The sequence below is a fragment of the Dicentrarchus labrax genome, unplaced genomic scaffold (assembly GCF_905237075.1).
Source record: "Dicentrarchus labrax unplaced genomic scaffold, dlabrax2021, whole genome shotgun sequence".
Taxonomy (NCBI): Eukaryota; Metazoa; Chordata; class Actinopteri; family Moronidae; genus Dicentrarchus; species Dicentrarchus labrax.
Window position 1 is genome coordinate 16,851,208 of NW_026136708.1, and position 144,179 is coordinate 16,995,386.

At 41.7% G+C, this 144,179-nt stretch overlaps 6 protein-coding genes and 2 long non-coding RNA genes across 12 annotated transcripts; 4 read left to right on the plus strand and 4 right to left on the minus strand.

Annotated features, from left to right (window-relative positions):
• Positions 1-4,140: 4,140 nt before the first annotated feature.
• On the minus strand, positions 4,141-15,224 carry LOC127368735 (uncharacterized). Its single transcript, XR_007885868.1, has 3 exons — positions 15,145-15,224; positions 8,429-8,505; positions 4,141-5,637 (listed from the first exon to the last, which is right to left on the minus strand). It is a non-coding gene; the product is annotated as an uncharacterized LOC127368735 (long non-coding RNA).
• prdm1c (PR domain containing 1c, with ZNF domain) lies at positions 9,942-18,466 on the plus strand. Of its 3 annotated transcripts, XM_051409834.1 has the most exons (8): positions 9,942-10,173; positions 11,530-11,787; positions 13,263-13,382; positions 14,364-14,616; positions 16,001-17,028; positions 17,182-17,310; positions 17,574-17,634; positions 17,774-18,022. In XM_051409834.1, the coding sequence occupies exons 1-8, from the start codon at positions 10,147-10,149 to the stop codon at positions 17,881-17,883; spliced, it is 1,986 nt and encodes a 661-aa protein (XP_051265794.1). In that variant the 5' UTR covers positions 9,942-10,146; the 3' UTR covers positions 17,884-18,022. The 3 variants fall into 3 exon arrangements, with proteins under 3 accessions (XP_051265794.1, XP_051265792.1, XP_051265795.1); XM_051409832.1 differs by having other exon boundaries at positions 9,945-10,173; positions 17,574-18,466; XM_051409835.1 differs by lacking the exon at positions 9,942-10,173 and having other exon boundaries at positions 11,644-13,131; positions 17,574-18,466.
• Positions 18,467-19,567: 1,101 nt separating this feature from the next.
• xkr5a (XK related 5a) lies at positions 19,568-25,873 on the plus strand. Its single transcript, XM_051409840.1, has 7 exons — positions 19,568-19,826; positions 21,038-21,221; positions 21,379-21,563; positions 21,676-21,888; positions 22,273-22,442; positions 22,699-22,810; positions 23,651-25,873. Exons 1-7 carry the CDS (start codon positions 19,625-19,627, stop codon positions 24,595-24,597), a joined length of 2,013 nt encoding a protein of 670 aa, XP_051265800.1. The 5' UTR covers positions 19,568-19,624; the 3' UTR covers positions 24,598-25,873.
• Positions 25,874-26,051: 178 nt separating this feature from the next.
• On the plus strand, positions 26,052-34,751 carry tram2 (translocation associated membrane protein 2). The gene is made up of 11 exons (XM_051409847.1): positions 26,052-26,262; positions 28,161-28,224; positions 28,425-28,534; positions 29,769-29,885; positions 30,024-30,082; positions 30,968-31,052; positions 31,950-32,020; positions 32,387-32,491; positions 32,596-32,739; positions 33,660-33,817; positions 33,952-34,751. Exons 1-11 carry the CDS (start codon positions 26,143-26,145, stop codon positions 34,026-34,028), a joined length of 1,110 nt encoding a protein of 369 aa, XP_051265807.1. The 5' UTR covers positions 26,052-26,142; the 3' UTR covers positions 34,029-34,751.
• On the minus strand, positions 33,558-39,379 carry efhc1 (EF-hand domain (C-terminal) containing 1). Its single transcript, XM_051409841.1, has 10 exons — positions 39,168-39,379; positions 38,461-38,682; positions 38,077-38,364; positions 37,808-37,957; positions 37,096-37,288; positions 36,745-36,971; positions 36,499-36,639; positions 36,077-36,290; positions 35,509-35,661; positions 33,558-35,381 (listed from the first exon to the last, which is right to left on the minus strand). The coding sequence occupies exons 1-10, from the start codon at positions 39,372-39,374 to the stop codon at positions 35,353-35,355; spliced, it is 1,824 nt and encodes a 607-aa protein (XP_051265801.1). The 5' UTR covers positions 39,375-39,379; the 3' UTR covers positions 33,558-35,352.
• Positions 39,380-39,879: 500 nt separating this feature from the next.
• On the minus strand, positions 39,880-114,619 carry LOC127368730 (protein eva-1 homolog A). 3 transcript variants are annotated; one of them, XM_051409844.1, is made up of 8 exons: positions 114,310-114,619; positions 94,652-94,875; positions 93,156-93,279; positions 90,707-90,859; positions 81,440-81,583; positions 46,605-46,739; positions 43,207-43,380; positions 39,880-41,935 (listed from the first exon to the last, which is right to left on the minus strand). In XM_051409844.1, the coding sequence occupies exons 1-8, from the start codon at positions 114,416-114,418 to the stop codon at positions 41,556-41,558; spliced, it is 1,443 nt and encodes a 480-aa protein (XP_051265804.1). In that variant the 5' UTR covers positions 114,419-114,619; the 3' UTR covers positions 39,880-41,555. The 3 variants fall into 3 exon arrangements, with proteins under 3 accessions (XP_051265804.1, XP_051265805.1, XP_051265806.1); XM_051409845.1 differs by lacking the exons at positions 81,440-81,583; positions 90,707-90,859; positions 93,156-93,279; positions 94,652-94,875; positions 114,310-114,619 and adding an exon at positions 69,301-69,945; XM_051409846.1 differs by lacking the exons at positions 81,440-81,583; positions 90,707-90,859; positions 93,156-93,279; positions 94,652-94,875; positions 114,310-114,619 and adding an exon at positions 49,585-49,964.
• A 932-nt stretch (positions 114,620-115,551) lies between these two features.
• Positions 115,552-119,389, plus strand: mrpl19 (mitochondrial ribosomal protein L19). The gene is made up of 6 exons (XM_051409848.1): positions 115,552-115,695; positions 115,896-116,019; positions 116,107-116,225; positions 117,044-117,178; positions 118,261-118,442; positions 118,835-119,389. Exons 1-6 carry the CDS (start codon positions 115,617-115,619, stop codon positions 119,051-119,053), a joined length of 858 nt encoding a protein of 285 aa, XP_051265808.1. The 5' UTR covers positions 115,552-115,616; the 3' UTR covers positions 119,054-119,389.
• Positions 119,390-135,809: 16,420 nt separating this feature from the next.
• On the minus strand, positions 135,810-138,407 carry LOC127368191 (uncharacterized). Its single transcript, XR_007885589.1, has 3 exons — positions 138,290-138,407; positions 137,963-138,191; positions 135,810-136,651 (listed from the first exon to the last, which is right to left on the minus strand). It is a non-coding gene; the product is annotated as an uncharacterized LOC127368191 (long non-coding RNA).
• Positions 138,408-144,179: the final 5,772 nt, after the last annotated feature.

The window sequence follows — 144,179 nt, forward strand, 5'->3', positions numbered from 1 at the left end:
CTTCTTCCCTTCCTTAAGCCGGAGTCAGGAATACCCCTCTATGCAAAGGGGATCTCTTCCTGTTTGCCTATATGTCAGGATCAGATATGGGTCCCAGAAACTATTGTCCTCTGACGCCTCTGTTTCCCTAACAAACCGGGGGGAGAAAAACACTGACAGTTTGAATGAGCGTGTTTGTGTTTGCATTGAAATATGGACTTTTTAATGCTCATAGAGTGGGCGGGTTTATGCATTTGTGTGTTTGACATAGAGTTGGGCTGGGCTGGAAGTGGCCATGCATGAATTAGACCTTCTTGTTCCCCTGTTTCCCCCATTGTCCAGAGTCAACAGTGATCTCTCCCCCATGGTCGGAAGCACCTGTCTCTGCTGCGGTGCACAAAGGAGACTGACCACCTGTTGTGTTTCGCTGCACAGGGTTACCACAAGGTTAACTCATCCATAAATCTCTATGGCTTCACTCAGAGTGGCTCCTGTGAAGCGGTGCATTTTGCTAGAGGTGGTTTTTAATTTTTTTGCATCTGATGAATCTGCAAAGCTTTGGAAGGAAGTGTGCTGCCGATCATACCAATCAATGGAGATGGCAAACTTAACACTAACAATATGAGATCAGATAAACCGTTTAACATACCAGGATGAACCGATACAACCTGTGATGGTCAATAAAGTCTCTTTTATGCGTAGAGGAATCCTTTCTTGTAAGCCGCATGTTCACAAACCCTGTGAGATCATATTTGCAGGAAGATAAGTTGCCAGCATACTGATATCAATCAGACTTTACCAGCACATACGCTTCTTAATATTTTCACTTCTGGTTTTGGCTGTTTACACTCAGACAGGAGTCTATTCAGAGGTTAAAAATGAATCATGGTGTGAAGCAGCACCTTGACTTACTTATTTCTTTCTTCTCTATAAAGAGCCCACTCCAAATGTAAAAGGCAGTCAATGAATGCACTTAAAATACACTTGATATTCACTTCATATTATATGGTATTAATAATAAAAATAATGTCACGTAATGTTTCCATATTTTATACTATTGCCACTTGCCATGTGTCCACATGACAACGTTGAATTGTAATACAGATGAACATCAGCAGGCAAAGAGATATGTTACACCTTTGATGCCTTTTTGTTGAACATCTTATCTGTGGACAGGGAGATTGGGCTACATCTAATGAAGACATTATTCTGCTCAGTGCAGGCTGATGTGGCAGTTTCTTACAATAATATACAGTGGATTTAATTACTTTAAGCAAAATCACAAAGGTTATCATCAACAATAAGGGATGTCCACGTTCCTTTTATGTATCACCAAACCTCAGCTAAAATATATGGCCACAGTCGAGTCACAGTCCTTCAACTTAATAATAGTAGTCCAAAGGGATCCCAGCACGACAAAACAATACACAAGCAATAATAAGAACACTTTTAAATACAGAGATCACAGGGGACAGCTTCCTGCCTGTTTCTCTCTTTCAACTGTCATTAGCCTGGGCCAGGATAATAGTCTCTGCTCTGTCCTGTCCTGTGTGTGATGTGGTGGAGGGTCAGTCCAACTTGGCCCCTCAGATGTCCTCAGACAACAGGATGTTATTGAGGATCCAGTCAGGGAAATTACAGCACACACAGAAGACGGATGTGATCGGCGCACAAATTATAGGAAATGCTTAATGCATTTGTCATCATGCATGCAGTATGTTTGCTCACCAAGGTGAAGTCAGTTCATGTTTGAGGCTGTGCCAGTTTCAGTGATATCCGGGTAAAAGCAAAATACAGTGACTAATATGTGTTGATCGTCAACAAAAGAGCAACCATTCTTTTTTTTTTTTTTAAACTGTGCTAACAAGTCCAATGTTGTCCAGTGGTGACTTCATTGCTGTCTGTTTCAGGATGGCAGCGATGCCACATCTAATGAGGTTCTGTCAGTATCTATTCAGACATACAGTCATGAGTTCTTTCAGCAGAAAAAACACATGATAAGAGCGACAGTAAGACCAAGTCAATCTCACTGAAGAGAGGGGAAGTTTGTCATTGTTTGTACTGATCATGTTGAAAAGGGAAAGAGAGCACTCAGGTTACCCAAAGCCGACTTGGTGAAAGAGCAGAGGATAAAAGGACAGTTTTACAACAACACAACTTTCAGGGGTAGAGTGTCCTTGATTGCTTGTATGGGCACCATGGCATATTTATACTAACAGTAAACCCTTGGCATACATAAAACTCCAGTGAAAAGAAAAGTTGATGTCATTGTCTGAAAATAGATCTTTATCTTTCAGTCAAAGCTATTTGTATCTCAATCTGGCACTGTGTTTTCCTCTTCGTCAAACTTAGACATAGACACTCTTACCACAGACTTCTGGAGAGAGAGACTTTCTTGTCTTGATTAGTCAGGCAAGAGCGAGCTAAGTGGGAGAACAAAGCAGAGATCGAATGAGACTTCAGTCAGGGAAGTGGTTTGTGATCTCCGAGCTAAAATCGGCACTAACCAGAGAAACAGGGCTGAAAAACACCCCTTGTCATTACACAAACACAAACCATCAATGTGTGTCAGTCATCTCCATACATCTCCTCACCTCGTGCCCTTTTTTTCTGTTTTGTCTTTGAACCTCACCTGCTTTGTTTTCTGGGTTTGTCCCCAAAGAAAAAGAAGATGTGGAGGGGCAGAAAAGAAAATGAACGTATTGCGTGCGTGCAGACAGATATTACCCTTTTAAAAGCAAAACAAATATGTGTGTGTGTGCGCAGGCCCTGTAATTTTGCTGTTGACATGTGCACTTACAGTGGGGATCTGGGACCCTGTTAATGACTGGGGCAGGTAACACTGGAGACAGGTGGAGGACAGTGCTGTCTGACTGGTTCTAAAATAGAGAGAGTGTGTGTCTCTGTATGAGTGTGAAGGAGTGTCAGACGCAGACTGAGATGTGTAGACAGACATGGTGGCACCTGGTGATGTCACTGATGTTGTCACTGAATAGTAGTAAGTTCCCCTTTTATAATGAACACCATTCCTGAGCAGCTGACTAAAACCATTTAAACACTTTGTATTGTACTCCTGTTGTGCTATTGCTCAATGAGGAAATATTGCACAGGCCACTCATCAGCACACAGTACACGAATGCAACACGTATATAAAAGAATAGTGTTAGATAATAAGATAAAAAAAAAAAAAAACAAGATATGATGTATTAATTTGTGAGCTTTAGAGGTGCTGGTAGTTGGATTTTTTTTTACCCAGTCTTTATGCTAAGCTAAGCTTCTGATATGAGTGGTATCAATCTTCTCATCTAACTCAGCCAGAAACCAACTAATGTGTTTACTGGACATGGTTTTACTATGATGTTCCTTGCAATGATACTGCTTTGCCAAACAGGTATCACTTGATTCTGTGATACAGTCTTATACAGAACAGGAAGGGACTGGTGTCATTCACACAAGACAAGGACGCACACAGTAAGGAATGTTCATGCATGAATACTCATACACAAGCATATTGCATCCGCTCATACAGGGGTCACAGTCTGCTTCTCTGTATGTCTTTATTTGGGATGTCAGGGAGGAAGTTGAGTGTGTGCGAGAGAGAGCGAGAGTTAGGGGAAACTCTACCCCGTGCCAGAGTGTGACAGCATGGATCAGGTTCACCTCTGTTTGTTCAGTGGCCATCCAGAAATATGGCAGGAATCTGAGAACAGCAAGCTACCAAGGGCTGACTGAGCTGAATCGGCTAGCTGCTCCTGAGAGACAAATGGACACAGACAACCAGATACACACACACACACACACACACACACACACACACACACACACACACACACACACACACACACACACACACACACTCAAAGGAAGAATCCTAATACATTCTACAGTGTATGTTACCATTTCTCATCTAATAGTAACAGTTAGATTTTGTTTTCTTCCATTGGATGAAACATCTCAAGCTCGTAAGAGACACGTAAGAGCGGGTGTGTGTTAGGTGTGTGTTTGCATCCTTCCCGGATGATGTGTCTCAGTGTTGGTCATTATTACAGTCTGGGTTAGTAATCAAGAGGAAGACAAAACAATGTGAGGAGCCTTTTAATACAGGCAGGTGTGGCTCCTGAGGGTCTGACACTTCCTCAGCTGTGCAGCTACCCCCCAAAGTCAGTCGATCTGGTCTTCAGTAGGAAACTGAGGACATAAAGTTTTCAGGTGACACACATTTATTTGAGAAAAGTGGAGCTGGTAGAGAAGCAAGTGTTTTAAGAGCAATAATTAGAGACGTAGACGTCTTTGGGTGGACAGTTTTAAAGTGCAGAGTATCTGCAGTATCTGTTATTAAATGTTAGTTTAAAGGAATACCAGAATGTTTATATGAGTATTAGAAATCCATTAGCTGATAAACAGGGTTGATAGAACTGAAAGCGAGTGTGGGAAAAAGGAAACACTTCATTTGAGACCAAATGCCCAGAAAGGATGTTTCTCTTTTTACAGTATGGTGAAATCAAGTGTTAACCACTGTGGTTTGAGTTCTCAGGGCAGGACGGTGGTTCTGATTAACAAACAATACAAATTGTGTTTTAAACATGAATATGTGTTTTGTAGTATATGCAATGATTCATTTAATAGGCACATTGCACATAATAAATATAGTATATGTGGCTGTCGATATATTGCATATGTATATGCATACTTATTTATGGAGAAATCCAACAGAAAAATCTAATTGTTGTCAAACATGTTATTGTGACATAGAAATCGTTATTCCAAAGCAATAATGTTTTTGTCTCTGTTTATGCTCATTATAACTGATTACCACAGCAGGGTTACTAGCTTCTCACCCAGTTGTTTCAGATCAGTCAGATCATCAAGTCTGCATACATGTGAAAGACAGAAATGACACATGACAATTGTTCAAGACTGGAACGTGTTTCAATTACACTGCACACTCCTCGACATGGAACTGGGACAGCCCATGAGTTGTAGGTTACTGTAAGTACTGCTTTCCTGCCGCTTTCAGATCGTGTGCATACAACTAATGTTCACAGAAGTCACCTCACACTAGTGTTACAGTGCACTCTACCCGTCATGATTTTCAGTCAAAGGGGCTAACGCCAAGCCTTTTAGCCTTCATCTAATTTTAAACCTGAAGAATGGTATTGTAGGTCTCAAATTATAGCCAAACTATAAAAAAATAGTAATAGATAGTAATGTATCTAAGATGACTGATTACATTTGCTGGCATTAGATTAGCATTATACTGGTTGGATATTTAAATGAAAATCTTTTGTTGGAAATCCTTTCTTGGTCCCCTGAAAATAAGGTCTGTGCATGTGAACACCGACCTGTGTAAAAAACGTCTATGTGTGTCTGCAGGCATGTATTAGTCTTTGTTGTCACTGTTGGACATTATCTATCATTTACATCTACACAGTGGGTCAGCTGAGTACAGTGATAGCGTTTTCTCCTCATCTCTGTGGGAGGTATTGTCAGGATTTGAAAAGACATCTGTTGTGAAGCGCAGTAGCATTCCTATTAGCCCTGAAACCATGATAATAATCCATGGCCTGTCAACAGGAGATCATCCACCAGTTGAGTGGAGATGGCTGGTGGACTAGGTGGGTGGTAGCTGTGCTGCAGTGCTGACATTTATTCTCACACCTGAAATGGAAAATGGGAGGGAATAAAAGATGGAGAAATTACATTTCTGTTTTTCTGTTCAAAACACATACATTAAGTTCATATTGCTCCTGTCATGTCAATAAAGCATATCTGACCTCAGTCGAACTGTCAAAGACCGGAAGAAATGCATGTGCGTATGAGTGATCTCTCAACCACAAACTGAATAGAGCGCAGGGTAACGTGTGGTAAAGGAAATCAATTGAAGTAACATGAAATGGATGGGGAGGCAGACGATGCTGACAAGCTGAAAGCAGCAAAAAGTGAGGGTGACAGGGGTGAGAGAGGGGGATGTGACAACAAGATAGTTGTGATAGAATGCGAAACATTTCTCTTTGAGTCAGCCATAAAACTTTAGCAAAGGCAGAAGTGGAGGCTGCGTCAAACATTTCAGCTGTAATAGGTTATAAAATGGGCTCAGTCGCAGCCTTCTCTGCCAAAGATCATTGTCCTCATCCTTGGGGGAGGTGACAGGGAAGGAGTGGTCGCCTTTAGTCCTGCTGCGAGAAATGACCCTAGGCAGGTACAGACTCAAGCATGGAAATTACAGGGCTTGAGATATCTGCAGATGCCCCAAAGGCACCCCTTAGCCTGTCCACAAGCTGCTCTCTGTATTCCAGTTTATATGCTGGTGACTAAAGACTCTTATACACTCGCCGTTCCCGACCTGTTGCGCGACAATGTGACTTACTAATAAATCAAAAAGAGAGGTCTGCCATTGTTTACCTGGCATTTCTGTTGGAAAACTTCTTCAAAAACGCGAGCGATTGTGCGAAAACAAACTCCATTGTTTACCTATTTCTTCTTCTTCTAGTGCGTAGAAATAGCAAAGTCAGTAGCCTTTCCTCAGTGGCGACACCTCTGTTCAGGAGAAGACTGCAACTAGTGTCGCGACCACCACACGCAAGTATAAATAGTTACGGCACTCCTGTGATGTCACATTGTCGCGCTACAGGTCGGGAACGGCGAGTGTATAAGAGCCTTAACTGTATCTTCTGTCTACTGTAAAATGCTAATTTTCTTTTCTTTCCTTGTCCCTAAGACCCTGGATAATGCACAGAACACACTGTGGATTACAGATTTGCGAGGGACTATTTCTCTATTTCTTGGGTAGAATGTAGTTACACTGAAACCTGTTGAGTTACAGGGACATCATTTTAGTTTTTAAATTTTGCGACCACCACATGAAAAAGTCCACTCAACTTCATAGCACTGGGGTGAAACAGATCATCTCAGAAGTCAAACCAAAACTATTTGTATTTCTGGAAACCACAAGAACTATGTGAGAAAACATATCAAAGAAGAAATAGATATATTCTCTTAACAAATGAAGTTGAATTCATAAATAATTAAATGTACTCTTGCTCAGTGCTCTTATTTGGTCTGGTATAACCAGTTGTTTATGGTGGCTAACAGTAGCTCATTTCAAGGCAACTGCCCATTGTTCTGATGGCCGATTATTCCGAAACTCCAATAGCCAAAAAAATGTCCCACTGGACAGAAAGCCAGTTATTCCCAACAACAACAAAAAAAAAAAACACTGCTCCAAAGGCCATTTTTTCTAAAAATACAGAGAGGGGAAAGGATATAGAGTAAGAGATATAGAGTAAAGAGAGTAAAATAAGAGAAACAAATAGAGATTCTAGTGAGTTCTGAGTTCAGTCAAGCAGAACACACACTTCCACAGACACATCTGTTGCTAGCAAACAGGCAGTTAACAACTATGGTACATTGACTGTTTTGAGTAAACAATTACAAATGATCCAGTGGTCAGATTTGCATGACTGACACAAAGACTCACTTTGCTTTCTGTCTGAACAAATGCATCTCAGCATTTAGAGTGCAACTGTAATTTCCATGTGTGGCTACAGTGGCCCATTTTCAACAAAAATGAAGGTGTTGCTTTGCTTCAGTGGACTTGGGCTCATCACACACGACGTGTTTGCATGTCACGCATCTTATATTAATGTTCAGTCAGTGAGCTTGTTCTTCTTGTCCTACATAGAAGTAAATTACATTTCCTTATGGGTGGTCATTTTCACTTCTGTATAAGCCTTCTCATCATCCTGTCATTCTAAGAATCTCATGTAAAATATCATGTACTCACACCCACGCTCCAGAACATCCACCCACACGTAACCCACACGTCTGTGTTCTGTGCAATCTCTGCACCACTCATACGAGAAGTCCTGTTGTCATTATGTGAATTAGTCACACTACGTATGAGTAATAAAGGAAAGGTTCAGATAGAGAGGCATTAAGGAGGAGGGAGGAGGAGCTCGAGCAGAGGAGAGCTGAATAGAAGGTGATGAATGAGATGACTGAAGGCATTGAGAAAGAGCGAAACAACGAGAGAGAAGTGGATTTTAAATTATATGGTGGCTCATGTCAGCAGCTGTAATTAGTAGCTTGGTCAGGTGTGATGAGTGGGACAGGATGTATGAAAAGAGGGACAAACCACCACAGAAAAGAAGGAGAGTCTGTGAGGAACAGAATCCACTTGACACATGGCAATGAAATATGAACTCTGCTGAAGTGGAGAAAGTGAACGAGAGCAGTGTGCATGGGGCATATATGAATGGAAATAAGCTTGCAAACACACATACAAGGCTGTTGTTCACAGTATGTCGCGTGTCAAGCGTGTGGGTGACGAGTCTGAAGATTCAGGCAATTCTTAAGCTTGCTGGCTGCCTGCCAAGTCAAATGTTGCCTTTGGAGAAAAGAACAAGGGGAGAGCAGGCTGGGGTGAAAGCCAGACTACAGATAAACTTACAGCATGACACAAGTATCAACACATTCTGGATCTCACCCCCACTGAGCAGTACAGAAGGACAGCTGGACACAAGTCTCCTGAAAGGGAAAACACAGGATAAAAACATCCCTGCATGCACCAGAAAACACACCATTCACAGTGTTCCATTTATTTGTATTTTAAGTGATGGCACAATTTCATTTTGCAGTCCCCAGCACTTCGCAGTAGCTGAGCATTATAAGCACTCGTTTGGATGATGCCAAATGAACTCATTTGAATAAAGCAAACACCTCTGGTGGGAGAACAATAAGCAGAAAAGATTGGAAAATAAGTAGAAAAGCAAAAGTATATTCTTTTATATTTTATATGAGAATAATATATTTTGTTGCTTTTCCAGGTCTTACATCATAGAAATTAAATATGTTGGGTATCAATAAGCAATCAATCAAAATAAATCAACAATTCATTGAGAAAATAAGCACGAGATGAATCAATAATGACAAAAAAAAAAAAAGACCAAAAGCTGCAGTCATTTATACTATACTGTCATTCATATTTGTTGATTTACAAAAGACTGAAAATGTTTTTTAGTACCTCCCCTTTGTGGTAGATCACATGTTCCAAGATTGCACACTTATCATTGTCAAGAATTATTTAAAAAATGTTTGTAATATCAAGAAATTGGGTTAGTTAAATACAATTTTCTTTCTTACTCTCTACTCACTGAAGCTCAACATTAGTATTAGTACGTATGGATCAGTGAGTCAAACAGGCAACACTCATACAGAGAGTGGAAATATTTCAGTGTGCAGCTGTTGCTTAGATGAACAGTAGGATATTGAATTTCTTCAGAAGTGTCCCTTTACAAATTGCATTTCAGTCATTTTAAACTGACCATCTGATTAAGATGCAGAACACAGATATAACAGGGGATAACACGTTTTTCCTTCAAATATGCCAATTGTGTATGTGTGTCAAGATCAAGAACGGTTATTCCAGGAACTGTCTTCATGTCTGTGTGGTTTATGGTGTGACAACACAGTGTGCTACATTTAATCCTGTTTATGCAAACAAGATCTTCTATGACGTATTTCAAGCTTAAATTGAATTTATTTGAAATGGCTGCTTCACACCACACAAGCACCAACATTACCTCATATCCTCTGTGCTGCGTCCTTGACTTCTGAACACAACACAGGTATGCCTAAAGAAGGGGTGGGCGACTGTCAGAAAATGAAGATGTATTTGTCTGATCCGGACATAGCTGGGTGACAGGCAGGGCACCCCCCTGGAGAAAGCCTCACGCCCCGGGGCAAGAGAGTGACACGCACACACACACACACACATACACACACATACACACACATACACATACACACACACACACACACACACACACACACACACACACACACACACACACACACACACACACACACACAAACACTCTCCAAGGAGGAGTCATGGGGCAAAGGGGAGGAGGGGAAGGGATCAAGAGAGGAAAGGAAGCGTATCTCTCTCTCTTTCTTTTTCTCTCTCTCTCTCTAAAAACACACCTTCCCTCCTCCCATGCAAGAAGCAAGAGAAAAAGTCACACGCTCGAGTGTTCAGTCGCGCAGTAAGACACACACAGGTACACAGGATACTGAGGTTGGGTGAGAGAGGACAAGAGACAGAGAACAGCCACTGGTTGCTCATAGACACTCAAGGTTTCAAGGAGGGCACTGACAGCCTGCTCTATGTGTGGCTCCTCTCAAGGCTTTACAGTAAGTGTCCAACGTCCTTATTAATTCTAATATGTAATAGAAGATATAAGATAGAATAATTTTATTTTCCACCAGAGTGGAAATGTGTCTTTTAGGCTGAGAATTTGAGTTTTTTACTCATTCATTAATTTGTTTTTTGCATTACAACCCTGTCCTGGAAACACAATTTGAAAGTAAAGTGAAGAGTGCTTTCTAGAGTCAACATGTTACATGTTATCCTGCGAGCCACAGCTGTGTGCCTTTGACTCATCTTGATTTTCAGAATATATTTTATGCTGTGTCACTTGCTGCGATGGTTTCGGAGTGAGCTGTCACACTTGTGACATTCATTCCGAGTCAGCTGTGGTGACACACTTCACAGAAAAATAGGGTGAAACGTCGTCCATAAATCTCATCTCGCTACACTTTTATTTGCATTCCTTTTTTCTCCCTCAGAAAAAGGGGATGGTAGTCAGTTTTTTGTTTAGATGTAATTGTGCAGGATTTAGGAATTTAATGCCATACAATCTTTCAACACAATTTTTAGTTAAGTAAAGGTTTTGAGTTGAGTTTGTTCTCAGGACTTCAGGAGAAAACACATGAGTGCCTACCAAATATTACAAAACACAGACTTTATCAATCACAATCTCTGACGTAAACTAATGAGCCTGAAAAAGGAAGTTCTGAAAGGGTTTGTCGCAGTATTGTCTTTTAATCACAAGTCTTCTACCTTCTTCCCTTTCACTCTTCACTATTTCACAATTTTATCAGCCAACGTACTCAGCCTTTATTAAGGCTGAGGTACCTGACGACAATCTTCCTGAGAAGGGAGGGATGGACAGTAGCGAATAGACAGAAAGAAAGACAGTTTGGCTGAGAGCCAAGTCCCAGTCAGTTCAGAGGAAGTCTGGTCGATTCACTGGGAATGTTGATTTCCTTGTGAAAGTGGTCTTGCTCCGGGACTGACGTGCACAGGAACCTCCCTTATAGCCTAGGGGTTGTGATATGGAGAGTCACAGGATGCATGGGACAGTGGGGGCAATGGGGCAGCAAGCACGAAGGTTCCACTTTGAAGTTTGTTTGTCCGGTTGTAGCAGTCGTTGGGAAAGTTAGATTCTCTGCCACTTTTCCTCCTTCTTAACATGCCTAACTTGCCGTGGCCTCCTCTGTGCTCCTCTGTGCTCCTCTGGAGTCTAATTTTAGCTCCATTCAAAACTTCCCTTGATACTTCAGCTGTTGTTTGTATTGTCTTTGTTTTTTCCCTTAACTTCTGACACAAAAGGAAGAGGTAAAAAGTAGTCAACAATTAGAATTAAGGAAATATGATGGACATTTAATAACATGTTTCCCCACTTCATATCCTTATCTCTTCTGTAGGCCTCCTCCTCTCAGTGCACCACAGCTATGTTAACCTCAGAAAGGCCACCGCAAAGCTCAGGGATCATCACAGCAGCCATGCCAGAGACACAGGATGTAGACATGACATCATGGAGCGAGGCAGACTTTGAGGAGAAGTGCACTTATATCGTGAAGGACCAGCCTCTGGAGGAAGAGTTCAAAAGCAACTGCAGGTCACAAGCTGAGAGATCCTTACCCAGGAACCTGGCTTTGAAACGCTGCCACAACTCCGCAGAGGTACGCAGCAAAGCAGACCTTCCTTGTTTGGGTGTTATTCAAATTGTCTAAGAAAGTGGAGTTTTAAGGAGTCCATACCTATTTTAAGAACCAAAGCAGGAAAATAATGCAGAAAAAAAGCAAACCCCAATATGTCCAAGTGATAGGTAAGCATATGCTGTGGTTGTTTATGTTTTGTGTAACCACCGACTCTTTGCGTCACTCCAACATCCTTCCATCCACTCATCCATCCTCAGGCGGGAAGTACTTGACATGTTGTTGTCTAATTTCAGCCTTTCCTCTCTGCTACGTATGTGTTGAGGCAAGGAGAAAGGCAAGCCCTTCAGCACACAGCCTGAGGTCTCTATGATTAGTATTCCCAACCCTTTGTCCCAGGACACAATTACACCGTAAAGCAGAGCACCAGCACTGGGACCCACCTTACGGATAACACCATAAACAATCTTCCAGATTAAGTGTGTGGTAGTTACAGTGATTTTAATGTCTAGGAAATCACTGGTAGTGAGATAGATACACAATAAAAGATTAACCCAGTGCACTTTTCATGAAAAGGAAAACATTTGGTTTCCTCGTGCAAGATTCGGGTTGAGCCTCTGCAGATGAAAGATGGCAGTTGAGCGAGATCAGAGGAAGTAGCCCGGGCGTCTGCAGCAAAATACCTGTACTGCCACTTTGACCTTCTAATAAGGTCTGTCTGGAGTCTGGTTGACACCAAAGGGAAGGATATGTTACAGTAATCTGTGACATAGGGGCACCTCAAATGGGGTTCAGACAAAGCCAGTGAAAGCAGGGGTAAAACTAGCTGGATAAACTGGAGATAAACTCCATTGCCAAGCATGCAGCGGTTGATCCACAACATACACCATGCTACTACTCCAAGATGAAAGAGAGAGAGTACATTTCCATTGCTTTAGGGGATTTGAACACGGAGCTCATGGTGCAGTTGACTGGTCGGGGTGTGCCCATGACACCTTATACTCTCTTTCACACCCTGGAGGCTTGAGACAGAGGGGTGAGTTTCACACCTGGAGATAGCAGAACAAGAGTAGTGGTGAAATTTTAATATGGTAGAGAAACTAAAGATAACTTGGGCTATTGGTTTATAAAATATTCAGCATGTGAAAGAACAAACTGTCACACCTAGCAAAATTCTCATTTTCTCTGTGGAAAATTTGTCATGACAGTCAATATATAACAATAACATCTAATTGCTTGGTTGCTTATTTAAATTGCTTATTTATCTTAATGTGGATAGTAATTCTCAGGAGACAATTTTCCAGTGAATTGACATGATCCTCTTTGCTAATCACCAAGAAACAAGCAGGGGGTGGAGCATCAGATAAGGTCTGTATTCCCAAGAATCTCATCCCTCTAATTATGTTTTTCAACTCTGAGTGCATCCGGCTGCTTGCCCAGGCCTCCAATTTGTGAGCTGCTCTGTTGTTTGATGATTTCATGTCCTCCTTGTTGAACAGGTGCTTGGGGTGACCAGCAAGGAGCTGATTCCTAAGGGGACACGTTTTGGCCCTCTGGTGGGGGAAAGCTACACCAATGAAACGTTGCCGAAAGACGCTGACAGGAAGTACTTCTGGAGGGTAAGAAGTGAGCTGCATGTGTGTCTCTGGATTTGTCTGCCTGTATGTGAAATTTATCTGTGTATGTTCTAAAACCGTTCACATCCTGTATCTCCATCTGGAGACATTGCTGTGGCTGTGGCTGTGGCTGTGGCGTGGCACGAGTTAGCAGTTGTGGTCAATGCCTGACATCCTGTGAAAGTATGACTCTAGATCAGATGTGTTTAAATGTGCATGCCATGCACTGTTTGCCAGTTCTCTGCATGGCTGTCTGAGGTCACACACACAGCTGTTTGGTTTCAGTGACGCAGCGGTTCTCCTCTCTCCCCGCTTCTCTCGGCAGTGGTATCACTGCCAGTAAATACACCATACACATGTCCGCGCTTCTCCAGACTCACAAACTCTCACACTGACTAATCAAGGAAGTGGCTTTAAGCCTGAGAACTGTTGTGTTACAAATCAGCAGCATCAGGACATCTTCCATTACACACAAGTGGCGTGTAATTCTACAGTTTAGAGTCAGCAACGTTGAGATCATGCAACCCGAACTGAAACTTGCAACAGCCAAAACACAGACAATCTGTTAACATTACAGCCATGACTCAGGCGACAGCACAGCTTCAAAGAAGAGGGAGCATAAAGAGTGGTTGAGGAATAACTGTTTGAATGAGCTCAATTTAAATAGCTTTTAAAAAGGTCATCAGATGCAATAATGATTCCACCACAAAGTCAATAGGGGAGAGTATTAGTAGGCGAGATAGTATAATCAATACTACAATCCAGTCATACAGTGAAATTCTTGTTTAGTGTTTCGCAACCTCGAATTGACTTGTGTGCCACAAACACAGGCGGCACCGATGTCAGCTGAAAGAACATACAGTATTTACCATAAAGGCATCAGCAAACCTGTGAGATCATGGTTTCATATTTAAAACACGGCACAATACTGATTTGTCATCATCAACTGACTTATATCTCTCGCCCTGTCATCTCACACTGTAGGTCTTCTTGGATGGGCATCTACACCACATCCTGGATGGTTTGAATGAGGAGCGGAGCAACTGGATGCGTTACGTCAACCCTGCCTGTGCTGTGAAGGAGCAGAACCTGGTCGCGTGCCAGAGCGGTTTGAACATCTACTTCTACACCATAAAACCACTTCAGCCGGGCCAGGAGCTTCTGGTGTGGTACTGCCCTGAATTTGCCCAGCGCTGTAACTACCCCCCACTGGGCCAACTGGCTATTGACAGTATTGGTAAGTGTGTGAGTAGTTGTAGTGTTCATTTAGGAATAGCACAACAAGTATTTCTGGACACCGTGAGTTAACAGGAACTATTCTTATACCCGCACTTTCAGACACATCTTTTGTGTACTGTCATTGTAGCTCCAAATCAAAGCGCCGGCCGACTGACACGCTCTTTGTGTGGTTGTTTAAGAAGTTCCTCAGTCACACCCATGGCCTTTTTGTTAAAGCAGAACACAAAGGAGCAGAGTAGAGTCCTGAAAGCGGAGAGGGTCTGTCTCAAGGTATAGCCATAGTAACTGAGTAAGACGAGACCAATTTCAGGACTTTAGGCAATATTTCGGTTTCCCTTTTTTTTTTTTTTTTTTACTCCCACATAGAAACACAGCTGGCACCTCTTTGATTCAGCTTTCATTCACAAACACAAAGAGTGCACATGCTTGCAAAGAGACCACATGCACGCACCAAAATACTCTTTTACACACACGCTCACACACAAGAGGCTGCCTGAGGTGCTGACAGCATTCTGGCACGACTCACCTTATTTATTTGGCTCTTAAGGAGGAAGAGAGGTAGGAAGCGCTCCAGTGACTACTTGAACTTCCTGACAAGGCGACCCGCTGACAGATTGATATCTCACTGAGTGTCGGCTGTTTGTTTGCTGAGAGCTGGCCTCTCGCGAGGGGGGGGGAGGGAGCACAGGGGAGCACACAGTAGATAAGAGTTGTTCTGTGTTTGTGTGGGTTGATGTTAATTATGTCCAAGAGTAGGTGAAATGTACATGCATACTTCTGTATTTTGTCTTCCTCTGTTTGTCAGCTCGGGTCCTTTGTCTACTCTGGAGTAAGTCAGTTAAGCAGAGTCTCTCCTCGTGACTTACTGGGTATAAAGTTGAAGGATTTGCTCAGATTAAATCCAGATTTGGATCCAGAGTTAATAAATGTGACCTGTGTGTAGAATTTAGTGGAAATTAAATACTATTTATATGTCAGTTTGTCACTGGTAGCCTACATTTTCCACTCCGTCAAGCATCTTTTAGGATTATTTAATGAATGGGTGAAATCTGGGGTTCATTTCAGATAAAAAATTTGGTTCTTATCCTGAGTATCCTTCCCTGCCTGTGGTGAAAAGTACTTTCCAACACTCTAATGCAACATACTGTACCAACTAACTCCATGCTATCTGTATCCTGATCAGACAACTATTATTTCACATGTGGTGTCCACTTTCATAGAGAGCCAGTGCAAGTCTCGGAGACAGAACACATCTTCTTATCTTTAAAGCATTTAAACCTCAGGTTGGACTGAAAGTAAAGATGCACCGGGCTCTCATGTATGTCTAAAAATAATTTCACCTGTTTCTGATGTCACTTCTCTATTGTTTATTTGTCCCACAGAACAGAATCAAGCTCAGGAGAAGACCGCAGGGAAAAGAGGACACAGTGTCTCTGAAATCCTCAGAGACGAGCCTTCCAAATCCCTGACTACCTGCCCCAGACGTCTGGACAGTCCTTTGTCTCAGACCAACCTCTCAGCGTTTTTTCCCTTGTGTCCCCGTGTTGTCTACCCAATCCAGTCCCACTCAGAATCTATCCACGGCCATAAATATGCAACTCTGCCATCTCTGCCATCCTGTAGCCCTCCAGCTGCCAAAAGGCCAGCTCTAAGCAGTCCTGTCCCCTCTAGTTTGCACTTCACCTTTCAGCACAGTCAAGGCCCTGCTATAGCCAAACCTTACCAAGAGCCTTCTGTGCCTTATCGAGTTCCTCCTGCTCTGAAGCATGCTCCCTATCTACTGCCTCACTACTCACTCGGCCTTAACAGCATTCTACCTCATTCATACCCATACTACAGCGATCGACTGAAGCCTAACTTAACACTCTCGTCTCATTTACTACCTTTCGACGGCTATGCACACTTCCTCCATCCTCTGGCCAATGGACACAAAGACTTGACACTTGCACTATCCAACACCAAACAAGACCTCATTCTCTCACCAACCAGTGAGCACAAAGACAACAAGGACCTCGTATCCAAAAGGACAAACTACCTCAGGACCTCCTCAGATGATTTTAGAGATTTCAAACACTCTCCTCCCAGCAATGCCAATGCAGGCCGCACTATACCTGCCACATCCAGCACCTCACCCGTGGTCACCTCACTCCGCAGAGCACTGCCCTCTCTTGCACCTGGAGGACGCTCACCACCAGTGGGCATGGGTGCCTTTTCAGACTGCCTCCCTTCCAAACCCACCTCTGCCACTCAGAACAATACTGAGGATGCCATGGACCTCAGGAAGATGAAACAAGGCGGGGAGATTATTGGCTACAAGACTCTGTCTTACCCTCTCACCAGGCAGAATGGAAAAATCCGGTATGACTGCAATATTTGCGGAAAGGTCTTTGGGCAGCTGTCCAACCTCAAGGTTAGTCTTCTTTATCATATTTGTAGAGGAGGTGGGGAAAATGGCAGATCAAAAGCTAAATACAGTGACTATAAACTGACTTTTACCAGCCACCATGGTTTCTTGAGTTGACGTTCTAAATAAATGTAATAATCTCTGACATGCTGTCCTCAGGTCCATCTGCGAGTGCACAGCGGAGAGCGTCCCTTCAAGTGTCAGACCTGCACTAAGAACTTCACTCAGCTGGCCCACCTGCAGAAACACTACCTTGTTCACACAGGAGAGAAGCCTCATGAATGCAAGGTATGACTACAGTGATTAAAGAAATAGTTTGACATTTTTGGAAAGATTTATACCACTCTCATGTCTGTACAATACATGTTGTTGAACGCAGCAGTCAGTTAGCTTTGCTTAGCATAAAGACTGGAAAAATGGGTAAACAGCTTCCCTGGCTCTGTCCAAAATCTCATATGTCATATCTTGTTTGTTCAGTAATTGGGACTACAACAAAAAAAAAACATCCAAAAGATTAAAAACATCTTCTCCTTGGCTCTGTTTTGACACAGGTGTGCCATAAGCGGTTCAGTAGCACAAGTAACTTGAAGACCCACCAGCGGCTACACTCAGGTGAGAGGCCTTACCAGTGCAAGCTCTGCCCAGCCCGCTTTACACAATTTGTACACCTCAAGCTCCACAAGCGCCTCCACACTGGAGAACGACCTCACAGGTGTCCCCGCTGCCCCTGTGCTTATCTCCACTACTGTAGCCTCCAAGTGCATCTCCAAGGCTTCTGCCCTGTCTCCCCCTCGGCCTCCCAAAGACACTCACCAGAGGAGCTACATCGAGTCAACTCAGAGATCGAGAGGTTTGATATGAGCGAGGCGGCAGAGCAGCTCGAGGCCATGGCTGCAGAGGCAGAGATGGACAAGGGGAATGTTATTGACCTAATAAAGAAGATGGAGACTCAGACTTCTGGCCACCAGGATGGTGCCAGAGAGGGGACAGAGCTGAGCATCTACAAAGCGAAGGAGTGTTCTGCTGTTCCGCTGCATCATGGCAGCCCTCTACCTCTGCATCCAACCAGCATCAAACTGGAGTCGGGCTGCATTTCAGAGCCCTAAGACAGCCCTGCTAATCCAGCCATATAATCCTTACAGGTCAACTCAGCAGCTGTCTGTTACTGCCCTATTTGAAGTAAAGCCTTATCTCAATCATGGATTGCCTAGCCAATACTCTACAGTAGCATGTGAAGAATCAAAACTTTACCAGCATGGCCTGGGACCAGTGACTTGGTTGATTTAACGTATACATCTTTGTTAATTTATTCTGTTGCTAATATTAATCTAAAATGTATAGAAACAGAGATTTGTGATATTTTCTGCCATTTGTTTTTGTATCTCTGGAACATCTTCATGAACAACTAAAACATGTGATTATACATAAACAAAGTTTGTCTTTATTTGTGGTTTAACTGTGTGAGACTATTTGGTTTGTCCTAGTGAGAAATACTGTACAGACATGACTAAGTAGTGCAAGTGGGCTAAGTGTTAGACAGTGATAACACAGAAGAAGAAACCTCTGTTGTTCGGTGTAACGTGCAGTATAAACTGATGTGGGGAGTTGGTGACGTAGATAAACATCCTGTTATGAGTCTTGGAATATTTACCACCAGTAAGTGTGAACTCTTCAGCCTGGAAATAACACTCAGCAAAATAATCTTCTCTGTCACCAAGGTCCTACTACTAATTTTATACATGCACTTTCATATTTTAGTTCCAGTATTAATCAGCTTTATATCAGACAGACTATAAACCCACAAAAAGATGACTGTACAGCGTATTCCAAAATATAAAAACACAGGTGTTAGATTATGACACATCTCTTAACCAAAACACAAGCTGACTAGAATAAACATTTACCAACATGTACAGCTGACACTGCATTGCTAGATACAAAAAAAAACAAAAAAACATTAGCCTCACAACCCACTGTGGCATGAGGCCAGACATGCTCTGTAACTTTTTGTGCAGCAGCGTTCTATCATCCTCAGGTTACATCTTAAAAAGGGTGTCAGGTGGCGCATTGTTCAAAGTGGCCATCAAATGATTAGACTGCTTACAGCATACAGAGCATGAATCTTTAACGCTGATGACACCCTCCTGATATGGTCACAACCGTTGCCCTCCAGCTGCTCTGGAGCTGATCCCCAGCCTATGGAAGAAATGGGAGAAGAATGCCCCATCAGGAATCAATACAATTATATTATTAATTATGTTATCTGTTACCATGGTGCTAAATGATTCTTGCAACACAGACACCCTCCACATCCCTGTGCTGACCTTGACTTGTAGCTATGGGAAGAAAAAAAATCTAAACAGATCAATCCCATCTATTATTAGGAAACGGGTAAGATGCACCTCCAGCTAAACATTAGGGCAATTATGATTTGGTGTTCAGAGGTGGAGAGGAGGTGAGCTGTGTACAGTAACAGCTACGGTGGCCGGTCGGTAAACTGATGCCCCTTTAAAACCGCCCAGTGACGTCATATATTATTGACAGGGGGAGCAGGCAGCGGGAGAAGGAGGAGAAGAAGAAGAAGAAGGAGAAGGGGTAACGGATGTGCCCAGGGTTGGAGGATGCCCAGGATAATGTCCCCGGGTTTTTCGCTCTCCCACCTGTCCGTATCATGATAAACGCTGTCGGGGCGGTCGCCCGCAGGATGCCGTCCGCGGCCCGGCGGAGCGGATGCTGGATAGCGTGGTGCCAGGCGGCGCTGCTCGGCGCGTCGGCGCTGGTTATCGTGGCCGAACGGACCGCTCGTAAGTGGGCATAGAATTCCCCTCCGCTAGCGGGCTGTTATTTACCCTTAAGCTGGTGCGAGCTGAGAGAAAATGTATGGAAAACAAAAGGGGCAGGGGAGTGTTGCATTTGTGTGGAGTATTTTTCGCTGGCGTGAATGAATGAATGAATGAATGAATGAAAGCACGCTGTTGCTCAGCCATGATGCTTTCCCAGCAGCAGGTTCAGGAGCACAATTCAAACGGTGATGGCTATGGCTCAACCGTTACTGCTGAGTAGGCAAACCACTTTCTTTTCTTTTCATTTAACATTGGCAATGGTCAGCCCAGCTAGGTTGGCCAAACTGGGGCCCCCTAGGACCACCAGGGGTCATGCAGCAGGGGTCACAGAGCCGAAAAATCATTACATTTAATAGTTAAACTCAGAAAAAGGCTGTCCTTGATACCTATGGGAATCACCTTTTGGATTTCTCTTGCAGCCGCCCTTTAAAAACACATTATTACACAGGTTATTACTATAATTATTACAAATGTTTTTATTATTAATACCAATGTATTTGAATGAATGCACATCTGGAGTCTATCAAAACACTGTGCAGCACTCAGGGGTGATGATTCCCTGACTAAGCAGATCAATGGGGCAAGGGCAGGACACAAGAGAGACAAGGTGACTGCATGTGTACAAAGTGTGACTTTGTCTTCAGCAGGTATACCACTCCCAGAAGATAAAAATACTGTGCTGCTGCATGGACTGCACACTGGAGTCACAGAAAAAAAAACATTGGTTACAATGACCAATATAGTAGGAAGCATTGTCTGTCCCTTGACAAGTCATTATTTAATCATTATTTTCACAGTGCAAGAAGTCGTCTGTAACTAAAGAGAAATCATTGCAGGCTGTGTTAAAACCAGGAATCAGGCTGTGGTCTGCTCTTGGTAGAGCTTGTGTCATCTCATTAGAACAGCTTCCTCTTAAGCTTCCTTTAACACAAGGTGCTCTTTAATTTCCCAAGGACTCAGTTGGCCTCTGCAGCTCTCAACAAATCCTCACACACACATGCTGGATTTCATGTGCTGTGTTTTCCTTTAAAAACGGCATGACAAGGCTATATATAAATCAGACTGTGCTTAATGATATGAATCCTCTACTGAAAACAAACCCACTAGACATAGAAACACAACATACTTAAACTAGTGTATCTGCTGTTTGTGCGTGTGTGTGTGTGTATTAGTGTTCTACTGTTTAGGGTTTTACCTTTGGAATGAGGAGACGCAGTGGGCGGGCCTCACTCTCGGCCTCTTTCTACCGGGGACGGCAGTTCAACTGCTCAGCATGAAATGGTACTATGACGACGGGGATGACAGGCGATGCTACCTCTCTGTCATACACATACTGCACTTGGGCATCTTCAAAAGGTAAGATCTTCGCAACTCCAGATATTACATTACAAAAGATTGCATAATTTGCAATTATAGAAAATTCTATTCATATCTGTCTGTCATTGAAACCTTCACCAGGAGGTTACTGTGTATCACATCTCTGGTATCTGTGTCTGTCTCCCTCTTCTGGCAGGTTATGGGACTGCATGAGATCTGTGTTGCGCAGGCAGGACTCAGTGGCTGAGCTTGGAGCTGCTGTCATGCAGCAGGCAGATGTTGCTGCTCTTTGGCTGCTAGAAGCCCTCGTCCTCACGCTGCCACAGAGCCTGCTGCAGGCATATGTTGTAGTTTCCACTGATGTGGGCATCATGTCCCCAGGTACACTGATGTTAGCATGAATTATTGGCTCTACATCATGTTTGTGGCATGTCAGTTGAAGTCTGAATAAGAGATAATGTTTAATATACTTACTTTTTCTTTTTACCTTTAGTGGCCTATTGCTGTGGTCTGTGTGTGCTGTCTATTTCCTGGGCCCTGGTGCTGTACAGCAGAGCCTGCTGTCTGATACGACCGGGCCACCTGGCCATGCCTCCGGCAGCCCTGTTGTGCCAGCTGGTGTGGAGGGCTGGCATGCTGGGTGCAAGGGTGACTTGCCTCATGTTCTTTGCCAGGGTCTTCAACTGGTGGGTCTGTGGAGTAGCAGGTGAGCAGCAAGCTCTGTGGGCACTTTTTTTGTAGCCAACACTTAAGTGTGACACGTTTTGAAAGGAAGAGAAAGGGTGCAATGAAATAATAAACGATTGCAATATAGTAACATAATACACGAATGCAAACAGAGCTCAATGACTAACCCAGGCGGAGATTCTTATGTTCCTCATGACTCATGCTTTATAAATAATACAAATCATCAGATAGATTTTTATTCATTTAAACTTAAGTTAATGAGTGATGTAATTATTCTTGCAGTGATGCAGCATGTCCTCTTGATCTAGTTTTTTCACTTGCTTCTCTGCATCAGTGTGACACATTGCATATGGATCCCCTATTGTGCTTCTATCTCCTGATCTATTTTTACATTGACCTCCAGGTTTCCACTGGCTCACAGCCTCCTTCTGGCTGGTATCACAGCAACCAGACATCTGCACCGGCCCCTGGTGTTGGCGTGCCTTTAATGGCATCATGGGGCTGGTCCACATCTTCCTCTTCCTCAACGTCAAAGACGGACCCTCGCGCTTCCGCATGGCCAGTTTTTATGCAGTAAGACTTCTGATGAAATTGCCGTTTCTCATCTTTGTTTTCACTGTGGTTGATTCTGGTTGATGTTTTCAATATGCTGTTTTGTATTCCATGTACACCACTGCCTCATCGACTTACACACAGGGCAGCTGCACACACACAGATATACACACAGGCACATAGTTTGCATTGTCATCCTCACCTCTGCGTCCTCAGCTCACAGTGACGTAAAGCTATCTGCAGATGACTGATGGTGTGACCTTCTCTCCTCTTTCAGTTCATGCTTGTAGAGAACGCCACTCTGCTGCTGGCCGCCTCTGACTTCCTTAGCGAAGCATCATGGGACAGCATGACCCTTCCCACCACTGTGCTGTGTAGCTTTCTCCTCGGTGAGTCACTCTCTATCTGCGCTCTCTTTTTTAGTTTTTGGAGCAGATTTTGTCTCAGATGTTTTGATGTTCGTTTCTTATAATTAGACTAGTTTCAATGTCTAACAGTTTCTGTGGTATCTGAATAATAAAACCCCAATGGTGAATCAAATGGGTTAAAAGTAATTCTAAGTAGGACAACACTGCTGTCTGTATCACTGTACTATATATATGTGTGCTACTTGTTAAACAATAACAAGTAGCACAAGTAACAAACGTTTGGGATGTAGTCCAAATGTAACAAATATCTTAGATGTCTATATACATATATATGTACACACACACACACACACACACACACACACACACACACAGTAAATAAAAAGTGAGCTGTTGGATAGCAAAGGGTAGGATCATAGTGAGAAGGTCAAATGCTGGTTCCTCTTATGTAGTTACTGTACTTGCCTGTGAAGGTCCATCTCCAACAGCAGAATTAAATTTATGCAAAACCGGGGTGGATGCAATGTGATTTGGACTATACTGTATATAGAATAGCTGTTTTTCTTTAAAATAGTTGACTTTTCTGACTTTTCATTGTAGTGTAGTATTGTACTGTATTGTAGGTCCATATTATATATACTTTAAGGTTGTAGTGATTAATTAAAATTAAGATTAGACCCTAAACAAGACTAATCTAAATAACATGTATCCTCTGATGCCTTTATAAACTAACTATATAACCAAAAAAAAGTCAGTATTCTTCATTGCCAGTGAATTGTAGGAGAAATGTTTCCTGTAACAAGAATACAAAAATGTACAACATGTACTAAAATCCACTTGTTCCTGTTCTCTGCTTCCCAGGCGCTACCTCTCTTGTCCTATACTACCGGTTCCTCCACCCCAAGTCCACAGAGATCTCCCAGGGTGTGAACCACAACCACATGGGCAGCACATGCATAGAACAAGGGGAGTCCTCTTTCTCTCTCAGGGACAAAAGCCTGCCAGCTCCCTCCATTCAAAACCACGGCAGCTTCTCCCTCTCAGGTGTGGCTGGTTCTCTGCTGGAGCACCCAGGAACTTGTGGAATCCAGCCTAACAGCTCCTGCCCTTGCTACCACCACCACTGGCTCCTAATCCGACTGGCTCTGAAAACGGGAGACCTGAGCAAGATCAACAGAGCGTATGGGGCTGGCGGAGCAGCAGCCATACTGGACATGGAGGAGTACAACCAGGAGTTTAAAAGCAACGAGGGCATGACCATCACCGCAGGAGGCAGCTGCGAAGGCGTCTCCACCTCTGAGTCTCAGGGGAAAGGCCTCGCACCACTCTCGGACTGCAAAGACGAGTTCCAGAGCGTAAGCGAGCCCACGTCGACGGAACAACCTGAAGAAGAGGACGACAGTCTGGAGATGGAGAGCCCACTGGAGTCACCCGCATCAGATTTCAAACGCAGCTCACCCGAGGGCAAGTCTGTGTTTGGTGACAGTCCAGAGCCATACTTCTGCCCTACCGAGTCAAGTTCAACCTTATATTTCAGCGCCGATCCTCAGTCTCCCAGCAGTGGCAGTAACCCCCGTTTGGACCGGGACATTGGGGGTCTGGAACAGGGGGTGCGCCTCAACTCAATCCCCAGTGATCCAGCACTTCACAGAGATATACGTGGGCTCATGAGCCGGGTCGGGGCACGCTGTACTTCAACTCCTAAATTGGACTCTGGAGTGCTGGACTCCCCATCTAGTGTCCCCCATCTGACAGGTCCCAGGAGGCAGCTTATAATGTCCCGAAGAGATGAAGATGATAACTTCTAGCTTTCTCGAGACAGAATCAGGGAAAGAGCTACAGCAACTTATCCAACATTAAAGGAGAACACCAGCTTTTTTGGAAGGCTGCTTTTTCCATCTTCTCAGTGCTTTAGGATGAGCAGGCTGGCAGAAATTTCACCTCTATATGTCTATATATTTAACACACTGTGGAGCATAGTATATGCAACAATTTTGGGATAATGCTAAGCTAGTCTGTGCTTTTCTCAAATCATAAGCTATTTTCTAAAAGCACTGCTTTGTCCAAATGCTTGACACACAGAGGTGAAACCTTTTAGCAGTGTTTTCATCAGACACGGAGGAGATCATTAAAGAGCTAATTAGTTACAAAGGCGGTGTACGGAGCTCAGACACACCTTCTACCTGACATAAACATATTTTCAATTCTTTTGGCAGCAATTAAGTTAAGCCTCAAGAATCATACTGTGCAAAAAAGTGAATACTGGTTCTGCCAGATTGTAATTACATATTAAAGACACAGCCATGAGTTATATCAAAAACATAAGAAATATGCAGCTGTTTTATGATCTTGGACAACTGATCATCTCTATATTACATACTGAAACTGCTGTTATTCATGTTAATAATTGCCAGCAGGTATGAGAATAGAGAAATGAGTCTCCGATATAAAGGGGGCAGGAGTGTGGGACCTCGAAATCGTAACCATCTCAGCATAAGCCAGGGCTTTGTTGGCTTCTTAAAAAGCACAAGTATCTTCTGTACCATATGTCTATTGCTGTGATTTTTTGTTATTCCCATAAAAAAAAAAAAATCCCTGATCCCCTCAGAGAATAATATAGTGTATTTTTTGTATAATCATGTCAGCAGGCATTGCTTTGAGCAGGACTAGTGTGTCAGCCTGGCAAAACTCTGTTTGATGTTTTAACTTTATTTACATGTTGACCATGTAATTGCTAAAAATGTTTTTTGAATTTACATTATGTTCGAGGGGGAAAAAAAATAATGTCTCAGGCACTGACTTTAAAAGCTTTCCCATGTCTATTGTGTAACAAAATGAACAAAATATGCTTATGAGGGACTTGTAGTGACTTTTTTATGTGCTCTGCTATTTCTAGGGGACATTTTTTCTCATTACTGTTCTGTAAAAGGGATGAAATCCACAAACAAAGCAGTAAAACGATGCTGGGTCTCCCGTTGCACCCAGCTGACTGCCTATATGAAATTTTGAACTGTGAAGTGTAAGGCCACTGGTGGCTTTAAATAAGCAATAAATAGCCTACATATTGGCGTGACTGGAATACAAGTGTTTGTAATTATTTGATCAATGTTCTTATATTTATGGGTTGTTTTTTACATTTAAAACGTGCACTACTCTGTGATCCCTCAGGTCGAAATGCTCTCCTGTCATGTCAGACTGAGTTTATTGTACAAATGGACTCAAAGAAGGTATTTATGGCACTCGCCCTTTAAGAAGCCGCGCATGCGCAAGTCAGTGAGAAAGTTAACTCCTGAACTTCGTAGTCAGAAAAATTCAGATTTATAAAATAGCAGGGAAAACACCATTGAGTTGACATGGCATTTCGCCGGAGGAACAAGAGTTACCCTTTCTTCAGCCAGGAATTCTTAATTCAAAACCATGCCGACATCGTGTTCAGTTTGGTGATTTTCATTTTGATTGGATTGATGTTTGAGGTGAGATGAACTCAGATTCTCTTTTTCTTCCCCCTCGTCTCTTCTCAGCTGTTTTTAAGATGGCAAAGCCCGCTTGCACATTCAAAGATGTAACTCGGTCGCGAAATTGAATCTCGTTCGGCCGAAATGATCTTTTGCTCTGCAGGGAAATGTTTGTTTTGCCTGCATGTGAGCCTTGGATCACTTGTGATCAGTTTCGCGGATATGGTGGCTGCTTGCTGCTGGTTTTTTTTTTTGTTTTTTTTTACCAAAAAAAAAAGTTTTTAGTGAACAATGAATGTTTCACTGTTCGCAAAGTAGCAACGTATGGTTTTAAACTGAGCCAGAAAGTTCTAGTTGACAACAGCAAGGGTGTAAACTGCAACTTTATACGCTTATCGCTATTATAAAGTTTTTGGTGTCTTGCTCTGCATACTTTTAATTCCAAGAGGAATTCCTCAAACCGGAATACAACTGAGAACTCATATGTTGGCACACACGTTATGTAGCCACTCAAAACCGACATAATGTAACTTATTTATTTCCTAAAGTTCACATTTTACCCTTCATGACAATGTCTTGTTCCAGTTTCCAGTCCGCTTCAACATTTTGATTCCAAGATTTGTTAGTTACCACAAAGAGTCCAGTTAAGACGGGAAGTAAAGCGATTTTGGGATTCAAAATAAAATCGCCGCTCTTGCTTTTGAGTGTATTTCAGCACGCCAACGTCGCTGGGGGGGTTTTATTTTGAAAAACGTAAACGGAAGCGGTTTGACTTCACGTCGGTAGCTTGGCAGTGGAAGTTAACTGCCACGTCTCAATCTTTGAGCCGCTGCTGCTGCTGGCTGCCGTGAGGCTCAGCTGTACTGAACACTGTTTGACCTGTAGGGATTTCACCACAGACTCGCAGTGTCTCAATTAATTAGGTGTCTCATTAGCTAATAGCGTCTCCTACGGGCACACAAACAGGACTCCCCTGCCGCCGCTCAAGCATTTAGCAAAGTTTCAATCCGGAACCCTGCTTGTGATCACACAGCTGGCCGAGTTTAAAAAAAATAAAAAATAAGTAGGGGATTTCCTTCATATTTCTCGATTCTGAGAAAAAAAAAAAAAAAAAAAAGAACAGTGCTATTGTTTTGACTTTTTACCTTTTAAGGTTGACAGGCCACCTGTGGCCTCGGCGCGCAAGGAATGACTGGTGACATGTTGCACTGTGGTGCCCAAACTGGGGCCACGGGACCAACGGGGTCCTTCATCAAGTTCCCACTCAGATGAATTGATTAAGACATATTTAAGGCATTTCTGCCATTTTTGTAGTGTTAAACCCATCAGTCACTATTGTATATTTTTGGGTTTTGGACTAGTCGAGAAAAACAAGCAATTTAAAAAAACCTCTAATTGAGCTCTGGGAAATTACAATGGGCATTTCCCTCTGTGTTCTGATGTTATAGAGACTAAAATATGAATCAGTTATTTGCAAAACAGTAATTCAAAGATTAATCAGCCATCTGCTGCAGCCCTAAATATTTTTGTCTTATAGATACTCAAATGAAACAACCAGCCACAAGCAAAAAAAAAAAAAAAAAGGTCAGGGGAAATACTAGTCTGATGTTTGTCTCTGTTGGAGATGCTTGACATCAAATAATTTGGGACATTCTGTTAGGTCAATACAAGCCTTGTCACGCTAGACACATTTTTCAACAGCATTGCTTGAGGAATTCAGCTTCCAGCAGGCAATTACGATGCCACGGGGGCGTATTGACTGACAGTATAATAAACAACATTATATATTCTGAGATGCTAGGATTTGCTATCCCCCTACACACACACACACACACCTCTGTAACAAACCTCTTGAGGTTACATTCAGACAGGTTCTCTGAAATATGTTGCTAATCACCATCTTGTCTAATTTTCAGGCTACAGCCAAGACGGCCATACTGTTCATTCAGCCTCAGTACAATGTCACCACACTATCACCAGGTACGCGGTGCAGCTGAGGAATTCTTATTAACTGCTGATTTGAATTTGCCGTCTCTGACCCACAGTTCATACATTTCACAGTTTCACTTCTGCTGCTGCTGTTCCTGTAAATTGCATCATTACATTTCTGTCAAGTGAAACTGTGAATACAATGCTCCAGGATGTTTAACACACCTCCTGACTGTCCTGTGTGTGCTTAGAGGGAGAGGTGACGTTTTACCATTACGGATGGAAGGACTGCGCCACCATCCTCTTCTATTTCTTCATCGCCATTATCCTCCATGCAGTGGTGCAGGAGTATCTTCTGGATGTAAGTACCCAGGCACTGGGGCACAGTGAATCAGTCACTGTAATTTTACTGTAGGTCTGACAGTGAGAGACCCTGGCATTTTGTAGCTGTTTAGTCAGCAGCATGTACTGTACTGAAAGGACAAACAAGGAAACACATATTACAAATATCTCCCTGGTCACCAAGAAGAGGCAGCACAGCAATGAGGAAATACTGAAAGGAGAGTAATTCTTTATTTTTGTACTAATTGGAGGGGAAATATGAATTTCCTTGGAAGAACTGTTCAGTTTAACCCAAGTAAATATTCATTCATTATTAATGTATAACTGTAAACTTTGTAATTCCACATTTGTTGAATTGTGCACAAATTAGTAGTGTGAAAAATTCAACAATGGATCTAAGTTCTCTATGATTAGTATCAAATAACCTTTTGGAAATTAATTTTAAAATGTACCCATACATTTAAGTGTTACCAAAATGAGTTATCAGCAATATTATTAGTATTTTTAAGTGCATTTGATATCTCATCAATAATAAGAAAAGTTAATAAAATTATTTGTCCTTGAAAACCGAGAAAACTGAGGGAAAATGTGACATTTTTAGAGCAGGATACCCCTTTGAGAGAAGATGCAGATGAACTAAGAGATTAAAGCATTAAAGCCACTTTTTAGATAATTGCAAAAATGTAAACTTGATTGTTACAGGGGCCACGCGGAGGTCAATGAGTGTCCTTTTACGTGCCTGAGTAGTGGGTGGAATTTGCAACCCACCTGCCCATTTTGGCAGCAGTGAATAAATTAAAGTGTATGAAGATACATACTTATGGTGTTGGCATCCAACTGCACTTTGTGGGGCTTAAAAGGACAAAAATAAAAAAAGAGCAGCGCACTGACTGTTGCAGTCTGACATTGCTTGTTTTCTTAGGATAGAGTTGGAGCCACGAAGAGAGAGTGGCATTTAATCCATCTGAAAGTATGAGCCCTTGTGTCATTGTTTAGAAATAGGCCAGAGAGGAGGAATGGTGTTTTATTTTAGCACCGTCACCACAGTTTACAAAGTGTCTTGAAAGGCATACTTCTTCAGAAGAGGGTTTTCAACAGCAGCCATAAATAGTATCTGCTGTCTTTTCTCGTCCTAGTTATTTGTATTACCGTGACACTTCCTTGTGCATGACAATGACAAGAGTCAACATGCCACCCATTATGACTGGGATCCAGCTGCATTCACATGATCTGTTGTATTGTTCACGTTGCAGAAAGTGAACCGGCGTCTCCACCTCTCCAAGAGCAAGAATACCAAGTTTAATGAGTCGGGTCAACTGTGTGTGTTTCACTTGGTGTCGAGTGTGTGGAGTTTTTACATTCTCATAACAGTAAGTGAGATTTTGTAAAAACTTACAGTATTCAGTGACTATGTCCTACTTCAGGAAATGCCAGATGTATTCTTAAAACTTATCACGCGCTAATAAACAACAGTATAAAGTGTTCGTTTGTCTGATTTCTCCACCCAGGAGGGATATCTCTTACATCCCAGCAGCCTTTGGGAGAACTATCCCCATGTACACCTCAGGTATGACTGATGTCAGTGACATATTTACATAAAAGGTATCCATATATCTGAATACCGGGGTTGCTACTGAAGTTTTTATTCATTAAAAAACCCCTCAGAACTTTCCACAGCCCAACCAATAGTCAAAACAGATCCAGTTTACTATCATAGATATCTATGAAACCAGGAAATTTTCACATTTCAGAAGCAGTTTTAGCAGCTCTAGCTAACCACATCTGCATCCTTTCTATGTGTTGACAGGTATTTTAGTCACAATATTAATAGTATCAAAACTACATTTCGACACAGGGCCCTCTGTAAAAATGCAGGAGCAGTGTTAAGACCCTTACCAGCTCAGTTTATATCGTACTTTAGTGGTGTATATTTCAGAAAAAGTATGAAATTAATCAAAAAACCACAAATTAATTGCCACACCATGAATCTAGAGACTCTGGGTTGCTGGTTTTGGTCGGTCAGTAATCTAGCTTTGAGCCAAAATCTTAACATGCACACTAACCAGCTGTGTTAAACCTGCATTATAAAGTTTATGGCAGCCACCTGATTTAGGAAACTTTCATGTGTATGGGGAAAGGTTCATTTTTCAGGTGATTTAAAAAATAACAAATTTAACACAATAAACAGATACATTTTTGCTGGATTACTTAGCTAGGTCTACACTTTTGCTGTGTTATCCCCCCCCCCGGCCAATCTCCAGCTGTCCTATCCAATAAAGGCATAAAGACGGAGAAATATTTTTTTTAAAAACTGAAAAAATCCAAAACAAGGTTGTTTCATTTTTTGCATAGTCAAATAAATCAAACCAGAAATGTATCACTATGGCAGCGGTGTAAATTGACCGACTATCTCTCTCTCCTTTCTCTCTCTCTGTCTGTATTTCTGCTCCAGGTTTCAGGTGAAGTTTTTCTACCTCACTCAGCTGGCCTACTGGCTTCATGCCTTGCCAGAGCTCTACTTCCAGAAAGTACGCAAGGTCAGTAAGGAGGCCCTGGGAACTGGAGGAGTACTGGAGTGTGACTAGATAAGCTGTGTGTGTGTGTGCGTGTTCGTGTGTATTTGTGTGTCAGCTTGTGTAGGCTCTGCATGTATGTGCATCAGACAAAGAGTGAGAAACAACAAAAGAACTCCAGCAGGCAGATGTATAAACAATGTGTACACACAAAAACCATGCGTACACCTTTTCCAACACGTAAACTGGTATTTATGACTAGTTATGATTTAAGACTGTGCATACTTCAGACCAGGTGTACACACAGTTTAAGAAAGCTATGCGTGAAATGATGAGGTGGACTTCAAATATAAGATCTAACCTTTATAGTAAAACATCGTTGGTTTAGACTCTTTAGACCTATTTTTCAGTGTAAACAACATACATTTGTTACTCAGTCACATTTATTAACATAATTTAAAGTTATGAGTGATGAATTTTTTATTTAGGCTACATGCTCAATCATCTCCCTGTTAATTTGATTCTGAATTGTGAAGCAGTTTAATATGTGCTCTATACATTAATCTTTGATCATCCTTCCTTCCGTGATCAATTAGTGACATTGCGCTAAATGACCACAAATGTACATAATGACAGCTGTTCTCATGCTGTAGGAGAACCTGCTGAAACACAGTCAGTTAAATTGCACTCTTTCTAATGTGCCATCCACAGTGGTGGAGCAGGGACAAGTATTAGATATGCAAACAGATTCCACAATGATTGAGATTTATAAAACACAATCAGGTGTACATGCGGCTTTATAAGTCTGACGAACAAGAATTAATATGCATATTTCTCTTTATGCATACAGAGTGTTACGCATCCGGCCCCTTGAGTTGACAGTAATGGTATCTTTGCAAATAATGGCTGTTTGTTTTTCAGGAGGAGATTTCTCGTCAGCTCCAGTACATCTGCCTGTATCTGCTTCACATTTCAGCAGCCTATTTGTTAAAGTAAGCATCCAGCAGAAGGACCTTTTTTGAAAACCTGCAATTTCAAAGGCTTGTCAAGGAAAAATGCATGAATAGCGAGAAAATACTTGAGAGAGAAAAAAAATAATGAAACTCCCTGAAATTTAACTTTGCAACTCCTTGAATCAGTTCGTGGCCCTGAAATGTTTTTCTCTGCAGCAGCAGATTTCTCTGCACTACTCATCTTCACTGCTACTGGTATTATATAAAGTACTTTAGATGCTTATATGTGGTTATGATCTAGAAATACCGTATATGGTTCTCATGGGACCCTATATGGATGTTCCCCACTGGATTATTTTCTTTTGTTGCCTAATCTATCACCCGCTTCTCGTCTTTCTTGTGCAGTATGACTCGGGTGGGTCTGGTACTCCTCTTTCTCCAGTATGTGTCAGAACTGGGTCTCCACATCGCCAGACTCTTTTACTTCACTGATGAGAACCATCAGAAAATGTAAGTAACCTCAATGGGTTTAATGGTTTTGACATTTTTGTCATTCATCTCAGCATCTCAGCTCTTTTTTATTGACCACATCTTTACTGTGTCTTATGTTTCAGGTTTGACATGTGGGCGGTCAGCTTTGTGTTTACACGGATGGTCACTCTGACCTTGATGTTCCTGGCTGTTGGGTTTGGTTTGGCTCGTGCTGAGAACCAGGGGCTGGACTGGGAGATGGGCAACTTCAACACTGTACTGATAAGGTAATGACCTATGCCCAACATCTGTGGATAAAGATTAATTTTGTGGCACTGCTATTTCTTTTAACAGCTGTTTAACAACTGTAAAGTCGAAAAATACACTTGGCGGCCATAAAAAAGTGTTGACTTTTTAATATTTTATTGTTTTATAACAAAGTATCCAGGAATTTTGACACTGATTGACAGAAAATGACTCTTGAATTTCGAAGTAAAAACACATCTACAAATTGGTTAAATTGGATGCGGGGTGGGTTCGGGGTCAACTTACTAGAAAATATCATGGGTACAGGGGGGTCAAGTGAAAAAGCAGCATGCAGAGTAAGTTGTACAGTAGTTATAACAACTTACAGAAACATTGCATGCAATAGTCCACCTTTTACCTTTTCTTTCCCCTCTCTCCATCACTCTTTCCTGCAAACACACACGTCCTGGAAATGTGGACTTTCTACACAGTGCAGCCAAACACTAGGCTAAAAAAGACAGTATGGACTTACAAATGTAGGCAACAGTTAAAATTCAATGTTCAGATGTGAAGAATGCAGTGTGGAGTTTTTCAATTGCCAATATATATTATAATAAACCCAATGCCGCCCATGTATGTCCCAGTTACATTAGTTACATTTCAAAATCACAATTCTCTGAATGTACATTTTATATTTTATATAATATATTTTGACTTATTTACTCCACCGCCAGGACGGAGGCAATAGAAACTCCTTGTACACAGAAACAGTTGTTGCAAACCGGCCAGCAACAACTGTCTAAACTGTGGTCCCTTGTTGTCCCTGAAAAACCTAAGAAATATACTTCAGACACTCACACACCAGGGCCAAAAAGTAATTTTATTAGTTCGGCATGCATTGACAGGTCCATTTTCCAAAACACACAGTTACACTAATCATCTTGCCTCTGGGCCCCTTCAGGATGACTGTTCTACTGCTGGTATGTTTGACCCAATCTTGGCTACTCTGGAAGTTCATCCGCTTCCAGCTGAGGCGCTGGAGGGAGTTCAGACATGAACAAGCTGTTCGCAAGAAGGCTGCCACAAAACAAGCCCTACGGCCACTGAAGAGAGACTCGCGTGAGTATTTAAACAACACGCTCAAACAACACATTTTCAGGGAATGTGACTTGATTCCTTACTTAAAACGAGTTCCCTTCTTCTTGATTTGTCTCGTCATCCTGACTTCTCATCTCATCTGTCTCTCCTGCTAGTTGGTCACCATGAAAACGGAGTTCTTAAAGCTGAGAACGGAGCCTCTCCTCGGACCAAAAAACTCAAATCCCCATAAGGCAAAACACTGACTGGCCTGAACAGTGGCCTTAGCCCTGGCTAAGGTTTCTCATCAGCACAACAAGGAAGCTGGCGGCCACTGGCCACCAAGCTTCTTGTTGAGTATGTCCTGAGATGTTACAGAGACTCAGTCACTACAGACTTAGGCTTGAATGCTGGAAAATGAAATCCAAGGAAATCCCTCGAGCCCGACAGACATTTACTCATCATATCAGTATTTTTTTATACACCCACGCAGCCTGCTATCCCACCCTAAGGAGCACCATTGTATACAGAAAGATTAAAATGTAAAGTGAGAGCACACGTTACTGTGTGTGTTGAATGAATGTGTTGATGCATATCCTCATACATAAGTACTGTATTGGTCGTAGTGTTGTCTGATGTTGCAGCTGTTTTCAGCTCTTCCCATTGAGCCGGCTTCGCTTGTTTTCTTGTCTGGTCCATTGGAGCAGAAAAATGTGTGAGCTTACTGTATGCTGGCCTTAACATAATCTCTTTACTGTGTCAATGAAGGGATTTTGGCCAATAGAGTGGTCGAGTGGTCACGTGGGCTCCCCCCCAATGATTTATGTCTGTTTAAAATCCTACATTTGTCACTGGTCACTTAACAGATAAGCATCAAGTATGTATGTTGGATATTACTGCATGCCATTCCATGTTTTTTTTCTTTTTCTTTTAATTGTTTTGTTAATTACTTTATTAAATAATGCAATTTTCTGAAGTAAGGTGTGGACTGTGGTATTGTGACTACAGGGATTTTTTTCTGCATTTTCTCAATTTTCATTTAATACACTTTCGTCAACAAAGGCATGCAGAATTACATAGATTTTTTACATCTCAGTGTCCTTTCATAATACAGTAAACAGTGACTTTTCTGAAGGCAATTCTGAATGAGGTGGTGCAGGTGGGCTCAACGAAGGGTGGCACTGAGCATGGTGGGGGCTTTTCTAGCTTAATTTGAACGGCACCATGGTAAATGTGTCCCTGGTTTGACATTCTTTTTGATTTATGTGGCTAAGTTAACATAGTTTTCAAGATAAAATGTATGTATATGTACCAGTCAATTTTATACTTTTTGAAATAGATTTGAAGCCGATTTTAGGGTAAGCCTTGGCAACCGCTTGGTATATGCCCAATATACAAAAGGTATTTTGAGGTCATCCACACCAACACAAAACATTGTATTTGATACACTTTTCCAGAAACTGTCAGATTCTGTCCAATAGATCATATTTTCTGCTGCAGGTCCAATGTTTATTACGTTAAAGGCTTTGATTCATACTACTGTGGTCTGATTTCAGACAATCCAGCCTTCCCTGACATCATGACGATGGCTCTGCTACATCCTCACCTGATAAAGAATAAAGAAAATTGTCTACATTTTTTAAGAAGTTACATCTACTGGAAAAACTGTTTTATTGACAGACTAGAATTCTAAAATAGAGCATATTTTGCTGAATAGCTGATTTCATTCTTACCATTTTGGCCGGCTGGCTGGTTATTGGCCGTCCCCACACCCAGCTTCTGGTGCAAAGAATCCAGTGTCTGAGAAGGGATCTGGCTTGTGTTGGACTCCATGTACGTCAGCACATAGTGGTCAGCATCAGTCAACACAAAACGGTGGCCGAAAACTAAAAAAACACGAGGAGAAAGACACAGTGAGCTGAGCTTTTGGGCTTTATCCATTAATCCCCTACTGGAAAACGGAATTTAACTTAATAGACATTTTTCACAGCAGCCATTTTGACATGAAAATGGTAAACACAAGTGTTATCATTGATAGTAATTAAGGCTCCGTTCCATTTAGTGTAGCAGAGCCTTTCCTGCGATCCAACATGCACAATAGCAGCACCCTGACTCTGTCATTAATAACACCTGTGTTTACCCTACTATGTCATATCAAAATGGCTGCTGAGAAAAAGGTCTGTTATAATGTCTGATACAGTTTAATGTATCTAGTACTGTAGCAACATGAGCTATACATTAACATACCATAATATAACATAACAGAATGATCAGTGCAGGTTTTTAAAGGGACAATGTTACCCTCCACAGTGGCTCCAATAGCAAAGTCTGCAGGTGAGTAGAACACAGGATTTTCCACTGTAGAGCCCGGCTTGGGGATGCGCGTCTTTTCCAAGAACTTGCCACCAATGATGCCAGAGTTGCGAGTGGGCTTTTCAAAAACACTGATCATGTCATTGGACAGGAAGTAGGACAGTATGAAACGTCGGACCTCATCTTCGGGATTCTGGGAGTCCTGGAATGTCAGTAACAGCAAAAGCAAGGAGAGAAATTATCGATGGCTTTGAATTTTGTCTGGTAAATTACACCTTGATCTGTTTTGAATCCAGGGTTAGGGCCTGGGTGACTTGGTGACTTGTAACTACATATAACCAACCACTAGTCCTTCTGAAGGTTTAGTCAAAATTAGCAGCACAAACACATTCTCACACATGCTGACTCACCAGCCTGGCACTGTAGCGCAACACGTTGTGGTCGTTTTCTAGCATCTTTAGCACGTTCTTTTTGGGAGGCTTAGGAATTAAAGACAAACAATTCTGGAGAGAGTCTTCAAGTGAACCAAAACCATTGTAGGGAGGAACCTCCTGTAAACATGGACCAAAAAAAAGATCATAACAAAGCATTACAATGCAGATGATTTTTAGTTTTGCAAAGGAAAAAAGATGGAAAAATACATTTCATTTTCTCACCTTCTTCTTCTCCTGAGTCATGTCACTCTTCTTTGGGAGCTCTATGGGTTTCATCTCCAAGTTAGGGTGGTTCTGCTGGTAGTAATCCTTAGTGAAGCCATCACAGTCGTACAGCAGAAAGCGGCGGCCCAGCAGCGTCATCGTTTGACCTACCTGGAAGTCTTTGGGGGAGTAGTACTCATCCACTTCCTCTGCCGAAACCTCCAGCACACAGCTGGGAAAGGAGCCTGGAAAGAAATAAGGAGAGTACTGTTATGTAGCAGTTAATTCAGAAAATGCTTTTTGCGTGTCTTTAAATATATTCTATAGCACTATAAAGCTAAGAATGACACAAACACAGTGTCATCTCACCAGACTCTGGTTTGATTTTCTTGGGCAGCTTCTGTCTGCGCATCAGGACAGGGAAAGGATCCCGGCCACTGTTGGGTTCGTGGACCTCTCTGATCTCCACAGTGTCGTCCACCAGGAAATACTGGATGGTAACAGGCCTGGTCTCACCGTACAGAGAGTCGGCATCGTCCCACAGGGCAAAGAAATGCAGCACCTGACCATGAAGAGGTTAAAACTGAAACTAGAATTTGTTTGCCAATAATGCAAATATTTATTGACATGACAAGATCACTTTTTCGAAACATTTCAGTGGTTTGGAGCTACATTTATTTTTAGGTTGAGTTTGCAAGTTTGCATGTTTCATAAGGGTTTACGCAACAATTGGCTCAATCTCAAACTGAAGAAACCCGAAAAAGGAAAAAAGATGATTTTAGTTACGCAACCTAGTTGTTGTAACAGACACGACATGCCCACCTTAGTAGTTTTCTTGTGAGTGGTGTTTCTTAATCCATATTCACACTAAAAGTCATTTAATTTTTCTAGGTGCACTCTACTAAATTTAGAGATATATGCAAAAGCCAATATATAACATATATATTCTTATTCTTATCATGTTTTGTTTCCTGAACAGCTTGAATAGGAGATGTTATTGTACTCTGGCTCTGTCCAGATTGATATATTAGGGTTTGTAATGGTTACCCTGTGAGATTAGAATGGAGGGAATTTCCTTTACCTTTCGATCCAAGGTGAGAAACTGGTGCATGCGGTCGAATTCGGAGGGTGTTGTGTAGGAAGGCTTAGGGTTTTTGCGGCGTTTGCTATAGGGATCCACAGGCATCGACTCAGGGTCGCTCAGAAGAATGCCCTCACTTTCCATGAATTCCTTTATATGATGAATGAGAGACAATGAGAGTATATTTACAATGACATATGTGTTTTCTTGTGTCAGACACATAGAGGAAATAATAAAAAGAATACATATCGCACAGGTGAGTGTTGTACCTTTGTAAAACTGTCGCACTGTGTGATGCGGTACTTGACCCCGTACACGTCCAGGTCCATGCCAAGGTTGAGGTCTTTCCATTGGTAATGCTCTCCACGTTCATTCTTGGGCAGACGCTGGCGTTTGATCCGTTTCCCCTGTGGTATCCCAGAATTCTCCACCATGGGCTCAATGATGCACATGCTGTCATCCTCAAGGAAGTAGTAAATGACCACGGGGCGCACACGGTACTGCTCCTCAGGGGAATAGAGGATACCTTCCTTAAAGTATGCATAGTAGCGCAGCACCTACAAGACAAGAGGGTGGAGAAGAAAACACAAACAAGGAGTTCATTTGACAGCAGTCTTCAAACACTGGTCTTACACCTCCTGGTGTTATCGTACCTTCTTGTCAAGGGCCACATGAGCTGGGATGAAGTCTTCTGCTAGGCTGTGGTCATGGGAGCCATAAGTAATGTCTGATGTCTCAAAGGACAAGTCACTGATCTCCTGCTGGGTCAACTGCTCTGATATAAGAGGATCCTGCCCAATGCCCACGGTGGGGCGACGAGGCAGAGCATAGCCACTCTTATATTCCAGAGTCTGGGGACGATGGAAGGCTGACTTCTGCAGAGAAAGATCAGTGAGGAGGGAATCAGTTCGCTTTGGTAAATCAATAAAAGCATAAATAAACTGATGCAAATGCACTACACTCAAGGGCCAATTATGTAACAAAAAACCTTCCTTTAAAGAGAGTTGTACAAGATATGGAGGTGGACAGAATAACAGTAACACCTGTACATGATAATTAAATCCAACACAACCCCAGAATTAAAAGAGAGATAATCATCAAACACATTTTATTAAATATGAATTACAGACTTTAATTGAAGCTATTAAGTTATTATCCCTCTGCTGTGGCATCCTATTACCAGGCCTGAATAACACTCAAAACTGTGACCCAGTTATTAGACATAAGCACTGGAGGAATTCAGGATCAACTTTTGGATTATAGATTATGTATTTTCTTACTTATTTGTCTTAATCAAACCTTAAAGCCTGAGCTAATTGTTGGCTAGTCTTGCCTTTAACTTTATAACTAACATTCTTACCGTTACATCCCGAAAAGTGTATCCTGGTAGAAATGGCAATCCATGACTATTCCAGTTCCAAGGCATTGCTAGTCTCGAATTAGGTTTATCCATTTCCTCACCTCCACAAGATGCTATTATTGTCGCAATTAGTGGATTTAACTGCGGCTTTTGTTTGCGTGTAAAGCTACAGGACGGCTCCGCAAGCGCTAAGTTTATGGTATCCATGGAAACGGCACTACAGCAACAATGTCGAGACAGTTTATAAAAATAAACAAGTGTTCTTGAAAACGACAACCGAAGTTCTAGTTCTGTGGTGAGTTGCCCTCATGCCACAATCAATTCAATTAAGTTGTATCTGAAAATGATTTTCCGTGGCTATACGTTAAATAACTTTATTATAACCGTGTGACTTTTATTTATACACAGACTGAAGAGTTTTAAGTTTACCACCAGGGGGCGCGCAACACCAATAAATCTCCCTGATAGACTTCACCAAAGGTCATCATAAGCACACAATCTTATAAATTCAATGATGACCTTATTGTACACTGTTTACTCTCTATATTTGTATTATTATAACATAATATTAGAGCAGCCTTTTTCTGAGTTTCACAGTCCAGAGCAAATATTAAGTGCATAACTGGGCTATTAGTATGATTGTGCACATTTGAAGTGACATTTAAAATGCATTTTAAACGAAAATGTGTGATTAAACAAAACAGCGGTCAAGTTATTTTTGAACACAGTTTATTCCAAGCACAGGAGTCATATTTTGGTCTCACTTTACCAGCTATTGGCACATTGTAATCCCATTCAAACTGTAACACATTTAAAACTGTCTTTATAAAAACTATATAGAGTGGCAGTCTTTATGTGGATGACCCCAATATGTCCTGTGTACTCTCAATTAAACTCTCAGTCAGGAAAATACCAAGCTTTTTCTGAAAACTATAATTATTTCTACGCCTGAATCCAGGGCAGCACAAACATAACTGGATTGACAATAGCTTATTTTATTAAACTGGCAACATGACGTAAGAGACACGCGGTTTGCGCGTCTACTGTGAACATCTTTTCAGTGCTGGTTCCTTCTCCAGATGGCCATAAGCAGCGATTACCACAAGCATCTGGTTTAGCACTGGTATCTTTGAAATAAGGGTTGACACGGTTGACACAAGACCTGAAATTTGCACAATTTTCTATGAAAGAAACATTTCTGATACAGAATTGGCATATTATGGTTACGTACATCTACATCTGGGGAGATAGCAAGTGCAACGCGTGACAGAGACGTTCAGATATTACACATGCGCCAATTCAGCAGATGATAAAAGAAAATACATACATAAGATCAATTTGGAATATCCAATTTATAAATTATTTGACCAGTTATTGAGTTATACACCAGCTGCACTCTTGACAACAGTGACTTAATAGCTAGAAAAAGGCACTGCACTGTGAATTAAACATACTGTATCAAAAATAAGGTTAAATCACTAAACCTCTTTGAGGCTCTTTTTTTTAATGATATTTCTAATTATTTTCTTTAAATGCTGACATAGCTGTTTAAATGGGCTGATCCCCTTTTTAGGAAGCAAATACATCAACCAAACACAGAAACACTAGGATTGCATCCCTGAGGTGCCAGACAACCTTCGCCAAGTATAAAAATATCTCATAATAAACCATACTTGAGAACAAAAATACACAACATCAATAAACTATTAAATATTATAAAATAGATTTCATAAGGGTTGAGATGAATTCCCCCCAAAATATCTTTTGGTTTTATAAAGTTCAAAACGCAGCGTGGTTATTCACTGTGGAAAGATTGTCTTACATTGTCCCCACTGTCCAGTACACTTCTGTCTGCTTTATGCTGCCCCTCGCTTAAAGTCCACACTTGAATACTGGAGGGTGCCGAGCATAAAGCTCCAAGTGTCACAGTCTTTTGCAGCTGCCTCGCGTTCTGTATAAAACAGACCCATCTGAGGCCTTGGTCCTTCAGTCACCATGTAGTCTCCACAGGCCTATGTGTGTCTAAGACAGCTAACCCATAAATCCCCACTTCAAAAAGGCCTGCTGAGGTCACAGGCGAGGCAATGTAGCCTTTCACCCCTTGTTTCCGGCAGAAAGAGGCGGCTAAGAGGTGAGCTTACCATGCAGAGCGGGAGCTTATACTTGTACTGAATGGGGTACAGCTTATGATACCCAGAGGAATATGCAAACCAGCAGAGAGGGAGCACTTTATTCCCAAGTCTGCAATACCTTCCACTGTTTTCATCAGTGTGTTACTTTTGCATGCTTGCTTATAAAGCTTCATAATGTCCCTTCCCCTTTCCAACTCAAGTGCGTCCTAAATTTTCTTTTATCAAGCTTTCTATAAAAAAAGCCCTTTAGTAGTCCTCAGTAATACCGGTTGAGGCTCCGTGTCCCGGGGATGTCAGGTTGCCCGTTCATCCAGATCTCCCGGATGATTCGCTCCCTCTCCTCGAGCCTCTGCGCTCTTTCCAGCTCCTCCGCCGACGTGAACACGTTCATGTTAAGTGTGCGTTCAAACCGCCGGTGCCTCCGTGCCGACAGATCTGACGTGGTGTCCCAGTCAGAGTCCGAGTCGCTGGAATCTGAGGATGAGTCGGCGGGGCGTGCTCGTTTCTTGGCGGGAGGCCGCTGGCGGGGCTGGCAGTCGGTGCGACAGGAGATCTGGACCACCAAGGCAAAGAGTGTGAGGAGGAGGCCCAAACACACGCCACAGACGAAGAAAAGTGCGGCCCTCTCTGGGTGGTCTGTTATGAGGGAGAAAGATAGAGAACAAGAGAGTGAGGGGGGGAGTGCTATGTTTAGCTGATTTCTTACAAAAAACATGTCAAACATTTAATTGGATCTTTGTGACTGATGTTGGGTGTCTTTTATTTTTTCTCTGACCTGTTCACCCTGTTAGAAAATATTTCACTTGATGGCTCACTCACTGTAATGAACATAAGCGGCAGACTTACAGCTCATATTACACACTTCCCAGTGTGGTCCCCTGGTTTGGCCACAATGCCAACCCTGCCATGCACTGTATTTATGCTTCCATTTGTCTTCAGAAATGTATTTTTACATGTTGTTAATGTTGGTAAATGTATCCCACCACCTTAAGCTCCAGGGGGACAAGACGGAGCTGCTCTTCCTCTGAATAGGATTTTTCTTTCAGTACTGACTGAACCAAAGTTACACCTATTCCATCCTACGTAAGTGTGAGACCTGCTTTGCATCCACTGCTTACCCAGCCGTACACTGTGACTCAACTCAGTGCTGTTCTTTTCATTTGTACCGAGGTTTCGCACCATTAGACCCTCAGACAATTGTGAAGTTCCAAATAAAAAGAGGAAATATACTGCAAATATGAGTAACACATGTTTGAAACCGATTCAGTTTAGGTTTTTCATAAAAAAGTTCACACTTAAAGGTCATACATTATTTTGATTGGTTTAATATTTCTCAATAAAATGCATTCTATAAATGCAGGTCATAAAATGTTATGGCAGCTTACAAATGTAGAAAGAAAACATTTTATCAAGTTCAAAGCAGAGTTAGCTGTCCTTACATAGGACTAGCTTTCCATAACAGATTGAGGGCATGTTTATTTGACTGTAAGACTTATGCATTTCATTATGTACAAACTGTTTATTTGAGTCACAGAGAGGGTTGTAATAAAACAGGAAGTATCCAAACACCCAAGCGATTGCGGTGAATGTCCTAAGCAGCTGGATGAAGCAGATGACTGACAGTGTGTGTACGTTGCTGTTATCTCCGCTTAACATCTGCATTCCTCTGGCCCACATGTACCCACCTTTCAGTCCCAGGAAAAAGGAAATGGGGGATATAACCCAAAAGATAGCGAGCCACACACATGTATCACACATGAAACCCTGCACTCAAATCCCAATGTCACTTATATTGCTCTCTGAGAAGTAATTTTGAGCCGTGGAATAATAAGATCCGGCCTTATTCTTGACTAATAATGATAATGTAACGCTGGATCCCTGTCTAAGTTTTATGAATGTTGCACTACCTGATATGTAAGTGTAGGCTGCCAGTGCGTTGCTGATGAGGGCCATGTTGGCGCTAGAGGTGGAGTTGATGATGGGATTCATGCCTGGGGGCCGCAGTGGATTTTCTCCTCCTTCTCCTCCGGCTTCGGAAAACTTCTCCTCGTTGGGATTTGTCTCCCTAATCTTCTTCCTATCTGCAAAAGACGACAGAGCAGGAGAGTTCAGTCTCCCAACACAACACAGACTATATTCTATCAGGAACGGGAAATTCAAATGTCAAATGCGTTTGAATTCTTTATTTAGACACAGATGTTTTTGAAAAGTTTCATTTGTAGACCATGACTACACACCAGAGATCAAAATCTGTGGTTCCACATGCAGAGACACACAAGGAGCGTGTACCGGTACAGTCAGATTATGATGGCGCTGGTTGGGTCATTTACAGTAAAATAGGAGCATATTGTCTCTGAGGTATTGTGACTACTACAGCATTCAGACCACTTAGTCATCTCCAGTCTCTCGGTGGTTTTCCATTTTTAGGCAATGCGCTTCTGTAAAAAGATGCATCACCAATAAAGACACACACATGTTCACAGAGAGCTGCGTGATTCAGAAGATAACACAACATCCGCTTCTGTCAAATTCATTCTGACTCAGGTCATTAAGAAACAGAGGACCACATGGGAAACGTTTGCATTCTGGCAACATTTCAAAAGCTCCCCTTCAAAATCTCAGAAAACGATCTATTTATAGATGGGAACAACTGTTTCCTCCTCTGGATTTTCATCCATGGTACGACTTCTTTCAGTGTTTACATGCTGGCTTGTGTTGTGTATGCAAGAGTCGAGGAGTTGAGATCAGAGAACAGAGTGATCTGATTACTTAGATTCACACGCATTTTCTGAGCACAGTTGTGTCTACTTAACCTGAAGCGGGTTTCGGTGGGAGAGTGTAACTACTGTACCTTTAACCCAATGAATAAGTGATGCATCACTGAAAAAACAACAACCCTTAAACAATGACTACCAAAACAAACAGAAGCATTCAGTTCGGTGACCTAAACCTCTGTGTGCATAGTCATATTTACATGCTTGATTCTTTGTCAGTGTAGGTGAACTGTCATACACACCAATGACCTCTAATTGCAGAGGCTCTAAGGTGTGTCAGGCTCTCTTTATCTGATAAATGCAGTTTAGACTGGAGTTGCTCACTGAGGACATAAATGTTTCCACCTGGACCCGCTGCCGTGGTGCACACATCACCTAACATTCAACCAATAGACCACAATCTCTCTTTCTAACACACATAAAAATAGGCAGACAAAGCATGAATAGAAAACACTCTATAGCACTGTGAGTGTCGATGGTAATGTCAATCAATACCCTGTTTGCTCTGTTGATGAAATATTTTTAACATGAAAAACTCGACTTGAAATCATTTATTAATAATAAATGATTTTATTTTTATATTTAAATCTGAATTTAATGACATTAAATCGTGCATCTGTGTGTTGACACTCTTTCCCAGAACAAATCATTAACAACATACATACGCAATATTTCATTTTCAGCATCAGCAACAGAGGTGTGTTTAGAACAGACTGAATAGGAACTAGGTAGTTATAACTGGGTACATACTTCCTGGAAAAGACAACCCAGTAGTGGCCAAATAATCTCTGAGAACTGCAGTGCAGAAACGGCCACAGCAACAAGCAGTTAGGACCAAAGATGGAGACAATAAAAAGTCAGAATCCTGTGGTTTACAACCCGGGTGGGGCAGTTTCTACAAAATGATCTTGTCCTGCCAAGTAGTGTTCAAATTCCCAAAGTTTAATTTTAAATTCTAGACAAGATCCTCAAGTTTTCAAATAAGTCAGACCAGTTAAGTAGTCAATAAGTTGAGAGCAACTAGAAAACTACAATTTGATATAATGGTGCTGCAATTAAAGTCATGATATCTTGGACTTGAATAATTCACTCAATATAAATGTCACATAGCTCTGTTGCATTGCTGTAAAAAGCCCATAATTAGAAGAAACATATGCAAATTGACTGAAAAGACGAGAGGAAGTCAAATTCAAGAAGAGGAAATGTAAGGGGCACGGAAAGGTTAGTTTAAATAAAGAATCTTAAGCCTTCGCATGATTTTGGGACGTTTTGGAAACAAGCTTATTTACTTCCCTGCAAGAGTTGGATGAGAAGAGAGATACCACTCATGTCTGTACAATAAATATGAAATATGCTGGCGCCAGCAGTCGGTTAGCTTAGCTTAGCATTAAGACTGGAAACCACAGGAAACCGCTAGTCTGGCTCTGTTCAGATGGGTAATAAAATCCACCTACCAGCACCTCTAAAGCTCACTAATTCTATGTATCTTATTTATCTTGTTTGTTCAATACGTGCAAAAAGTTGTCAGGGTACGGTGACTTTGTGGAGTCTCTACTGGTTGCCGGGCAACCTCATGGTATGACACGTCTCCAGGAAGTCACTGCACCCAGCCAAGGTTGGCTTCATATTTACTGCAGAGGTATGACAGTGGTATAAATGTTCTCATCCAACTCTCGAAATAAGCACATTTCACAATGTCAAACTATTCCATTAAGAAATATAATGTGTTGTGAAAACGGTTATCCAACTATTTAGTGAATAAACAAAGAGAAACGAGACGAATGAGCTGAGAAGATAAGGATACCTATATTTACAGTTAAATGTTTCTTGTTCCGCCTTCATATTCCTCCTCCATGTCCTTTTTTCATGTGTTTTATCCCCTATCAGTGCATCAGAGATGGAAACAGGTTCTCCTAGATGAGCTGTAAGTGGAGTGTTTGAAGCCAGTGCAAGGAAGTGAAGCCATTCATGCGTTAGGAACTGTCAACACTACAGCGCATATCTCCTGTCTGCTCCCTCTCTTAACTCCTCATTCATTCGTCTATCCTCCTAATTAGTACAGTGCCGGTAGCTGAGCAGAGTATTTAGTGTGCTGGACGCAGGCCACGATCCCTCATGAATAAAGCTTTGTTTAAGTTTCCTTCCTTGCTGGCGTCTCCTGTTTTTCACTCTTTCATTTCATTGTTTTTGCTCTGTCTTCTCCCTTTTTCTCTCTATGAGAGTTTGACCATATAACAGACTGATTTGGACTGCGGTCACATATAAACGCAAACATTGGCTCTTGGTAAGCAGTATATTTTTAAGACCGATGATCATAATTGGTGAAAACCGATGGCTGTGCTAGAATACATATGGAAACAGTTGAACCCGTGTGACTTTAAATATATATACATATATGACCTGACTTGAGACCTGAATTACTGTTTCTCTTAATGCCTGGGAGGCCTCTGGACTGTTTAGTGTTAACTCCTCTCCATGGGAGGTTGAGTGTGTGTCAGTGCGTGTGAGTGTGAAAAAGCTTATATCCTCACCTGGAACAGCGTCAGGGCTTTTGACTGAGCTCCCCTCCGGAGGGCTGTCTCCCACTATGTTTGGGTCATGGGCGCTGGGTGGAGGGGAGTACACCGGTGGTCTGGGTCCGTGCTCCTGGAGCAACTTCTTTGGGACTTCAAAGAGAAGGATAGGTGGAGCAAAGGAGGGGAGTTTGGGGATGAGGAAATCATAAAGATAATTAGATAATGTGTAATTTGAGAAGGAACGAAATAGCAGTTATTTCTATTTGAGTTCTACGTTGAATCTGACCAATATATCAGAGGGTTTTCAGAGCTCCCTGTTGTGACAGAAAACAAGGCTGTCAACCAGAACAATAAAGTTAGCAGCCATAAAACCAAAACAATGAGCAGAAAGATGCTAAAATGCTTTGTACAACTGAGGGGAACAGCAGAGTCAGGTGATAATTCTTTGTGGGTTTATCACTGTGAAACACACCTTTCACATAAAGGCAATCAAGTGGTTAATTGCTAATATAGAAATATTATTCAAATAATTCTGCACAGCCACAACTCATAAATATCCAAACTACAAGGTTCCTTTCCAAAAATGTGATAAAATATTATTGTTCAGATTTTTTTAATAGTATTGGACTATGTATTTGTCAGGCCCTAGTCTGGACCAGGGCTGCCACTAACAATTCTTTTCAATATCAATTTATCTGCCATTTATTTTCTCCATTATCCAAAAATAGTAAAAAGAAACCATTACAGTTTCTCAGAGCCCAAATGGACATGATCAAATTCCTCGTTTTGTCCAACCAGCAGTCCAAAACCAAAACCACAAATATTCAGTTTCCTATATGGATGATTGCAAAAACCAGCAAATATTCACATTTGAGATGCTGGAACCAGTGGATTTTGGAAAATTACGTTAACAATGTATTTATTTATGTAATTTATTATGTAATTTGTTGTGTTGTACTACCAATTAATTATTAATTAATATTATGTTGTTCAACTGACATTGTCAGCTCTATTCTATACTTCGGGACAGACAACATTTTCCACTGATTCCACTGTATATTATGTCAAAAAGTTGTATACTGTTTTCATACCTCTTTTTCTTTTCTACATAAAAGTGTGTCTCATTGATTACATTTTAATCTGTCAAAGCAATTGAGTTCTTCTCCACTCCTCGCTTGTGTGCACATACTGCAACAATACATTTTATAGGAAATTCTATTGATTGAGATCACAAGTTTCATTTAAGTGGAAACACTTGAACTGAGTATATTGCGACGGGAGGAGCAGTTGTAAACTGAATGATGGCTGTGATTCACACACTCCTCCTGACCTTGAACTCTGATTCCCGAAAGTTATGCTGCCTCCTCCTCGTCCTCACCCCTTCCTTCACATCCCCCAACCTCACAGTGTTCTGTGAGTCAGGGAGTCGGCACTTTTTCCCCCAGACACAAACCCACACTGCAGTGGGCTATACATTCCTGCCCGCTCACATGTGGTTTTGGAGGCCGGGCCACACTCCGGTCACTGTGTTTGCTGCCCTGTCAGATCAGTGGTGATTTACAGCTCAGCAGATGACTGTCTGTCCAGCTTTCTGTCCGTCTGCCGTTCTTGCATTTTTATTGCTCTGCACAAACAAACAGGCAATGACGAATAATCTGCTGCCTGCTTTTTGCTGACATCAGTAGCACTAGTAGTGAAACTCTGACATGTGATTTAGGGTAAAAATGGACCATTTGTTTAAAGGCTGATGAATAAACACACTGATCAAATTTCCAGAGACGGATTTTGGCAGTGGTCCAAGAGTCAATCAAAGTGCAGGAAGGAGCAGAGCAGACCCCACAAAGCTCCCCTCCACTGGATACCACTTATCCCCTGGACACATTACAAGATTTTTCCTATTGTAAGCAATGATGAAAAGCCAGAGCAGGAACATTTAACAACTGATATTTACTGTACAGATTATTTAATGACATACAGTATTTGTCTTCAGATAGTTACAGCTCATAGTAGAGACTGACAGGATCTGTTGGTGGGAGGAATTGCATACATGACGTAGCACACATAGCAACAGCCATCTTTTAACAGTATATATTTAAAGATGGGGACAAGGTCGATGTTGTTTTGTGGTGCACCTGCGCCCAAGCTCCTACGACATCATCTTCCTACATAGCTAGCTTGCTACCTGGTTGAATTTATGAAAAATAGATGAGATTGATGCTTATTTTGTAAGTTGACTTACAATTCAGTGTGATTATCACGATTAATAAGCTCCATAACATCTTGCAGAATCAATTTTTTCTGTGATACTTTGATGCAAAATAGATTAACTTGCAGCACTTGTGGGTTGTGAGGTGATTTGCAACAAGAAAAGCAAACTGAAATGCAAAATGCAGCAGCAGTAGTAAAGGAATCTAGGTGCAGAATAAGTTTTACATCATTACTGACACACTGAAATAAATCACATTGTGGCTGTTATATGATACATATTATTCTACTTGAACTTTTCTAACTATGAATTTATATCAACTGGTTTTCAGCCAATAAACCCTGAAAAGACTCAAATGTCAATAAAAACTTTTAAACTAAAATGCCCTTTAGGAATTTGAGTATTTGAGAAGTGCACACCAGTAGACTATAGAATCACTCACCCCAAAGCAAAACATGTTTGACTTTATTGTGACATGACAGAGTTGAGCCCTTCATTCACACATAAGAATAAGAATTACAGTCCGATCTACAGTGACTGTGACATCATATTAAAGTGTTCTTCCACTGTAGTACAGCTACAGTGAGAACAGTGATTGATTAACTTCTCTGAGAAAGCGCCTTGCAAAGTCACACACCAGTACTCTCTAATTTATTCTGCCATGCATACCATATTATCTTCTGTCAACTGAACAGAGGGAGCTGTATTGAGCAATGTACATGTGAGAGGAGAAGGTTTTGATGCTATCTCACTGCCGCCAATCAACAAAGCTGGTTCACTGAAACTCACAGACATCAAAGAGCCTCGCTGAATCCGGTTCCAGCCTTTTGAAAGAGCAGGAGGTTGATGCCAGACTAATACAAGTAGTAAATGATTTCTGGTCTTTCTTCAAATCTGCATAGAAGGCTTCACCTTACTGCATGAGGAGAAGTCATTCGGTGCCAGGTAAGTTGCCAGTTGTAGAAACATATACTCTTACATTTAAGTACCTTCCTGTAATTGCATCATCTCATGTGGCAAACCGCACCAATCTGTTGCCTAAATGGGTTAAAAAACCAATAATTTGAAAACCCATTTTATCCAGGTCTTGGCAAAAACTAAATAAACACAGCTCCCCACATGTGGAGGTGAAAAAGGCAGAAAAATGAAGAAATGTGATTCAGCCTGGCAGCTCCCCCTGTCCTTCCTCATCAGTCTGACACACTAATCATGGGTCTTAAAACTCCCCCACTGCCATGCTGCCACCATCCTCATGCCACGCCCTGATTACAGCCTTCTGATTGGCCCTAATTGGCTGCACATGTGGCCCAGGGTCACAGCTGAGAGACGCCATGATGAGACACACTCTCTCACACACATTTTTACACAATTAAGTTACGTATAATTGAGATACACCCGCGCACACAAAAGTGCATGCACCCTCAAAGCCACACCAGATGCCTGTGCATACATAGAACACATATGGACGGATGCATTACCTGCCATTTGTGCATACACACACAGTCCAACACATTTGTTTTAACATCAAAATATCTTATCCTTCCAAATAGCCATGTTATGTTTTTCTATGGGCTTACTTTGCTGGCAAAAGCCGGTACAGTATAGTAAATTGACTGCTGCTTGTCTAAAAATAATTGTCAAAAAGCTAAAACCTCTCGAAGCAAACGGCCGCAAACCACACGCAAGGAGCCAAGCAGTAAAAACTATACCAGTAAAAGAGAGAAAGAGGAGTGCAAGGGAGAGAAACCAAGAACATAAATCACACTCTACAGCCTGCATTGTAATGGCATGGTCACATAAATGCAAGGCAAATGAGTCCTTGTGATTCTTATTATAACTCCACTAAATGGGACCAGTGCCGGCGCTGTACCTCTCAGAGCCCTGGATCGCCACGGGGAGTGAAGATACGAGGCGGGAAAGAGTGCCCATAACAATGGTCCATGTTTACATTGGCAGAGCCCAGCTTTGTTTTCACTGGGCTCTGCAGGCTGGAGTGTGTGTGTGTGTGTGTGTGTGTGTGTGTGTGCACGTCTGTATGTGTCTGTTTGTGGGCCATGTGCTGACCGATGCAGAACACAGTTGGGACAAAGCCCTGTAAGCCAGAGGGGATATAATGAAATATTAAACCACGCTAAATCTGAGCTGAGATCAGACCTGGGCCAATACTTTAGCCTTTATGAGCATACATGGAGGGCTGCTGGGGACTAAATATTTTGGAGATTGTTTTAGGGCATTCTTTAATGCTCGGTTTGCTTTACCTGGCTCTAAAAAAAGACTGCTTGTTCTACACTATGACTTCTCTGGGATGCACTCGAAGCTGTCCTAATGTATTGACCATCATCTAAATTATATTCTATCTCTGGCAGAGATGTACTGTATATTCCCAAAACTGCAGTGAAGGACAAGGAGAGAGTGTGACAAACTGGACCACACACTTTTGACAAGAGATGTGATTCATTTGCAGCTACATGAAGATATGGAAATTTACAAATGAATAACAAATCAGATATCAAGCATTTGGAAAGTTAATGTAGTGGATAACTTGGAAAAGTGCATTGAAACAGTATGCTGGTATATGTATGCATGTGTGTAAGCAGTCTGAGCAAAAGTGTCTGGTTTCAATCAGCACACAGCCAGTGCCGATGTATTCTACAGCATTAAAGTGCTGTCTAAGACCCAACCTTCACTTGATATGCACACAAAGGCAAATCAATGTAGACACACTTAGACTCACAAACTGTTTCTTATTCTGTTTTAGCTCTTTTTACCAATTCTCACTCAGACACCACACAGACACAAGGCATGCAGACATCTGCCCGCTCACATTCACAAGCCCCCCCACCCAACACACACACACACTCTTGTGCACACCCACACCATTCTCACTTAGCTAATGGCATTCCTGCAGAACAACATGCAAGGTGAATAGGGCAGGAGCTGAAGGTGTTGAGATTGCATTCCTCCTCTGCCTCCCTTCTCCTTTTTTTCTCCAACCCCCAGCGTAACACTTCACTCTTAACAGCATCCAGCTGACAGAGGCTGATTGGGCTTGTGTGTGTGTGTGTGTGTGTGTGTGTGTGAAAGTTTGACATACAAGCGGTGAAAAGTCTATTCATTATGGAGACAGAATTGTGAAATGTTTCAAAGAAGATGGCACAATATAAGGATGTGTGTGTGTGAGCGGCTTAGAGAGATACTAACACCCAGAGCTGAGCCAAGCAGAGGCATTACCGCCATGTTTATCTTCCCCAAAAACACACACCCACAACCTCACACAGTGAAAATTAGTGTCCACATATCTAAATGCACGTGTGCATGCATGACCGGGGGCATGTGTGTCATCGGACATTAGTAACACACTCATTCCTGTCTTGTGTATACAACCAAATTTAAGGTCAGGTAATGTGAACCCTATCAAGGGACTGGTGGTCTGAGCTTTTCCTGGTTTGCTCCATTTTTATGTTAGTGTGGTCAATCTAACCTACTCCATAACTTTATTGGTTTTGTTATGAATGTGTGTGTGTGTGTGTGTGTGTGTGTGTGTGTGTGTGTGTGTGTGTGTGTGTGTGTGTGTGTGTGTGTGTGTCTGTCTACTAGAGAGTTACAACATACACAGGGACTGTGGTAACCTAAAAGGAGCCTTAAAGGAGCATACCAGTGGTTTTGAAAGTCTTAGCCCATTAACTATAAAGTACATCTAATTTACATGATCTGTCAACAATTTCCCAAAGCATGCCATAAGTTTTAAATTCAGTTCCCACCTTCAAGACAGCAATTGATTTACATTCATTTTACTGTACTAAACGAAGCACAAGACATCTAGAGAATTGTGTTTTTCATCCGATAGCACAGCCGTAAAAACATGAAGGCTTAGATTTGACAGTGTGAGCATCTGAGTGCTTCAATGAAGTGTTGGAACGGGAAAAATCAAATGGGGAAAAAAAGCCTTTTAAAAAACAATGACTATAGGTTTTGAATGTTACCAGTAGGCAGACTGCCATCAACCCTAAAAGCACCTCTAGAGCCAATCTAGGGCCACTGGTGGAAAACTGGCTATGCTAGGAAGTTCACTACACTGGTTGTTTCTGACTACACCAATAAGAAGCAGGCACAGCTCAGAAAACCTTTTACAAAAAAGTTATGAGAACCAAGCCTCAAATCCTGGAGATCCAGGAAAAGTTCCGCTTTGTCTTTTGGCTCAGATACACGAATGCTTAATCAAATCAGTGGTCGCAAGTTATCCAGTCAGCGTGGATTGTGTAGTTTAGAAAAGCCCTTCGTTGGCAGGAGCTTCTTCTGACAAGATGTGTGTGTTAAAGAGGCTCGTACTAATGCAGCGTTCTTTAATATAATACAGGTATAATCTACTGTGGGACCTTTATGCAAGGCAAGACATAACTGGATGGTGACACAGTCTTAGTGAGGGTTGGGAGTACATTCCAGGATGGAGAGAGTGGAACAGCTCAACCCCCCATCCTGCCTCACTGAGCCCCCTGCCCTACATTCAGCTGCAAAGCATAGAATTTTTTCCCCATTTACTTTAATGGATAACACACATCCTTCTGCTGTGAGGCACCCACAGATACAAATGTATGCACACACACACGCACAGATGCCACAGCATGGGCTATGAACGTAATCACTCTCACTTCACCACAACCATCAGCTACACTCCAAAATCCCAGCTGTTTTGGCTATTTAAACACTCCTCATACACCGCACATGTGCATGCACACACAGTTGGTGTCATTAACATAGATGCACAGACAGGAATAGATGCTCTGTTGACAACGTGGGGTCATAACAATCAGTGAGAAAATCACTCAGTTGTGGAGCTCCCCGTCCGAGACCCCACACAGACACACAGAATCCCACTGATTCAACACTGATAATCAGTCAGTTTGAAATATGTGCAAAGAGGAGGTGTTGAGCAAAGTAATCATATTAAACAAATACACATCCTTCTTTCTCTGATGTACTTGTTTTGTCATCAGTGAATCAAACCCTAAGCTTCAATTAGAATCATCAAACTGTAATCTGAGAACTGTTAAAAACTGGATTTAAAATTAATTTAACAAAAGGGTTAAAAGCCATTAATCCCTTTTTTAATTAAATGTGCTTAATTAAATGGATTCTGGTGCATAATTAGCAGCCCATTTGTGATTTTTTTTCCTCCTTTGATTCTTAACTTTCTGTTATCAGAAAGAAATATGAGCTGTGTTTGTACTAAAAGGACTTTGTATAATTGTAAAGTCTGGTGATCAGCCAGTATTCCTGGTGCAGAAACTTTTTTTTTTGTTCATCAAGGGGACATTAATCATGGTTTCATCACCAATCTTCTCCCTTTTAAATCTGGAAAGTCTTGAAAAATGTACTATCCATAGCCAAACATGACCTCTGACCCTGCCAGACTGAAGCTGCCTTGCTGAACGCTGCCCTCAGATAGCTCTAATGTTTGTATTTCCACGTCTTTATCGGCTGGACGTGGGAGTGGCGGGTCCACTGTCAAAGTCAGCAGAGCCTCATCATTATCTGATGTTCCACTGGATCAACAAGGATGTGACCATCGCTGAATCATCAAACCATGCCGCCCGCCTAAACTCACTCCTTCATATCAGAGTTATGAGGTAATGGGATGCTGACTTTTGATTGGGACAGAGAGCTGCTGAGGTCGTCAAATGACTTGTGAAAACAGTCAAGACAGAGATCGTCATTTGTTGCTGCTGACACGGAACAGAGAGAGAACAGAAAGTGGCAGGACTTGTCTATCTAGACACATTCATGACAGAAATAATGCCAGCAGCATTCAACAAGCATGTCCTAACATATGTCACGGCTGATCTAAACAATGGTGCTATCTTTAGCAGAAGGCAACAACTGCTCGTACATGGCAGTTCATAAAATCAACACTTGGCAACGTTGAAATCCACTGGGACCAGAGGAATGAATGATGTTTTGGTGAAAGATAAACTGTGAATAGCTTAACGTAGCCCTTTCAATATACCAACGGGTCTCTATTCAAGCATATTGTGCACTCATCTTTGTTTATGTGTGACAGTTTGAAAGGTTGAGATAAATGTTGACTTTCGACATTCTTTCTCTTTCAATCTCTTGCATGGTTGAATACAATATAAGGCCTGTAATTAGGCTTTTGATCACTAGTGACTGATAGAGCCCTAAAGTGACAATAAGGTGGAGCAAGGTTCATTTCCATCTCTGGTATGTAAGATGGCGCCCTGATTAAAGTATGTTTTCCTGCTGTCTGTCTAAATAGCATGAGAAGAACGTCGTGACGGTGGTATATTGTCCAATAGGGGTGGGCGGATCAATACCTTTTTTGAGTAATGATAGTCGCGTCAATAAGATAAATACCAAAACAATGTACCCGTCTTTATGTTAGATCATGAAGATCATGGGCCCATGAACACTTTGCTCTTCTGTTGCTGTTCAATCACCTCATTAGTTCAGATAATCCACACAACTAACAGGTGTTAGTTACAGTTAAATACACTCTCGTGTTTCAACATGTATGCGATTAAGTACACAACAGGAAAAAATGGCGATTGTTTGGCAAGTCATTTGGTGGTAATACAAATGTAATCAGAGGTAATCTGTTTGTGATGCATTCACCTGATAACTGACACACTGCTCTCCCCTACACGATAGATCAGTAGTTGCGTTAATGTTGAATAGTTTGTTAGAAAGCATCTGTGATACTAATTTTGTGGTATCACCCACATGAGTCTGAAACTCCACACAAAATACAATATGAATACTGAGTTCACCTAAGTTCAGAGGTTATATGCATTCCCAATAGTACCAATAGATTTTAAAAACAGACTTCCAAAACAACATTAAACTGGAATTTAACAATTTTAAAATGGAAACAAGTAGACAAGATAGAGCTGTTTTAGAAAAATTTAAGAGAAGCTCTGCTTCAGTCTATCTGACAACAATCTTCATGAGGTGCACTGAGGTCAGCACCTAAGTAGCTGAATGGGCCTCTTTGATAAAGCTAACTCCATTACACAAGTTACTGAGATGCACAGAGACAAAGATAATAACATAGGTAAGGTTGTGGCATTGTAACATACATCCCTGGTGCATTTGGTCCCTGAAGCTCTCTGTTTTGTCCATGTGAATGTTCTAATTGCTCTTATTGCTTATTGATGCCTATTATTATTTATCCCCTCCAAAATCAGTGCAAATGGTCAGCAACAGACAGTGACCAAGGGGCTGGTTAAGTAAGGTCACTGGGTTCAACACACTGTACATTTGAGGTGCTACATTTTAAAAAGGAAATCCAACTGCGTCAAATGAATAGTTAACACTGTCGTGAGCTGATGCAGTAAGTGCAAGCATAGCCGAGATAATGCAAGAGTATGACCTCAGAGTCACATGTAGTGTTTAAGACCCTTGCCATAACACACTGACTTTTCAGTAAACAGCAGAAATTACTTGATTAGATTACAAGCCATTGTTCTAAATGACGGAGGATATATCCATAACAAAATAACACAGCAGCATCTGTGTGTCATTATATGCTCTGTGATTTGATGCAGGTCATCACACTCCATCGCTCCCTCTTTATCATTTTGGTAAAACACTACCACCTGCCTCATGTAACGCTTGTCTATCATAGGTGCTTCTGTGCCCTGTCATTGTCAGGTAATTAGACGAACCCTAAGTGAGAGTGAATCACAAGCAGTGAAGTTCTCTCCAAGTTATACCTTACCTCTTCCACAGAGAATAAAGAACGATGAAAACCTGAGCGGTGTGTGGGAGTTGGCGTGTTCATATGTGTATAAGAAAGGGAGCTATGTTTTTCTTCCCCATGTGTTGACAGGGTGCTGGGCCTTATTAGTGGTCAGGCCTGGACAGAGATAATGACGGTGAGGTCTGGGTCAGCCTGAGTCTGTCATCGGTCTTATCGCCACAAATACACACACACACACACACACACACACACACACACACACTTTACCCCGCACCTTTTGTTTAGTCTGCTACAGATCAGTACTATTGACATATTTCAGAAACAACACTGAGGTTTGATAGTCACCTCTACACTGGACTGAACCTGTCCCCTCTGAGCAGATTTTTGACATTATTCTACTATGAGCTATTATTAGAACAAACTCTGAAAATAGACATTAGTAGGCGGGTGCTATCACAGGCTACACTGAGCAGCTGTTTGTAATCAAGAGTGAAGAGAAAGGGTGATGAGAGAGGAAAAGACAGGAAAAGGAACCTTCATAAACATTTCCTTTCCTTTCTCCCCTTACAGTTATGGTTTCTTGGCATACAGGAGCCCTGAATACGAATAATGTTCTAATAGGGTTTCTTACATGCACACACACATTTTTTGCACACTCCAGCAGTATACTCATGGGGTCCATAGGTTATGATATAACTCTGATTTTGGAAACTTGAGTGTCTGATGTGGGTGAAAACCTTTAGTATTTCTATTCCCATTGCAGAGCCTTTCTGGGTACAGCTGGTTATCTGTTTGTCCTGCTGTGTCCTGTCCTCTTTTTCTGCCCCTGTCAACTTAGCCATGGTCTTAAAACAGCTTGAGCTACAACAGATGCAGATGCATGTCCTCAGGGTGGAGAGAAAAAGAGCACGAGAGAAACAGACAGAGAGAGAGGAGTGATAGACACAGAGACCACCAGAGACACTTTTACAACAGCCTTTAAAACAAACACCTGCTGCCGTGGCTGGAGTGACTGGGAAACATCAGAGATCCTGCAGTCTGTAACACCCGGCTGTGATTAGATAATGAAACGAGCTAACGGAGTTACAGCATTACAAAATATCTCTCAAATCCTTGAGTCTCAATTAGATATCCTGTTCAAACACAAGAAAAAGTACAACTCAAACGTGCAGCCAGGGCTGTAGTGCAGGGCCAATGCACATAAAACACTGTTTGCCCACCTTTCAAATTCTCAAATAGCATTTATGCAGCATCATTGAGGATTTGCGCATAGTTAAGACCTGTTAGTGCCCTTAACCTCTGTTCCAGCTTGCAGTTTGTTGCAAATTCTAGCATGGCTCAGTTTGCTATCCACTGGACTGACCACTAAGACCTTTGTATTTTGTGAGCACAGAGCAACCATCAACTCATTCAATCACTGTAGAAATTAAAGGTGTTCCACGATCCACAGTTCGTTTGCTGTGGTCAGAATTCGTAAATGGGTTGGGGAAATTGATGCGTTTGCTCCTTGGTGCAGTTTCTTTTTACTAAGGAACAAATTCAAGAGCTCCACTATAAGCCACATGAGAACATTGGTTATATGTGGCTGTGGTGGGAGTCCCACAGGAAGAAGGTCCTGAAGAAGGTCCGCTCTGCACAAATTTTAAGAGGGCAATGTATTTCATTGCAAGCTCAGGTCAGACCTTGATTCATTATCCGTCTAGCTGCTGGAAACTGTTGATTTCATTTAACCAAATCCCACACAGTGCACCTGACTATGGGAGATAGTTAGCTCTGACTTACAGAGTATGCCTCGAAGCTGTGTCAGAACGAGGTTGGATCACATTCCCACCATAAATTAACCGCTCCAGAATTTGTGACCAGTCCAAGACCGCTTCCTCTCAGTTTAGATGTCATTCAAGTACGATTGCTGTTTTCAGATCTACCCTAACAAATCGCACCAAGGAGGAATACGAACCAGGGTCAGATTCAACTGGACTAAGCAACGCAGGTTTGAAAATGCCATGAAGCAAGAAAAGCTAGCACAAACTTTTCCTGAAGTTGATTCCTTGCAGCAGCCAAATGAATCAAAGTTAAGAAGATGAACATGCTCCTGAAATGTGGTGCATAAAATAACCACAAAGTATGCAGCAGACTTGCAAATAAACTGGTCATCATATCAATAACTCTGGTTGTAACACATTGGTACTGTATGACGATCCAGGCAACAAGTACGTAAGTTTGGTTATGTTCCATTTTACTTAAAGAGAACAGTTCACTAAATAGTTGGCCATATTACCTATTGGTTTTGATGCTTTGGTTAGGAAACATCAATTGTTTCATTTTAAAAATTAACCCTGGTTATTGTGAAAAAGAAATCTATATTTGAAGCTAATCACAGATTTTGATAAGGAAAAAGATACATGTGAAACAAGGGTATACTTTACTCATCATTCTTTATCCCTACAAGCATGAATACAGTAAAAAATACCTCTCGATCCAACAGGAATCAATTCCTTGTTGCAGCTGAGAAGATCTGTCTTCTCAATCCCCACCCCAGCATGCAGTATTTTCATTCCAGCTGTGGTGTAAATCTTTCCGGTATCAAAACGGCTACAGAAATCCTCTGACTGCGGTTTATAGAGTTAGAAAATGCAATTTGATCTGCAATGGTTGTGTCTTATTTTTTTCACATTGCATGGCTGCGGGGGGTTTGGTGCAGATTTGACATAAGGCAGAACCACACTAGTATACGCTGACACACAGGTCAACACTTGACACTTTAACTCACACACACATTACGCAGAACACCTTTTCTTAACATATATTCAACCCTTAGACAGAAGAAGTCAGGATGTAAGAGTGGGATGGACTTCCCACTCTTACATCCTGACTTCTTCTGGAGAAAAAAAGCTTTAAATCAAACAGTCCAAAATATTTGTATATGTCAATATAGGATACATAGCATGAGGAATACATATGACACTTGGAAAGGATAAAGATGAGGAACATACAGACAGAAATTTAAAGTAATAGTTCAACATTTGGGAAAATAGGCTTATTTGGTTTCTTGCTGAGAGTTTAGATTGGCTGGGAATAGTTGCCAGGTAACCAGCGGAGTATCCAGGAAGTTGCTGCTCCTTGCTAAGAAATAGTCCGGTACATAACCCTTTGTAAAACAGGGAACGGCTGTTTCTACACTTTGATTTCTTGATGTATTTAAGAAAATAGTATATTTTAGTTAGTTTTATGCAGTATATTGTGAAATGGTTCTCGCAGAGTTAATAATATGCCAACGTTCTGAGGAAGCAGAGTTTAGACTAAAAGCACTCTTAAGAGGTAGAGGACCACCCATGAATTCATCAGCACTGACCTTTATAGGGCAACTGTCATATTAACATTGACAGGCATTTTATTAGGGGAATGAAAGAGTAGAAATCTTGTGATCAAAACATAGAACATGTGGTTGTCTGAAACTTTTCTAAAGGGGGTCTGTGGGTCCTTAAAAACTCTTTAAAAAGTCTTTGTACTTTTATCAGGCAAGAAATCACTTGTAGTTATTGCAACCTTTGTTCTGACATGTCTACTGTTTCTCTATCTATGGCTGAATATTTCTTTTATCTGTCAAACCATTGTTTAATGTATTCATCCATAATAAACATATCTAAGAGAGCAGCTTCTCTATGCTAAATGTTCTACATTGTTCATTATCTTTGGCTAAAAGGGCTTAGCGAACTCTACCTAAATGAATGTTATTTAAAGGATCAGTGTTCAGGATTTAGTGGCATCACTGCTGGAGTATGTATTTGAAGACCTGGGAATGAGAACAGGCTGTAAAGTGTGTAGGAGAAACTGTGGTGGCTGCGAAACTCGCAAAAACGCAATGGTTTGTCCGTTCCGAGCTACAGTAGATAGATCACATGGCCATGGACAGTGGCAGTCCATGGAAGGCGACCCCTAGCGTCTGTAGATAAAAATGGCTCATACTGGTAACAAAAACATAACATTCCTATAGTCAGGTGATTATACACTGATGAAAAGATGCCTATGAATATTATATTCCATTTCTGCCAATAGATCCTCCTCAATGTTACACACTGCACCTTTAAAGAACAAAATGCTGCTTCCTTGTTTGTCAAAAGTGCCAGTCAGTCCACTGGAAAACAACTTTTCTTCCCAGAGCCCTGATAAGTGTTTGCTTCCATCAGCAAGCTACCAAAATTTTGGATTCCATAAAAGTAGCATCCCAAATTCTGTCTGGTTTGGCTAAGTCTATAGCCAGACCTACAGAGGCCTGGATCCACAGTGGCCTTGCTAAACAAACACAACTTGGAGGTCTGGCTTCGCTTTAGCTGACGAATGTCATTATGCACGTCGATTAAAAACAAACACACTGGCAGAGAAAGACGTCCAGCTTTTTGGTGTGGGCCTAAGGGTGGAAAATCCCCATCTGACAGGGTTAGACAGGGAAAAAGGGATAGACAGAAACTAAAAACTAAGGCTACTTTTGGCTGATGGACAGAATAGTTGATTTTTTTCTCATTTGTTGGTTAAGCTGTCTAATGCCAAGATGCCAACTTATAACTTGAACAGTAACTGAATTGACAGCTGAATGCTCAATATATTTTGACTTTCCCTCCTTCATTGTTATAGAGAGCAAGTGAAAGAAGAGAGTGGGGATTATCCAGCCTCATCCAGCCAGCTCTATTACTGTTATTAGTGGAGAAAAGCCAAGATCCAAATAGAGACTGCCCCCCTCAAGTGAACACAAGACCTAATACTGGTCAGACAAAGCAACCACTATTACCATAACTGATTAGACAACTGCAAGCTTCATGATTTTAGATATTTATGACATTCTTGGCGCTGACTACACCGACTTTTTCAGTATTTTTTATTTTTTAAGAAATACACACAAAGAGCATTATTTCACAATGTCCCCTATGGAAAAGACAGTGTATTTGCAGGACTAGATGGCTGAGATAAAAAGTAATGAATTACCACATCACATCAGTCACTGAGAACACTCAATATGAATCAATGATACAGAAGTCAGCAGTTCCCACACACTTTGGACAAAGCGTGTCTACTATATCACACTTGAATCACATGAGAGCACATGGGCCAGTTTGTACCAACGTCAAGGACTAGCTGTATTAGCATAGCACCTAATCATAAACCCTACAATAGTGCACACACACACACACACACCTCAAGAGTACCAGAACCCAATCGGGCGCTGGTGTCATGTTGCAGACAGGAAACAGATGGCCTGCTGGGAAAAGAAAGCACGCCAAAGAAGGCCAGAGAGAATGCTTCCCTCCCTCTTTTTCTCCCTCCATCCCTCCCTTCATCATCCCTTCATCCTCAGTTGGAAGGAAAAGGAAGACTGAGGCCGTGGTGGTGTTTGGAGGCTAGATCAGTGGGCTCTGGCTCGAGATCAGAGTGATGGAGTTCTCTGGGAGATTTTTAAATAACAGCCCAGCATGGCTCTACTGTACTGGGCTAAGCTGGGACTCAGCCTGCAGGCTATTTAAGACAGGACACATCCCAATGGGTGAGAATATATTTTAAACCTACAGGGAATAATATTGCTATCAAGGGCTGCGTTTAACATTCGCACCGCAAATACAAGTGCTTCATTTCAGAGGTGGCAAATATACACACCTTCTTTACTCCAGTAGAAGTACAGATACTTGTGTAAAAAAAGACCCCGATAAAAGTACAAATACTGATTCAACTTCTTTTTACGTCTTTTGTGTGTGATGTTTGGAAGGTGTGCAATGGTGCTAAATAAAAAACAAAACTGGTAATTCCAGTGCATTTCAATCTTAACATAAAGAATGTAAACAAGGTGAAACATAGCCGGGCTCTGTTTTAAGTTCAAAAGTACACTTCCCAGCACCTCTGAGGCTGACTTAAGTTGTATCTTGTTTGTTCAATCCCTACACAAACAGAAATGTAAAACAGGCCAGCTAGCCTGGCTCTGTCCAGTGTTCACAAATACTCTTACCAGCACCAACCATGTAAAAACAAGTTGGTTCCTGGTTACGGTACATTGTTGGTGTTGGCATTTATCTTTTTGGCTAGCTGTTTCCCCTCTGCTTGCAGTCTTTATGCTAAATTAATTGCCAACTGGCTCTAACTTGATTCTTTAAACCACAGATTTATGTATGTCCTCATAATATTTCAGAATTTACAGTTTATTATAACTTGGGTTTCATTTTTGGAGCTTTGGCCATTATTTCTATCAGTTCCCTAGTTCATTCCTGAGGTCTCAGAACATGATGGATTCTACTACAAAGAAGTCTGACATGGCAAGAAACATGAGCAGTCAGACCATCAGTTTTTTTTAAACCACTTTATTTTGAGTAAAATCAAACATGAGACCGTAATGCAAAAAAGAATCCACCTGTGCAGAGGAAAAATGTGTGTGCATATGAAGGGATTTACAACAGATAGTTTGGTTCAAAATGTAACAGTTAAGCTGCTTTTTTTCCGTCTTCCAACTACATTTGGCTAAAATGGGGTTCTTTCCCCAGCAGAGAATTTCTTAGCTTTGTCACTGCATTCCCTGATCTCAGTGATTCACTTTGCACACTGTGATTCACAGTACAATGTTATGGAAGATAGAAATAATGGCCAAAATTATCCAAGTTATCCTTTAACTCTATGTAATTCTTCTTATAATTTAGTGTTTTATATGCCTACCAATAATGCATAGAAAGAAGTTTTACAGATCATTGATACCTGAACACCATCAGACAAATTCAACAGGGGACCTGTTAAGTTCACTTCCTCCAAATAACCTCCTGACCTTCGCCTGGCGCACAGGACTGACACATCAGCTGCTGATGACAGATAACCTTTGACCCAGAAAACAGTAATCAGATCAATATTGTCTTGAGTAAGGCCACATTCCACAGAGAACACGTTGATAAGTGGACTGACCCTGGCTGTTTGAGGTCCTGATCCATCACGTTTACTTGAGCTCTTTGTCCTGTATTTTATGAATCTCTAATCTGAGATCTTTATTGTTGTGAAGCCTCTCAATGTCAGATCATCTGATGACCACGCAGTCTCTAAAGGTTTTCAGTCAAGGACTCTTTATGATTTGTAATAGATTAATTTGGCTGATGTCAAGCTCCTATATTTCTCCGCTATTTGTTGTATATGTATACTGCTTACACGTCTTGACGTTTAGACGGTAAAAAGATCAAATTCAGCCCTAAAAGCTTACTGCTTTATTAGATATCACTTACACAAATACACAGCAGATGTTCTTCCTTCAACTGGCATCTGAAAATCTGCATCTGCAGCTAGTCATTTAATGCTTCATTCAAAAAGCCTAGGCTGTAAAATCTACAGACATCATTAAGCATGTCTGCTAATTTCTAAAACCTGAAATACAGCAGCGATAAAACTACTAAGGCAACGCAACCTGAAACACATGTTTACTGTATAATGAAAGCTACTAAATGTGGGCCGACTTAAAACACATGTTTAGATAGAAACCTCCTATCAAAGTCTCTTCATTTCGACTTCGAGTCTTCATTAAATTTGCACCCTGTAATCCTGCTGCATAACATCTGAACCTTTATTGGAAGTCTTGGTGGATTGTTGAGGAGTGTTTGGGCTTTTTGAAAGTCTCCAGACTTCTAATAAGGAGTCAACCAAGCCAAAACATAAAAAAAACTTCAGTACTCTGTCTCTCCTCCTCTCACTGTCTGTCTTTGTCTCTCCTTATGTTTCTCTCTTGCAATTCAGTTAGGTCGTAAAAAGTACCGTAAGTTGTTGGTATGTTAGCCAAAGCATACCATCAACAGTTCATACATTCAAACTATATTTTAATGATTAACTACTCAAAAATGCATCATTAGAAATGTCTCCCTCTCCTCTGCCAATCTCTGCCTCCCTGTCTGAGTCAACAGTCATTTCTTTTTCCCACTATGCTCCTAAATCCTCCTTCAAATCAAGTTTCCCTGCCATCTTATGCCCACGCAGCACATGTTTCAAGACTCATAGCTTCTCAGAACAAATTGAGTTTAATGGGGGTGAGGCAGGGTGAGCTAAGGGGGGCGAGAGGGGAAGGCAAAGTGTGGGCTGTAAAAACACACCACATGCTACTCCATGCTATGAAGAGAACAGCAGCATTACTGCCCCTGACAGTATTTCTTACACCAAATCCAACAGTAACATATGCTGGCATGAACTGACACACACTTACATTACATCTTAATTTGTCATTTAATGACTTAACAATCAGGTTTGTATTAATATGTACAAAAACTAAACCAGTATAAATTGTAGTTGTAAGTCCATCTTTTACTCTGAGCAGTCACAGACGTCACTTCACCGACGTCTACACACAAACCTGGCCGGACAGGCAAGTGAGCAAATATACACACCTTTGACTAAACACTGACACGAACACACATAGTTGGTATGCACCTGAACACTGGTCTTTTTCTGCTCTCCTCATGGTGCGATGCTCTGGTTTAATTAACTGGACTACTGTAAAGGTTCTTCTAAGGCCAGCACATCCAGGAAAACACACACACAGAGTCACAGGGGCAGCGTCCTTCACCCTGACCAGGGTGCCTTGAAGAGAAAATTAATTTTTCCAAGGTGAGCATAGCTTGCTAAAGGGCAACTAAAAAGGCAGAAAGCCTTCTTAATAAAGCCATTCAAGAGGTTCTCTGGCATTCTGTCCACTTGTCTATATCTTCCAGACCTGAGCATGAACTGGATACACACATGCTGTCTGGATAACTACTGCAGCTACCAATCTACTGTATAGCTTGTTATCATTGTAAAGCTATTCTTACCAAGACTAACAAAGATACATACACAGCCGATTAGAGATGCCCTCCGGACATGTTTTAAGACGTATAAAAATACTCACAAAGAAAGTTTCCTCCTTCAAACAATGTGAAACCTCTGCACATACAGCATTATGCACAGTGAAGTAATAATAATAAAAAAACAACAACTCTGCAATAGATGCTTACCCTGCTGTGTTTCTCCATCGACTCACTGAATGCATCGCTTTCAGTATCTTCAGAGCAGCACAAGAGTGAACGTGCAAGTGTGTGTTTTGGATCTCCGTGTGTTTATTTCTGTCCCATGTGCAAAACCCTCAGCCGTTTTTTTCCTCTTCCACCTCCCTGACCTTTTAAATCTAGCAGGATCCAGGGGACTTACCCCCACAATCTCACTGGGAGATAAACGACTCCCCACAGCTATGAGGTTCAAATCCCTCCATCCAGGACCAGTCCAGGCAATAACACAGACATCAGAGGAGGGATACAACATTTCTTCTCCAGGAGAAGACTGCCTGCAAAAGCTTGCACAAAGAATTGGCCCAATAGGAAAAATAGAGTTCTTGTAAATGAACTATACAGTCAGGGTTTCTACCTTTTAGAAGCAAAACTGTGGTCTGTAAAGTCTCCTTGTGTGGTGTATAATAATTGAGAGTGGTGGTCCCTGGCAGCTATGATGAAGGAGTCATGGCTGATGCCTGGGACACATGCAGTAGAAGAGAGGGGGAAGCTGGGGCCATACAGATAATGGTATGAGGATGTATAGGTATTAGTGAAATGGTGGGATATGGGGGACACGAGGACCCCAGCACCCCCAGCAAGCAGCTGCATGTTGGTGCTGAAGAATGCCAGGATTGGGGGGGGGGGGGCACATCTGCTTTGGCTATTAAGAGACCCCCTCACTCATCCCATACACTTCAAAATGACTTTTATTTTAGAGATTTTTTTAGAGAAAGACTAAAGGAAGGAAGGAGGGAAGAAAGGGCAATAGGAAGGAAGGAAAAAGAAAACACCCCTCTAGGAGAGCTGAAGCCATTAGGAATGCATGCTGAGTTTTAAAAACAGAGAACAGAGAAGAAAAGGATAAAAATCAAATCAAGGGTAGAGAAAAAAGATGGGGGTTGGAAAGGAAAGAGGGCTTTTGCTTTTCTGTGAGAGAACCAGGCCAAAGCTTAGTACAGCGCCAGGTTCCATTCAGACTAGACAAAGTAAATAAAACCACTTGATGAAAAAGAGCAAAAGGAAGCCAGTGGATGGCGGAAAGAGTGTTCCAAGCAGGGGGGTATGAAGCTATACAAAGTTATAAAGATGCAGGGAGAGAGAACGACAAGGTCTGACTGTCTGTTTTTTCAACTTAGCAGTCAGCCTTATGCGATGGCCGGACATAGATCTACACAGATTATCACAGGATTGTCAAACATGAAGTCATATCTCTGTGTGGGGTGCAAATGAGAGAAAAAGAAAAACAGAAAGAGAGAGAGAGACAGCGAGAGAGAGAGAGAGAGACAGAGAGAGAGAGAGAGAGAGAGAGAGAGAGAGAGAAAGAGAGAGAGAAAGACAGGAACTCCCATTCATCTTCCCCATTAATCACTTCTACTGTCATCTCAATATCTCCCTCCATCTCCAGAGGACATCCAGACTGCTAATCTGGAATAATAAACAAAAGCGAGTTAACATCCCACTAATCAAAATGAGCGCCCGAGCAGGCTTGGTTTATTCCTTTTCCTGTTCCTGTGCCGTCAGCTTCTCTGGCCTGCCCTCTCTTCTCGTAACCCAAACCACACACTAATTCATAAATTACAAACAAAGAGTCCCTTGTGGTTTGGGAGGGACCAGGCCGGCACTGAAAACTGGCGCTACAGGGGAACGGCAACGCGTCAATTAGAAGGAAACCTGGCTGTCAGGGAGAGGTAGGTGTGGATGCATGCACACAGTCTCACACACTTAGACTTTCAGAAGCACAGACCTACTGTATACACATGCTCACAACAGACTGTAAAACACACACAAGCACACCATTTGGAAGCCATCTAAGCAATTTTGTCATTTTGGAGCCCAGGAGCTGACTGACGCCATTGTCTGGTGTAAGCGGCTCGCTGGGTTTCTCTGTCCCTGTTTAGGAGAGGTGACGTGGGTGTTCAGGTGTTGTGCAGGCAGTGTTGGAGTTAAACCTGCAGTTGTGTTGAGCTGAAGGGAGGCTTCTGTGGAAAAACACGTGTTGAACTGCAGGAGACCTTTCTACATGTTTCTTGTGCATGTGGATTAAACACTAAACATGTTTTCAGTGAGTTCAGCATTAGATGAAAGGAACCCATTATGGCTGATTACTATAGTTACTTTATCACCTAAATGTTCTCATTAATTTCCTATTTTACAATAAATACAGTCTGAATCCCATATAACTAAACTGAGAATAGCTACAGCAACCACTGACATCTAACTGCATGTTCAACCAACCAGCCAAACATCTAGTACATAAATCCAGAATATTTAACTTGCCATACAGTAATTAATCCAGACAAACATATACAAAGTAAGCCAGCACAAGACAGGAAATGTCACAGGCAGAGATGTATTACAAATAGAGAATAGAGAGAGAGATAAATGTGACAATTTATTGTGATATATATTTCATATCAGCCAGCCATACCCAATATTCTCTGACCAATAAGAGTAGAAATGCAGCCAAAATATGAAATTAAATTAGCTGACTGGCAGAACATTTGTGGGGAAAGTATTTTTGATAATTGATTCATAGTTTCAGTCATTTTTCAAGCAAAAAGCAAAATATTTGCTTGTTTCAGCTTCTCAAATGTTAGGATTTGGTGCTTTTCTCAGTTTTATATTATTAACTAAATATCTTTGGGGTTTGGAGTGTTGGTCAGACATAAAAAGAGATTTGAAAAAGTCACCTTGGGCTCCGGGAAACTGCAATTGACAATTATTTTCCACATGTTTTAACTCAATGGATTCATTGCTCAATCAAGGAAATAATAATAATAATTAACAGATAATAAAAAATGAACAGTAAGTCCAAAAAATACTTTCAAGACAGAGTTTTGGAGTGAAATGACATCTCTTCAGTGATCTCAACCCTTCTGCCTGCTCTGAGTTAGCACCAGTATTTGCAGTGTGTGAACATCTCGCTGCCCCTGTTGGTTTTACTGTATTATGCACCCTGTGGTTAATTACAGTGGAATCAAACTCCTGCCAGCGGAGCCTGTTCTCTACCAGCAGCTCATTAGGAAAAAAAAACACTATGGAAACACACACACACACACACACACACACACACACACACACACACACACACACACACACACACACACACACACACACACACACACACACACACACAAAGAGAGAGGATGGATGAAAAAATGAGTTTCACTGTTCCTATTAAAGGTACCAATACTGAGTAGGGTGTTGTCAGGTATCAGTCTAATCATGTGCATGTGTGTGCGCACTGTTGTCTGTATCTAAGTGATCTCATAGTTGTTTGTCAGTTACCTCATCTGTCCACACGTGAAGCCTAGACTTCCCTGTCAGAATCTAATCCAGTCAGTCAACCTGGCACATCTCTCACCTCCTGAGCACTTGTTTCCTCATGTTTCACAAGAATCCATACATACACAAACACACACACACAAATAATTAACACTCACACTCAATTTATCCGCTCATATGTTATCACATCCTCAGCAGGGAGAGCTGAAACAGCAATGACATTCCAGAGGGCAATGCAAGGTGAGGCATTTAAATTCAACTATGAGCAAAAGGTGAAAACAGAGTTGTGTGATAGACTGAATATGCAGAGAAATTACTCTTAGACCTTCAATATTTAAAGCCTTTAAGACAGAAGACATGCAGGACAGTCAAACTTCTCAAATAACACAACTTGAGCACAGAAACCAAGAGGCAAAAGTATCCAGACTGCAGCGGAGAGATTTAAAAGCGTGTTCAGACAGAAGACGAGGTGACACTTACACACACATTGCTGAATGGAAAATCCTTCGGGGTCCAGGCAGTAACTTTCTCTCTGAGTGTGTGTGTTTGTGTGCGGCTGTCTGGCTTGTCAAACACTGCCCCCTCCTCCTCCTCTCTGTCCTGCCAGGAGAGCTGGGGATAGCTTTGCCGTGAAAACAAGCGCTCACGTGAATAGTCCACCGTGGGTCCGACCAGAATGAGAGAGCAGAGCCCAAAAAAGGAAAAGAAAGGAGGAGGGAGGGAGGAAAAGCAAAGGATAGCCCCTTTAAGAAGGTACGCTCCTTTATGGTTACTCCCCCTTTTTTTTTTTTTTAAGCCAAATGGAGTATAAAGTTTGGATTATGGAGTTTCCTCTTCTTTTCTTCTTCTCATCCAGAGAGAATAAGGCTTTTCTAATGCTTCTCCTCTTTTAGTTTCCCCCTTCCTTCTTTCTCCCAGGGAGAGAGAAAGTTAAACCCGGCTTTAGACAACTGGAATGTGACAGCAGGAGAGAATGAGAGAGAGAGAGAGAGAGAGAGAGAGAGAGAGAGAGAGAGAGAGAGAGAGAATGAGGTGGTGTGCCAGGGAGTGTGTGTGAGAGAGAGGGAGAAAGAGAGACAGAAGCAGGGACATGTAGTGTCCACCTAGACAGTCCACTGCTGTGTGAGTGAGCAGTCATAGAAAGGGGGAGGGAAGGAGCAAGAGAAAGAGGAGGGGGCTATGAGTGTATGCATGAGTATGTGTGAGAGAGAGAGAGACAGAGAGAGAGAGAGAGAGAGAGAGAGAGAGAGAGAGAGAGAGGAGAAGGGATTAAAAAAAAGTGCAGCTCCAGGAAATGATCTGAGAAATTCATTCAGCTCAGATTGGGAATCTGGGAGTGTGGAGTGTCAGAGCTGGAACATGTTGCTCCAGGCTGCATCCAAGTGAACGTGCACAGTAGAGTTGTGCAATATGACCATATATACTGTGAGACAATATACATTTAAAACATGGTATCTTTCTCTTTAATTAGTCTGCTTGAATGAAGACATTGTGTTTCAACGAGCAGGACTGCTTTATTGCAATATTGGGTTTTTATAGAGACGTGCGTTGATTTGATTTTAATTCGCTACATTTAGCTATATTTAAGTTTACATTTTATTTAAATAGATACATTTCACAATAGAGGATTTAATCTATATTTGTTCATAGTTGTCATTTGGAGTTTTCTGAGGAGTGTTTGAGTGTTTTTTTGTAAGGATTTGGGTAAAATGCCATCATGTTTTTGGGTTTTCCATTTGGTTTTCCTGAAAGACAAACCAATGAGCTTGTCAGAGCTGTACAATGCATTGTTGAGATTTGAGAAGCGTTGACATTTACTTTGCCATTGCGCTCATTCATAACTTTTATAGAGAGACATTACGAGGTTTGTGTATGACAACATAGTCCTTACATAGATATAGGAAAAAGGAAAATATATATATATAAAATGAAATATATATTATTAAAGCTATCTTGTAGCGTTCTTCTAAAAACAAAACCCCACATGTATTGCGTGTATTCCTGAGACATAACAAACATGTTTCCTTTCTCGTAAAACATGAGTCATGCTGATTTCCTGAATATTTTAAATCTGCATTATTTAGATCCGCCTCCGCCTCTCCATGCTCAGTGCTGCGTTTCTTCGCACTGTTCTGCTGTCAACCGCCGGTGGAACAGCATGAAACCATCAGCAGGATTGTGTATCGTGTTGCCACCTATGTGTGAATCCTTATGTGTGTGCATGTGAGACAAACAAAACAGGGACCCGCTCTTGAAAACAATAATGCTATAACTACACAGGATAACTTGAATTTTATATTTGTATTGATTAAATAGCATATTCTCAAATCAAAATAGACAAATTTGTTTAATTATATTGCTTATTAATGAAACCAGACAGTCTCCTCTTCACACAACAAGAAAGCTGCTGTAATGAGATTAGAATGCGCTCTTGTTTTTATACAAAGGCATCCAAAGGCCACATGACATGTCACTGTAAATAAAGCTGGAACAAACAGATTTGGGAGGTGTACGCTGGGACTCCTCTGCAAGCCTCTGAGACCTGTAGTTACCCAGAACACCCTTCCATGCATGGATCCACAGACATTTAAATGTATCCTATACAGAACTATAATTCTAGTTTAAGATGCCCTGGGAATTTCTCCCCTGGGTTCCCACCCCCTACACTGCCTCTCCACACACACACACACACACACACACACACACACACACACACACACACACACACACACACACACACAAACACTATTCTCCCCTCTCCCTTTCTCCCTTCCTCTCCCTCTGTCCTCGTCCACCGCAGGAGGAAAACTGAAACCAGCCACAGACTGGAAAGCATTAGTCTGCCCCCCCCAATTCAACACACTCTACATACAAACGAAAACAAGAAGGATGGATCACAAAAAGAGCAGAGAGTAGCTTTCGCCGTGAGCGCAGAGTGACACGAAAAACAGTAGTGTACACAGTTTACGACTTCGTGAAGCTGACAAAGTTGGCACCGAATTCTCGTCCAGAGCTTTGCTTATTTTGCAGTTTCCAGACCAACAAAGAAGCAGTTGCTCATTTGGGAAAACAGGCCAAGCACAAACCACCGGACCGGGGGGGGGATGTTTGTGTGTTTGTGTGTACAGTGTTGTGCATTCAGTTTGTGCATGTACTGTGTAATCTATTTGTTTTTTTTATGTTTGTAGGTATGTTTGTACATGTGTCAACATGTGTTTGTGTGAAAACATGCAACTGTATGAATGTTAACTTGACTGCATGCTCCTATTATCCTACATTTCCAAAGCAGACAAACAGCCTAAAGCCAAACGCAGAACATTCCTCTGCTCTGGAAAGTGCTTCCTATGTTGGGGGCTGGAACGGTTACAGGGACATAAGTGGCTTTGACTAGCGGCAGCAGAGCGACAGACCCCAAAAATGATCATCAGAGACTTTCTCCCATTCCCACAGAGAGTGCTGATGAGACCTTTGGCCTCAATAAAAGTGCCAGGTAGGATTGGGTGGTCAGTATTGAGCCAGTAGGGCAGACAGGATGGAAGATAGACATTGATTATCTACAATGTCATGAGACTGTCTGCACAATGAAGAGAAAGGGGGGGAAGGCAAAGCAGGAAAGAAGTGAGCATTTCTGCCAATCAGAATACACTGCAGTATATTGACAGAAAATCAAATAATCAATAATTCGTTCAATACTGCAAATCTATACCTAATACCAATGATAACACACACACAGGACTACAATCACCATAGAATAAAAACAGTTTTTAAACAAATACAGGAAGTCCAATGCTAAACTATACTAATATGATAGGCCATGACACATAATAAAAAAAAAAAAGCTTAGACCTTGTCTGTGGTGAAGGAAGTTTCAAATCATTTACTTGAGTAATACGACGATATAAAAAGTAAAAACCTGCAATTAAAATGTCATAAGTTAAAAAAAGTATGATCAGCAAAAGGTTCTTTAAGCACAGAAAATGCCATCTTTTGAGTGTTTTATTATATTACATTATCATTACTAGATTTTTACACTTGTAGTTGGTCCTGGTGGTGCCAATTTTAACCATATTTTTATTAAGGTATCACAACATTTTGCATGTAAAATCTTTTTTGTAAGTAACAGTAACTGTTAATAAATGTAAGGGAGTCAAAAAGTACAGAAATAGAAACACAAAGTAGCACACTCAAGTAAAATACAACCATCTTCAATTTGTACTTGAGTAAATGTATTCAGTTACACTCCACCACTGGTCCTCACTGATTGAACCATTATAATGCACATACCGTCTTATCACTGCATGGGTTTATCTAGTGTTTTGGTTTACAGGTGAGGATGACGCTCATTTTTAACATGTGCCAACAGAGGTGATGAGTGCATTGAATGCCTCAAAGTTTAGAATTGAGTTAATCATACACAGTGAGTACTAAGTTGGCACTCATCCTATCATGCAGCAGTCACCTTTGTTATCTGTCTGTATCAGTGCAGCCCGCTGTTGTTGCTTCACTAAACAGTCTGTAGATAGTGGAATCAAAGCGTCTGGCTGACACACAATGTAGTTTCCGTTTCCAGTTTTTGTCTCTTTCTTTTTTCATTGCAGGGACTTTTTAAAGGTTTGGTGCCGTGACACAAACCAAAGCGAATAACGATGGATACAAAACACTGCACCGCTGGCTCAGGAGAAAAGGAAAATCACTGAGTTCTGAGAACACTCTTAACTCACATTAGTCATGGATATTGTGGCGAGATACAAGGCTTTATGGAAGTTTTTTTTTACACTAACAGGAAAAATTATTAAGACTAATGGTCCAAGTTACAACAAATCTCTTTCTCTCTCTAGCAATCAGCCGTTCAGTTTTGCTTTGTTTTGCCTAAAGGATTTGAAAGATTTTTAACTGCATAGCTTACAGACACTTCATAAGCACCACATCACAAACTGTAATGAGTCCTGTTTATTCATGGTTTACTTACTCAGCTAGTTTTTAAATGGAAATAATCCAGTTCAAATTCTCTTTTTTTATCTTGCCTTAGAGAAATTGCTGCCTTTTAAGTAACAAAAAAACTTTTCCTTTGAACAAATCTTAATTAAGCTGCATTTTAAATAAGAAGACTTTAAAGCATTAGAGTCTAACCAATGCAGCTTCAGTAACAGAATGGTGTATTTTGGTAAGAACACTGTTATTTACAGCAACAGCCTATAAGATTAGTTGCATATTAGGTTGTGTTACGTACAATCACACAAGGGAGCTGCCACCAGGGAAAACCCTCTGTGGAACTTGCAGTTGGCAGTTTGGTTGATTGCTCAAAGGCACTATCAAAATAGTATCTGCATAAATCCTCTACACAATCCTATTCCCTCAGATAGTCATGGGCATGAACCAGTCAAGTTCCTGCTCAAACCTTCAGGCTATCGCTGTGTGCAAAGTCGGAAATAGTGGACAGAACGGAGACAGAAGACAAACAAGGAAGAGGGATGAGATGAAAGGCAGACGTTTATAGGTTGTGAAGGTGACATGGACGAGGGAATGGAGAACACTGAAGGGGACAGAGTAAGAAAAAGACAGCAGGCACCAACTATGCATGGTGAAAAAAGTCAAGCATGTGTGAGTGGTGGGTGGGAAAGAGGAGAAAGCAAAAAAAGGGAAAGGTGGGAGCAGCTGTGAGAACTTAAAAGGGAATTTAACACTTTTTGTTCAAGATAAATTTTAATCTGATTAAACTTCTTACAGACTTTCACCCCCGGGCAAGTGACCACACCGGCTGGGGGTTAAACTAGATTTGCAATGTATGATGAGTATGTGTTTGAAGGAGGGGAAAACTACCAAAATTGGCATGTGATTTATCGACTTTTTATTTGCGTCGTGTCGACGTGTGTGTCTGGTTCTACATGTTGCCTCTGTGCACCAAAACAGACACCAGATGATGTGAGTCAATGAGACACATTGCGTGGGGCAGACATCAGCTGACTGGTAAAGCCACAACCCCTTGCATCAGCAAATCACCATGGCGACAATGTGTTCCCGCCAAAAAACTCTCTCCGTGTTACCCGCCCTGCTCCGGAGACCACACCCCGAGCGGCTTCAATGCAGTCACTTTACTGAACTTCGGTAAAGCACAGAGGAGACTACTATCAAACTCACAGCCTTTTATGGGCATTGGCTGAACCAACCACAACCAACTAATAATGCAACACACCGACACACTCACACAGGTCAGCTGAGGTCACGTGCTGTGTGTTTTCTCGCAGCAGTGTTCCTGAGAGTGCCAGCTGCTGGCTGTTATTCCAGGGTTTCTGCAGAGTCAGGTTTGTGTTACGAGGCTGGGGAGCATTCAGAGGGGCCGCTTCATTCCTTTCTGCTTGCTTCTCCACTCACTAAAATCAGACACACCACGGATCACACTTCGGGTCAAAGACTGTGTTTTAAAGCACCTTTTTCCTGGGTCTTGGTTTGTTTTACCCAATGGGTGAGGTCAGACATATACTATATGATGACACAATGAGAGCCAGAATCCTCTGACGTTACCGCTGAAGTATTTGAGGTTTAAGTGAGGTGATTTTTCTGTGACTAACACACCGGTTGGTACAATTGGATTCTGCCGTTGGTAGTACACCACACCCAATGTGGCTGTGCATTCAGGTGAAAACATACTCAAATAATTCTTTGTTTCTTTTCCACTAGCAAGGTGCACCTTCAATATATTACCTGAAACTGGCAGTGTGCAAACCCACACCAGCCTCCAAAATGTTCCCTGCTGGTCATACTCAATGAAATCAAGCAGTGCTTACAACCCTCAAATGAACAATTTCAATTACTCTCAGTGAACAGGAAGCTGTTCTTTGGATAAAAGGGCCATGACAATTGCAAACAAGAAAACAAATCAAAGGCACTCTGAGTCCTGAGTATAATAAAAAGCCTTTAATATTACATCAGTTCGTTACTGGAATTTCTCTGATTTGGGAAAAGCGCCAGTAAGCATTATTTCTAAGACAGAAAGGTAAAATTCAGGCGTATAAATAGGTGAATCAGTTCACATTTACATATTATTTTCTACCTTTTAAATCGTTTCACCTGAAAATAACTGAAGAGCATATATTTTAAAGTTTGGATTAATCATATTTATTGATAAATGGAATGACACCCTTTAGCTTTTTTTTGGTTTTCCTTTGTTTCAGGATACTTCCTGCTGAACATCATTCCTTTATGATTATTTCTGACATTGTAATAATGTTTATTATTTTAATCCACATCATCTTTCCGAATACTGGTCCTGAAAGAGGAGGATAGGGTTTTCAATTTTGATGATTAATCACCTGATTAGAGACCTAACAGACTGTGGGTTAGATTAGAGATTAAGAACTCAAGCTCTCGTACTGACAAGAAGGCAAGCAGCTTGGACCTTTTGCACCTGATAAACTACTGTACGTCAGCTGTGTGTACAAACCTGCATATGTGTCGGATGTGAGTGTTTATTTGCTCCACTGTACACAGTATAAATGTGTGTGTTTTTGACTGTCTATAAGGGAGAAGGATGGGGCCCAGTAGCAGCTACTGCCTGCCCGGCTGGACTGCAGTTCCACACAACTGGGCCAAGATAAACATCTTCTCCACAGTCTCCTCTGCTGACATGACATGAATGTGTGCGGGGGAGCTGCAGGACTGTGTGGCTTGCAGTGGTCACATGTGTATCTCAAGTATCTGCGTGCATGTATATTTGTGTGTATGTGTCTGTGTATGTCTGCATAACCAATTGGGACAATTTGAACCCTAAGCTTCTGAATTACATCTTTATCTTCCTCTATTTTCCCCTGTTACATCTAAATCAGCTCCCCCTGAGCCACATGTAGGCAGCTAGAGCCTCCGCTACTCGGATTGTGTCCATAAAAAACACAGTCCAGTGACCACACCTCTGTCAGTCGCTTGCAGTTTAGTCTCTACATTGTAACATTCACCAAACGAATGAAAGCAGCTCCTATGGTGCCTAAATTAAACACTTTAAAGGAAAAATCCATCCTCAGATACCTTAACATTGTTACTTTGTGACATTCAATAAAGTTAGTTTGTCATGAAGAGTAAGTTTAGTACATTTTCAGAAGGGACTATTGACAACCACCCGTGAACAATGCACTCTGTGAACATGACTGCTGTCAAGTTTTATGTGGAAATTGAAACATACCAAACAAACAAAATAGGCCCAAAAAGCTGTTTTCCTAAATGTGTTAATGTAATTTATTTCCCTTAAGTCTCTTCCATTATTACACACATTGTCATTATTTCTAATAAGTTAGTGTTTATGGGTTTACAAACACACCAAACGTGGCTGAGCTCCGGTGACTGAAATTACCCTAAAATCATCCAAAAGCACAAAAAGAATCAGTTTTTTGTCCAGTTAGCAAACTGCTTTTTCCAAAGTCCAGAACTTCGAAACTCAACGTTTAATCCACCATGGACACAAAGTCCTTAAAGTGCACAGAATAATTGTGAATGAGGTAACTGAGGTAAGATTGTTATGTTATATAGTTCAACCAGTAAGTGGAAAATCTGGTTAACAGCTAATCTGCATAGCTTTGTCTTTGTGTCCAGTCCCACATCAGCAGTAGTCCTAAATCTGAAAACAAATATAGGATATTAATGGACTCATTATACTTTCATTAGGATTTTTTTAGGGATCCTTTTTCCATTTTGAGGTTTCAACCCCAGGGTTGGAAATGTCTGCGTTGCCTCCACCCCCTTTCCCCAAATCCAGGTCCTCTGTTAACCAGCTAAGCGCCACAATTAATCCATTTCCTCCTACGAAATTAGACCTGTTCATTAGGCTTTCAATTCCCTTTTATCCCCCTGAAAGTCCGCTCTGCATGGTTCCAAAGAGGCTGTGTGGCTTGTTCAGGGTGATCCATTACACTGCAGTGAACACTCTTGAGGGGAAGCCTTGGAGGGAAGTTTAGGAGAGAGGCCTCCTCATCTTGATATAAAGTCTGAAGCTTTAATACCTCTCGGGGGAGGAAAAGAACTGTGCTCTGGGTAACGAGGCCTGTGCTCTGGGGCTTACACAGGAAGGAGAGAAAGATTCTTGTGGATTTGATTTGATCAGCACAGACGTCTATAAATCATATTTTGTTGAATTAAAGTTATCGCAGTGCTCTATGATACAAAGACAGACATACAGAAGCAGGATGCCCTCAGGCTGCGTGTCTTCACCAACAACGAAGAGGAAAGATGTTGGCAAGTTGGAAGAAGGATGTTGTGGGGCTGCAGGACAGACCTCAGAGGTCTGGTTGAGCAAGCTGTATAAATAGGACCCTTCCTATAACTGTTATACCAACGCATGACCAAAAAGACATGCTTACACTATGCATCAACCAGAATTTGATTCTTTTTTAATCAAACATACATGTTGCCAAGAGGCAGAGTTTTTCATTCCTGCAGCTTCAAAAGACGTGGGTCAAACCCTTGACAAAATAACCTACACAACATTACAAGAAAGAAACTTCAAAGGGGCCATATTGGAACCTTGCCTTTTCAAGAAAGTGCCCCGAGCAGGCTCATTCATCAATCTCCAACAGTAAATATTTCCAAGATTAGGTTATGAATAATTTGGAAGTCAGAACTCATTGCTGCTATTTTATATACTTCATCTTCCTGAAATGTAGAGATTTTTAAATATTTAGAGCTGGGATCGGACTCTTGGCTTAAGTATTTTTTGACAAACAAACAAACCTTAGGGACTTCCTCCAGGGGGACTGGATGTAAATGAAGCCTGACAGTGGCGGCTGTGCAGAGTGTGTGTGATCTGCTGGGAGACTGATGGCAGGTTCTGGGCCATTTGCTGCAGTGTTATTTCTAAAGAGCAAGTCCACCCCTGGGGCTGTGTGAGGAAGAAGCTGGAGCTTGGGGGGGTTGATGGCTTTATAAATCACAGGCAGGCCAAGGCCGATAGAGAGTCCATATACTGTGAAACACACACTTATGCATGTGTGTGAAGTACACCCAAACACCAACTCATACACATATAAAGACTCGTAAAAGGCTGTTGCCTAAATTATTTTATTCTTGGCAGGCTGCAAAAGCCCCTAAAATAGCACTTAGGCCATCACGGGACAGTAAAGATTTTAAGTGGGTTAACACCTCCTTCAGGCAGCGTGGTCCGTGCTACAAATTTAGTTATACACACAAACACGTATACATACTCAAAATATTGATTTCAGATCCTTTTAGAACCAAACAAAATCTTACTTTTATTTAAAAAAAAACTCTAAATACCTAAAACAGGGCTTCCTATGTATTCATTGTGAATCCATGATCAAACTGGAAAAAATTGCCAATTGTATTTCTTCCCTTGTTGTTTCAACTTCCCAAAAATAAAAGCTAAAATATTTTATTCCTCCTTTTGCTGGGGACCTCCTACAATCAACTGAAGGACCCCTGTTGGACCCCTGTTGGACCCCAGTTTGAAAACCACTGACGTAAAAGTCTAACAAACTTGCCAACTTGCCAATCAAGGGGATTTTTATTTAACCATTCACTACGAATCAAAAATTCTGTAATTTTTTTAAAGCTCCAGTGTGCTGAATTTTTTGGCATCTAGTAGTTGTAATTGCAGATTGACGCTCCCTTGCTTCACCCTCCTCTTTCAAGTGCAAAGGAGAGATTACGGTGGCTGGGAAAATGTGCAAAAAACAAATGCCCCTATCTAGAGCCAGTGGTTGGCTACTGTAGAAACATGGTGGTTCAACATGTCAGACTCCATGGAAGGTAACTCGCAGTGTCTGTAGTTATTAACGGCTCGTTCTGATGTAACAAAAACATAATGATTCCTATATTCAGGTGACAAAAAAGAGTCTGTTAAATGTTACACACTGAAGTGTTGTGCTATTAATCACTTTGTGTAAGTAGATTACACTTTTCTCGACTGAAACAAAACATTGGACAGACAACCACACACACAAACACACACACACACACACACACACGCACGCACACACGCACACGCACGCACATAAATACAACCAATCATGTGGAGACAGACTTCCTCCATCCCCTACTCCAACACAAATGGGGTCAATCCTACACACACTCAACCACCAATGAAAGAGGATCCCCCAAAATTACCACTTTGCTGGAGCCTGGAGCAACCAGTGACTTCATGTCTACAGCAGCTAGACTGATTTACTCACGTTCAACAGTTTCAACTCCCCACCGCAGCACAGAGAACCCATCTCTTACCCCCCTCACAGCACTTTCCCCCCCTCTATCCGTTGAACATTTACACCATCCCACATCCCCGACAAACACTCACACATTTACCAACCCAGCTCAGCACCAGAGCTGTTAGAAGAGTGTGTTGTGTTATCAGTGACAGATAAGGGAGGTCAGACAGAGATTCAAACCAAACGATTCCATAAACACAGCAGAACGGTCTGTGTGTTTTTCTCTGTGCTGACCGGTTGTTGCTGAGATAAAGGACGGATGGATTCTTGGACAAATAATCCAACAAACACGCAGAATTTGGAGACAAAGGAATGGATGGTGGATTGTCAAAACCAGACAATAAACAAGCCATAAACTGTGATCGGGACTTCAGAATTATAATTCAGCCCATGTGCGAATTCAAGCATTGTAAAGAGCTGCAGAGGGACAACGGAAAATACAATCCACACATAGACTCTGATTAATTTACAGTCCTATGGAGGCACATAATAGTGATTTTCAGGCCCAACGGGAACAGACGCAAATCTCATGAAATCCAATCCTTAAAATCAGAACTCAAAAATCCCATTTAAAGGCCAAAACATCATAGTTGTCTAAGTCTGGATCTGGATCTATGTGCCGGTTATGCTGGTGGGTATGGGAGGCTCTGGGCCTTGGCGCTGATTGATCAATTCCTGGTGCTGGAGGCGCCTGGATAGCGTGTGTCTGCATATGAGTGTGTGGTTAATGAATTACAGCCTTGACAGGTCAGGATTAGCTCAGGGGTGTGGAACAGATAAAAAGGAAGACCATCGTTCTCCCTCATCCGCACAGGAAAAAAATCAAAACAGAAGATACAATGCCAAAATTGTTTTTCTTAACTAAATGTTGGGGGTGTCCTGTTTGCTAGAATAATGTTACTTTAAGAAATTTACTTACTCATTTACTTGGAAAATAAGTAGAGGTACAAGCTATGAACTTCATGTTTGGCCCTCTTCACTTCCTCTGACTTAAAACAAACTGCTTCAATAGTGAAAAAACAAACTTTCAGAAACCATTTATAGTCGAAAAAGTGATCATCACACTTTGTCCCTGAATTAAACCCATGAATTTAATTTAAAAGTAAATAGAAAAGTACTTCAAATTATTAGTGAGAGTAAGCAGGAGCAATTATTTCCTGTGAAGGTACCATAATACTGGTCCACTGGTAGAGAGATCCATATTGCAGTGCACCTGGTAGCATCATCATCATCATCATCATACGTTGAAAAGACATATAAATCTTCTCTGAGTATAACAGAGCCCATTTTAGAGATAGTAACTCTGAAACACAGAGCTAAAACATCAGAGACCAGACTTAAGCTGATCAGTGAGTGAACATCACCCCCTGGTGGTAAAAAAATGAAGCCCTCAGTAAAGGTGTGTTGGGACTCACCACAGGTGTAGATGACACTGAGGTACTTCCTGGTGCCGGAATAACACGGATCTCCAAAGTCTTTTGTGGATGCTCGAACCAGACAGCTTTTCTTTCCCTGACAGCGGGCGGTCAGGACCTGTAGAGCCAAAGACGACTGGCAGTCTGACACAAAGACAGAGAGGAGGAAACGGATTTAATTATTATTAGACATCCAGACTGATGCAAAATAATGGTTTATCTAATTATATGATTAAATAATAGGAGAGAGCGGTTACTGCTTCTATACCTTTTCTGGTAACACTTTAATTCCCAGAAAGGAACTTATACATAACTCAAACTACTTTCTTAAGAAGATTTCAGGAAAAGATGAGTGTAATTTGGTACTAATCAAAGGGAGTACAGATGACATCATTAGTTGATTAATCAATAAGCCAATCAACAGAAAATTTATTTGTATGATGTATTTCTTAAGCCAAAATGTAAAAAGAAAAAAAAAATATATTCCTCAAATAATATTTATGGGTTTTCTGGTAGTAATATAATAAGTAAAAAATGCAATCCGACAAAACAAGCAATATGAATATGTCGGCTCTTGGAAATTGTTGGATAATTTTGTGTCAATAAAAAAAATTGCTAATTATTATTATTAATAACGGAAATCATAGATAGTTGTAGCCCTGAATTTGAGACACTAGTTACACCTAATTCCAGTTAATTGGTAGTGTAACCTTTGTAACCTTTCTGAGTTGAGACATACTAAGACATATTAAATGTTCATTTTGCAGATGAGTCTCTTACTACTTTACTGTAGACTGTCTGATGGACAAGTAGCAGCACTTCAGGCACAAAAGGACTACATGAGCCTCTGTCAGCTACAACACTCACTCACACACACACACACACACCTGTGAGAGCAAGGGGACATCTCACACACTCCTTCCCATCAAGGCTTTCTCAGCTCCCATGGTGGAGCCTCTGTCCAAATCAGACCCACATACAGAAACCTTACTGGGGCCTCACATTGTCTAAAAGGATACCTGATCCAACACGTGTGTGTACGCATGTGAGTGTTTGTGCATAGAGAGCAGACAGAGTAATGGATGTGACTCTCATTCATCATCCCTAAGCACCCGCCAGCTCCTCCAGACCTTCTCCACTGCAGCTCTCATCCCACAGGGAGCACGGATGGACAGATGAGGCTCTTCTCCTTTCTTTTTCCGCTCCCACTTCCTTCCTCTCACACATTAATAACACGACCACAGAAGATGATATTCCAAATCGTCATGCTTGTAAACGTTAGACTCATAAGCCAGGTTTATATATCTATATTTTAACAAATGTAATTTTAAAGTAGGGCTACAACAAGCAGTTATTTCTATTATCAAATAATCTGCTGATTAATTGCCTCATAATTAATTAATTTAGCATAGTTTGTGTTAATAGGCAAATGATCTGTTTGAAAAGCAGAGGATTGTGTACAAATTCTATTATTCTCAGTTAATTGTGAAGCTCTAGAGAAATCAGTATTCTATGTTCCACATCATGAACTTCAGTGACACCCCAAAAGGTGTGTGAGGAGCACTAATGAAGTCAAAGAACCTCTTGCTGAGTCTTGTGGGAATGTGTATGGGCCAGGGTTCCACATGGATGCCTCCCAGGACCCCACGGCCCATCTAACCCCTAAAAAACAACACAAGGAGATGAGCCTTTGAAAGTGGACACTGTGCTTTCGCACCGTCTGACCTGGTGGGCCCCAAAGACAGAAAGAGAGAGAAAGATCAGAAAGGTAGAGAGAACAGGCTGGTTAAGGCTTGGCTCACACGTCAACAGGCCACAACAAATTATGGCTCAGGTCAAAGGGCAAACGTCCCAGTCAGGAAGTGGAAGAGGGCAATCCGGTGGTCATGCACAGTGTCAACATTGGGAATTATCATCACTGGTATTATTACTAGTCATATTTCTTTCATTATATACCATATGAAAATAACTTTTGTTATGATTTGGTGCTATACAGATAAAAGTTATTGAAAAGGTCCACAACTGCAGTCTTGTCTTACTGGATTACAAAAAACATAATCAAGCCTTACTTTATTTCCTGGTAATGATTATATTTGTAGGAAAACTCAGATCAAAGACCACGTGTAGAAAACCTCTTAAGAATGTGAACCTGAATCAATGTCAGTTCGAAGGGGGGCAACCGGACACTCCCCAGCTGGAGCCGACACACTGGAATTCCCAACCAGGACGCAGTGAGGTGGAAGCCTGTGGGAACCAGTGAGTGTAACTGGATAACTAGTAAGACACCTCAAAAGGTTAGACAGTTCCCACTGTCGCTTCAAAACATGCGTGGATAATGGCGACTGATGAGGAGAATTCACAGCCTACTTCATCTGAAAGCATGTAATGGTGGTTCCAGAAAACAGTCTTTAAATGAATTATTGTGTTATTGCTGGCACCACGCTTCCCCACACAGACACACCTCTCTTCTTGTTTGCAATGTGCAGTAGAAACATGTCTCACCGAGAAAGTGTGTTTGACAGAAATGCGGTTGAATCAGAATAAATGAAGGTTTATTCAAGTGAGATAAAATGGGTACTGCTGAATGCGGTAGGGGCATTTCATCAGTAAGGAACAAATATAATGGTTTAAATGCCAAAGTGTATCTAGAGGGGTGACAGCAACAAAAACTGAGCAGCACTTGCATCACATGCTGAGCGACATCCTGAGGACAGGACTGAAACAGCAGCACTGTACAACCTGGACCAAGGAAGCACTGAATGTACAATCCCTCTCAGCTGATTAGCCTTTGATTAGAATGATCATCCTCTGATCAGCTGAGACATACCATACAAACCAACATTAGAACTGCTAACTAACACTAACCTTTTTTTTTCCATTTAATTCTTAAACTGAATAATCATTTTGTCTATAAAATGTCAGAAAAGGATAAAAAAAAAATGCATGTTATAATTCCCCACAGTCTAGGGAGACGTATTCAAATTGCTTGTTTTATTTAATCAACAGTCCAAAACCCAAAGTTATTCATTTCACTACCATATAGGACAAAGAAAATCATCAAATACTCACATTTGACAAGCTGGAACCTTAAAGAAAATTACTAAAATGATTAATTGATTATCAAAATAGTCTGTGGTTCATTTTTAGGCATCTGACTAATAGATTTATCGACTAATCATTGCAGCTCTAATTTAAATGCCTATTTCCAATCAACAGAATCATCCATCCCAATGTTAAAAGTTAAAAAAGTACACAATATTTGATGACAAAATAATATTAGACAACTTAAGTTTTATTTAGAAAAAAATAATTTATCCTTCTATGTTTCTACCATTAACTTTGTCACAATTACGACTGGTAAAAATGCCATTCCTGTGTGATTGTTCGTAACCGTGTATGTGTCTATGTGCAGATGCTGCAGCCCAATGACCTCCTGTTCTGCCTGATGTGCTTTGATTTCCCCTTCCTCTCTCTTTTCCTCCCCAGAGGGCTTGTTTGAGCTGGTGTGCCACGCTGAAAACTTTCCTCTCTGACAAGGGAACCCACTGACAGACAGGCCCCCATTAGCTGCAGCTTTGATTCCCTGACTGGGTGATTAGTTGAGCAGGGGGTCCCACGGAGGAATGGGTGGGGCTGGAGGGGGGAGTTTCAGAAACAGATAGAGACTTCTAGAGACAAGAGGATGAAGACACACACACCCATTTATTCTTTGTCCACTGGCTCACCATGCTTATATATGTGGATATTATACACACACACACACACACACACACACACACACACACACAAACACACACACACACACACACACACACACACACACACACACACACACACACACACACACACACACACACACACACACACACACACAGCATATCTATGCAGTTTAAAAGAGCATTCCTCAGGGTCTGACCTCCTCTGGCTCTCATTAGCGGCTTTAACACAGACAGACAAGCATACACCAGTCCCCTCTCTCTCTCTCTCTCTCTCTTTCTTTCTCTCCCTTTTTTTCTCTCTCTCTCTCTCTCTCTCTCTCTTTCTCTTTCTCTCTCTTACACACACACAGACAGAGTGGAACAGGCATGAATAACCCCTGATACCTCTAACCTTTACCCTCGACCACCTCCGAGCCTGTGCACCCACCCTCCAGCCTCTGCACGCCCAACAAGGACAGGCCTATGGCTCAGAAGAGAAGGGCCACAGTCACGAGAAGCATTGACTTGAAGGAAAGGGAGGAGTTTCCTGGACCTGTATTCTCACTCACAGACTGAGGTCACATACAGAGAACCACAAACAAGAAAACACAAAGGAATAACCTTTTTTTTAAAATGACCCACAGCCTCTTAAAGTGACTGATAAAACAGAGCAGTTCTAGCCTGAGAAACTTTCTGTTTCTTTATCTCTGGCCTTCACGCATTTGTGTTGGTATGATGCCCTGTACCAGCAGCACGTCTTTATTGCTCATCTCCTTTTGTCACATCAGTCATCCGTCATACATCTAACTTTCTGCTTACTTGAAACCGGCATCAGCCTTAGATTGTGCCTTCACCAGAAATCTACCAGTTCTCCCACTTCCACTAAATTACTTTAACATGACGCAATAATTTTACAAGGCAATAGCGTTACAATAATATAATCAAATAGTGGCTCTTGTGTCTTGTGATGACTGCTGTTAAGTTTCACTTGTCACAGAGCCCTTATATTAAGATGAATGTAGGGAGAGATTATGCTGGTGGACTGAATGACTGTGAAACAAATTTATAAGACAGTACTTCGTGTGTTTGTCCCTAACATAAAAACACCCCTCTGAGCATGTAGAAATCCAGACACACGAACCCATCCAACCACCCACACACACACACACACACACACACTTTAGATCCACAGCAACCTTTTCCAGAAAATTCTTACAGTAACTCTCCATAACAATCCCCCAGGTATTCCACCCACGCACACCTTTCCTGGAATTTCCAAGACAATGGGCGGACAAACTTGTCAAAAGTCCTCATCTCTTCTTCTGCTCTGACTCACCTTCGACATGTATCATTTCATAAAAAAGCTCACGTCATTGTTGTGGGATTAAACATCTTTGTGTGATAGAACAGTGACTTTCAGATGCCGCGATAGGGTGAATGGACGTGCACACGCCAAGTGTTATCTGTGAATGCCATTTATGAATTTAAAACCATTCACACACACACATACTTACTGTAAATGGTCTATTCACTTCAATACAATTTCATTTTACTTTAACACAGTGAATTCAGGTGTTATGGTAAGTTAGTTCCAGGATTAAAGTGTCCAGCAGATAACATGCAAACACTCTTACATGGAAAAACTCATGCGCACACACAAGATTTGTTTGACAGTTGATAGCAGGTTATTTCTGGAGTCAGAGGCACCAAAACAGTCAACCTTACTCGTGTGTTATCACTGACAACATGTTACTTCATATATTCATTGAATTACAATCAGTGGTGACCCTTTGCCCTAAACCTTGCATGGACCTGCGATCCTGGAAAACGTATGCAGGGCGAAGCCAGACTACAAACATCAGGGATGTTATTTTAGAGAAGTTTAGGAAAAACAGTCACCACCAAGAATTAAATTCCTGGAATCTTTCAACTACTGCTACAGCTGGACTATAGTGACTCTTTTGGGACAGGTTTAAACACACAGAACTGTACAGAATTTTATCTAATCTGCAGAGTCCATAACAACACTGACATCCTCCTACTTATCTGCTCTGTATGCATCAAAGTCAAGAGAAATGCAGATAGGGTTACAGCGAAGTAGCTCGAACCCTAACAACTGGAACAGGCTTCTAAAAGCCAAGTGTTAAATTTGAACTGCAGCTGTGCGTGCTTGGCTTTTAAAAGCTACTGTGATCATATGAGAGACCAACCAGTCCGTGCTTACAGTTTTAAACATCTTGCTGTGCACATACTCAAAAGTGAAAGTGCCTTTCAAAAAAACAACCCATTGCAGTCTGAGACCCGACATGCCAAGCATGGGGGGCTATTTAGATGTCAAGAGGTGTGTGTGATGGTAATGGGGCAGATGAGAGAGGAGGGCTGAAGCAGGCCCCTTTGCTTTGAGGATTCTCCATCGCCGCCAAGACCTGTCCAACTCCACCACTCCCACCCCACCCCAAAACCAAGGAACAGACGAGATCAAAGAGGTCTTACTTTTGTGCGCACATGCCTGTGTATGCACTTGTTTTTGTCTGTTATACTTTTCCAGAGCTTCAGATTCAACAAGCATAACATGAAGTAGCTCTCTACAGCTCTCTGTGGTGGTAAATACTACAACATTCACAAGCTAAATACAGGTCGTAGACTTAAAAAGCACTTTCAGAGGATGGTTAGTTTTCAGACAAAAAAAAAAAATCTCTACTTTGAAGGTGGCTGTGTTTGTGGAACTGTAACCCCAGTTGCAATGAAAATTAAATAAATAGTGTAAAAGCTATTCCTTACTGCTGTGCTCTGCAATGTCTGACTGACACTATGCATATTTCACCTGTGCAGGTGCAGCCAGCTGTGTGAGTTCAGTCATTGATCTCACACCTCAGGCAGCGGTGAGGTTGCCAGGACAATGTGGTTTAGGAGATTACTATAACCTATCTTGTTGGCACATTCAAACACACATTTAAAGAGACATACAATCTAAATAGGCACAAAACAAACTTGTGCATAATGCAATTGCCAAGCCCAAGATTATTCAGACATGCAGAGCCACATGTGCACACGCACACACACACGCACACGCACACACACACACACACACACACACACACACACGAGGCACCGCACCACCTCGGACTGAGGACCAAAAGAAGGGAAAAGCTGTTAAAAAATAATTAACGGTGTGTGTCTAAGCTGTCACTCAAGACACCATCACTTCCTGCTCCTGGTGACATGGAGCCACATGAAAGACAGAGCTGACAAGGGAAATCCCACTAGGGCACCGCTAGACTGTCTGAAACAGCCTGAGGAGGTGTTTGTGGGTGGTTGAAGTGTGTATATGCGTGTGTGTGTGTGTGTGTGTGTGTGTGTGTGTGTGATGGAGAGACAGTAAAAGCATGCTGTATTATGGGTGAACAGGAACAACAAGGCGTTTGTGTATGTCTGAGTATCCAGTTGATGTAAACACACAAGTTTAACATGTGATTTGACAGTAAAAACCGCTGCTCCTCTGCCCCTAATCTGGCCTTTGTACAACTGTAACAGTAGAGTCCATTTTCCATGAATGCTGGGAGAACTCAGCTACTGTATTTAATCCCAAATCTGAAACCAGATATCAGGCCAGCCCTGTCTCACCTGCTACTACTACTTGTTGCACATTCCTGGTCCACCTGCATGTGGAGAACTGGATGAGGTTGCTTCAAAGCAAGGCTCTCAATGCTCATACAGAATACAACAACACACACGCATACACACTCCCACAATGCTAATCTTTATATATGTGTCTCTGATTACCCACTGACTGACACCTGTGTCTGCCTGTCGATCTTGTCCTGTCACCTCTGTCATTAAGAAGGTATACAGGGCACATCCGTAGTGCATTGTTCCTTCACAACTTTAAAACAGGCACACACCAGTTAACTTACACCTGCTCCGGCTACTTATTTACAAGCGCAAGACCCCAGTGCCCATTTGCTTCTATACATTAACGCAACAAAGGCAGCGTAAACTAAAGCGAAATAAATGAGCTGCCCAGCAGAGAGGCTGGGGCCACCACGGTAGCTATGGTTATACTAATACTTGTCATGGATCCAAGCTTAGAGTCATTAACATTCCCCTAAACAAGGGCAAGGGTACATCTGGATACCCAATGCACTCACACACGCACACATACACACATACATACTTGGAGGGAACTCAATACTGTCCCTTTTCTACGGGCCAAGCTCTGTGCTTTGGATGACACCTGATCTACATTCCACCCCAATTCCTCTGGCAATGTGTGTTTGTGTGTGTCTACCTGAGCTTCAATGGTAGTTTTATATATCTCAGCATGCTTTCCTAACAAGATGGAGAAATGCTATATGTTAATATGTGTCTAAAAGTTAAATTATGAATGACTAATCTCAGGTTGTAAGAGCGTGAAAAGTTGACATCAAGGATGGGTGTGGCAGGACAGTGTTTGCTCTAGAGCCTCTGAGGCAAAGAAGCTAAAGAGAGATTTATAAAATCTTCCAAACCACACCAGCATCTCCAGGCAATATAGCCCAAGTCAAAGAAAATTCATGAAGAAGAGCTTCAACAGCAGTTATGAGCCTGAAAGCGTTTGTAGTTCTCTTTATGGTTCGGAGGTGTTTGAGTGCTGACGTGTAAAACCCATCAATAAAAATGATTAATTTCCCCCATCAGACGGATGCGTAATGACGCCTGTGCATATGTTTTGCTCAGACAAATCCTGGCATAAAGACTAAATCAAAGCCCAGAGTGACCTGAAGTTCCACTCTCCCAGGTCATGAATATGTATAAGAGCATTAGCAAGACAAGCAGACTCATTTAACATCATGCAAACACAAGCCGACTTGATTTGCATTCCCAAATCTCTTTCCTCTCCTGACCTCAAGCTGACGCTATGAAGGGAGCGAATGATAATAAACCATCAAACATTATTGAAGTAAAGACTTTAATGTGTAAATCTGTTTCTAGGAGGCATTTGTGTGCCATAGAATTGAAGCAGTCAACTAACAGGACTGTAGCATCAAGTTTTAGAGGCCAAAGCAATATTTTAAATTTGACTGCCAATCCTTTGTAAATTTAGGTCTGACTTTTATTTTGTTTTATTTTATTTATATGTACATGGAGAAATATGTGTTTCAGAGTCTGATAAAGCTAACCTAACTAATATTTAGTAATTAAGTCTGACATCATTAGCATAACATTTTGTAATTTAAGGGTATATTGTAGAGTAATTTAACATCTTCTCAGTTCTCATCATTGTTAAACACCATTTTGATCGAGGGTAAGGTCTATTATTCCAACCATATTTTATATTATCTCTTTCTATCGTCAGTCTAAATGGGTCATATGTTTAGTCAGTTAGCTCCTTCAGTTAGCAACACTTCACAGTTCGGATGAGTAAATATTTAGTGACATTTAATAAGAACTAGTTTGTGTGGTGCAACCAGGCAAAGTTCGAACTTAAGAAGAACTTGTGCATCCATCTTCTATCTTTGGTAGGAATGCAGCTTCCTCATCTGCTCAACTATCCTTCTACCTGCAGCGTGAGAGTGCAAAGGAGCCTCACCTACTGACGGGGCCCTCCTGTGGTGCAGGGGACACTCCAAGGTGCCCTGTTGAGTTCGGCCAAACATGGCGGAGTAGACAGCGATCTGCATACCCCGTTTGCAGCTCAGCCTCATCCTCTCCTCCTCACAGACCACCTTACTCTTATACTCGTCTGGAGATAGAGGAGAGAGAGAGAGAGAATACAAAATGTTATAAATAACAACAAAGCAAAATTAAAAGACCAGAGGGGTGTACTAGGAAGCAAGATTAATGGGTTAGCCTGGGTTGTTTAGTTTTTAATGTCATGAATGTGGCTCTCTTTTAACCTGGCTAGATCTATATCGTAACTCATGCCGCACACCTTACACTAAAAAGAATCATGAAAGCACAGCAACTACAGATACTGATGTTCCTATGCTTAATGAGTCTATTTGTATTTATCATATATAATATTCAATTAATAAAATGAATTTCCCTTTGATTTTTTGTTTTTCCAAATTATTTCTGTAATAATTTTTTAGAAAGTTATTCTTCATAGCTCATTTGTGCAGAAGAAGGGTTAAATGATGCACCAAATCAAAGATTAAATTTTCAGATGAAAATTTGCAATTGATAATTTTTCTTTACTTTTCCTTATTCGATAAGCTCAGAAAACAGAGGCCTGACAAAAGGCTTTCTTTCGGTGTAAACATGCAGAAGCAGAGGCAGAGTTGCTCAGTGGACATGTAGAGCCATGCAGAGGCATTCCTCACACACATCCAGCCACAGTGACCTGTGACAGCTAGAGCAGCTCCACTGGCCAGCAAATAAAAACACAACAGCAGCCGTTTCTACGTCCATGTGGGGAGTGGAACAGGAATGCAGAAAAGAAGAGAGAGGAAGAGAGCAGAGGAAAAGGGGCAGGACTGATTTGTTATATCTCCTGGTGACGGATTCACTCTTGTTCCTTTCCTTTCTCCTCCACTTCCGCTTTCCTCCATCCACCTCTCCTTTCAGAAGCAGTGACACCTGCCCGTTGCACCTCACTAACACCCCATGCAGCCTTTCTCCCTTCCCCTGAGAAGTCATTGGTTAAGTGACAGTGAACAAAGAGCTGTTGATTGGCCCCAGGGTCCGGTGGAGAAAGAAAAAGTAGGGAGGGCAGGGGGATCAGTGAATTAATGCCCAGTTCTGGTCACTCTAGTGTGAACTGCTGAACAGCTCAGTGCAGCTCGGCTCAGCACAGCACTGAGCCATGAATGGAGACTAGAATCTGGGTGGGATTACTGCGCTGTTGTGGCTCCCCTCTGGAGTGATACTCTTAGCTTCCTGGCTCACAGAGAGAGGGAAGGAGAGGGATAAAGGGAGAGAGGCACGCAGATACTATTATACTTAATCCAGTGTAGAATTTACACTAAAGTTAGATAATTGGATACATTAAAGTCAGATGAGAAGTACACTGAAAAAATGTGGCTCGTAAACTCAATATTTTTCGTACTATGAACAAATCTAGTGAAAATACTAAAAGAAATTAATTGATCCTAGTAACAAGTATTGCCTGAGCAGCCAAAGCCTGATATAGCTTATTGCTCCATTGTTGTCCCATAAAAACACATAAATGAGCCACATCTGTGCACTAGGTGATATATTCCTTCACTACGACAAACATGGGCACTGTAAATAGTCACCAGCGCACCAAGTGTGGATTATTCTACAGCTGAAAACAGTCCCCAAAAAATACACAATTTATTCCAGTTTGAGTAACATGGCTGTAACAACTACAGTGCCTGGCTGTTTCAAGAAATTACTCAGTATCTTTAAGCCTTTTTGAAAGTTTACATTTGTGACCCATTCTTAAAGATTTACCTCTTCAGTAGAAACCAAAAAGGTTTAGGGCTGGAAAGTTGAAAAGTACTGACAGATGTACTAAAACACTGTTGGTTTGGGTCTTTTCATGGAAAAAAAAAAAAAAAGAAGAAAAATAATGCCAAATGTAAGCTTCAATGACCTTAGTATAGCGTAAAGAGTGTAATACATTCAAATAAGAAAAAACATGCACAGAAAAAATATATATTTTGATAAAAAATACATATAAAATGCATTTAAATTCAGCAGACTAATCAAACCTGATCTGATTTATCATAGCTGCTCTGTCCCATTTCAATGTCTTGCTTTATACTGCAGATATGTCACCACCTGTTGCTTTATTGGTTGCATTTTTCTCTTAAAGATGCTTTTGTTTTCTGTCCACTTAAAAGCGGTGTTTCGGTAAAAAATACTTACCTAGCTTCAATAATAATCTCATACATTTCCTTTGATTGTTAATGTCGTGATTCACTTTGTTTCAAGTGCAAATAAAGTGACCCCACCCCTGGTGTATATTGGACTAAATGTGGAGGTGTGTGAGAAAAGAAAAAAAAAACAGTCCCAGCACAGAGAGACACAGAAATGGGTGTCACTGTCAGGATTTGAGGCGATGAGGGACTTACTAGGTCTGCATTTGTACCAGACAATGAGGTATTTACTGCTGCCAGGACACTGGTCTGTCCCAAACACGCGGCTGTTGACAAGGACTTGACAGCTCCTTCTGTCTTGGCACTCGTCCAGCATTTTCTAAAGAAGGAAAGAGTGACAGAGAGTGGGAGAAGACCAAAGAGAGGTTTAGAGGGAGGACAATAAGCCAACGATGGTGAGACCAGCAGCAGGCAAACCTAAAACCACTTCAAACAAGCTGCTTATGGCCATGGGAATATGGAGGAGAGGAGCAGGTAAGAGAATAAAGAGAATGGGAGAAAGAAATCTCTGGAAAGCTCCACTCCACTCATTTCCTGGCATCCTTTTGCTTCTCTAGTTTCATCATCTTTAGCCGGCTGTAACCCAGGTGAGCACATTCCAACACAATACAGTCTCCCATACTGAGATCCCACTCGCTGGAGAAATGACTGAATGGATTCTGTTCAGAGCCTTCCCCGAATTTAACATAAAAGGAGAGGCATTTGTTACAATAGATCATGGAATGCAGAGGGGAAAATAAGGGAGATCTGTGTGCTCCCACCTAATACATACCAAATACATATGCAGGTGCTCACTCAGAGCGATATTAATGATTAATATATGTAAAATGAAGTGCAATATCCTTTTATTACAATAAACAAGTCTGCTGCAGTCCAACATAAAATATATATCTGTAAATACTGACACTGAGAATCTATTAAAAGTACTGCAATGCAGAATGCTGCTACCAGATTTTTAATGTGAGGAATAGCTGGATTATTGAAATAACTAGCCAATAAAAACAGAAAATCAATCTGCAATAATTCTTCTAATTGATTAATCATTTAAGTTTCACTTTCGGTATTAAACTAAACTAAACTAAGCCTTTTTATATGGAGACACCCATACTGTAATACCAACAAACCAGGGGTCGTGAACAGGTGGTACAAAGGGATTCCTCAGGGTTGTACTAATGTGGGTGGCGCAGCAGTCAGTCATTCTCTCACTTCAGCACAATGCACTCTCTGTGTCTGTGCATTCATGGCTGTCCTGTCTATTATGGAAATAGAGGGTGTTCTACGCTAGAAGGCAGAGGGACTAAGAATAAACCAAACAACCGAATGAATTCTGAACAGGATGTGTTTGTGTGTGTTTGTATTGGTGCTGCAAAGTGGGGGTTCTAGGGCAGCCGCATCCCAATTTAGGAGAGGATGCTAAGGCAAAGACCCCATGAAATCGCTTTGTGTCATGGGAACATACAAGCCTGCTTCCTCTTTAGAGAGTGTAATTTGCCGGAAAACATCCTCACAAAGCATTACATAACCAGTGATCCTCCAAAATATAACCCTTGGTCAATTTGACAATTTTAGAGGACACTTTCTGTCAGGAGGATCTGCAGCCCAAAAATCTGTATGCTTGTGAAGAGTGGACTGACAGAAAGAAAAAGATAATGTCCTGATACAGCCAGGAATGTGTGACCTTAGTTATTTACCTGTAGTGCAGTGGACACAGAACAATATCGATCATCCTCCCGAGTGTTATAAGAACTGAGGAGGGCCTGGTAGGTCTGAGGGCACTGCTGAGGGTCCGAGGCGCCTTTCCTTCCGTAGAAAGCCGATTGGACAGTGATGGTGGTGCGGGGCGGGCAGCGAACAGACAAGAAGTCTCCGTCGCAGGCCTGCTCGGTGTAGTTCCTCAACACTTTGGACAGGTAACCTATGAGACAGCAAAATGCCAAAGCAGCCGTTACCTCACTTTAACCATTGCTGCATGCACAAAACACAGAAACTTTCAGCCCCAGTATGCATTATATGTCCAGTACAAGCATCCTTAGGCTATAAAATTGAATTTCTCTTCACTGGAAGTAATGAGTAGCTATCTCTGTTTTGCAATGCCCGAGCTAAACCACCACTTAATCAACCTTATTTCATGCTACTATCACATGCAGACCGAGTTGGTAGCGTGCTATCAGTGTGCTATGGTCTTTTTCTTCAATAATGGAGTGTTTCTATGGATATTTGGTAGTGCTGCGTATCAGCAAGCCCCAACAGATCACTGCTTACATCTAAAAGACGCCTCCAGGCCCAGAATACCGCAACAGCACAAAGAGGGTAAAGCTTTATCTTATTTGGCTGTTAGCGTCAGCCCTCCAGTCATGGCTGTAGAACTTTCTGTTTGATATTAAAAAATATCTTCCAGGGATGATTTTAAAGCCTGACATTATTGCACTTTTTATACAAGGACACAGCGCATACATACCTACTTAGTGGATTTTTTTGAATTTTCTGAAGCAGAATTATGGGAGCTAAGAATGCTGCCAGGCTGTGTGATGGTCAGCTTATTGATCTATATACCAAAGACCAATTCAGAGAGCCACGTGGTTCTGGCTGTGTGATGAACTGTTTATACAGCCAGACAGACCTTGATTTCTTAAAGCTTTTATATGCCACCCTTCAGGCTCAGTTTCTATTAGCGTGTTATTTGCTCGCCAGTAACCATGTTGCAACCACTTGCACAAAACAACCAGCTGGTATCAAGACTGTGAATAGAAACATTACATAAACCATTTAATGGAACAAGCCCCGGGTGAACTTTCATTTAACCTTGGAGGCTGCTTCAAATCAAATAAAAGCTCTCATTCTTTTAAAACACTAAACTAAACTCGGCTAACTCTACTTTCCCATTAAGAGTCTTTGAGAGCTGCCAGTCAGCCTGTCAGTCACACGGGATAACTGAACCCATCACAAAAGCCACCATTAACATTCCAGCCTGTGAGAAGGAAAGCACAGATAAAGGAGAGAGCTGATCCGCAGACCACTGTCATATAATGTCTTTCTGGCTGCTGCAGAGGAGATACAAAGACTTTACTTTAAGTTTAAGCTTCTCCCATTTTCTGAATTTCGCTGTAGTTGTTAAATTCAAAAAACCCTGCCCTGATGAGGGGAAGATGGGGAAAAAGGTTTGGTGAATAAAGCGTGGTGTACTAAAGGAGACTCAAAGTAAGACAATTTCTCTGTTTCCACATATATCCAGGTTGAAAATGTCTTGTTCAACGACTGAAAACAACATCAAAAACAAGCTCAAGCTCCCTTGTAAGTGCTCTGCAAACACATTTACAGGGAAGTCAACACACACACACATGCTCACAAACACTCGCAAAGTGGACACACTGTGATTCAATTACCTGTATTTGGTTAGTGTTTGGTTGGGAAGAGGAAATAAACATTGTTCCCTAACACGCACATTAGCCTGCAAGCAAGTACACACATTGTCCCCTTATCACCATAGCCACAGTTAAAAGGAGGAAGGGAAACACAACATTCTCAGGCTTTGAAAGGTCAGCCTCACTCTAAATAAAGATGGTTATTAAACCACCATTGCTCATAGTAACAGGTTCCCACCTGTGCCTGCGTTGTTAACATGGAGAACAGGTGCAGAAACAATCCTATTTTAAGTTTATTTAGAGATTATTTGCATGCCTCAAACCAGATTATCAGGATGTGGACTAGAAACCAACCACAGCAAATGTCTTTACATTACAGAGACTCAGATTTATTACCTGTATATATTCATTTAAGCCTATAGGTCATTTGCTCGTTGCCAAGCTAAATTAAAAATCACAGAAAGTAGAAATAGCTAAAATAGGTTGTGATATGTGTGTTAGGATTTTTAATGATGAAAGATTTTATCTTTGTACAACTTAATGTGTGCATGAACCACTTTTCTGAAGGATTTTTAAGGCTGTCTAACACAGAATCCCTTGTGTGATTAAGAAATTGCACTTACGGAGTCACTGTTGAAATTTCTGATTCTTTCTTTCAGTTGTGTCGGCTTAACTAGTTTCTCCCCCTCCACAGTAGTTTCCCCAGCTCACACACACACATTGGTCTGCTCTGCCTGCCACATTCCACACAGGGTGAGAGGGAACTTGGCATTTCCCCTGGCAGCGAGACCACACACACACACACACGCATGCATGCAAAACGTCAACACAAACAACGTGGTAGGAACAAGCCCCGCTTGCTTGGCTCTTGAAGCCAGGGTGTGTGTGGTGTTGGTGTAACAGTATCACTTTATTAGGGCTGGTTCTTGGCAAAGCGCCAGTGCCATGAGAGACCACGAGTTTGCACAGCCCTCTGGTTAACTGAGCCTCGGGTACAGCGGCATAACCATGGAAACCGAGGTTATGAAGAGGTTGAAACAGAGAGGACTGAAGATGGATGATTTGAATTCGCACGGGCCACACGGAGGAGGAGTTTCTTGAGAGAGGGATCGTTGAGCAACACGTTGACCGCCACAAACACACCGATACGCCCGCCTCCACCCTACAAGGTGGGACTGTGCGTAAAAGGCAAACAGATTATCTCACACAAACCCTCAGGTGCTTTCCAAAGAATTCATTTCTCTTTTTCGCCATCCCACCCTCCTCCCACTCTCTCTCTCTCTCTCTCTCTTCTTCAGGATCGTCACTATTGTTCCCTTCACGCTACCTGTTGACTGAAGCCTCCTTTCAAGGCCAACAAATCAGGCGGGGTTAAGGGCACCTGTGTAAACCGCCCAGCCAATGACAGGTGTCCCTCAGAGGCAGAAGGCTGAACAATGCTGGAGGAACACCCAGGCGTCTCTCCTTCTCCCTTCTCCTCCCTGTTTCTTTTCATGTGGGGCCAGACTCCTTCCTTAACTAGCTCTCTGCCCTTTCCCTTAACAAAAGCGCAGCACTATCATGTCTGCTGGTTTGTTTATTCGGTCATTAAAAGACAGGAGGTTGCGGTTGTGATGCTGTTCCGTATACAAACAGGTTGCTCCTACTGTGAACTGTTTTGAAAGGCGCACAAGGGATTTGTTATAAACAACTACATACACCTGCCTTTTGTATCATCTGTCATCCAACACAGATGGGATCTTGTCATATGATGCGACTTAACCTTTCTGTAAACAGTCCACATTTCAGCGGCAATCGCAATCTTCCAGTCAATTGTAAAGCTAGAAATCAGAGGCCCTTGTGATTGTTAGCTCATTTGCGGTCATGTGATGACCCTAAAGTCTGACCCAGCAATGGAGGGGGTCAGGTATGATGGGGATTAGTGACGGGCCACTGTGTTGTGTCAACATGACACAGAACAAGGCCTGTCGGGGAGGGCTTTCCTCCCTGGGAATCACTGATTAGTTACAACCTGGTGCAGGTCACATACCAAAGTAAATTTACCACAGTGTCAGTAAATAAACTTAATAATATGAATTTACTTTAGTATAAAATGCTCTCCCCCAGCTAGGGCCTCCCCTGCAATCTTACCTGCTTCTCCTTTCAGGTCAGACTTGGAAGAAGCTCTAACTAATTCTCCTCATGGTCCACTAAGCTGAGGTGTTCAGTGTCTTCGGTGAATGAGCGCGACAGGTATTGCTGAGGGCAGGTGGGAGGATGAGGAAGGAGAGGGTTGACTCCAGAGGCCGTTCAGGTGGAGAGTCTAGTCTGCTACTCATGCTCAGGGCTTTCCCCTGGTTTTTGAAAGATGCCACCTCCTCCTATTGGCTGAGCCTGGAGAATGAACAATGCACTGGAGCATGAAGTATTGCTGACGTGTTATAATAGTGCAGGCTTAATGCTGCTTATTATTTAGCCGCTTACTCATTCAACCCACTTTTATGTTGCTTGTGAAGTAATGTTTGTAAAGCCTCTTGCATTGGGCAAGAATGTGTAATATTGCAGAATATTAGAAGATTATAGCTAAGCTTAATGCCACAAAAGTGCATGTTTACATTGTATTTATAGATAATTAACAGTCTGTATGATTAAGAGTCATAACAGCAACGTCTTTAAATAAATCATTTATGTATATTAAAGATATATCTAGAACAACACCTCAAAACACAAAGTAACCCAAGACGTTCTTAAAAGCTACAAAATCAAAGGCTGAATCGTGTTTCATCTTAGTACATTAGGTATTTAGGCATTTACAGCTTCATGACTTTATTGGTGTTATTTTAAGCAAATTATAGCCATCAAACCATCAAATCTTCAAAGATGCAGAGCTGCAGGCCTGTTGCTGGAAGAGGAATTCCCTTTAAGTGGTGATTACTGGGAAGAGTGGAGGTTTTCCTCAAAGACGCAGTCGGCGCTCTGGCAACACTCAAGAGAATGAGGGTGGAGATGAAGAGGGGAAGAGGAGGACGTTGAAAAGTAGAGACGGAGATGAGTGACGGACAAGGAAAGTGGTAAATAAAGACATACTGAATTTGAAAAGACACCTGCTAAATAATCAAGTGTTGAATAAAAGTTTGAAAAGACGTCGAGAGGGTGGTGGTTTTAATCGGACGAGAAAGCATACTGGTCATGAGAAAAAGAGCCATACAAAAATAAGAGAGATCTTTTAAAAGCGAAGCCACTGCTTACAGGATGTGGCAGCGGAGTCCAAAGGCCAGAGCTGGTGGCTTTAGGCCCTGTAGTAATTACTTTTCTCCACAGACCACAGAGGCGGCACAAGGGCCTGGAGCACACCATGACTTTTAGATAAAACAACCGCCGGTTCTAAATCATATGCGGTCAAAACTTGTGCATTCACCTCTTCAGACCTGAACCTTAGCTGAATATATGATACAGGTTGATGAGGTGTGCTGACATGAAATGAGACCTCAAAGATGAAGAGAAAGAGAAGCAAAAGTTCACGTGGAAACCACAAAGGACACACTGCTACACAATGGACATGATGTCAAGGGAAAGCGACGAGTGGCCGCTGCTGTAAACGTGCCAAGTGCAGTCCTTGCTGCTAAGCCATTCAGATTTGGGTCTAAAAATGCATTCCTAAAATACACGGCATTCCTCTGCTTACAATACATTAGTCTTGCCACTATAGTCACATATTGGATTAGCCTACTTTCTTGCTAATCGCGCTATGGGGCAAAAAAAGAGCACAGAGATATTTGGCTAAAACCTAAGCAGTTAAATTTGACAAACAGATAGTAAGAGCATGATTACTTTTTAAACTACTCAAGCACTATAAATGTGTAGCTCACTGAATGTTCTTTCAAGAGGTGCAATAAATGTTGAATGAAACCATCACAGTTTTTTTTGTTTTTTTTATTTGAACAAACATGCACCAGCTTGCTATTCTGGTACAGAGCTTGCAAATATTCAATGGATTGTCATGATCTGAAGATTTGATCATTCAGTTAGCTCACATCAGCAAAGCTACAGTTTATAGAAAATGCCCCAAAGCAAAGCTACAGTTTATAGAAAATGCCCCAAAGGCCATGTCAACCTAATGTCTCAATCAGCTTCTTTTATGAACAGTTTCTGTTATTTCACATATTTTCTTTCCCTGCTGGAAAAGAGTATTTTACGTATATGCAAGAATCAGGATTTAGCAACTAATGAATCAAACAGCTGATGGCTCGTTTTGTCACTGGCCAATTAAATCGGACCAAACCATACCCACACTGTCCTGATGAAGCAGATTGGCTAGGTGTTTGAACTCTTAAAAATCTATTTATGTTTTTTCTTTTAAAGTTTAGCTGATTGTTGCTTATTGGGTCATAATTGTTTAATATTAATGCTTTAACCAGAAAATAAAGTCGATAAGAATGTTAAGAGATAAGTTTTGGCAAGTAGGGTCTGTATAACCAAAACAATGAGCTGAAAGATAATAAAATAGGAAAAATAAACAGCTGAGTGATAATTCTCTGCAGGTTTGTCTCTGAGCAACTTCTTTGCCATTACACATAGTAATGTGATCCATTGTTAATATAAGTATTGATTATTGCCACCTTAAGTTCTGAAACCAAGACCGAGGCTTTAACCCTTGTCTTTTAAACGACAGATCTTATAGTTTAAAAAAAACCTATAGTACACAGTTTAAATAAAGATTTTTCGTCTGTATTAAGAACAAACTGGCAAGAGATTCTGAAAAGTAACATTTATTAGTTAACTGGCTGATCTCTAACAATACATTCTCTGCATAAAAAGTGGCTGTGTAAGTGTGTGTGAGAAGCGGGGTCTGCGTTGTATTGACGGCAGTAATGGGTGGCACGTGATGGCCGCTGAACTACGTGAGGTGTGCAGACTTCCTAGAATACTTATACATGTTAACATACACACAAGACATACTGTACACACAGTTACTGAGTTGTTGGGGGTGTCAGCTGAGGGGGTTTACTCCCAGTCCCTTGGATTTAACCCCACTGAGGACCTTAACAAACCAAATTAAAATGCTGTTCCAGAGTATCCTCCCCTTCTCCCCAGGATATAAACCCAGCATGTGTTTCACACTTTCCTATCAGACTTCACTGACTGACAGACTGATCAAACAACAGCTAATGGGATTGGGAAGAGTGTGGCAGAAATAGGAGGAAAAGGAAAAAACATGATAGAGGAAGAATAAATTATAGGAGAAAAGATGAGGCATCTGCTCATACTAATAGCAAGATTTATTAGCTTATGACATTCATCTGCATTTCTTTCAGCAGAGGTGAAACTGACTTGTCATTTTGATGTAACAAGCTGTGGAGATTCATAGTGGTTAAACCATGTGCATACACGTGGGCCATCCGGGTGCATGCAACATTAAGGCCTTGCATTTATTCTCACCTTTTTCAATCTGTCATCAGCAGGGGCAGCCAGATATAAAAAAACAAAATAAATTCACATGTTTAGATCTGGTTCACTGATGCACTGTGGTCTGGAATCCAGGAGATGAGTGTGTGCATGTTCATTATTTTTGTTTTTAAATCACCACATGGGCTTGCCTCATGGTGTGTGTATCAGTGTCCTCAGGTAATGGGCTCCTTAATTTGAATGTCAGAGCTGCTAACCTCTCCCTGTTGCAGACAGACAGAGACCGGAGCCAGAACAGCTGAAGTCATTAAAACCGGAGACACAAACACAAGCAATCTGCTCGCCCTGTTTTTTTCCACCTCCTTGAGATGGCTTATTTTTCTAACACCTACACACACAAACACATAGATGTATATTCTCAGAGAGGCATGCAGAGGCACACAAACCTCAACCTACTGGACATAAACAACAAATTTCTACACCCACCCTTGCCCCCAGCTTCCCTAAACACAGCTCAGTTGTTGACATCATGGCACATGTGTCCTCCCAACTAAAACTGGACACAAAACTAACTATATCACCGGAAAACAACATCCAAATTGGATGATTCTCTAAAACCATGGACTATGTTAAATGACAATTCTTGATTTCTGCAATATCTATGCATGGCAACTATGGTAAGGTTATGGTCTGGGAAAGACTATGGTTATGGCAAATACAATATGGCTAAGGTATGATTAGGGTTAGGCAAATTAAACACTTGGTGAAGGTAAGTAAAACTTCACAAACTTCGGTCTGCTACATGAAAATTGGCAGTGCTACACGCCTATCCAACAACCTGACCTCCACGCCCTTACTTCCCCCCTCGCTACATATTGGGTGCAATACTTTCTGCATCAGCACCGAGCGGTGGCAGGGGACGTATATTGTGAACATAAAACAGAAAATAGAATGCAATTAAAATGAATGTATGTAAAAGTTGAATTAGATTAAATGATAGCATGATGTTTGCTTCACTGGTTACTGGCAACAAAGTGGCGTTTTATCTGCCAGGCAAAGAGAGAAGGGATTAAATCGAGAGAACTGGAGGGATGTCACATGCTAAGTCAGACTTATCAGGCGGGATGAGGAATTCATGCTCTGGAGGAGAACTTGAACACAACATGCTCCTCTTGCTTGTTCACAACCACACACACTGAGCCGAGCAAACAGATCCACACTAAATGGTCCAGCTTAAATGAAAGCACAAGATAAGCTTAGGCTGGAAGGCTAACTCAGTCATGTTAGCGACAAGGCCATGGTTGATATTTCAGCATATCGCCGTTAGCTAACTCCTACAAACAATGGGAGGACGTCCACCTGTCGGTCTGTTGTCTGAGCTCATCCTGGGGGGGGGGTGACTGCCTATAAAGCATCTGCTGGGAATGGAGATAGCCTCCAGTTGAACAGTGGCCACTGAGTCTACCCTAGGGAGTCCACAAAAACCAAACACTGGTCCCACCCAAGCCCTCCCATGACCTCTGTTAGCACGTGTCTCTCTCCTTATGACCCACGGAGGTCAGAGTGCACTAGGAGGAGAGGATGCTTTTACTCTGAGTCTCTGAGCATGTGTGTTGTGTGTTTCTTATGATACGATGTGGGGGTGAAGAGTGACAACGTTGAGGGGCACAGAGGTTCCGGGAACACCCTCACTGGTGTTTGCATGCATGTCCAGACGCCCACAAAGAAAGTGTGTGACAGAAAGAAAGACAGACAAGAGCCACAGGAAGAGAAATCTGTCATTTTAATGGTCACTTTTATGGCCTGGGAGAGTTGTGTGGCAGCCAGACTGCCCCATCACTAACCGCAGTCCAGCGGACACCAGACAGATGATCAGTGTGTGTGAGCTTTATTGTCACCAAGTGAACGACAGATGTATCTTTCTTCAGTCATCCTCACCACAGCATATTGGATTGAAGTGACTGTTGGGTGGGGCAGTGGCAGCCTGAGGCTGAAAGCAGTCAGCTTGTCACAGAAAGGTCATAAAGGAATGATCTCCTTTCACTCGTTTTCTCGGCTGTTGCGCAGTTCAGTCAAAAACACGTCAAGGAATTGACCATTTACCGAATGTTATACAGAAAGAGATGCAGAAAAAACTCCGCTCTCAAGGAATCTGAATCAGATTCTGCTGGAAAACTAATCCCCTCTTAATAAAAACATACATGAACCTTCAGTCTTAGATAAATGAACTAAGGGTGTTGGTATGAGCCTATCTAGTAATAGTGGGAAATGTAAGGTTTTCACGGTACTAAACTAAATTATGGCTTCTGAGCATCACAAAAAGCTGACATACCATGAAACATACCATTGCAAGTATTTATTTTTAATGCTATCATATGATCCTTAACAGGAACAAAACACATAAACACAGGAGTCTCTTGGACTTGGAATAAACATGACTTTTACTCCCACAACCCTGGACAACCCTTTCACTTTGCAAACCGGTTCCTTTCTGGCTGTGTGTCATTGAGGTCCAGTGGCCTCACAATTGCTCCATCACTTCCTGCTCTTCTCTATTTTGGTTCTCTGGTCTTGGCCAGCTGGTCATTATAAATGGGAATTTGTTCTCAATAGATTCGTCTGGATAAATAATGGTAAAATAAAAAAAACAAACTAATTAGTTTTAATGCAATTACGGCAAAACACCATACCTCTATCAAAGTTCAAGCATGTACTAAGAAGAAAAGAGAGGTATTTCCTTTTTTTTTTTAAAGGCAGGAGTGGGTGGGAACAGAAAGGCTGAGCTTTTTGGGGAATTAACAAGCTTATCAGGGGGGCTGTTCTGTGAAAACAAGCAAAAGAACAACTCCTGAGGAGCTGAAGGAGTGAAAAGCCGTCTGCAGCATGTCCAATGGGACTTAGCAGGGAGATCTCCTTCCATTTACAACAAATGCAGACAGATCTGGAGGAACGACCAGACTAAATGTGAAAGCTTACCTTGCTCTATTCATTCGGAGTTTCACAGAGAGTTTGTTTTTGTAGCTACCAAGTAACTGGGGTCTCCTTAGGTAAAAGTTTTTTTCCTGCCACGATTTGAACAACGCCAGCTGCAACATATAAACCCCTTGCTGTACTACTACAAAAATTAAAGATGATTTTTTTTATTACAGATTAATCTATTGAATATTTGTTATATGTTCTAAAATCCTAAAAACATGTATAATGTCATTGCTTCTCTAATTTGGCAATCATCAAAAGTGTCTAATACCTGATTTTATGATCACATACCTGCAAAACAAAGAACATTCCTGTCAGCCTCAGCTGTACAAATAATAGCACGCTAAACTAAATGGTGAATGGTAAACATTATACCTGCAAAACTTGGCATGTTAATGTCATTGTGACCTCTTTAGCATGCTGATGTTTGCATGTCATGTGGATTCTTTATAGATGTTATGTGATTGTTGATTTGGTTCAATTTAGTTTTTCTGTGATCAGCTTGCGTCTAACCAAATATTTTACTAGCTGTCTTATAGGCTAATGTGTTGTGTAATACAAAATTAACTGAAAGTGCTTAAAGTAACTTAAACTGCTGTTGTCAAATACCGTTTTCCTGGTTTGAGACTTACTTTCAGTAAAAAATTCAAAGACCATCTTCTGCTTTTGTGATATTTAGCTCACTGCACAACTCTACCCCTAAACCCAAAGTGAAGGCAGAAGAATTAATCTCTCACCAACCAAAATGTGCTTATATTGCAATTCTCAGTAAAACATCACCCTATGACATGTAGCCAGAAGTTCTACCAACCAATCAGCCAACAGTCAAAGAGCTTTAACTAAATATACTGGACAGACTTATTAAAAGCCAACATGGCAAGTGAGCCAAATAATCATTCTTGCATGTATTGTTATCGAGATAAATCTAATAATCCATTCTGTCATATAGGTCCTTCTAGAAGTTAATTCAGTTGAAAGATGAAAAAAAACAAGAAGAAATCTCTCTCCGGTTCGCTCCCCCCTTACCTGAGCTAGCCAGAGGGGCCAGTAGGCAACAGATTAGCAGTGCTTTGGGGAGCAGGCTGCTGTAGCGTGCTGTAATGCAGACTGTCAGTCCAACACAGTTGGGGGGCTACACAATGCCTCCTTGTTCAGACTGGCCCTTCTGTGCCCCACCTCTCTACCTCTCCATCTTTCTCTGTCTCTCTCTCTCTCTCTTTGCCTCTAGGGTTTTAATCAAAGCATAAAAACGAATGGTTCTTTCCTATACCGAAGGAAAAGTATGAGGTATAGAGGGAAGAGAGGATTAAAGGATGGAGAAAGAATAAAAAGGAAGACAGATCAAGGCGGACATGTTGACTCCTAAAGCGAACATAAATCAGCTCCCAGGAAACAGAGGGAAAGACAGAAAAAAGAGACGGGGGGAAGAGGGGGGGGGCATCAAAGCATGGTTGACATTCTGTGAGATGCAGGAGCAGAAAAGGTGTGTGTGCGTGCTGGTTTTCTCATGTGCATGTGAGTGTGTATTGTAGGGCTTGCTGAGCACATAATTCAACAGCCGGCACATAAGTGGGGTGGACACGAGGAGATAATTGCCAGAGCACACATACACACCCACCGGTCTCTTTCTCAACACTTGTTTCTGTTTATCTACAGCTCAGTTTCATCCTTGAGCTAGCTGGTGCAACCCTCTGTACGTGCAGCAGCAGGTATCACTACTTATCTGATTCTCAAATAAGCTTTCAGCTCATAAAGTGAACACAGCTCTGGAAAACAAAAGCCAGTGTTCAAAATATGACAAATGAGACTGCATTCTTAATAAATTACACAATTGTTGTCTATACAGAGATAGCAAAGATGTGAGGATAGCTCGCTAACTGCAGCTGCATGCAGCAACGCCGGGGTGTCACTCAAGAATCCTCTTCACACGTTTCTCTGTGTTTTCTTTGGGGCTTCTTGCACCTCCCCCATGCACGAGAGGGCAAGTGCAAACACACACCTGCAATGTCTACATATACATCTTCGCAGTTTAGGATTTAGACCCCTCTTCTCTCCCCTATAACAGTTATTACTACAAAGCCATCCAGCTCATCATCTGATTGGGTGATTTGGGCGGTTGTAGGGATAGACAGAAATCTATGCAAAATAATGATTATCACATTATAGGCTGACTGGTTGAGCAGTTTTCTGCTGATTATAAGTCTTGATTAAGACATCCAGCCTTGTTCAGCTGGTAGTTAGAACTCCTCCACAGCCTATGTAGGTAATTTTGAATGCAGTCTGGGTTTAAATTGGGAGTTTCACCCCAAAATCAGGTATGAGACAGACACTGTTTGAAAAAGTGACATCTCATACTCTCACTCAAATTATAGTGATTTCTTTTTTGGACAACAGCCAATGTAAGCCCTCAGTCAACATACAGATAACACGCCTTACAGTATGATATATTGCTGAGACACAGAGGGTGTGTTCATTGTTGTACTAGAGTTGATTTTATTCGGACTATGAAAAAATAATTAATTGTTCCCTTTTTGTTCTGGTCCAGTTTGTGTTCACATCAACTTTTTTTTTTTTTTTTACAAATGAACCAAAAGCCTGCTTCATCAGCACTACATGAACCCACATGGGGAAATTAAAGAGCTTGCAAAGTTATAACTGACTATAAGCAGTGTTTGTATTACTAGACTGCTTGAGGAGTCTGTACGGACTTGGCTTGGGAACTGGAGGGTTGCAGGTTCAGGTCCAGCACAGACCACAATATGGAGTGTGGACTGGCAGCTGCTGTGCACTGCCATGGTGCCCTTGAGCAAGACATTGCAGCGCTGCTACGTGACTCCACCATCTCTCTACATTTGCATGTCCATAAACCGTGTGTGTGCATGATTGTATTTTGGGCTTATGTGTGTAAACTCTGAGTGAAAAAATAAATAAATAATAAATTAATTAATAAATTAATAAAGTAAATCTTCTTCTTCAACTCGAACACGTTAGGAATAATGACAAACAGGTAGTCTGTAGCAAAAAATCTTGTAACATTAACAGGGATTAGTTATTGTGTGTCACTCACTACATGGACATAAGGACCACATATTTCTGTTTTAATTCCATTTCAATTTCTCAGAGACCCACTCTTTCAGGTGGTCTTGGACCTGTTGTGTGGTCCACAGAGAACCTTTCACACCAGCCCAAACAGACCAAACTAAATAGGCAAAACAAACCAACCACTTTAGGTGTGAAGGCACCCTAAATGATCTCTTATATAAACAAATGATTTTACAGTTTTATTTGATTTGATAGTTTTATTACGAAATTGTAACCAGTGTCAGATTTAAAAATAATATTACCTTTGCCCATTAAGAACAAAATGCACAGATCATTGCTTTTTATTGATATATAACACACTGGAAATGCTCAAAGACAATCCTTTCACTGATTGCAAAACAGTTTGTCTGACAGGTGTGTTTTTGTTCTTTGTGTGGTACCAGGACATTACTGACATACCGGGACTTAATTTAGTGTGAACAGCAGCCAAATTGTTCATTAAGCATTACCTCAGTCAGGATATGCTCTCTTCCCACACACGTGTTGGCAAAGACACAAAAACCTATTTTGATTGGTGCTCTTTAATATGGTTCATATGCCAGGACTTGACTCATTTAACACAAAGCTTGCCTTTAAGGCTACATCTGCTTTGAACACATTTTCCCATTAATCTTGTCAACACTTTTATATTCAATCCTTTTATTCTGGAATTTCCTTCAGCATATTGTTTTCCGAACACAAAAACAAAAAGATAAGGATCATTTTAAAAAAGCTCAACTTGTATAATATACTTGACCAACAATTATCTTTTTAATTGCTCAGCAGTGAGGCTATGACTTCAAAGCTTCCCTGTTTATTGCAGTGTGTGGTGTGGGTTAATTTAATTTCCTCATGCTGAATGTAAAATGAGCAGAGGGGAAGAGTTGTTTCCTGTTGTAAACACCCATCTCTCATCACCAACACCAAATTGTTGTTCCCCCGACATGATGTAAAGCTCTGCTTTATGTGTCTGTGTTTGTTTATGTACTTATTGTATCCAGGGGGAGGGACTTACACAGTAGGTCATGTCTTTCATCGCTATCATGTTGTGCTAGGCCAGACATCTCACACACACCCCACACACACCCCACACACTGTGCCATAAATGCATACAGAGGCAAGGCACACACATATAGCCAGAAGTTATATACGTTTGATCTCCAACCTGTCTGCACCCAAAGGCTCTTTAGTTTGGCATTTCCTTTTACTTATTAGACTGTGGCTGCGAGAGTAGTCTTGTTAGCAACAAACTATAAAGATGGGGTTTACACTGCTATACATAACCAGCATTGCTCAGCTAATAATGTTACATGTGAGTGGCGGGATATGATGTTTCAAATCTCAGCAATAAATTCTTAGCATTCTGGATGTATATGTTTCTGTAATGTGAAGCTGTACAAACCTCTGTCTCAATTACCTCTTGGTTTAAATAACCGTCTGTTGGCAGATGCTGGTTCTCATTTAGATCCAGTTCTCAGTATCAGTTCATCTCAAACAAACTTTTCTACAATCCATCTTTGAATATTAATCTCTGAGTTGTGGATCTCAGCGGTTAGGTTATCTATAACTTTTGGTACTTATATTTTATGAAAATAACACCTAAATGGATCTAAGAAGAGATTCGTAAAAAGGATTTAGATTAAATAAGCAGATTCGAAACTAGATTCAGATTTTGATAAAATGCTATCAACCCCCGACCAAATCCTTCTGCAAGCGTGTCTCCTGTCTGTAAAGAAATTTAAGCGGATTTAACAGATCAAATCAATAGGGAATTAAACCTGTTCAAACCTGAAATCACTTGGGTGGTGTTTCATATTTTATATATTCAGTATGTAGTAACAATACATCATATGAAAGAATTCCCTCCCTCATTGACACCTATCATGCAATGAATGGAAATGTCTTGAAAATTCACTCCTCTGAGAACCTCATTCACAGAGACTATTCTTTGAACAGTGCCACCCCCCTCTTTCTATTCAGTTGGAGTGAAAAGCAGCCTTATGCCAGGCCCTAGCTGTCCGCCTCGCCGCCTGCCTCCACCGCAGTAGACAAAACAAGCTGGAGGCAGGATTTGTTTAGACAGAGCTCACCTGGCGCACACAGACACAGAAACAGTGATCAGGCGAGCCCTGGGGAGGAGTAGAGGCAGCAAGGAGGTGGTTGGGGGGGAAAGAAGGCTGGGGAGCTGGGGAGCTGATGAGCGTGTGAGGTGGGGGGAAGGGAAGGGGCTGAGAGAGGAGAGCATGGGGTTCAGTGTGCTACCCTTATCCTGGGCCACTCGAACATCAGAGCAGATTAAGATTTTGAGGGGCCTCGAGTAGCGCTAAGTAATAGGTGGAGGGGTGTGTTTGTGTGTATGCGTGGGGGTAGGCGGTTAGGGGTAGCCTAATCCAGGACTTGCCCGTGGGGTAATAGTGTAGGTGGATTTGTGTGTCAGTGTGTGTGTTGACTGCAGTGTCAACCAGCTTAGAGCACTTGCCCATAGGGAAGCAATCAGCTGATCTGTCACCAAGGAAGGACAAGCTCTGAACTTTTTTACATTACTTTTACAAGCTAACAAGGCTAATAAACATATTTCATTGATACATTTGTGGGGCTACAATTAACAAGTATTTCATTATCGATTAATCTGATGACTATTTTTGCTACTTAAGGATTATTTATTGGTTACTTTTGGTCTATAAAAAGGTCAGAAAGGACATTTGAGAACCCAAAAGCATCAAATGTTTGCCATTTACCAGTATGCTTAATAAATTTCTTAAACAATAAATCTGTCATAAAAATAGTTGCCGTTTGATTTTCTTTTGAAGACTACTCGATTAATTGACTAATTGTTTGTTTCAATACTCATTCTACACATAACTTTAAGAGAACTACAGCCTCCTTATGTTTACAGCTTGGGTTTTCGTGGAACATAAATATGGCTGTAAAGTATTTGTGTCAAACGTCAAAACACAGAACACAGAAACAGAAACCACATTTAAACATTCAGTTATTCTGTTTCCTCCGTGCTTTTTCACTGTAGAATAAAGGAAAAGTGGAAGTACTACAGTGGTTTGTGAGGGCCAGCATAATTACGGTTAAGGTGATCATCATAATTGTTTTTACCCGTGATTTCATTCACCACGATTATCCATCTAGGTCTGGGAACAAATTTGGTTTACTTTACAGCCCTGCTGCGAAGTCATCAAAACATCTTCATTTTCCTCTGAAGTGAAATTAAAATTCATGACCTGTAAAATGTTGTTGTGTTGACTTTGTTTTCTTCCCTTATCAACCGTGGTCAGCATGTATGATGAGGTTCGACGGGGGGAACAAAGAACAAGATGGATGGTAACTCCCTTAACCACACACTCACAGTTACTATGGGTTGACCTCAGTTGACCCCTTGGCCCCTCAACAGCCTCACATCCCATTGACTGGGGTTAAATAGGGTTTGGCCCATGGGGTTTTATTACAGAGAAAGAGAGAAAAAGTTGCTTCACTGTAACCTTTTAGCAGTAAACAATGCAGCGATTCTAAAATGTTCTACAGTTTGAAAGAAACAAATACGCCCATGTTTTGTTTGCGTAAATATGAAGCAAGCCAAAAGACCCAGTTGTAGCAAATGCCTGATTCCTGTTATTGTTTCAGCCTTTTTCCAAACAGACCAGCATTCATCGCTTCCCTTTCCCTTCACAACTGTGTGTTCACAAAAATGATTATCTGTTTTCAGTTTTTGACGACAGATAACGGCCCCCAGCAGGAGATAACAGCCAGTACTTCAGTGCCTTCATACAGTAGCACTACCTCAGGTACCACACACATCTACCTAAAGGCACCATGATTTAAATGTAGGGCAACAACTACCAATTGTTTTCATTGTCTATTCATTTCTGATGAAGAATTTGGACAGAAAAGTGTCAGAAAATAGTGCAAAGACATCCTAAAAACCAAGGTGAAGACTTCAAATTGCTCCAATTGTTTGACCAAGACACCCCCCCCCAAAAAAAAAGAATATTCTCATAGCTCATAAAAATGATGTCAGATGATATCATCAAAAAGTTGCATTCTTATTTTCTTCACTTATAAATGAAGCAGCTCGTCGTTTAAGCTCCACGTTTAAGATACCGTCCAGTGTTTGTGGTGCATTGTGGTCTGTACTTGCACAAAAAAGAAGCATGACATACATTTCTGCTAATGGATGGTTTGCTGCTAGCTGTCTGATGAGGAACAGTTACATAACAAGCTGAGAGCTCGCCACATGATTAAAACCTGAGCAAATACATAAAAAAGACAACTAAGATTGTTTGTTTGGTTCTATCATTTTCTGGTTTATGAAATAAACAACACCGTATTGATAACTTGTAAAAGAAAGAGCATTAATTAGCCAGCTTGCAACGTCTGTTAGCCTGGGGGCTCTTAAGTGTTGCACAGCTCGCTCCATACCTCTAATTAGCCGTTCAGGCGGCTGTATAATAGAAGATGATAACAGGGGGAGAGACTGCATTAAATTACCCACCAACATACTGTAGTTTGTTTCCATTTCTGCAGTGGGCTCAAAGCCATGATGAAATTTGAACCGGCCATTACTCTAGTTGTCGACAAACGATGCAAATGCAAGACACAGAGAAGCCGGAACTAAAAATAAAATAAAATAATCTTTTACCACCATAAACATTCCTTTGGAAATCAACAGTTGGCTCCTCTGGGTTTACTTGCCACAGAGACTGTGGGTCACTGATGCAACCAGATTTTTTCCACCAACGCCGATCCAACCACATGACAGATGTTAGATCTGAAACCTGGCACTCCTGTCACCCTGCACCCTGGCAGCACCTGTCAATCAAAGTGCTCCTCTCAGTCTCCAGGGAGCCTCCAGCTGGTCAAGAATGTGAGGACTGAAGGATTTCTTTGTCCCTGAGGTATTCTGAGGCTGTCCCCTTTTTCTCATTTCATTCACAGCTCAGCATTTCTGTAAAAGCATGTTGCAGAGACCCTGACGGGCCAACAAAATTGCATCTGGGGACTCACCCAGCATCCGTTCATTTTCTATTGAAAAGAAAAACTAACCTCAGGTCCACATAAAGAAAAGGAAGATCCCAGAATGACAGCAGAGTTCCCTCCCCACCCCCCTAAGGAGCAAAGTTATCAATGAGCCACTGAAAAGTCCTGAGGTAAACTCTCAGAACAGGAAAATGCTGCACTAAAGCTGAGATTTCAGCAAATTAACTCATGCCAATGACATAGTATTTGCATAATCGTGCCTAAGCCGGGGGTATTGGTAAACCTGCTCCAAGCAGCGGAAATCTGGAATCAGCTGGTCTTACAGTTTCCCCTTCTTGCTTAATTAACCACCATTAGAGCCACTCAATCATAGGATTTATGACAAAACCAACAACCACTGACACATGCGTGGCAATTAAAGAAACGTACCCTTGTTAACAGCCCTCACTACACTATGATCTTTAGCAGCTCATTAGGCAACAACATGGACGCAATCATACACTGAGGGCATGTTACATACATCTGCTCTTTAGCACCTTTTCCCCACAGTGTTAGTCTGCTCGTTTCCAGCCATTAGACCCATTAGAGGCCAATTAACACCGACACAAAGCTCCCTTCCTGTTTTATGGCACTGTAAACAAAACCTGCAGGCTCGCCTTTAGGTTCAGCAGAGCTCAATAGCCTATAATGCAACACAGGATAACTCATTAGTTTAATGATAAGTTGCCTTTTCATAGCAGATATCAAAGCCTACAGATTCTGTCACACCGGATTGCACATAAACTTTTGCCAGGCCCTCATATGAGCACTTGAATTGACTTTACCTTTCTGTTTATGAAGCACATAATCATATAAAACTGCTCTGAAGTCGGCATTTGCTTTCTTCTCTCAGCTATAAATCTGTAGCCAAGGACAGCACTTGGTCCAGACAATTGTTCCCATCTAGTAACACATTAACCACACTATTCCATTTATCTTAACTGCATCAGTGGGGATATGTGTTGCAGATACACGCTGTACTGATAAAACCAACCCTTAATCCCTACAGCCAATATGGCTTTAGTAAAAAAAAAAAAAAAAAAGGAGAACCTGTTATTCGAAGTGCCTTATGTGGGTCATTCTTCACAAACTGTGTCAGAATTGGCCAGAAGACAAGCACAATGCGGGTCTTTTTCCGCGTGTTTAAGTTGTGTCCCACTCGGTTTATGAAGCAAACATTTTAAGTCTGCATGCTGCAGCACGCCAGAGGCACGGGTCGTCAGGAGAGGAGAGGTTGATGCGACACTTACAAAATCACCTCTCATAGTTGTTTTTGGGAGTCGTCCCAACAGTTTAAAGCACGCGTAATGAGTCATCCTAGTTAGATTCATCACCCCCCCCTGCCTGCAGATTGTGTACTTCTCAAGCGTAAAATGGAGTGAAGCCTTGAAAGCGCAGACAACAACACACACACACACACACACAGAATAAAACAAGTGCTGGTCATCTGAACACACTTGGAAAACAATGTCACATTACTTTTGTCTTCTAGGCACAAACACAACATAACAACTCCCAACCTGAAAAGTCTGAAGAGCCCTTGGTGAGGTCGCAGAGGACGGTCAGACACGTTATTCCCAACAGGAGCGCACAAGTGACGGCTGAGAGAGTCCCATCTGAGAAGAACATCCTTGAAGCCTCAAAGTTTTTGAGTTTCTCCGTAGCATCAGAAAGTCCAGCAGCAGCATTGGGGTTCAAGTTCTGCGTCGCATGCAGGAGATGTACGGTCCCATGTCTCTAGTCTTCCCTCATCCTCCCACCGCACCGCTGTGAGACCGGGATCGAGGCTCCTCTGGTGCTCTGCTCTCTGAGTGCATTTCTAACTGCGTGTTGTGTTGTGGAGGCAGCCCACCTGGAGGACCGCCGCTCCCCTGCATGGTCTCAAAGACCCAGATTTCCCTACCAGACACACGCAATAATCCAATATCATCTCACTCTGTCGACCTATGGGCTGATTTTGATACTTTATGTACATTTTGTTTTCAATATTAAAAATAAAATAAAATATGGATGCAGGATTTTCTTACTTGTAATGGAGTTTACAGTGTACAGGAACATTTAGTGAAGAAGGGGATCCCAATACTTCTTTCTTAATGGAATAAAGGTCTCTAAAAAGCCATAAATGCAAACAAAACAACAACAAGTAATTTTAAAGTCGGCTCTTTCTGTGTTGTTGATAACATATAGTCTACATTATAAATGCAATCATAAAAACACAATATCTCTGAATGATATAAGGTAGGTATTTTGGTATGGATTTAGCTACTGATAAAAATACGGGAGATGACTCTCATTAACAAAAAAACCATAGCCTACAACAGAAGCACTTTCAATAGATTAGATTAGATTAGATTAGATTAGATGTTCTTTATTGTCCCCGTAGCGAAATTCATTTTTCTCAGGTCAGTAACACGCCAACAGACAAACAACAATAAATACATTTAAATTAAAATAAATAGACACATACTTCTAAAATACAATATCATCATCATCACCATCACCCTTATTAGATACCATCAATATAAACTCAATGAACTACCTAAAAGCAGTATCTCTGTTGATCATAGAGGCAGCTTCGCAATGGCTGCCATCTCAATAAGTTTTAAATAAATAATTAAATTTAATTAGATTTGTATTATAATATTTAGTTATTTCTAGTTTACAGCACAGTCGTGGAGGATACGGTGAATATATGTATAACCGACGGAACAATTGCGCCATCTTGTGGACAACAGACCACATTGCAGATTGGGACACCACGCATTTCAATGTCATTTTCCCCACACGGCTTCCGTAAAAGTTCGCGTGTGACAACAGAAGGTCAGTCATGGCAGCCTGTGCGAAGCAGTTCGGCAAATGTATGTTTTCCCTGAGGTTACTGCGAAACCTCCAGCTCCAAAATGAACGTAAGTGAACCGAACAAGCTCTCCTTTCTCCGGTGTACTTTCCAACCCGCTGCTGAACCAACGTAACGTAACGTACATCCAGTAGCAGCGAGCTAACGTAGCTAACGGAAGTTAGCCAGCAGCTTTTCCAACCTAATATCACCCAGACTTTATCTTTTAACTGTACAAATATGTATGTCTGAATTATTTGTTGTTTCCAGGGTGCCTATCCACGTCTGTGTGTCGTCTGGCCGAGGGGAGCAGCAGCGAGCAGCCACCAAAATTCACCCCTCCATCTAAACCTGTCATTGTAGATAAAACAGCGACTGTAGAGTCCCAGCGAGAGTAAGTCTCTGTTCATCACAGTATACATACTATAATGTTTACACAGTGTGTAAAGGTTGGTTTTAATGTGTTGTCTCTCCCTGTCAGGTTTCTGAGCCCAGAGTTCATCCCTCCCAGACAGAGAACTAATCCGTTTAAATTTTACATTGAGAGGAAAGACATGATTCGCAGGAGGCAAGTGCTCAACATCCCTGAATTCTACGTAGGTAAGAAACCACACACTCACTGTGAGGTGAGAGAGTTTCAGACTATCGTCCTCAAACCTGGAGAATTTACCCTTTTTTTATATATAGTTCATCCAAGTTAAATTAAGTGCAACAAGCTTCATCCGTTTCATTTCTGACACTATAACTACTTGTGCCAGCTCTCAGCTTCAAGAGGAGAGGCTGGATTTACCCTGATCCATGCTACTATAAACTGGTTGCATGTCAATTGTAGAATAGATATTAAGATCTTACCTTCATTGTCTGTGATTAGTTTATTCTCCGTGATCCAGACTGCAGCCGGCGCTCCTCTGGCGGGGTATTTTTCCTTTAGCAGTTCCTACATCTCACCTTGTCAAAAACAGTGACTGGATCCTTTGCTGTCTTGGCCCCTTTTAGGCCTTTTCCACCGACCAAGGTTCAAGCACCTAGTTTTAGATTTTGACTAAAAATAAATTTGTTTGGAACCTTTAAAAGTCGGTTCCCAGCTGGAACCAAAAAAGTAGTAGGTTTTCCTTGGGAACCAACGGCCACAGTTGACGCATCCAATTAATCGGGTTCCACTCAGAACAGGTGGGAACTTACTGTCTCTGGATCTCAGACATGTAAAGCATTGTCGCCTTTTAAATCCCTCTTCAAAACCAGTTTTTATCTCCAAGCATTCTGTTGTTTATATTAACAGTTGATTTAAGTCATTTTATTGTTTTTTTTTTCCTTTGGAAATTGCAGAGAACTTTGCAAATATAAATTGCATTTTTAAAAATATCATGCATCAAGTTTGTTGTTTGTATTATAAGTTAAAAGTTTTGATTGTTTTTCAGGGAGCATCCTGGCAGTGACCATGGCCGACCCGAATGCCAGTGGGAAAACTAACCGCTTTGTTGGCATCTGTATCCAGAGGGGTGGGAAAGGGCTGGGAGCCACATTTGTATTGAGGAACATCATTAATAACCAAGGTGAGGTTTATTTTATTTTCTGTGTCAGTGCTGGTTTGCAAACAGGTCTGCTGAAGGTCACACAGGCTGTGGCATCAAGGAATATTAAGTCAAGTTACATTTTATTTAATCACAGTTTGCCTCAGGGGGCTTTACAGTCTGTACAACATTCAACACCCTCTATGGGTTTTTTTTTTTTTTCAACCTGGACCTTATTATTCCACGTTTTGTGTCACAGTGACTAAGTTTTTAATTTGGTCCAGTATTGAGTGAGAGCGCTGCAACTGGGAAACTACAACGTAATCGTAATGGGAAATCATTCACCATCGAAGTACATCCAAGTGCTTGTATTTGCTACTGACCACCTGAGATTGTTACTGAAGTGTCTGACAATACGACCCAACAGAGAAATTAAACGTTTGCTGTTCCTTTCGCTTGATCTGCTGCGTGTCTCACCAAGTCTCGCTCAAAGAGACGTCTCGTTCAGGGAGGTGAGGGGACTTGTTGCAAGAAGACGATGGAAACATGTGAGTAGTAAGCATATCTTAGTGTTAGGTAAAATACTTTCAGTGTATACGGAGTATACAGATGAAGAGCTCCTACAAGAGCAGACCAGGAGACAGAGAGGGACAACAGGCAGAGGAGGATGAACCAGCTGCTGCAAGGCTGCGGAGCACGGGAGACTGGTGGAGTTTCTGCGGGTACTGTGACTCTATGCCCACAGAGGAGATTTTAAAGATCAGCTCCAGCAAAATGTACAGAAAACACAGACAATTGAATTTCTCTACAGGGTTGTATTGTCAGTCCTTTATAATAACAATCTGAGCCTGTCAGTAGCAAGATAAGCACTTTTATTACTCGCAAGGATTACATTGTAGTCCATATTGCAGCTGCAAAACTTGTTGTCCCCATTTTGACACAAAATAATTGTTAAAAGGTCCATGTTGAAAAACACCATGTTCTTATGTATTATTGTAACTGTTAAAATTATTTTTCTTTGGCCATTTATAATTTGGTTGAGGAATTAGGAAATACTTGCTCCTTTACTCTCCCAAGAAAGTGAAGGTGGTTCATTCATGTATTTCTTGGTGTGTGTGCCTCAGGTGTGGAGATCTGCTACGAGCTGTACAGCCCTCGTATCCACAGTGTTGAGATACTAAAGCTGGAAAAGAGGCTGGACGATAACCTGATGTACCTGAGAGACGCTTTGCCTGAGTACAGCACTGTGGACCCGGACATGAAGCCTGTGCCCTTCACCACCACTGGAGAGGTGCCTGTCAATAAGGTGAGAGAGCTTAAAGACGGAAACCTATTTATAACAAGGAGGTGGATTACATGGGGCTTTTCCAAACTCACCTGTTTTACTTACTAGGCATGAGACAATATGAACATTTCACGCCACAATTTTCCTGCCCAAAATAATTGTAATTCACAATATTTAAAACATCTTAAAATGACTTTAACACACTGTAATCACTTTACCTTACATCTGGTTAACGCATATTTCTATTGCAGATAGGACACGTCCGATAGGCACCTCCCTGTTGTTCTTTAGTTTGTAATACATAGTATTTCTACTAATTCGATTGAATTCTTTTTTTTGTGTGGGATACAATTGGCCTGCATTTGTGGTGATATTAAAATTTCAAATGATGATAATTTCTGTCTGTTCACCAGCTGAAGGTAAAGATGCGTCCAAAGCCGTGGTCCAAACGCTGGGAGCGACCCAAGTTCAACATCCAAGGCATACGCTTTGACCTGTCTCTGACTCCAGAGCAAATGGAGCACGCCCAGAAGTGGGCGCAGCCTTGGCTGGAGTTCGACATGCTGAAGGAGTACGACACCTCTAAACTGGAGAAGGAGATTCTCAATGAGGTCAAGGAGATGGGCAAATGAGGACAATGCCTTCTAAAACATTCTTCAGTTTTTACCATCAACACAGACTTTTTTTAGGAATGGGAAAAGCCTGGACTATGAGGTTTGCTTGGATGTGGAACGCTCTGCTGGACTGTGATCAGTTTTAAGGTTTGTCCAGATGGCTCACTTCTGTAATACCATTTTATATAAGGAGGAGCCAATATGGAAACTGGTGTTGTACTGGTGAGGAATCATGCTGCTTTCTTTTTGTCTTGTTAGTCTGCAGTATATGAGTTTTCAACATCACTGGCGTTATGACTTTTAGCACTCTGCAGATCCATTAAGTGGCTTCAATAATAAAAGATGTTAAACCTTCCAAGCTTTTGAATTACAGTTTGTTCTTGCAAGAAACGTACAAGTTAGTATTTCTGTTGTGACTGTTGTTAGGATTTTATTTGCTTTTAGGCATGCCAGTTTATTGCTATGGAGTAACAGAGTCTTGACACTAGGTGGCACAATTTCTCTATATATGTCCTCATCAGCAGTTGCATAAGAAAAGCCTTTGTTGTGTCCTACAGTGTTTTCGAGGGAAACTCCTGCCATGCTAAATAAACAGATAGTATAATATTTCAGTCAATGAGGAGCCTGTTTTCCAAAGAGCATGTTTACTGAGTGATCTGGATGTTTTTTTAAAAAAAAAAAAAAGAGTTTACATGCACATATTCCAGATTTTAGGGGCTTCTGGGTTTAACTTAGTAAAGATTTCCAGATAAACCAGTAAACCTGATTCTTGGAACAGGCCCCAGTACGCTGCACTTTGGGGGAAAAAAACCAACTGATATTCAGGGACCATACACCAAGGACACCCGGTAGTGTTTTACTGTTGTGGATGGAAAATTGTGGTGTTGAGATGGTATGTTAGAGCGTCAGTTGGGTAGTATAAAAACACTTGGACTCCTTATGTTATGTCTGCTCTCTGTGAATGTGTGTGTGTGTGTATAAACACACTGAATGAGTCCCTGCACTCTAATTTCTCCATATTACAGGATGAGACGCAGAGAAAATGGTCTCTAATACAGGAGTAGCAGATGTTTACTGAGCTCATTATGGACCACACAGAGTTGCTGTGTGGAGATACAGCGGAGTAAAGAGAGTGATGATTCCTGTTACATTTAAGGTAATGGAATAGGAAAAAATGCAGTTAAGGGCATTTAACATCAATATACAACAATTCATGTGATATTGGGTCAAGTTCTCTGATTATTTTACCCAAATTTTCTGCACCTGTTGAACAACTATGTCTCTGCCTCTCTTTAGTGTCATACACGGTGTGTTTAGCCCCACTGTTGACTCTCCACCTAATTTACTCTCTGCCCAATCAGACCTGACCTGCAGCAAAGAAAACCAACTCCATCTGCTTCTGTGTACAGTAGACTGAGAGCCTGTCCTGCACATTGTCATTATACTACCCACTGAACCAGCTGGCCCTTTCACCTTTTCATTTCTCACTCTCAGTATTTCTGTTTGGGACTGATTGATGTTCACATGTGGAGGCGGTAACGGAAATGTTTATCCTACAGCACATTGCCCGAGTCTTTAGAAGCATTCCACGGCGACACCACTGGACTGGTAAACCAGTTTAAACCGCAAAGTTACTCAGTCTGAGTTACTGCTTTAAGCTAACGTCCTGCCTCTGTGTGTGTGTGTGTGTGCGTGTGTGTGTGCGTGTGTGCGTGCGTGCGTGTGTGCGTGTATGTGTGTGTATAAGTACTTCAGGATTGTGATCTCAACTGTATGTGCCTCCCATGGCCTCAGGTTGACTTCTTTGCACCTGGAGTGAAGTTAAAGCCCCTTGGCTGGGAAAGGAGATCAAACACCAGTTCTCTCTCTCTCTCACACACACACACACACACACACACACACACACACACACACACACACACACGACTTGCAGACAGGCTATCATATCAGCCTTCACAGACAGACACCTCAAACAGTGCCAACTGTAAATGTCTGGGACAGCCTTTCTGTCAATCCTCATGTGAAACAAGATATGCTCCATTCACGGTTGCCGTGGAATCGGGGTGGGGCATGCAGGTTTGAGGAGTCCATAATCCCACCCCTTGATAACAACCCACTATAAAGCATGGTGGGCTGATGATAGCTACAGTGCCACACTACTATGAAGGTCAGTGCAGGAATGTAGGGAGGGACACACTCCTCTAATCCCTTTTCCTCCCCTACACTGGTGCTCTCATGACCTTCATCTCTCTCTCTCTCTTAAGGGAGGATAGCGCCGGCTTTGAAAAGGAGCCAGGTTGATGAATTGGAGAGGATGTGATGCAGGGTGTGCGGCAACTCCCACATGAGTGAGATTTTGGGGGTAATGTCTTCCATTGGGCCAATACACTAAATGCAGTTTCACTCTCAACCTTTCAGTGTGTTGATCTCTAACATCTCTGTCATGGTGTGATTTCTTACTCTCCTGTCTGCAGGCCTGGGGAAATTAGTTTCACTCTCTCTGTCTCTGGCAGGGAGTGTGAACTGTGTTTGAGCTGTCTTTGTGTATGACAAGTGCAACGGGATACTAGGCCACCCATAGGCCTCAGGTAAATTACACCCTGTCATTGTGTGTGTGTGTACATGTGTGCATGCGCATTGTGTACATGCTACTCCGGGGGCCACCCGTAGTCCTAGGTAAATTACACACTTGAGTTTCACCATATGTTACCAGTGAAACGACACGACCGTCTGCTCCTCTCTGACTGTCCCATGGGCCTGACAGGGGGCTCCTGCTGCCATCACTCTCTCTTTGTTACACACTCACACAGACAACCTGACAGTGCGACAGCTGTTAGGAAACATTACATTGCAAGCAGCTGATGCCTGAAGTTGAACAGGCACATATCACAGTCATTTTAATAATGCGATCCTGTGTGTGAGTGGGTCTGGCAGCGCTGCCAGGGTCACGGGTTGATTTCCAGTTGGGGCCAAGCATCCTAAAAATGTTCGGATAAAAGTGTGGCAAATGGCATATGTTCACCGGCGTCCATAGAGCAAGGGTGACTGTACAAGAAAGGATTGCGTTTGCTTAAGAGTTCTCCAGCAATTTAGCACCGCACCTCTACAGAGTTCAGGGATTTACGAAAAAGAAGAGATCATAAGAAATGCAGCTGAGGGTTACAAAAGGGTCAAGCTCGAAAAAATACTTTGTTACATGGTCCGTGCCTGGGATATGCCCATGTCTGTTAATCTCCACGCCCCGTCACATCGCTCCTCCAAGACATTACATGATGTTTTCACAGGGTGTGTAGAACTCCCTGTGAACTGTACATAGACTTGTGCTTCTTTAATTTGGACACTATATTATTTAATGGGTGACTTGTTCTAGCATTACAGTGAGCACTGTAGGTTTAAAATGTTTGAGTCAATCCCACATACAAAATCCTGCTGCTGAAAATAGTCCCCAACAACATTTCCCTCAGTTTGAGTAAAAGCTACAGTGCCCAGCTGTCTTAAGAATTTTGTTTGAGAAAATAAAGTATGTATTTGGGCCACCGACTGTCTGGGGACGTCAGAAAGTATTGAAAGATGAATTAACGCATAGCTGGTTTTGGTCTTTTCATGGCATTAGTTGACAGTAACAGAAATATCGCCGTTATTCCTGTAACATCTGTGATGTCTTTGACAGCAGGATGAGTGACAAGATGAATGGATCGTAATCCATTTACAGCCATAATTACCTTATCACTCAATGTATTCCAGAGAAATAAAAACTGAAGAAGGTTTAACAGCTCTGGCCTTGATAAATAGCAGCCCCTCAGTCAGGAACACTGTGACCAGACCTGAGGTGAAAATAACCTTTTGCTTGAAGGTAATCCAGTCAGAAACTCACAGAGGCTTTTCCAGCAGGTAAGAAAGTATAATAAGTAATCTATGTAATACTGCCTGAAAAAAAAAAAGTATAATTTATGTGCCTGCAGGCTGTGCGGATTAAGATGAAAAGAGTGACACCAAAAGCAACAATGTTTGTTCTGGAGACATTCACTGACAAACTTATTATGTATTGACACGGTGCCACACAATATTTCTGCCCAGCCCAAACAGCATTCCTTCACATATTCAGGTCACAACTGTCTGAATTTGTCCTTTATGTTTATATGTCCTCTTTTATCATATTTGTGTGTATTTTCTTCTTTTAGGATGTCCCTGTCCACATGCTGTCCAAGATAAGAGCACCCAAGGCTGTTTGATGCATTCTTCACATTTCCTTGCCACAGCCAAATGTGTGTGTGTGTGTGTGTGTGTGTGTGTGTGTGTGTGTGTGTGTGTGTGTGTGTGTGTGTGTGTGTGTGTGTGTGTGTGTGTGTATTCAGTTGTGTTTTAACAACTCAGGACATGTGAGCCAGGTCATAACACAGCACATCATTCGTTATGATGGGTTGTTATTCCTGTTTGGTCATAATGACCCTGCCTGGTACTTAAAAAACAGCCATGTGGTCTAAAAGTACACTTCTGCTTTGATGTGAGGAAGAAATATTATGGCAGAAATACGAGCAATATCATTTCCTCGCCTCTGAGGGGCGCCCTCAGCTTTTGTCTTCCTACTACTACTTGTGTGCAGGTTCCAATTCCCCCTACCCAGCTGGCCTTCTTCTCTCCTGAGCTGTAATTGCAACTCTGTCCTGGGAAATAGAGGGAGGAAATCCCTGAGCTTTCGCCGCGCAACAATGACAATAAAAAAAAAAGTGAGCAAAAGAGGAAGAAAGCGTTTCAGCTGAGATGAAAGAAGGAGGGAGGCTTAGGAGGAGAAGGGAGGTGGAGGAGTGCTGGCTCAGGAGTGCAAAAGTGCGGTGGAGGTAGAGATGAAGGAGAAAGCAGGGGAGGAGGGATTGTGTTGGTGATGGTAGTAAACGCTTGAGTTTATTAACCTCATTTAGTTGAGAGGCTGAGAGTGAGGGGAAGGGGAGGAGTGGCGCGTTCATACTGTGAATGCAGGGCTGGAGTTTACTAATGAGGGCTGAAAATGCACACACACTGCTCTCACACACACTCACACACTTTCCTTAGCTCATTCCCTTGCTCATACCAGATTTACCTTGATCTGATGCCAAGTATGCAGGCAGAACACACATTTACAGGACTGGGTACTGCCAGCTTCATCTTACTGCCTCCCCTCATTTTTTTCCTCTCCTATCAAGCTGCAGCTGAGAGGAAATTTTACACAAATTGCTATTGATATACATAGAGGGAGTGGATAGGGTAGAGTTTACGCTCACAATCGTCTGATTCCCAGCCAAACCCACATATTTTTAGACTGCCTGACAATCTGAAGTGTATATTTTGTCATGCGTTGCGAATGTAGAGTGAAAAATATTCATATTATGGGAAATTCAGACTAACAACAGTCCACCGTAATGCTTCTTTTCTGACTGTGGGAACCAGAGCAGCTGGAGAAAACTCAGGTGAACTCTAGACTGCAAGGCCTGGGGTTAAGAAGGTCAGCAAACAACTAAGTGAATCAGAAGATCTTGTGAGGGTAACGTAGCTAAGCATGTTTGCTAAGGTTAGGGCTGACTTAAAGATCCGCTCCAGAAATGTTTGAATCATCTATTCCTCCTTCCTCATTAGGAATCCAGAATCTATGAATACACAAATGTGTTTAACTGCTATACTAATATGTCTCCTACTTTCTCTGAGTGGTCCATTCTCAGCCTCTGTATCACACTAGTGTACGTTGCATATTGGACCACAGTTGGCTCCAAACTAGCCGTAATGCTCATAAAGTACATGCACCCGTTAAACTTAGATTTAAAGTGATCGCCGATAAACTTTCCACCTTCAGCAGATGGATGTGAAAGCGGCCTTCTGGTGTCAAACTCTACACATACATTATTCTGCACAGTGAAGGTCAAACATCCTTATGATTTAACAATGAGGGAAAACCATCTTTGTGTGGAGGAAGGAGGAGTTACTGTTAGATTTAGTGGTTTCTAAATTGTAAAAAAAATATTTAGCCCAGGACAGTCTATATCTGTAGGAGAGAACTCAGACTGTAAGGATAGTGTCACATGTCTCAGAGTCATTCTTGTGCATTTACAGGACTGTACTTAGGAAGAGTTTAGATGTATCTGCACTTCACATAAGTATCTCCATTTTATGCTACTTTATACTCCTACGCTACTACAATTCAGAGATAAATACTGTACTTTTTATTTCACTACATTCATTTGACACCATTAGTTACTAGATTATAATAAAGTGTGATGTATTATTATTGATTCAGCTACCCAGCAGTATATAAAGTAATTCAAATTAGCCCCAACTTTACCAGCTGTTAAAATGATGCACACGTGAATGCATCACTAATTACAACCCAGTAATAAAACATATTATTCTGGGGAACTCTGCATAATGAGTACTTTGAATTTTGGTATTTCAAGTATAATTTGATAATAATTTTCATTAAAAACTTTTAAAAAAGTTCATCCACCACTTACAGTTTGCAGTACTATTTCGCCTCATGTTTTACTGTCCTTCTGTGAATTTGATATTGTGATGAATTTCTTTCTTTCTTTCTTTCTTTCTTTCTTTCTTTTTTCAAGCAAATAACAGATGAAAAAGCTTCTTTAACACAATCGTGTTAAGTCGTCCAATCAGTTTCAGACAAGAAGAAAAACCCCTTCACATTATCCTGATAGCCACCCACCCCATTCATCCATTATACACACTGACCACTAATGACCTGAGATGGACACAAAGAATGCACACTTAAGATGCTCGCTGAAGACGAATGGGTGAAGATGCACTCTGAACTATTGACAAATGGCGTGAAACACACACACACACCGTGGACACACACTTAGAATGCAAAGTGAAGATGGATGACACAGTGAAGATGCTCCCTGAGCTGAACTGTAGGTGACAAATGATCAGCCACCTCAGTGGGTGTACTGACCCCCTGCTATGGCTGACCAAGGGTGGGTTATTTTGTGATTTGACAAAGGTTAAGTGACCATTTTTTCACCTTCTTTCTCCTGCTGGTTGTTAGACCCATAAATAAACTCTGTACTCCTTCTTTATATGCTAAAGTTTTCTTTGGGTGAAAATAACTGAAAGTCACGTCAAGGTAATTTTATTTATGCAGTCCAACGTCACAAGTTTGCCTCAAAGTGCTTTACAATAACACCATCTGTCCTTAGACCCTTGATTTGGATGAATGAAAACTTACAAAACAGAGTAGAGTTAAATAAAAAGGTCTAATCAACTTTAATGAACATAATGACGCCTTAAGTTAACAGGACTTTGATACACATCTGTTTAATATGAAAACATATCATAAAGATTTATTTCAAACTAAAAAATGTAGTTAATTTCTGCAAGTGAAAAAGTGAATAAACAAACCTTCCTTATCCCTGCCTAAACTAAAACACAGAATTGTAAAACAGTACTTGCAAGTTAAAAACTAGTTAAAACTATTTGAAGAACCAGATGGGTGGGGTTTTCTTTGTGGTGCAACAATGAATACAGAGAAGTATAAGATCAACTTACTACTCTGTGACTGACAGCTTACCAAACACTCTTTGAACTGTTGGGATACAGTAAACCCCTACCCCATCTGGAACTTCGAGCGAGATCAAAACAAAAAAGTAAAACTAATTTGCAAATATTTGACCCAAGCCTGGTACAAAAACAAACCTTCTAGCAGCCAGCAGACTCCAGGCGGGCCCGCTTGACACTCTTTAAAATCCGATGGATGATTCAGAACCTTATCTGACCCATCAGTCTAGCATTCGGAATCTGATCTTAAAGAGCTGTGACCGGCCGTTCGAGGCAGCTCTGAACCGTTTGTCTACATGCCAATACGCTGCCCAGTCGCCGTGCATCACACAGTCACTATCATTAAACTTTTGACCCTGCTGTGTCTGTCACTCTTTGACAAAACTCTGCTCTTTGAGCTCTGTGACTACTGTCCATGTAGTGGTCAGCCCTGTCACACTAAGTTTACGTGTCTTGTCTTCATTGTTTGGTTGTCATTATCACTCTCTAACCCACACACACACACACACACCTGATAATATAAGTCAGCTGTTGTGAACGATAAATCCTCCAGTGTACGATTAAGCCTCAAATGCCCTCTGACTGACTATCTGAGCTGCCATCACAGAATTACACCCCATTACGCTGCAATAGCCCAAACTACCAAATTGCTAAGATCTGTTTCACAGTTCATTACCAGCCAATAATATCAGACAGTTTAATTCTTTGTTTTTTGGTGATATTGCTTGACCCCCTCACAATGAACCAAGCAGTTTATAAATGTGGGTGCTGAAATATCATACATGAAAGAATCTCAGCTGGCAGGTCGATATCATATGTTGTTATAGCATGTGGGTGTGGAGTAGCTGGTTTCCGTGGTTTTACAACAGCTTAGCCAGCTGATAGCCCTGATAACAACGCAGTATCCATTACTCGATGCTCCATCCAGCCACCATTACGAATTACCTGGAGGTCACGACCTCTGAGCCACTCAGCTTCCTTGCCACTCTCCCCAGCCAACCGCTGGCCAGTACCACTCAATACCCCAGGTCCAGTTTCCCCTTCGGCATCAACCCCCACCCTCCATGTTCCCCACCGCAGTCCCCATAGTAGTGTCTGGATGGGGAGGGGGTGGGGGGTGTTGGCGCCTAAACAGCAGCAGATGTGGCTCCGCAGAGAACACCGGCCCTAATTAACTTCAATGGATTTCCTAATGCGACAGCTACCATATTTCATTTACCGCGCACCCAGACCCCAGCGGACCTGACGGGGGCCAACTGATACCTCCACTCTCTTGCATTGCGAAGGGCTGGCGGTGGAGGGATTTAGGTAAGGGGTGCACTGAGAGTGAGGGGTGAGGAGATGGGGAGAGTGTGAGGCGAGGGAAGAGGTGGGGAGTAAGGGATGTCGGAAACCAGAGCAGAAGACATGACCCCTCTTACAGAGAGGAAATCAATTAATTCAAGCTTTTTACGGCGCGGCGTCTGTGATGAGGGGCTGCAGCCAAGTCAGCAATCTGAGGCAGACGTCAGAGCTAATAGCAAATGCCCGTATCATTTCATTATATCAGGAGAAAGGGTGTTGTCTGGGTGTGTGTGTGTGTATGTGGGGGGCTGTTGGAAAAGGATAGAGAAAGAGAGATAAAAAGGGAGAAACATGGACGCTAAGGGAGATGGATGTAGAGGGAGAGAGGGAGTGAGGGAATTTATGGTCCCGGGTCTTATTGTTCCTGTACACGTGAGAGTGCACAGCTGGGGGAAAAGAGGGAAATGGGGTACAGATGTACTGTATCAAACACAGAGGCCTGAACTTCAATAGATACATTACGATGCGCTCCCCTGCTGCACTCCCCTTCCAAACATCAAAACCTCCTTCTACCTTTCTCGCCCTTCTAGCTACTGCCCCCCCCCTTCGAGCACACACACATTTACCTGATAGCCCCTATTTTTTCCACTAATATCCGTAGCCTGCCCTGTGTTTTTTCTTGCTCTGTGGCGGTAGGCTGCATTCATTTCACTTTACTCACTTTATTCTCCTTCCTTTACGGGCGCAGCAGGTATCAGGCTTTGCCAGCAAGCTGTGGCCTCCTTTGAACTGTGACTAGCTTGTCTTAAAACCTACCTTAACACACATACATGTACACATGTTAACAATGTCCAGCCCTAATGGCATGAGTATATATTATCATGCCCCAGACGACAATACATCACAGCTGTTCACACTTGCCCCCACCTCTCATTCCACTTCCCTTTAACACACACACACACACACATATACAAATCATTATGAGAGGACGTATGGAGGAAGAAGTGGAAGCAGAGGAGGGTGGGAGAGGTTTGTGCCCCCTGAATCTCCAGGATTTGCCCCGTTTCAGAACTGCAAGGGGGGGGGTCATGTGGAGCAAGGGTATCAGTGGAGGCACTGGAAGTGGAACTGGCCGTGACCCTCTCCTCCTCCTCTTCCCTGCTAACTAAAGAGAGAGAGAAAGAGAGAGAGAGGTTCCCTAAGGAGCAGAGAGCTGAGACGTTGGATAATTCCCGGTGCTTTCCCGGTGCCTATAGAGGAAGGGGCCCCTCTGGATTTGTCAGTTGTGGCTGCAGCTGTCTCCGGGCAAAATGGACCACAGTGGACCTGACACTTGATCTCTCTTCTCTTTCTCTGCCTCTCTCTCTTGTCCTTTTATCTCTCTCTCTCTTTCTTTCTCTCTCTTTCTCTCTCTCTCTCTCTCTCTCTCTCTCTCTCTCTCTCTCTCTCTCACTAACCCTCTGTCCATTTTGCTCCATCATTCCTTTCACTGTCTCACACATTCTGTCTGCCTCTCCCTCTCTTTTTCTTTCTTGATGTTTTTTTTTGGTTTTTGCTAAATTTGAAAATGATATATTTTTTCTCTCAGTTTTGGCCCTTTGTGTACACTTTTTTTGTGTGGACAGGACAACGTAACCCAAGGAAAATGATGTCGTAAGCATGCACAGTTGCAGTCTGGTGCCACAGTAGTCATGTTTTTAGAAGCCCAACTTTCACCTCTAACCCACTCTGTGATGTAAATGTCATGTAATGTAATGTTTGTTAGCTGACTCTGCAATAATAAAATTATGATTTGATTGAAGCCATGAGAATTACCGTCACGTTTTTTGATTGCCTCGCAACATAAACAGAAGAATGTGTGAATGAGAATAACAAAATTGTCAGTTCAGCTACAAAACAAAGTATACGTAATAGCTGGGGGCAGGAAGGGTCAAAAAGGGGGTTTTGCCAACTGAGAATAGACCGACACTGGGCTGCATCTGTCCCACTCCTTATCAGATGTTGCCCTCACAAATGAGTTTTTTGGTAACTGAAAGAGGATGACCACAAAGAGATTTTGCCATTTTCTTCTATTGTGTATCAAAAAAACAGCACAAAAATGCTAAAAATCTTGCCAGTTTAGTGTCAACATAGTCTCAACTTCACGCCCTCTCTGTGTCTTTATCCACTTGTATCTTTCCAGTTCCACTGCCCTACCTTTCTCTTTCACTCTTTCTCCGTTTCTCTTGACCCCAAGAGCCTTTTTAATACACACCTCTCTTCATTTATCTGATAGAGGGAGAAGTGATGCCATTGTAAGACCAGGATGCTGTTGGTCTGTCCAGTTTTGTCTTATCAACACTGCTGTTGGAAGTGTTATCACCATGATCACTATCACGGTCATCAATTATCACAACTTCCTCATCACCTCCAACCAACAAGAAAATCTTGTAATTGTCTTAGGTGTAAAACGAAAAATAATAATATAGACTTTATGTGTAAAGCTCCTTCTATAGATAAAATATAGCTCAAAGGGAAAAAATATACACTCAAAAGAATTTATTAAATTGACCAAAAAAACAAAGAACAGATTACTTAAGAGAAAAATGGAATCTTAAGATGTTTCTTAAATAAATTTAGAGGACTTCTGTGTGGGATATTCACAGAAAAAGCCATTATACAGTCTCCTGCTCTCTATTATAACAAAAGGCAGAGTAATGCTCTTTGTTTTAGCAATTGATAAATTTGGCACTAGTGCTCAATGACCTCAGGCAGCTCAAATGTGTACAAAATATACAATTTCTGCTTGAGTATTTTCCAAGCATTTACTCCTAATTGGATTTAAATAAAATTTAAGTTAAAAAAAAAAAAAAAAAGATGCTGCATTCACAATAAATTTTTAGATTGACCTCTCAACTTGTAGAAAGGCTACTGTATATATACCTAATTTGTAGCAATACCATTAGTAATGCTGCCCAGTCTATGTTTTGTTTAGGGTAAACAAATCTTAAAACTGTCACAGCCAAACTGCCATGCAAAATGTGCATACTGAACTTTTTGTTGATACTGAACATAACTTTTTAATGTAAGTCAAAACACTTGGTTATGGTTACAAAAATTGTGATCTTGGTTAGATATTGAAATAAATATCAAATACTGAAGAAAATAGATGTTGACTGAAAAACATTTTCAATATTTAACTAAAACCACAATCTTTCCTTAACCTTTGTATCTCACTGTATCTGAGTTTCCTGAATCAGACACACCTCTTCATCATGAGAAAGACAGATCAATGAATAGAAACTACTGGAGCACCATCATGTTTTCTGGTCTGGGACAATAAACAGCATTTATGATACTGGTTAGCAAAATCTGTTTCTTTAATCGTGTCATATTGATAACCCTTTCCTCTATTTTAAGCTACAACCTGCTCTATTTAGCTGCATGATGAGATTACAGTACAGGAGGTGGATAGCAGCAGCCTGTGGTGTACAGGCTGGTAGGATCAGTGGTAGCTGGGAGCTGATTCAAAACACAGAGTATTGATGTTGCTGAGGGGCCACTTTGTGGTTTGGAAAAAAAACAAAACATTACAGATGAATACAACCCAGGCAGGAACTTCACTGGCAAGCATCAGTGGTATAAAAATTTATTTTGGAGCAGACAAGCTTTCAATTTTTCACATTAGTAATCTACTTTGCCTTGAGTGAAGTTTAATTGACCTATCAGTGCCTGTACCTGAGAGAAGCATCTAAAGCTCTTTCCGCCTCAAGTAATTGGCTTACTTTGTCCATATAACACATCTGGCTCCCAGAGCTGCCCAGTCAGGCCCACAGTCTCTATAAAGTGGAACACCATCCATAAAATCTCCATTAGAGCAGGGCTGCCTGGAGGTCGCCGTGAGGAGAATCAGGGGGTCACTGCTCCACTGTAATGCCTTCACACATGGGGTTAGAGGTGAGCGCTGTTGACATTCCTCCCATGACTGTCTGATATTAGCATGATTGATCTGCCGGAGCGAGGCTCTGGGAAATACACTCCCCACTTGGCTCCTGAACTTAAACATTTATGTTTGGTCCTGCATCTTTCAATCTATCTGTCTTTTTCTCTGTCTGTGCATCTCTTTCTCCTTCTCTCACCTAAATGTCTGGTGGATCTCCAGTGAGGCTTTAGTGTCACAAAGGGATTGACCTTGGAGCAACGGTACCAGAGAGTGTTTATCTGTCTTTCCTCTTAGCTAAACCAGATAAAAGAAGAAAGTTGTGATTGATCGCCCACTCTTCGCTCCAAGCCTTCATAGGTTTTCTGTTAGCAGTTCCATGTGAGCTACAGTAGAGGGCCGTGAGTTATTGCTTTGTCAAATTCCACACCTTCTGAGTGCCAATGGCCTTGGAGGGGAGGTAAAGACTTCTACTCCTTCCCAAGTATATGAATGGTGCATTTCTTTTCTCATTCTAAGGTTTTACTGCCCCTTTGGACCTGATGTGCAAAGTGATGGAAAAAGATGAAGGGATGGGAGGGGATGATGTGCAAAAAAGACACACACAACACTTTAATCTCCTAACCTCTCCGAACACATGTCGTGGACAAAGTGCAAGAGTGGATGAGTATCTTTGGTGATTTCCAAACAGAACTTGGCAAATACCTGCCAGTAGTTTGGGGTGAGACCTTCTGTACCTGACTCGTCACTGTGTGCCACACCCCACGCAACATGAAGGTGGACCGCCACTTTCTCCTAGATAATTTTGAAAACAGAGAGAACAAACTGTTTCCTCAATCTTCATGCAGGCTTTGTAAGATGAGGATCAAATTATGTAGTTTTTACAGTAAGGAGACAATTGAATAAAGCACACCCAGCTTTCCTGTAGGCCGGTCAGTCATTAGAGCCCACTCACAGTCCAGCTTATCTCTCCCAATCAAATACACCAGCCCCATAATACCCCAGGATGGACTAAATCACATGTAATTGGAGGATTTATTTTTTCCAACTCCTTTCAGCCGGTGAGCTCTGTGAAGATAACCCTCCCTGCTGCCGCAGTCTCTGGTGTCTTTGAGTAAACAAACAAACAAACAAAGTTGGAAACAGACGGTCAGTGGCTGGGCGGGCTGGTCAGGGTTCAGTCGCCGGGGCAACGGGATCCCGGGACGTTTGTTTTCCCCCTGGGAGGTGAGGCGGGTGAGATCAGGGGGGTTGACTTGTTGTTTATTACTATAATTTGTCTGAGTGGCTCTGGAGAGATTTCAGGGCTCTTTGAAGCGGGGCTGGATGAAGCCTGGAGCGTGGCATGCTGTGCCGGGCTTTGGGCCCAATTTCCAATTCGCCTACACCCCTGCCTCCGCCCAACCTACCCCCTTTTCTGTAATCTGCCGTCCCAATCCTTTATCCTGAGCTGCGTCATCCCGGATCCTCCAGGATCTTAAGGGCCACACAAATGGAGAACTTTTCTCAGAAGTCAATCTCTCATGTATGTTTTTATAGGTTTAACACTGCCACATGTTAAATTACACTCCCCCCCATAACTGCCATGGTGGTGCATTTGACTACCAAAAGTTTGCTGACATGTCTGTAGCTCTTTCTTTTCAGTCAATGTATCTTTATTGGGATTTTTCCCACATACACAGAGTACAGATGACACAGCCATACTGAATAGATGAATGAAATTAAACAAAATGAAACCAGCGAACAGGTTTTCATATCCAAAGCAATACCTATTTTCAAGAAACAAGAGGCACCCACATAGGAAATAAAAGGCTGCGACACTACATTACATTTTGCAATGGATCCCCACAGAGTGAATCTTATTTTTTCTATTTTAAGAAAATGCATGACCTCACAAATGAAGGTGGAAGGTCAGTCACTCTTCAAATTCAGAGGAAGGAGACGCTGCTCTACAAGGGCTGAGGGCCATGCCGTTTTAACTGTTCTTTTGTCAGGGTAAGATCCTCTTAAGGTACACCAAAATGTCCAAGAAAAGGGCACTTATCTGACATGCAACCTCTGAATAAACTTCAAATATAGAGGACCAGAATGCTTTTAAGTTGGGACATGGACAAATTGTGTGACAAAGGCTGGCAGGAGCTTGCTTGCATCTGTCACAGTTATAACCCCAAGGAAATTTTTTGAAAGCTTTACCTGAGACAAATGAAGCTGGTGTACAATCTTAAACTGAACTAGGTCATGCCTCGCACAAATAGACGAAGAGCAAATACTTTAAAGTACTTTAGAACACTGATCTTCTGATATGTCGGTTTCCAAATCCTTTTCCCAGTTTTCCTTTATTATTGCAAGTGACAAATCTTCAGTATCAAACATAACCTAGCTGTATAAATCCTGTATATTAATCCCTTAACCTCTGATTTGGTTTCTGGGATTAAAACCGACTATAAAGTGTAACGGAAGTAATAATGCGCTAGTAGAGCAAACTCATTCACAATTTGATCAAATTACATTAACAACATAAACAGCGCATGCTCCATGGCCTCTCTTCCAGTTTTAGTGTATTGGTGTGGACGCGTCCCAGTGCCACATACAGGCCTGGCATATGTACTACAGCGTTTTGGGTTGTGGTGTAGTGGTGCCTAGAGAGTATAGTATGGGTGTGGTCTTAGGGCGTTTTTCACACCTAAACCTCCGACAAAATGAGGTATGTGTGAAAACGCCCTTAATTTGTGCCCGCAAAGTGGCCCGTCCAGCAAAGGATAAATGCCCTGTGTTTAAAATAGTGACATGCAAGTAATAAGAATCGTTATGTTTTTGTTACTTTAGAATGAGCCTTTTATAGCCACAGACTCCGCAGGTCGTCTGCCTTGGAGTTCGCCATGTTGAACCGCCATGTTTCTATAGAAGCCCAGAAGGGACAAACCAAACACTGGCTCTAGATAGGGACAGATGCATTTTCGGTGCGTTTCATGGCCACCATAGTTTCGTCTTCTTGCTTGTAAGGATGAAACAAAGGGGAGTTACGATCTACAACTGGATGCCAATAAATTCTACACACTGGACCTTTAACCACTGTTGCTTGACTTCAGGGAATAAGGATAATTGTGAAATTAACATTATAGAATAGCATTGCAGATTTGGCAATCAATATTGGCCCACAGACGGGTGAGACAACTACATCATTTCGCATTTTGAGCGAAGTATTCAGCTTGCAGAACTACTGAAAGATACACATCAGAGGGGATTTAGAAGTAGGTGTACCCAGTGCTGACTGAAAAATAAGTACATATTATGAATTCTATAAGTTTAAATTTTTATTTATATTAACTGAAAAGGAAATTCATTAATAGCTCCCTTGACCGTGCTTGTGGCTGGCTGTCTGCATTTGTCAGTGTGCACATGTTTATATTGTATGTCTACATAGGAAGTCCTCTTACCAGGCCCTCAGCCATCATGTGCATGGCTGTCTGTCTGCTGTGTCCTGAGGAGGAAGGGGGGTAGTCAGTCCCAGAGCAGGTTTAATTGGTGTCAAGCAGGCCTCAGTGAAAAGCCATCAGAGACTGGAGATGCTCAGCGAGACAGGAAACCTTTTATTAGGGGACTTCCTTCAACTGCAGGACTCAATGTGTCCCTGTCTGTCCTATTGTCTCTCCCCATATCCCTCCCTCTTAAAACCTCTCATCGCCGCACAGTTTCCATCTGCTCTGTTCCTCTCCCACTCACTCTCTGTTGGCTTCAAACATTTACTATTTATCACTCGTCCTCCCACCCTCGATGCTAGCTCTCTCCTTCTCTCTCTCGGTGGTATTGTTTTTTATGTCTAATGCCTGTCCTTGAGTGAGTGAGGGAGTTTGTCCCTGGGGGATCCGGTGACCACAGAGGCACACCGAGCCAGCCAGCCTAATGATGAGAGCACTTCCTGACAGCCAGCAGACACACACACACACACACACACACACACACACACACACACACACACACACACACACACACACACACACACACACACATCCAAACATACCAAGAGACAGCTTGCACATCTATACAGGTTTTATTTCTTACAAATGATCATTATAACTATCATAATCAAAACCAATTCTGTTATTTATTTGATTATTTTCAGTGTTGTATATCAGACTTCTTCTAATGATACATTTCATATAATAAAACATAAAAAAACACAACTGATATCAAATTTTCATTAAAGAACACTATCATACATTAGGCTCGAGTGGAAAAAGAGAAGATATGATAGGAGCTGACAGAAACAGATTCTTTGAATAAACCTTGACTTTGTTATACCTGCTTCGGCTTCTTCTGCTTATAAAGTATGCATGTCATGCTGCCACTCAGCATTACACGCCTCCACTCCCCCAGAGAACCCAAAATGTAAAGAATAAAAAGAGTCTTGGGGTCCAGGGTGAACTACCACAACCACAACATCCCCAGTTAAGCCGGCTTTTCAGCCCGCCTTTGAGTGTGGCTGTTCGGAACAGCTAGAAAATAAGATATGTCAAATAATCCGTCAGAACTGCTTGTTGGATGGTGGAATAGCTTCGGAAACTCCTTCCTCAAAACACCTTTCCAACACTGGATTAAGGGGAGCTGTATTCGACCACTTCTTTAACTTTCCCGAAAATCTACAATCCCACACTGACACCCGCTTCACACCCTGATTGGCCAGCTGTGCAGAGGTGAGAAAGAGTTTGAACACCTCTCTTTAGAGCTCTCTTTTTTTCCCTTCTTCACACTATTAACTATTTGAGGCAGTTTTTGTTCGTGTGTACAATACAACAAATGCCTCGTGATACTGCATCTCTCTCCTGTCCATCACAGCCAGCTCTTCAGTCCACCTGTTTGCCCGCAGGGAACAGCTATAAAAAAAAAATTCAGTTAGTTCATAGTTCATCATTAGTTCTGATCAAATTCATTCATCAAATAACACATTTAACATCTTAAGGGGTGGCACAGCAATAAAATGCATAATTGTCTGGATTATTTATGCAATATCCACATCGCGTCCTGTTAAATATTTTCATAAGGATAGTTGATGGAAACGTACAGGTGTAATTCATAATAGTTCTGTTCAATTCAAGTGTCCCAGTAAGCCACAAGCCATGACGGTGAATTAACCTTGGGAGGCAGCTGGACTCACCACCGTGGTCCGGACCAGTCAGGTTCCTTTGAGGTGTGGTTTAATGCACATGTTGACGAAAGAGCAAAGAACAGCACTGAAGGCTTTTGTTGATGGAAAAGATGTTTTCACCCTTCTTCCGACTGGCTTTGGTAAGAGCGTAAGAACGTTATATGGTTTGTTGATCTGATTGGTTAAAGTTCAGAGAGTTCAAAGAGTTAAGTTAAATTAAGTTAATCCAATCACAACTACCCAGGCGGTTCTGTGGAACAAACCATCTGACACAGTCAGGTTAACACTGAGCCAACTTGAACAAAATCAGGACCTTGAATTCTTTTTTATTTCTTTTCATTTTAAGCATTTTATTTAAATTTTTGGAATTTTATTTTCATTTTTAGCACCTGTGCTTGTCAGAATGTCTTAAAATTAGTTCAACATTCTAGTTAAAACAGAGGGAATATTTCAGTTAATTCATTTAACGAAGTAAGAATGCCTTTATTTATTTTGAGAAAAACACACGCACACACACAGATATTTGCATAAATATACACAAACACATCTACCCACACACATGCGTGAAGATAATTGTGCAGCTGCATTTCTCCAGTACTGCCTGCTGTGTTTTGTCAGCAAGTTTAACTGTAACCATAACTGTAACTGTAATTACTGTTGCACAAGAAGGAGCAGACAAAGAAAACACACATATCTGCAGTGTAGACTACTTCTCTTCTTACACATGCACTTATTCTCACTGGCAGTCACTCAGTAAAAAACACACAGGCACACCTGCCTTTCAGGTAACTGAAGATGTCATATAATACAATCATGTCCTGTCTGTGTAGGAAGTTTTTAGAAGAGTTTTTCCACTAGGCTTTTGCATTTGAAAATCAAGAGTTTATAATGTTGGTACACAGCAAATAGTTCTATATAGACTTTTTATGTACTTTAAAGTAGAACAGTGCCAGTGTGTTATAGGGATGTCTCGCCAGCACGTCTTCAGGCATAACTGAACCAGACCCAAGAGTGAACAAACCACAATGGGAGAACATACCATTCTGTGCCGGCCTGGATACGTCACAGTACACTTGTGAGGTGGAAAAACCATCTTTGTAACAGGAACCAGGAAACGAGGACAAGCAGAGACTCATCCTGACAGCTAAGCTGCAACGGTGGACGCCTAACTGCCATTGTTACGAAAGCCTGCACAAAGTTCAGTTGTTTCATGACAAGACAAGCTCTCACACTCTTCCAGCGAAACTATCTAGATGATCTTCATGTACCTGCAGGACAGGAGATGTCTTTAAAAACAATCCAGCAGGTTTTGGCCTGTTTCCATAACAACTGCTGTAAATGCCAGTGAAAAAAGAAAGCATCCTACCGTTTATCTTACAACTAGACACTCTGCAATCAGCCCTCTTGCCAATCTGCCTCTCTCTTCCCCTCTTTTTCTGTCTTTGTTCCTTTTCTCTGCTTTTTTTTTTTTGCCAAACTCTTCTTTTCTTTTCTCTCAGCCTCTCCTCCTCCTCTCCACCTCTCATTCAGTCTATCTAACCCCTCCCCCCCCCACAACTCCCCCTTTTCTCTTTCTCTCTCTTTCATTTCATTTATTCCTGAAAGCCACCCTTTTCTCTAAGTCCCCCTTTTTTTCTTTCTGTCCCCCCTCCCGTGCTCCACTTCTTCTCCACCCCTCTCTTGTTCGATCCCTGACTCAACTTTCACATTCCTGGAGCATTCCTGTAGGATTAGCCTTTAGCATTCTCAGGCTATACAGAGGCCACAGCCCCCCCACTGTGACGGTGGCAGGCACTAACGGACGACAGAGAGAAGTGTGTGTGTGTGTGTGTGTGTTACCCTCTCGCTCTCTTTCATCACCACTATCCTCCTCCTCCTCCTCCTCCTCCTCCTCCTCCCCCCCGCTGCCCCAGTTCCATCGTACTCAGCTTCCATCACAGTCAGCAACCTTCAGTCCTTACCCCCCGATGTCCTGGTAAATCCCAGCAGATGCACACATAAGCACTAATTTAACTAATTGATAAATTAGCACTAATAATTATTATTATTTACTTTTTTGTACAAATACATGCTATGTAAACGGTCAACTTTCTGTCACTAGCTGAAAAACCAAGGAGATGATGGCCATAATGTTTGAATGACACATTGGTGGAAAAAGGATTAAGATCCTTACTTAAGTAAAAGTAAAAAAAGTGAGTCTTTGCTGCAGTGGGCTGGGTTCGAATCTGACCTGTGACCCTTTGCTGCGTGTTATCCTCTCTCTCCCCCTGTCCCTTTACTGTCAGTTAAAGGCATATTATTATATTTGATGCATTCATGTGCTATAGTATCTTAGATCTATAACTGGAGTGGAAAGTAACTAAATACATTTACAAGTATTAATAGTTCAATACCATTTTGAGGTACTTGTGCTTACTTTATTCAATTACATTTATTTGATATCTATCTGATTCAGATGAATAATACAAAATATAATTTAAAAAAATATTAGTAAAAGTAATAAGTATTATTAAGAAAAATAATTATTATGGATAAAGATTAGACATTATTGATCCCTTGGTGAACTTCACAACCCGGCAAGCCCCCCCATTACCAGCTGCAATATTGAAGTAAAGTACATATTAATGCATCAGTAACTATTACTATTCAATAATATCATTATTATTGAATTATAAAAAATACATTATTCTGAAATGGGTCTCTGTATTAATGAGTATTTTTACTTTTTGTACTTTAAGTATATTTTGATGCTAATACTTTTTTACTTTTACTTCATTAAAATTTTTAATGCAGGACCTTTACTTGTAAAAGAGTATTTCTAGTATTCCTATTTTTATCTAAGTCAAAGAGCAGAGTACTTCTTCCACCATGCTCTATAACCATGCATTGTGTTTCATAAACAATTCATGTGTTTTGTATGTGAAACATATATCAACAAAGTAATAATCATAGATATAAGATAAATGTAGTGGAGTAAAAAGTAGGTTTCTCACTGAAATGTAGTGGAGTAGAAGAGTTAAGTAGCATAAAAAAATAATACTCAATTGAAGTACCCTTAAGTACAGCACTTGAGTAAATGTAACAGTGACCTCTAAAAAATGCAGTGCAAAATAACAACACCAACAGCTGCAGACATTACAAAAAAACAAAACAAAACAAAGAAAACATTGCAACCCATTAGCTGTAATATTAGGGTTTTAAAATATATTTTCTTAAAGCTTCTAAAACATATTACCACAAATCATCATTCCCAGAGTTATGCCAACGAATAAGAATAAAACAACTAACAAAACAAGTAAAATTCTAGAAACAAGCTAATTTACAGTCAAGACAGTTAAGGAAATCATTTTAATCGTCCCACTTCATGATCAAAACTGTCTCAATATTAGATTAAGAGACTATGTTACCTTTGCTGCTAACCCCAGTTCAAGCTGTACTGTAGCAAACAGAAAGAAAAAGTGAACTGCTCATCCATCTTTTCTTTCTTTCCATCTCTCTGATGGAGTGTGCGGCCGACTGCAGCTGCCAGCGGCACCATCGACACACCGAGTAGATTAATGTTTATTTCACTCACACTAATGATCCTCAGCACCACGGGTGGGATCTTGTATTGACCCATCCCAATTACTGTCAAACTGACCTGCCCAGTAGTTTCACAAGGAAAGATGGGACTGGGAAGAAGTAAATTAATGACTGAAAGAAAAAATAACCAAAACAGGTATGATAAAATCATATAAATTAAAAATACTGTGGCATATGGAGGGACACAATATATTAAATTGATCCCAACACACAGAGTACATCTATCTCTGCTCTCTTCCTTTTTCATCCAAACCTTCAGGTTAAAAGTAAAGCAATATGAGGTAACCGTGGCCTTTTTCCTGTTTGCTCTTCTGTTTCTATAAGGGGGCTTTGTGTCGAGTCAGTATTACAAGCCAAACTAGTAGCACTACCACATGTGGAAACACTCACATCACCTCCTAGGACAAAAAAACTTGGCAGGGGCAGGTGGGAGGAGGGTGAGAGCGAGAGAAATAGAGTATACGTGTATATGTGGGTTAGAGAAAGAGGGAGAGAGACCCCTTTTGCTCATAAGTATCACCTTACTTCAGCCAAAATAAAAGTGTGTCTTGGCAAAATAAAACCTCTCAGCTGTTTCCCCCTTCTCTCCTGCCAACATGACTCATTTTTATCCTCACCTCCCCTCTCTCCCTTCCCTTCCTCTCGCCCTTTTTGTCATACACTCAGTCTCACTCAGTTGCCTATCCAAGAATTATAGCAGATAATTTAACACTGGATTCCTCCTGCTTTTCAAAATGCATTGTTTTCTCTTAAGTAGTCAAAGTATTTGTGTTTGTATTTCTCTTTTATGCTCACTCCCATCTGTTCTGTGTTCAGCTCTTTCTAAACTGTGTATCTCAACTCTCTTCACTCTCTCCGCTACTAATTTCTGTCCTTATCCATGCCCACATCTACTGTAAATCCCTCTCTCCTGGCTCATATTGCAGCTCTTTCTGTGAATGTACAGTACAGTATTCTGTTCCTCCACATCAAGCTGATTGCTTTCTGTCAGGCTGTACTGCTGTAGGGGCCCCAGGAGGGCCCGGTCCCTCACATCTAAACATCTGTCCATCCCATTACCGTATCTGCTGCCGAACCTGAGCCCCTTTTACTCATGCTGACAGCAACGCTGGCGAGAACGGGAATGATATCCAAGGGAATGCCGACGTTCCCGGGTGTCTCCTCAAAGCTCCTGATTATGTGAGCCAGCTGGTTGAGAGACGCAAGGAGTCGCCAGGCGGCGTTCCGCAGGGCATCCGATAGGGCCCCGGATGTTTTCAAAGTATGGGTATGGTTAGGAGCATGTACAAGGATCAGTGCGAGGATGGGAATGTATGCCCTGCGTCGGGCATCAGTCGGCTGGGTCGTTTGGTTGGAATGTGACTCAGGAAACCCATAATGGGGCTTACTGTATGTGCTGTCTAGATGACTGTTGTCTTTTAGCACTGTGAGGTACAGAGGAAACAGATATGGCCAGGGGTGGTGGTAGTGATGATGATGATGATGATGATAATGATGATGATGATGATGATGATGATAATGATGATGATGACGAGGACAGAAAAAACAACAATCACCTTTAACTAACAAGAAGGAAGTAGAAAGATACAATGCACTCCATCCACCCTGACCTGCATATGCGCTCTGTATCCTGTGTCTGGTACATAGATGTACCACCTCCTACATTAGAAAACTAGTGCCAACCTCTATGGCTGAAAAATGAAGCCAAAAAACTGCATTTCCTTGTAAAGCTACTTGAGGCTGGTTGCAAAAGTGGCCAAATCTCCATAACCCTCCATATTGAAGTGCCCAACTTTACAGCAAAAATAAACATGTTTATTTGTTTGTTTATGTTTAAAAGTTTGTTTCAAAAGCTAATTTTCCCATTCATGATAACTGTACAGAGGTGAATTTGTATATAACACACCTGTTATATTAAGGCTTAAAGTTATGCATAATAAAGACCATGGCCACTTTGAGTAAGAGGTGGGTGCAATCACTAGTGGTAGGTTTCAGCAACCAGGCTTCATTTGACACCCCTCAGCTCCACGCCTTTGCAAAATGGCAACGACTGAGCTTTACACTTGCTCTTTAGAACCTTATGGGTGACATCACAGAAACTACATCCATAAGGTTTACAGATTTTTTTAGAGAAACTTTTGGCAGGATATCCCTGTTGGCAAAAACTTAAAAGGTTAAGTTGTAACTGAAAGTTAGAAAGAGTAAAGTGAAAAAGTCCATCTTTACAATCCATGCAGCCTTTGAGGTGTGAAAATACGGCAGCTTGTGAACAGAAGCAAAGCTGTATTTTCAGGTGGCATTGATGGAGGACAACCTGCCTCTGCTCTGCCGGGACAGTCAATAGCAATTCCAGGGTGAAACTGGAATTTGTGGACGAACAAGCGAGAGAGACAGTTTGGAGATGGATGAAACCACATCCATCACAACCAGCCTTAGTAACCAAACCAGAACCTTTTCCTGAATAATCACTCAAAACAGGACTTGTTTCAGCTATGTCTGTATACTTAATTGTGATGTGTTTGACTAATTTTTGTTTTCCAGCTCTGTCAGTGTCACGGTGAGTAGGTAATGCCAGACTGGACTTGATCCTCTGTGATTTGTCCTTCAGATGGACCAAACATAATCCTTCCCTAAGCACGTTGTGACTTTGACCTCCTGTGTGGCCAGATCAGATAAGAGCTGCAGGTAAACACAAACACTCTGAGAGGAGGGAAAACAAAGTGCTGATGATAAATGATGCACACACGCTTAGACACACACACACACACACACACACACACACACACACACACACACACACACACACACACACACACACACACACACACACACACACACACAGTCTGGTCTAAATGCAGAGACAAAAACCTACTCTAATGCAAGGATGCTTGTGCACACACACTCACACACATACACATACACAAGCAGCAGTGACCTATCACCTTTGATTGTAGCACATTGAGTAATGAGGGGTCATTTGCTTCAGTTAAATATGTTTAGGCTGTAGGGGGGTTACGACCAGAGGCATAACCACACGCAGACACACTCAGACACACAAAGAGGCATTTACATACACAGACGCTCCCTTACATGCACATAAATAGACACATGCATGCATTTACACTCTCCTGTCTCCGTACACGAATAGAGTGAGACACACACATGCAGATGCATACACACATGCATACAAATCTGCAGATGCTTCTTCATGCACACACACACACGCCCCTCCACACACACTGCACACTTGTCTTTTGTAAGTGAGATGTCTTCTGTTTCAACAATGTGTGCAGTGTGTGCTGCCTGCCTTTTCTTCCCTTGGCAGAGTTACCCAATCCCCTGACACGCATTCTGCATGGATGACGGCGAGCTCTTCTCATGACGCCGCCGGAGCCACCCGTTTAGTTCCGCCTCAGCTCTGTACACGCACAGTTCACAGGGTCAGAGGGCCGAGGGGTGCCACCAGGGTGGAACTGACTCTGTTATGAAAAACCCAGAGTGTAGTGTCTCTACTGCACAGCTTTGATCTGCTTAGATCGTCCTTGTCTGGAGATGTAACGTCTAACCGGGCCTCTTTTTGTATATGGGGTCCCATACAGTGTGGACTGAAATGTGACAGAAACATAACTGACCCTGGATGTGATCTCTGAAGACCAGAACGCAGGAATTCAAAC

What these genes read in the sequence shown, in the direction of transcription:
- mrpl19 (XM_051409848.1), top strand. Translation starts at nt 115,617, where the DNA reads ATGGCAGCCTGTGCGAAGCAGTTCGGCAAATGTATGTTTTCCCTGAGG. An exon ending in CCTCCAGCTCCAAAATGAAC is followed by an intron (nt 115,696 to 115,895) that starts GTAAGTGAACCG and finishes TGTTGTTTCCAG; the next exon opens with GGTGCCTATCCACGTCTGTG. An exon ending in GAACATCATTAATAACCAAG is followed by an intron (nt 117,179 to 118,260) that starts GTGAGGTTTATT and finishes TGTGTGCCTCAG; the next exon opens with GTGTGGAGATCTGCTACGAG.
- prdm1c (XM_051409832.1), top strand. Translation starts at nt 10,147, where the DNA reads ATGTGTGGCTCCTCTCAAGGCTTTACA. An exon ending in ACTGGCTATTGACAGTATTG is followed by an intron (nt 14,617 to 16,000) that starts GTAAGTGTGTGA and finishes TTTGTCCCACAG; the next exon opens with AACAGAATCAAGCTCAGGAG. An exon ending in AGAAGCCTCATGAATGCAAG is followed by an intron (nt 17,311 to 17,573) that starts GTATGACTACAG and finishes GTTTTGACACAG; the next exon opens with GTGTGCCATAAGCGGTTCAG.
- LOC127368730 (XM_051409844.1), bottom strand. Translation starts at nt 114,418, where the DNA reads ATGTTCTTCTCAGATGGGACTCTCTCAGCCGTCACTTGTGCGCTCCTG. An exon ending in CAGGAGGGCCCCGTCAGTAG is followed by an intron (nt 81,584 to 90,706) that starts GTGAGGCTCCTT and finishes TCTTTGTGTCAG; the next exon opens with ACTGCCAGTCGTCTTTGGCT. An exon ending in CAGTGTCATCTACACCTGTG is followed by an intron (nt 46,740 to 81,439) that starts GTGAGTCCCAAC and finishes TTCTCTTTGAAG; the next exon opens with TCCCAAAGAAGTTGCTCCAG.
- tram2 (XM_051409847.1), top strand. Translation starts at nt 26,143, where the DNA reads ATGGCATTTCGCCGGAGGAACAAGAGTTACCCTTTCTTCAGCCAGGAA. An exon ending in TGATTGGATTGATGTTTGAG is followed by an intron (nt 26,263 to 28,160) that starts GTGAGATGAACT and finishes TCTAATTTTCAG; the next exon opens with GCTACAGCCAAGACGGCCAT. An exon ending in TTCAACACTGTACTGATAAG is followed by an intron (nt 32,740 to 33,659) that starts GTAATGACCTAT and finishes GGGCCCCTTCAG; the next exon opens with GATGACTGTTCTACTGCTGG.
- xkr5a (XM_051409840.1), top strand. Translation starts at nt 19,625, where the DNA reads ATGTGCCCAGGGTTGGAGGATGCCCAGGATAATGTCCCCGGGTTTTTC. An exon ending in GCATGGCCAGTTTTTATGCA is followed by an intron (nt 22,443 to 22,698) that starts GTAAGACTTCTG and finishes CTCCTCTTTCAG; the next exon opens with TTCATGCTTGTAGAGAACGC. An exon ending in GCTGTGTAGCTTTCTCCTCG is followed by an intron (nt 22,811 to 23,650) that starts GTGAGTCACTCT and finishes TCTGCTTCCCAG; the next exon opens with GCGCTACCTCTCTTGTCCTA.
- efhc1 (XM_051409841.1), bottom strand. Translation starts at nt 39,374, where the DNA reads ATGGATACCATAAACTTAGCGCTTGCGGAGCCGTCCTGTAGCTTTACA. An exon ending in TGCGCTACAGTGCCAGGCTG is followed by an intron (nt 36,291 to 36,498) that starts GTGAGTCAGCAT and finishes CTGACATTCCAG; the next exon opens with GACTCCCAGAATCCCGAAGA. An exon ending in TATTGGAGCCACTGTGGAGG is followed by an intron (nt 35,662 to 36,076) that starts GTAACATTGTCC and finishes GTGTTTTTTTAG; the next exon opens with TTTTCGGCCACCGTTTTGTG.